At 46.4% G+C, this 144,179-nt stretch overlaps 2 protein-coding genes across 2 annotated transcripts; both read left to right on the top strand.

Annotated features, from left to right (window-relative positions):
• The first annotated feature begins 28,746 nt into the window (after positions 1-28,746).
• Positions 28,747-124,377, top strand: LOC142817610 (uncharacterized). Its single transcript, XM_075894666.1, has 14 exons — positions 28,747-28,772; positions 31,679-31,749; positions 42,098-42,206; positions 56,024-56,115; positions 62,371-62,475; positions 64,369-64,392; positions 70,210-70,233; positions 72,083-72,118; positions 83,098-83,115; positions 96,980-96,994; positions 113,749-113,769; positions 115,754-115,762; positions 123,320-123,467; positions 124,118-124,377. The coding sequence occupies exons 2-14, from the start codon at positions 31,696-31,698 to the stop codon at positions 124,375-124,377; spliced, it is 915 nt and encodes a 304-aa protein (XP_075750781.1). The 5' UTR covers positions 28,747-28,772; positions 31,679-31,695.
• A 2,362-nt stretch (positions 124,378-126,739) lies between these two features.
• LOC142817609 (uncharacterized) lies at positions 126,740-143,119 on the top strand. The gene is made up of 5 exons (XM_075894665.1): positions 126,740-126,925; positions 134,273-134,293; positions 136,928-136,969; positions 137,615-137,668; positions 142,909-143,119. The coding sequence occupies exons 1-5, from the start codon at positions 126,740-126,742 to the stop codon at positions 143,032-143,034; spliced, it is 429 nt and encodes a 142-aa protein (XP_075750780.1). The 3' UTR covers positions 143,035-143,119.
• The last annotated feature ends 1,060 nt before the right edge of the window (positions 143,120-144,179 follow it).

The raw sequence follows: 144,179 nt of genomic DNA, 5'->3' as shown, positions 1-144,179 counted from the left end.
ACACATTAATATCATGGAATGTAAAACACAGGTGACCGCCACACTATCAAAATGTTGCTGTAACGTAAGCATCACCGTATCACCACTCTGCCTCAGAACGCATGTGATTATCTCCAGTAAAAATCGATCTCTTTCTGAGAGGGGGTCATAGACGCCCTACCGATGCATTGATCACTAAAGGGGACCTTCAGCACTATTCAAGCCCCCATGTTTTGTTCGAGGGTTCAGTAGACTAAAGTACAGGCAGACTAATGCAGTAAAAACGGCATGCAGTCTGAAGTTATTAGACATAAAAAAGTCAAAATACAAGAAAAAATGCCGGCCTGCCACTCGATTTCCGCGGGTTCACTCGCCCATGATTTCACTCGCCCATGACGTCGGAAGGTTGCCCCAAGGAGATAAGCTGGAAGTGCCTACGTAGAAGCTCGAACCCCATCATTGCTTCTTTGTTTTTTTTTAGATGTAATGTTGACCTTGTGTTTGACTCGCCAGAGCGCGAGCGGGAGCTACTGTGTCGAAGCAAGGTATTTTCTGCCGTTTTTTACAACATTCCGAGTCACTTCCTTCTCTTATTCCGAGAAAACGAACTTGTTTAACCACCGAGACAGAGAAGTGTTGTTGACCCTTCGCGCGTTGTTCGGTGAGCTGCCCAACGAACAACAATGGTGCACTGCACCCCTTCAACAGCACACGTGCGGAAAGAGGCAGCTCGCAGACTCCCAAAAGCAAGAAGAGGGTGACATCTGACCCACGCAAGCCGAAAATCGAATCATGGCAGCCAGCGTCTTTGTCGTGCTTTGTTGTCGCAGCGATTTTTTTAAATGCGAATATCTATCTATCTATCTATCTATCTATCTATCTATCTATCTATCTATCTATCTATCTATCTATCTATCTATCTATCTATCTATCTATCTATCTATCTATCTATCTATCTATCTATCTATCTATCTATCTATCTATCTATCTATCTATCTATCTATCTATCTATCTATCTATCTATCTATCTATCTATCTATCTATCTATCTATCTATCTATCTATCTATCTATCTATCTATCTATCTATCTATCTATCTATCTATCTATCTATCTATCTATCTATCTATCTATCTATCTATCTATCTATCTATCTATCTATCTATCTATCTATCTATCTATCTATCTATCTATCTATCTATCTATCTATCTATCTATCTATCTAGCCGCCTACAACTTTTAGCTCTCCCGGCCGTTTTAATAATGGTATCAATACCAAACTTGGCATGATATAACATGACTGTATGACAAACATACCTTACTAGTCATAACACGAAAATCATGATATGTAAGTCATAAATGTCATGATTTACGTGTGATGGTCTTGCTGCTTTCGCGGTGGTTTCGTTCACATGATATGTTGCAAAACTGGTATGGTATGACATGATTGCATGGCGAACACAAGCGACAAACCCTAACATCAATATCTTGACATGCATGTCATGTAACAACATCACTATGACTATATGCCACACTCATGATGTGCTCGTGGCCGTTTCGCCAGCTTTCAATAGCGAATTCGGTATTATGGGACGTGAGTGGATGACGAAGGTATGCTGCTGGTGAAAACATGATAATCATGAGATTCGTGTCATGTAACAACATGACTACATGATGTGCTAGTGGCCGTTTCGCTAGCTTCACATGTATCAAATTAGATAGATATGCGGGGTTTAACGTCCCAAAACCACCATATGATTATGAGAGACGCCGTAGTGGAGGGCTCCGGAAATTTCGACCACCTGGGGTTGTTTAACGTGCATTCAAATCTGAGCACACGGGCCTACAACATTTCCGCCTCCATCGAAAATGCAGCCGCCACAGCCGGCATTCGAACCCGCGACCTGCGGGTCAGCAGCCGAGTACCTTAGCCACTAGACCACCGCGGCAGGGCCACATGTATGAAATTCGGTATTATGTGACGCGAATGGATGACCTAGGTAAATGACACATCCGAACATGATAATCACGACATGCATGCCATGTAAAATGACTACATGCCACAGTCACGATGCACTCGCGGCCGTTTCGCTAAGTTCACTAATGCCAAATTTGGTATTACTTGGCGTCATTGGATGACGAAGGTATGCGACTGGTGCAAACATAATAATCACGAGGTGCGTGTCATGTGAGAACATGACTACATGCCACAGTCATGGCGCCAATGCATTTAGACGTGACCCGGTGCGCGTGCATGCGGGCAATCGTTTCGTCGCGTCGCGTCAACGTTGCCACGCCAGGCACCGGTCCTGCCATTTACTCGCATGCGCGTTTCAGTGTGCCTAGCGTCCCTCAGTCACGAAAAGAGGCAGACGCAGTGCTGTGTGGGTAATGCATGAGCGTGAAAAGCAGCACGTCACATTTCGCGCCGGTTGCCGTCGGGCCATGCCCACGGACGCTGGTCGCGCCTGGCGTCAAACTATAGAGCACTCGCGTTTTGCTGACGTAGCGTCGCTGTGCCCAGCGTTCGCGCGTGTCAACGTAACGTTGTATTACACTGGACCCTTCATGATGCGCTCACGGCCATTTCGCTAGCTCCACATATATTATACCAAATTCGGTGTTACGTGACGTCAATGGACGAGGAAGTAGCCCCACATATACTAAGCTTGGTATCACGTGACGTGAATAGATGACGAAGGTAAACGACACATCCAAACATGATAATCATGACACGGAAGTGATGTATAGCATAATTTACTTCCAACTTTTAAAGTAGTGCTGATTTTAAAGTGACATATCAACCTTCCTCATTTGTGCTTCGCCAATCATCGATCCCCACTGTACGTGGGATCGGCCAATTTTTTTGTTGTTGTGGGCGCGTCTGTTCAGTGTTTGATAAGAAACACAAAGAAAAATGCAACTGATTAGTAAACTCAGTATTGATCCGACACCATGATCGCTTCTAACGTTACATTTATCTAATCGTTTGGCGACAACCTTTCGGCGTTATTTCCGCCCGCAAAGTGCTGGCGAGCGTCACTACGTGGGGATGCGGTTGGCAGTGATGTAGCGAATTTTTTGCGTGATTAAACTACTAAATGTGATATCAGCGTTTAGACCTATGCTAAAATAATCTTCAGCTATTGCTATATGCAAACCACAAATAAAAATTACGTGTGTCAATAGTGTTGGAGGATCCCTTTGAGGCGTGGCAATTCTTACGCGTCAATTATTTCTCTTGTTTTTCTTTCTTTGTGCCTGGTAAAGATCTTAGTCACGCAGAACTCTGGTAAGCAGCCACAATCCCTACAGCGAATGCCAAGGCGGCCACTAATAGTGTTTTTGACATTATACTCGGGCTCTTTTAACTTTATATTTACGCACCTTCCTGTCCCATTTCTCTTTTTTTCCCAAGACTGAGAGATCGAAGTCACCACACTTTCCGCGCATTGCACTAAGCTAGTTCTATAATTTATTGCGCACAGCTGCTTGCTTGTGGGTTTGTTCACTTGCGCACACCTGGATGACAGCTTTCTCGATGCGGAGAATCGCACTCGGATGCTTATCCATCTTTTTCAAGTTATGTGCGATCACATGCATATATAGTATTACAGTAAACTTGCGACTTTTGTTGCAGACCAATACTGATTGACAGTCCTGGGTATTCCTTGGCTTTTTTAGAAAAAATCCTGTGACAGAAAGCAAGAGATGTAAAGGATAACCTGCTGCCACAAGGCACTCTGGCTGTTCACTGAAACTCTTTGTAATTAAGTGCCAACATGACTTCTTTAGGGCACTAATAATGTACGTTGTGGCAACAGATCTCTTCCCGAACTTAAAACGACAGGAATGAAAAAGCACCAATGGTTTTATGCGCAAGGAAACAAACCGCAAGCAAGCAGCAGCTCTGCGCAGTAAATCATGAACCTAGCTTTGTACAATGCACGGAAAATGTAGTGCGTTCGATCCCCCTGTCCTGTGAAAAAAAAAAAAAACGTGATCAAAACAAAAAGATGCGTAAATATAAGGTTGAAGGAGCACGAATGCAATGTGAAAAACACAATTAGTGGCCCCCTTGGCATCCACTGTAGGGATTGGGGCTCTACATCGAAGTTTCGCGTCACTAAGGTTCTCGCCAGGCACAAAGAAATAAAAAGAGAAATAATTCAAGAGGATGAATTTGCACGCCTTAAAAGATAAATGCGTTAGTAGGATGTCTATAACCCTCTCTGATAAATGACTGATTTTGTATCTTTGAGATGACTTTGTGCGTTGTGAGACAGAGTGATTATAGGGTAATGTTGATGTTACAGCAACATTTTTGATAATGTGGTAGTAACACGTGTTTTGCCTGCTATGATATAGATGTGTTCACATTCCTAAATAAAAATTAGTTGTAATTAAGCTAGCGCTCTGTTATGTCTCTTTCTTTTCCTTTCCGTAGTTTTAATGCTGTTTTTTCCCCTATGCCAATAAAAGCTAGAGCAAGAAACAAATTAGTTTTCTGTTGACCCTTACCAAGCAGTTACAGCAACACATTTGCCAAACTTTCAAATGAAATTTTTTTTAGCGGCCCAACAGAACTTCTTTGTCACCACCTTAGATACAATATGGTGGAGCTCCATGACCATAGTGTATTCAGCACTGCTGAAATTTTCTAGGAACAAATAGCCGATATCTGTAACAAAAAAATCAATACATAGATTAGAAAATTGATTAAAAATGTTACACATGTTTAAAAACTTTGATAAAATCTGTACTATATCCTGTGGTTGTGGTGCCAACAGAAAAATAATCTTACCATACTAGAACAGCATGAATTCATCAAAATATTCATTGTACACTCTACACAGTACTTGAGAAGGCAGACAAAAAAAACTTTGCGGTCATTGTAGAAAATTGTAATTAAAATTCACAATACTTCGTAAGCATTTAGGCCCGATTCGTTCTTGTAAACAGTATCTTCTTTTGTAAATTTCATAAAAATTCTCTTGGACAACTGTAATATTCGTGTTTTTGTGTAATTTATAAATAGCTAGACGAGTGGCGCTCACACCATGCAAGAAAATAGAACAGATATAAGTTACGAATAATACATTTAGCTGATGCTAGCTCATTTATGACAGATTATAAATGCAAATTCCAAAGAAATACATTACAGCCAGAATAACATGGCTTACCAACGCTGCGTACTTATCGAGCAACCACCACTTTTGAACTGTGCCATCACTTGAAATGACGACTTTTTCAAAGTCAATAAATGAAATCCTGAAGTAGCTGCATGAAATTTCATAACATTTCTTTTCAGAAGTTGAATTTCACTAATATAGACCAAACAATGTTGAAGAACCTTACTGCGTCAAAACTGTACAGTGTCCATTTGGGAACGCGTGGCCTCCGGCGCCTGCTGGTAGCAGCCGCCAGAGCTCACAGGCTACGCGTCACCGTGTTTCCTTTCATAATAATTGACACTGCACGTAAATAAAGAATACATGCATGGTTGAATTTGCATGGTAGATGATCTTATGAATTTCTAGCATTCGGCACCAGCCTTCATATCTGTTCTTTTACCTTTTAAGTATGACCGCATGTACAAGTTTATAGTTTTGCAATAATAAAGCACCGGTATGGCCTTAAATCGCATGGCGCGTTGGCAAGATGCACTCGCCGTCAGCGACAGGCACAAGCGAACAAGAAATGGCCGCGCACTGCATGCGCCCAACCAACACAGCCTGCGGCTGGGCGACTGTCATGCGGACCGGGCCGAGACCTTTCAGTTAGTTTCAAGTACGTTTTTTTCCGAAAACAGTGAATTGCTCATTAAAAATTACGGCGAAAGGAATCGGTGCACGAACACTGCACCGAAGAACGTTTCAAATATGTTCGCTTTTTGCTTGTAACATGAGAAAACTACGCCATGTGCCATTTCACTGAGACGAGTGTAGGCGCTATACGCAGCGCCCGCTTCTTAAAACATCTATTTTCGTCGCCGTAAATGTGACCGTGAATTCGCATATGCCACCGAGGAAACAAGGGCACATACAGATACTGCTGATATTTACTCACCTTCTATTTCAACTTGAACAAGAAGTTCGTCACGACACGATCCACACGCCCATCCAACTTGCGAACAAGGCGCGGCAAACTGGCGCGAATGAAGACGGCGTGCAGTCATACAATCGGTGGAATGTGGGAGCGAGCGTATACTGTGGTGCATGCGAGCACATGCTTAAACCTAGATGAATGGCAGTTTTTTTTATGACGTTTGCTTTGTTACGTAAACGCTTGATAGCCGCTGCAGTTTGCGGGCTTCTGAGAATCGCTTGCCTGGATGTTAAGTGAACTACTCTTCCTCAGCGCAGTTGGGCTTTGCCCAGGCCAAAGTGAGCGCGCGCGGTAAAATAGTGAAATTTAAACACCACGCCGTGCACTTGCTACTATGCAGTCCTGGTCCTTTAGATGAAAAGAAAAAAAAAGTGATGCATTCTGTAGAGCAAGCAGTGCGAACTGAAATAATGACTGGGAAAATTGATCGTCCGTGGCAATTCAGTAGCTGTTCTTCCGACTTCACGACAAACTGCACCAAGAAACGGACACATACGCTACAAGCGCTTTAATTTTTCACCACTCGTGCTCTACGAATTTCTGTCGAATAGTACATAATGCACGAAAGTGAGTATGCTCGATGGCCAGGCAAATAACGAGAAGATTGGCCTTCAACCACGGTTTGTGTCCGGAAAAACCTTGGCCTCCATCTTAAATAAAACAAGTATTTTTTTCAACCTTTTATTTTGTTGTAATGATTGAAAAGTGCCAACAACTAAGACAAACGCAGACTTAAAAAAGAGATTCGCCGCTTTCGCTGATGTCCTGCCCATATTTTGCTAGTAGGCTATGCCCTTTTCTATCAAGCTGTCCGAGCATCGGCCAACGATAACGGAAGCCGATGGGAACCCAAGCTGCTTCCAATCGTCGGCCATCGGCCACCGCTGGTAGATGTATTAGGGACGACGCGTATAGAAGCGGGAAGTGGATTTATGAGCCACGTCGCCAAAGCACGGAATATTTCCATAGTTGTGCGTACCTAATCGACTGTGCACAACGACGCGTTTTCTGGGGAAGCTGAATAGAGTATGAAGGATATGTCTTGTGCTGACACAGCTGTAGGGGAAGCGTAGCGTCCCCGTCGTCGCGCGCGGCCGACGCGGCACGATCAGCTGCGCAGAGAGCCTACTTGTGAGATATGATCGTCGGACGCGATCAGAAATTCAAGGGGAAGTGCACCGCCTGCTGCGACTCCATTCAGTTTCCCCAGAAGATGCGTCGTTGTGCGTATTCGACGAGGTACGCACCGCTACGGAAATAATCCGTGCTTCGGCGAGTCGGCGACACGAGTGCAATGTATATTGAAGCGCGGCTCACAAATTCACTTCCCCTTAAGTATTCATATGCGTCGTCCCTAATACTGAGACACGATATCTTTTGCACAGCTGCGCACACAGCAAAAGAATGCGCCCTGAATTCCGCAACACACGGTTCGTTCCGGTAATTAAAACAGCCAACGTCGGACATGCGAACACGTTCATCGGACACGCACTCGCGAAATGCACGGCAGGCGATATGCACCACGGACGACACAAAACCCTCACGGGAAGTCATAACTACAGGAGCAAATTTTTCTGCTAAATTTAGCATCAGTCTGGCAACAACCACCTCAAAGTCTGTTAGTTGAGATCTGCAAAGCCAAACAAAACCTGGCCAATATTTTTTGCTGATTGATTCTCATACTAGCGCAACATGATTCTCATACTAGCGCAAGCGAGGTATCTTCCAGCATGGCCTCCGAGACGGCAAGCGCGTGTTGGGTTTCTCCATACAGTTAATATACACACTCTATGTGTTTATCTATGGTGCCTAGATGGTTGGATGGACTAATGTGGCTGTACCTTTTAGATTGGCTGGCAGCTAACGCCACCTAGCCACAGTATTTAGGGAAAAAACTAAATTTATCTCGTTTTTAATTTTTAAGTGAAGAGTTTAATTTTCTCTCATGCCTTGATTGTAGCCACCAATCAGATAACCTCCTCCTAGCTAATTCTACCCGCTTAAAGTCTATTTTGCCCTCCATGTCCCTAAACCCCAGTGCTTTGAAAAACTCTATGCCACCAACCTTAACTGTAGGGTGAAGTCCTTTACAGAACATTATCAAGTGTTCGGCAGTTTCCTCCTCTCCACACGCACTACATACCATGTGTACCCTTCGTATTTGGCCCGATAAATCTTCATTCGTAATACTCCCGTCCTAACCTCAAGCACTAGAAAGCTACGCCGAGTATTATCATAAATCCTTTCCTTGGCAACTACCTGCTTAAAAGTTCGACAGATCTCTAGCGTGGACTCCTTAATCATGCCAATTCTCCACATGTCGGTCTCCGTTTCCTTCACCTTCTTGTTAACCAATAGTTATTTTTGGTTTGGCCCCTGCTCTGTTTTAAGTATTTACCCGTCAATTTTCTGGTTCACTTCCCCCAATTTGTATCAACATTTCTCATATACAAGTAGCTGAAAACCTTCCTAGCCCAACGCTCCTCCCTCATTTCTCTCAACCGCTCCTCAAATTTTATCTTGCTGCTAGCTTCCCTGCCCTCGAATGATGTCCATCCCATATCACCTTGTACTCCCTGATTTGGTGTATTCCTGTGACCTCCTAAAACAACCCTACCTTTTCCATGTTGCTTAATTTCTAATCTTGCTTGAACCTCTGATCTCATGCACAAGACCGAATTGCCGAAAGTTAGACCAGGAACTGTGAAACCTTTCCAAATTCCTCTCACAACATTGTGCTTATTGTAATTCCACAGTGCCCTATTTTTCGTCAAAGCTGCATTTTCGTTTCCTTTAGTCGTTACGTATATTTCGTGTCCCCTTAGGTACTCTGTCCCATTGCTTATTCATATGCCCATATATCTGTATTTATTTGTTATCCCTAACGTGGCCTCCTGTATCGTAAGCTCACTACCTTCATTATAATTAAAATCATGACTGCTGATCGATTTTTCTTTTCTGAATGTCAAATCTAACTTGTCTTCCTCATTACCGCAGATGTCCATCAATCTCTGGAAATCTTCCTTGTTGTTGGCCATTAGCACTACCTACTACCTATCATCTGTTTACATCAATGCTGGTAGTGCCTGTTCAATGAGTTTTCCTTGTTAGACGAAAGAGAAGTTGAAGCGAAGTCCACTCCCCTCTAATTTGGCCTCTGATTCAGCCAATTCCTGTGTTCCACAGAAAAACCTTCGACTCATGCGTATGACTCAACCATAGGTGTTCTGAGACTCAACGAGTTCTTTCATTGTAACGACGTCAGTGTTGAAAGACTGACACGAGGGTGCCATGCCTGAACCTGAAACGACTACTGTGTTTTCTCTAGATAAGCTTTTTGCGTTTATTGCCGTATTGCTGCCATTTGTCTGCATCACGGTGAGCCAGAGCTTGAATGTTTGCACTGCCATTCATTATGAGTGCCTGTTACAAATTGTCTCTGATGGGATGTTGATTCAGTGAAATATTATGGAGAGGCCAAAAGTGAAAAGAACAGCCGAGCGACCTCAGAATGAAGTGGTCGAGAAGCCACGTCTGGAAGTGAGTGCTTTTTACTTTCATTCAAGCCACACTGCCCTAGGATTTCTGTGCACATTTGTAACATTGGAACAAGCGGTCGATACACATACACGGAACAGATGTTGATCATTAAGGTAATAAACGCGTTAGAGGGTGCGCATTTTGTTTATATAGCACTCGACATTCACCACTTAACTGCATAGGTTAGCTTACATATAGTACTGTGTACTTTTTCCTACCCTACTGTGCACATTCAAGCATCGAATGAATTAAAGTGGTGTGCTATTGCTTAACCATGTCTTCCTAGTGCTCATGCTTTTCAATTTTATCTTAACTATTCACACTATATGCTGTACTGCTTCTTTTGTCATCACAGACTTGAAATTTCCAATGCCTCAACAGTCCGCAAGTTGCGTTGTGCTTTTTGGTATGACCAAAAAGGAATTACAGGAAAGTGTCACCCACAGCCAATACTACGTGAAATTGTATTTGGGCTGAAATTAGGGCTTCATGCTTTCAAATTTCATTTTTCTTGAAATTGGAGGGTGTTTTTTGATGTTTTTTAAGGAGGTCTGTCATTTTTCAGAGTTTGTTTCTCCTAAATCTTCAATCCTTCAAAATTAGGTGTTTCAATTTGTGTTGTCGCAATGCGTTCTTATTATTTTTGTTTTCATTGAATATGCTTCGCATTGTTTGCTTCGTCATCCTTTCATTTCTCCCCAATCTCTGTGCATTTACTCAGTTAAGAAATCTGTTGATTTGCACGGATGTAAACTCGTCAAAGTATAATTGACGGCAACCACACTTCGTCCTATCCAGATGGAAGGGCCTCACAGCCAGCAGTGTTCCCATAGCGAGACCCATCTCTGAAGAGTCCAGGAGCACACCCAAGGCGATGATGATGATGAAAAACATTTATTATAAAAGAGAGAGGTACGGGACCAAAGCATGACCCCGCTACATTGTCGGCGTCCTTAGTCCGGGACACCGCATGACGAGGCCCCTACTCGCGCCCGTCTCACCAGAGCCCGTTGAGACTCTAGTGATGAGCAGCTGAGGAGGGCCGTCTCCCATGCCTCTCGAGAAGGGGTAGGGGAAGGGGTTAGGTGGGGATTTTTCGGACATGCCCATACCATGTGGAAGATATCACACGTCTCCGCACAGTGTGGGCACCACCCATCTGTGTTCGCATCGAAATGTTTTAGGATTGCAGGACAGAGTAGAGTACCTGTCTGCAGGCACCTTAGAGTTAATTCGATCTTCCGCCTTACTCAGCCCCTTTGCAGGAGCCGGGTAAAGGCGGTGAGTGTCGTGATAATAGTCAGAATTTCTTTAAACCGCAACAGCAGTGTATTGGCCTCCGAGTCATAAGAGCCAAGATGAGGAGACCGGTGGGTAAGCGCTCGGGCGGCCGCGTCAGCGGCCTCATTACCTCGTAAGCCCTAATGGCCAGGAGCCCATACGATGCGTTTCGGGGCTGGATCAGCGAGAGCCCGTTTTAGAATTTGGCTGGCTAGGGGGGATATCTCTCCTACCAAGTAATGAGCACATGCTTTCCGGGAGTCCGTGATGATAACTTTCGAGTTGGGGTCCGCAGCAGCGAGCGCTATCGCGCCTTCCTCAGCGCGCTCTGGATTTTGTGCTCGGAACGAGAGCCCATTGACATGCTTTTCCTGGTGAACTACACAGGCCGTGTAAAATCCCGTGGGCGAAGGCCCTGCTATATCTACGTAGAATACACCAGGTCGGGAGCCGTGTTGCCTCTCAAGCGTCCGAGCCCGCGCCTGCCTTCTGCTTTCGTGCGTGTGCTTATCCATGTTACTGGGGAGTGGAGAGACCGAGAGCATATGCCGCCACAGTTCCGGAATACGCTCCGCCTCCTCTGCAGTGCAAGTGTGCTGTATATGTATGCGGTTCAGCAGGTGGCGCCCGGGAGCCGTCTGCACGAGCCGCGTATGTTGATTCATAAGGTGGGCCTCCCGCAACTCCTGGTAGGAGTTGAGCACACCTAACGCCCTCAGTTTGGCGTTGGAAGTGGCCACCGGGAGATCCAGAGCTGGTTTAGTAGTCTTACGAATGATGGCATCTATTCTTTCGTCTTCTTACTTGTTAGTGCGAAGGTATGGGGCGGCGTAGAGGATCCGGCTAGTCACGAAAGCATGGGCGAGCCGAAGCGCGTCCCTGTCCCGCAGACCACCCCGCTTGTTGGAAACGCGGTGGATCATGCGCCCTACCTGTTCGCCTATTCTCTTGAGTTTCGCTATAGTGGAGTCTGGTCTGAGTCTGTGGTGAATGAACAGGCCCAGAATCCGGAGCTCCTGCACCTCTCGGATGGGAACCCCAGACAGCGAGATGTGTATGGCTGACTTATCTCTTGGCTTCGCTCTAACGTACAGAAGCTCTGATTTGTTTGGAGCACATTGGAGTCCACAATCGTTCGCATACGCCTCGACTATGGATGCGGCCTGCTGAAGGCGTTCCTGCATTTCACAAGGCTCCCTTCAGTGGTCCAGATTGTAATATCATCAGCATATACTGCGTGTTGTGTGCCTTCCACCGTGGCCAATTCGCTTGGAAGGCGCATCATAGCAATGTTGAAAAGGAGCGGTGATAACACTGCTCCCTGTGGAGCACCCCGTGTTCCCATAATGTACGGGCCATACTCCTCGTCCTCGTTCCGAAGAAGTGCCTGGCGTTTAGAGAGAAAATCTCTGACATATGGAAAGGCCTTAGCCCCGCAATCGGTGGCACTCAAGTTAGCCAGGATGCTGCCGTGTTTAACATTGTTGAAAGCCCCCTTCAAATCAAGGGCGAGGATGGCTTTATCATTGTGTTGCATAGTTATGGGCTGTATGACGGCCCTATGTAGCTGGAGAAGGACGTCCTGTGCAGACATGTGTGGGCGAAACCCAAACATGGTGTCTGCAAAGAAGCCCTTGCCCTCAAGGTATGGGGAGAGGCGATCCCGTACCATCGTCTCCATAAGCTTGCCTGCACACGAAGTCAATGATATGGGCCTCAGATTTTCCGTATTCACGGCCTTGCCTGCTTTGGGAATAAAAGTCACAAGTGACGTTTTCCATTCGGAAGGGAGCGCACGTCCGTCCCAGATCTCGTTCATGTATTCCAATAAATGGTGGTAGGCTGTGTCAGGGAGGTTTGCCAACAGCTTTACTTTTATGCGGTCACGCCCCGGAGCCGTACCCCTGCGCATTTTAGCTAAAGCCGCTTTAAGGTCATGCAACTCAAAACGGGCATCGAGTTGGTGATTAGGCTTACCCGAGTACGTGTACGCCGGTCCAGGCGGGTCCTTCGTACGACGGAGATACCTATCGCACAGAGCATCCGCAAGCTGTGCCAGAGTGCCTTGGTACCCTTGAAGAGCTCGCCGGAGCTGCTTCTGCGCCTCCCCTCTCATTTGAGAGGGGTCTATGAGACTGCGAAAGAGACGCCATGTCCCCTTCGAGCTAATCTGACGAGCTGCGGCGTCGCCGCGGGCTATCCAATTTGAGTCTGAGAGTTGGTCAGCATACGCTGCAGCCTGTTCCGTGAGTTGGGCTATGCGGATACGTAATTCGCGATTAGTCTTCTGCTTTTTCCAACGTTTTGTTAAGCTTCGGCGCGCCTCCCACAAGTGTAGGAGGTGAGTGTCAACTGCGGGGATTTCTTCGTTGGTTTGAAGGGTAGTAACAAGTCTTTTCTGAATGTTTTTTACGTGTTGAGCCCATTCTGCATAGCCTCCAGAAAATAGTACGGGAGGGATAGTCTGATTGCGAAATTGGGTCCAATCGGTCAACTTGGCTTGACGGCATTTTTTATGAGCTGACTTTTCCAGGAGTGTGACCCGAAGAAGGCAGTGATCACTGCCTAGAGAATCGCCCAAGTTCTCCCAGGTAGCATCCTTAGCATTTTTTACGAGAGAGAGGTCCGGACACGTGTTAGGGTTACCGAGTTCCCCACTCGAGTGGGGTACGCCGGATCCGTGAGCAGCGTGAGGCGAAGGGTGGAGATAAGCTCCGCCAGCTTACGTCTTCTGGCCTTCTCGTAGTCATAGCCCCAGTGAAGGCTGGGAGCATTGAAGTCTCCCATGATCACTAAGGGGTCCTTGTCTGCCAACTTGATCGCCCGGAGGAAGATTTCGCTAAAAGTTACGCTTGGCTTATGCGGGGGGCTGTATATATTTAGGATGTGTATTGACTGGTCGCGACGTCTGAGAGGCAGAACTCTGACCATTGTGTATTCTTGTTCAGTACTTAACTTTAAATTGACCTGAATCACGGTATATGCCTTGTTCACCAGGATGCATGACGAGCCCCCCCCCCCCCCCCCTGGAAAGTGCTATAGCCAGAAAATTTAACGCTCAAACCGGGCTCCTGCAAAGCAAGCAAGGCGGGCATGTTTCCGAGGGACTGCAAGTAGAGCTGGAGGTGCGACCATTTTTTCCAGGCTCTAAAACTCCTGCAGTTCCATTGTATAATCTCAAATTTTTTTTAGATATTTAGCTTGTTTGTTAGATCAGCTAGCCATCTTTTAGTATTTATTTACGGTGCAGAGGACCGGTCCGGACCTGGAGCCGGCCCCGAAAAGCCTTCTTCGGCTGCCCGACGGGAGGCCGGCTTGCGTTTAAGCTGCGGTGAGTCGCTCTAAGTGGTGTTCTTAATTTTGGCGATAACCCAGGGCTGCACGGCTTTAAGGACTGAGTTAGAGACCTGCACCACAATTTCGGGAAGTGCTTGCGTTAAGGCTGCCGTGAAAATGTCCTGAAAGGACTCGCGGACTGCCGACATGATTTGAGTGGGGAGGGCTGCCACACTCGCCTCTAATTGCTCGGTTTTACGCTCTAGGGACTCGATGCGACCGATGGATCCGGTAATGGAAGCTGGTCCAAATACCTTGTCCGCGTCCTGCCGCGAGACGCTAGTGAGGCGGGATGTGACGGAAGAGCCGTCTTCCCCGTCTTCTGCCTCGGCTTCCTGCACTGGCTCGGATGACCCGACCTGCTTGGCTTCTAATTCCTGAATTTTGCACTCAAGAATTTGGTTCTGGCGCCTGAGCTCCCCTATCTGCTGCCGTAGGGCGGTTTCGGTAGGGGAGAGAGAAGGGGAAGGTCCGGAGACTGTCCCACCCCAACAGTTCACCTGTGCTTGGACGCGTGTCAAGGGTGGGAAGTCCTTGACCGAGACAGGAGGCTCCGATGGGGTCCCAGACTTTACATTGGTGGAGTGCCCGGTGTTGGTTTTTTTGGGTTGTGGCTTATTCAACTTGGCGGCTGGTGCTTTCTTGGGGCCAGTCTTGGGAGTCGGAGCCTGTTTGTGCCCCCCCCCCCCCGTTGTCCTCGGCTTGGATACGCGTAGGGATCCCGACTTGACCGGCTGCCGGAACCGTCTAGCACAACCGGGAGCTCCAGTCTTGTGGCCACCGCCGCAGAGGAGGCAGCTCGGAATGCACTGGTGTTCCGTGGGGCCGCCAGGAGTAGCAGCAGGTACCTGAACGCCGCAGCTTGTGCAGCGGCCGGGCTGCGGGTGCGGGCAAGTATCTGCTCGATGGCCCACTGTGCCACAGAGTGGGTATGCAGGCACTGTCTTCTTATACAAGCGAACAGGGAGCCGCTCGCAGTTGTATAACAAGGCGAGAGTTCTGGGCCAGCACCAGACCGATTGATATCCAAGCGCTTCCTGAAAGGTTTAAGGAGCTGGGGCACCAAAGTCTACGAAGCAGCCTCGCTTAACTTATTAAAGGGCTTTTTATTTACAGGGGCTAAGCAATTACTGATTGTTTCTATCTGAAGTTTAGTTAGTTGGAACATTTCTGCTATACGATATGTTAGAATAGAAAATCTCAGGTGCGACTATTGCAGTTCATCTACTTCGTCAGTTCAAGTACAAAGACCTGGTGAGGTGATGTCACCAATAATTGTGAGTGCTGCTGTCTTGAAAAATTGTAGTAGGGTATTGAGTACGTCATAGCTTTAACAAGGTTTAACAGTGGCCTTTGGATAACTCCAGGCTGGGTGAGGTGCGTTAAAGTCCCTGATAGCTACGAGCGGTGACTTGCCTGCAAGGGTAGCCACCTTTGCGACTACCAAGGAGAACACCTGCTTGTAACTTCGAGGGCTGTTATAAACATCCAGTACGAATATGCTGTACTTAAGCGAATTATTCAGAATAATTTCAACCAGCTGAGCCTCCAACGTACAGTTGCCGAGCGCAAGCGTGCGCTCTAAAAACGCACATTTGTTCGAAACCAAGACAGACAGACCACGTTGACTTTCCCCCCTAAACGATATAGATCGATAGCCGGGCAAGGCAACCGCCGCGTCAATGGTTTCTTGTAAAGCAATCACATGCGGCTGAACCGCCAATGAAGCAATGTACTTCTGGAGGGAGGTTTTACGCTTCCTGAACCCCGCGCAGTTCCACTGCCGGTTGTGTTAGGAGCCATGGCTGTTGCTACAGGTTTGCCAACTTAACGGCACGTTCATATCGACGGAAGTCTGATACATTGGCGTACCGGGGTGCGCAGAGGGAACAAGTGAAACAGGCGTCACCGGGACGAGAGAGTTCCCGCATGGAGCGAGTCTGCTTTCGATCGTGGCAACTTTACATGCTACGAGGTCAAAGCATTCAGCCTCACACGCTACCACATTTTGTAAATCTTTGATTGCTCGCAAGACATCCAAGTCGGAAGCCGTCGCTCCCTTTCCTTCCGCACCTATCTTTCTCTTAGCCGGCTGCAGCTCTACTGACGAGGACCGCACCGGGGCCTGTGCTGTATTTTTGAGAGCTTCAAACTCGGTCCTCATCTGCTGAAGCTGCGTTTTTAAGCTAGCATTCTCTTGAAGTAAGAATGCAATCCTATAGGGTCTTCTTTTGCTCTGGCAGGGCCGAGTGCGTTACCTGTGCTGGCTGCTGCGCCGGGATTGGCTTGGCACGGTCCGCCCAAGTCTTGGGAGCTTCTTGAAAGCATAGCCTAGAGTGGGAGCGTCTCTTGGAGTGGGAGCGTCCCTTAAAGCGGGCGTGCCTCTTGACGCGAGAGCGTCTTCTTGAGTGGCTGCGACTCTTCTCAACAGCTGGCGAGGGAGAGCGCAGCCTCGAGGTTGATGCCACGCTCGAATACCGTGACGTCAGACCCTTTTGGTGCTGCCTGAGTTTCTTGGCGGCCTTTCTACGCCGTCTTTGTTGAAATAATTAATTGAGAGATTGCCTTACGCAAAATGCTTTCGTTTAGATGAGACGCCACAGGCGCCGAACAGTGAGGAAGGAAAATATCGGCTCCCGCTCTCAACATTGTTTCCGCCAGTTAATCAATGTGTGTCATTGAATGAATTACATAGATCGACGCATAACATCGAGGAAAACAAGGCTACATCAATTTTCTGTGATGGGTGAACGTTTCGTCATTTTATGAGACTTTCTGTGCCGACGCCGTGCTTGAGGTAGGCCTACGCCGAGCCGGGTCAACGGCACACGGACACGCGTCAAGTGGCGTTCGTCGGGGGCGAGTGGCCTCGCGTTCGACTTTCAAGTAATGATGGACTGAGAGAGCATATCTCCCGATGAGTGTACTGAAGAGTACGGGTGGCAAGCAACAGTTTCCAAGCGCATATCGACCAAATCCGCTGCTAGCGGGGACTCAGCCAGAGCTTGGCCTAACATGGACGTGGCGTCTAGAACATTTAACAGAGGCAATAAGGTCAAGAACAGAGTCACCAGGGCGTCCCGCATGCCCTACATGCCTAAGGATTACTTCAAGATTATCATACGACCACGTGGTGGCATCAATATTAGCAAGATGGGTTCCACCAAGGTAGGCAAAGCCATCATATAAGCTGCAGGGTTGGGCTTGGATCCTCATCTGCCCGAACGTCAGCCAGAACATAATGGTGGCGAGTACACCGGAGCGGGAAAATGCTGAGAGGTACGTGAGAATAAGATCAATAGACCTGAGTGGTTGCAATTATGAGATCAACGCCTATCAGGCTGCACCAAACGATACGTACAAAGAATATATGAAACATCGACATCGCCGACAGGCCGGTAGAGCTTGAGAGAAGTATTGTCAACCCAAGAAACCCGTCTGCACTCGCGGCTAAAAGAATTAAGAATACCGGCACGGTTATCATCGCCTTCAACGGTTACAAGGTTCCAAATTTCGTCAGGTATGATCCGATCCTGGTGAAGTGTTCGCTCTACAAAAAAAATATCGATATATGTTATGCTTGTGGCCGGCTCGGTCACAGAGCTGACGTGTGCCCCACCCCAGAAGAGACCGTGTGTAGAGGATGTGGCGAAATAAACGTGATTAAGGAACACAGGTGTCAAACCAGACGTGAACTTTGCGGTGGTCCACACTCCATGGCAGACAAGATGTGCAGACAGCGTTACACAATTCCATACGTTGTCAGAAGAAGAAGAAGTGAAAGAGCAATGGCAGCCAACGCTGAAAAGGAACAAGTCGACAATCCGTGTAACCTGCACTCATCCAAGCTGCACTCCGCGGCAACAGCTCCAATGAATGACTCGAAGCCAACACCAGCATCTCGCGGTAGGTCCAGGTCTCGAAATCGCTCCCGATCCAGAGGAAGGAGTGTATGTAGATCCAGAAGAAGGAGTGCATCCACGTCCAAATCCATGGTGAGGTCTGGGAATCGGAGTCCATTGATCAACACAGAATCTGAAGGAGGCATTGGTTCTACGTGGGCCGACAAAGTCAAGGAATTGGCAATGACGGACAAGACACCAACTACCAGAGGACAATCTTCCGACAACAGACTACTTGCCTGGGCCGATGATGCGCGAACCGATTCACCCCCAGAGCAAAGTAGGTAAATAGAGAGGCTCAAGAAAGAAAATGAAGAACTAAGGGAAATGAACAAAAATTTGCTTGCAGAAATAGCAGCAATTAAAAAACTGTTAAGTGAAACCAAGCAGGCCGAGAACAAAAACATGCCAAAAGAAACGTCAGTTCTCGCGCCTGTGGGTGATGGGGCCATGTCGGCTAAGCGCAGAGCCGTTGAAAGTAAGCTCAAGAATATTGAAACGCACATTGAGGAAATGAAGCAAACACTAGTCTCATTTGCAGATAAAATGAAAACGATCATGGACAGCATCTCACAGTTGACGATGAGTGTGAGATAAATGTAGAGTACATTAAATGATCCTAGAGAAGGGCTTAAGGCATTTAGCGAAAGAGTGAAAGCTCTTGAAATGATGACTATGTCCGGCAACGACAGAGCGCAGTGTGGACCATCGTTCCTCACAGCCCCCATGATTCCCCAAGCAGGGGATACAGATATCCAATATGGCCCACAATAAAAGAGAATTTCGAGTGTGGCAATGGAATTGCGGGGGGTACAACAACAAACCTGCCATACTCCAGCAATATCTCAAATCACTACAATCTAAGCCGGATATAATAGCACTCCAAGAAACTGGGCACGGATACGTCACGCTCACTGGGTATATGGCTATAGAGTGCGAAAACTATGCTAGAAGCTTATATGTGTTTGTAAATAGGCAGCTGACACACATCTCTCACGATCTGGGCATTCGACAAGAACTTTGAGTATCTCATGGTGGAGGTATTAGTGCCTGTCTCATACAAAAATCAAAGATGCAACAGCTTATTTTTCCTCAACATTTATAGTAAGCCGAAGCACTACAAGCAACAGTTCAAGATAATTTTCGAGAAAGCTATGAAACTCGCGGAAGCTAGGCCTCTAATCATATTAGGGGACTTCAACGCTGCTCATGAACTCTGGGGATATACTGCGACAAACCCCAAAAGCAGGAATCTACGGCATCATGCTGACAAGCAAAACCTGGTATGGAATACGGATAAAGGGTATCCCACAAGACGATAGTTATGGCGCGAGAACAAAACGAAGACACAGAGACGAGAAGGACGCGAAAGACACGAGTGCTAACTTCCAACTGAGTTTATTGCACAGAGCACGACAATATATAGAGGAGACGGTAAACATGCGATAAAAACCATATGGCACAAAGAGTAGAACATAAGTAAGAAAAAAACAAGGACAAAAAAAACCAAAGCACAGAAAAACGGCAAAGAAAAATCTATAAGAAAACGAAACAGAAAGGTGGAGATAATATAACTACCTGCGCGCACCGAAACCTTCGAGAAACCCAAGTTCCTTCTCGGACAGAGCCACGGAGGGCTTGCTAATACAAGGCACCTGTTCACGTGCCATCTGCGCGGCTTCGACAATGACTCGGGTGCGCTCATCTCTGTGCTTGTACAGCGTCGCTGTGTCCTTGAAGAGGGGAACACAAGGACACAGCGACGCTGTACAAACACAGAGATGAGAGCACCCGAGTCATTGTCGAGGCCACGCAGATGGCACGCGAACAGGTGCCTTGCATTAGGAAGCTCTCCGTGGCTCTGTCCGAGAAGGAACTCAGGTTCCTCGAAGGTTTCGGTGCGCGCAGGTAGTTAGTTATATTATCTCTACCTTTCTGTTTCGTTTTCTTTGCCTTTTTCTGTGCTTTGGTTTTTGTGTTTTTGTTTTTCTCTTACTCATGTTCTACTCTTTGTGCCATATGGTTTTTATAACGTGGTTACTGTCTCCTCTATATATTGTCGTTCTCTGCGCAATAAACTCAGTTGGAAGTTAGCGCTCGTGTCTTTCGTGTCCTTCTTGTCCCTGTGTCGTCGTTTTGTTCTCGCGCTATAACTATCGTCATGCCATACCAACTAGCCCAAGCTGCCATACTTCTAAGTATCCCACAAGAATCGGCAATTCTGTCTGTAGAGACACCACACCCGACCTAACCTTTGTCAAGAACGTAGAGCATCCTATATGAACAAATACCGGTCATAACTTCGGCAGTGATCACTATGTTCTCGAGGTTGAGCTGGAGGTTGAGAAAGGCCGCACTCGAGAACTTGAGGTTGTTGATTGGGATGTCTTTCGGAGAATGAGAACGCAAAGCAAACCAAATGCTGCCAAACCAAGCCTCAAAAAGTGGTGCGAATCCATCAGAAATGATATCAAATCAGCCACCAGAAAGCTTCTCACTGACGCTAACGTGAATGCCATGTATTCTAAACTAGCCCACTTATTTGAAGCAAAGCAGGCCATTACTAAAAATTGCGGACTCAAAGACTGAATCGTAAACTAAGGAAGAAAATAGCAGAACTGAATAAACAAATTGCACTGCACTGCACCAATCTATGTAAGCAGCAGTGGGATGAATTTTGTGAAACGATTGATGGGCAGATCAGGAACGGCGAAGCATGGAAATTCATTAAGCACCTCCTAGACGAGCAAGGCACGAGGTCCAACCAGAGACACTGTCTTTTACGGGCCATACACAGAGCCCTTAAAAATCAAGACGTTGAAACAGTTACTAAACAACTCATAGACAAATACCTACCAGTCGCTAAGGATCCAAAACGATTTCCACCATCGGAATACCGGGAAGCCCCTCAGCCGGAGCTGGATCAACCCTTCACTTTATCTGAAATCAGAAGGGTGTTCAGTGAGTTAAACAGAAAGTCTGCCCCTGGCTTAGATGGCGTCACCAACAAGTCACTCAGGAATATCGACGAGCCCTCTATTGAATCACTGTCTGATTTTAGTAACGAAGCATGGGATTCGGGTGAAGTTCCAGATGAATGGAAACTTTATCAAGTCATACTAGTACCGAAACCAGGTAAACCTCCGAGTGTGGAGAACTTGCGACCAATATCACTAACATAATGTGTAGGAAAAGTTGCCAAGCATGCAATCCTCAACAGGCTTAAGAATTTCTTGGAGGACAACAACATATACACCTACAATATGTTAAGCTTCAGATCCTCACTATCTACTCAGGATGCTATGAAGCAGATTAAACGCCACATTCTAGATGGATTCTCTAGAGATACCGAAGCCATCCTCGGACTAGACATTGAGAAACCATTCGACAACATTAGGCACAAATATATCCTTCAAACGATAGAGGAAATTGGACTTGGATCGAAAATGTATAATTTCATAAAATCTTTCTTTGAGGCTCGTACGGTGAGGTTAAGGGTAGGAGACACCAACTCCGACGTGGTTCACCTCGATGATCGTGGAACCCATCAATGCTCGGTGATCTCTCCGGTACTCTTCAACCTGTGCATGATCGGCCTGTCCAGGAAACTGAACAACATCAGCAACATTCACCACACCATCATGCTGAAGACCTTACTATATGGTGTGCTGGTGGTAGTGAAGGACAGGTACAAGATGCACTCACAGAAGCGGTGCAGACAGTGGAGGAATACTTGAGGCCCACTGGTCTCAGGTGCTCCCCACAGAAATCAAAGTTATTACTTTACAGAAAAGAGAAAGGGGGGAGACCTAAGGGCTGGAAGCCACTACCCGAAAGTGACATACATATATTGACCGAAAACGGGGTAAATATACTCAGAGTTGACACGATGAGGGTACTAGGCTTTTTTTATAGATTCAAATGACAGAAATCACATGGCGCTCAAGAAAGTTATCTTCAAGACAGAGAATGCATACTGGATGATCAGACGACTTGCAGGGGGACAAAAAGGCATGAAAGAGGACAATCTTATCAGGTGGATCATTTCTTTCGTGCCATGTCATATTTTATATGCGGCTGCTATGTATAACTGGACACAAACCCAACTAAAGAAGCTCAACGCGGTGATCAAGAAAGTCATCAAGAGTGCACTGGGTCTCCCGCTTCGCACCAGCACTCAGAAGTTGCTCAAGTTAGGGGTACACTACACGAATAGAGAAATTGCGGAGGCTCAAGAAAGGTCACAAGTAGCAAGACTCTCTACCACTTGCATGGGGAGATCGATCGTCGATAGAATCATGATCAACCCTGTCATCGACAAGGAGACGTACACCAAGATACCACCGGACTTTGCTGAGAGCATTATCGTTGCCCCGTTGCCAAGAAATATGCACCCAACCTTTAACGTCGCCAGAAGGGTAGCCCGGGATAAGGCTTTATTGAAGAAGTTGGATAAAGGAGGAAGGGGGGCTTGCTTTGTCGACTCAGCCTCATATAAAGACCGAAATAAGTTCACCGCGGTAGTAGTTGACCACCAGCGCAAGTGTACCAACTGCGCCACAGTTTACACTTCCAAACCGAAAGTCGCTGAACAGGTTGCTATCACGTTGGCCCTGACAGGTGATCGATACACCGAGATATACAGTGACTCAAAACCAGCCATGAGAGCCTTCAGCAGGGGCAGGATCACACCACAAGCAGTTCTAATTATTAATAGTAAACAGGCCGTTGATGCACATTACATATATTGGTTCCCAGCGCACCTTGAATCACTCGATGACATTTCCATAAATCCAAATGAATCGGTCAACAGCGTTGCCTGTGAACTTATGGACTGAGATGATTTCACACGTGGCTTTGATTCTGCTGGATTCGAAAATCTACAACGGGATACGCCCATGACATATAATTAAATTACTAAACATTACTACCTGGGGAGGAGAGAGTTTGCACCCCTCCACAGTAGACTAAACAGAGCACAAGCTGTCACACTTAGGCAATTACAGACACAGTCTTATTACTCACCGGCATAGGTAAAAGAATGGTACGATATAAAAGATATGGATGTTGTTTGCAAGGCATGTAAGAAAGAAGTATGCACGCTTGAGCATATGCTCTGTGAATGTGGGTCGCTTGGGCGCGGCATTTCCCGGGAACGGTTCACAGGAATGATAAAGTCTCACGACCATACCCTCCAAGTCCTGGCTGTCCAGTACGCCCATGACAGGGCTAGGAGGCTTGACTTTCCAGTCTCAACGTGGGGTTAGCCAGGCAGGTGGCTACACCCTGTACAGGACGCATAAATAAAGTTATTTCCATCCATCCAACACCCAGATTATGACGGCGTTGCTAATGAGCAACTAGACGCCGAATTTAGCGAAGCGGAAATCCGGGCAGTCCTTTTTGAACTAAACACCCGATCGGCGCCCGGCCTGGACCGGGTTTCGAACAAGGCTCTCCGCAACTTAGATGACGAGTCAATCTCCCGATTTGTGACTTATATCAACGAGTGCTGGCAACGCGGTTCCCTTCCTGAAGCGTGGAGAAGAGCTCGAGTTATCATGATTCCTAAACCGGGCAAGCAGGTTGCGCTTGATAATCTAAGGCCAATTTCGCTCACGTCTTGTGTAGGAAAAGTTCTGGAGCACGCAGTCCTCAAACGCGTGACTGACTTTCTCGAAGTCCGCGATGTATTTCCGCACACCATGCTAGGATTCCGCCGCAATCTCTCCGCACAAGACGCGTTGCTTCAGCTGAAGCACCACATTGTTGATGACATTACCAGCTCAACCAAGGCGATCCTTGGCCTAGATATTAAAAAGGCCTTCGACAGCGTTAAACACGAAGCAATTTTAAACAGAGTTCAAACATTAGGACTAGAACAAAAAACATATAATTACATACGTGACTTCCTTGCCGGCAGACGCGTACGCGTCGTCGTTGGAGATGTGGAACTGCAAGAATTTGAGATGGGCTCGAGGGGCACGCCACAAGGCTCCGTAATTTCGCCATTACTCTTTAATTTAGTTCTATTGGGGCTACCCGAGAAATTATTAGGCATACAAGGATTGTATCACAGTATCTACGCGGATGACATCACCCTCTGGGTTCCCGGCGGAGGTTGTGATGGTCACGTCGAGCGTACGCTCCAGGCAGGTGTAGACGAAGTTCAGGAGTACTTGCGAGGAACGGGCCTCAAATGCTCGGCAACCAAGTCGGAACTTCTAATCTACAAACCTACAAGTAGAGGTCGCAAAACCCCGCGCGACGAGGAAAGGGAGTGCTACAAAATAAGCGTTCTATTGGCAGATGGCACTCCCATTCCACACGTAGACAAAATTAGAATTCTGGGGTTACACCTGCAGGCAAACGGCCATAATGGTGAGACGGTGCGAAGACTACGTCGTTCGGTAGACGACACGATCCGACTCCTACGTCGTATCACGAACAGACGTACTGGTATGCGCGAACACTGCGCGATCCGTCTAGTGCAGGCGTACTCAATAAGCCGTATAACATACGTTGCCCCCTACCTCAAATTGCTAGGCTCAGAAAAAAACAAGATCGAATGTATAATACGAAAGGCTTTCAAGAGAGCAATTGGAGTTCCACTGAATGCGAGCACTGAAAAGTTACTAGAACTTGGACTGCACAACTCACTCGACGAGTTAATTGAGGCCCATGTCGTTTCGCAAAACGAACGCTTGTCGGGGTCTAAGACGGGTCGACACATCCTCGAGTCACTTGGCATCCTGTACCACACTCAGCAGGGAGAAAAAGCGGATGTTCCTGCCTCGGTTCGCGACCGCCTAATTGTTCCGCCGCTTCCTAAGAATATGCACTCGACGCACCACGTCGGGCGCCGTAACCAGCGAGCTAGTGACCTTCAAAAGAAGTACGGCACTAGCGACGAAGTTGTGTACGTAGATGCCGCGAGATATGGGGACGGGAGACACGCACACGCCGCTGCGGTCGTTGACCGTGCGGGCAAATGCCTCGCGAGCACCACGGTGACCACGGGACATACGGAGGCGGCCGAAGAAGCTGCGATAGCCCTAGCAATCGCCACGGTGCCGAACGCTACGATCGTAATCAGCGACTCGCAGGCAGCAATCCGCGGCTTCGCACGCGGCCGCGTCTCGCGGGAAGCGGCCCGCATCCTTAAGAGGTGCGGTGATGGTGACTCAGCGTCGCGATCGCCACAACAAAATTTAACAGTCTTCCTCCTTTGGACCCCGGCACACACCGATGTCCCGCTTCCGGGCAACGAGGCGGCCCACGCCGCGGCTCGAGGTCTCACTCGCCGAGCCGCGGCACATTCCGTGGCCGCCGCCTCCGCTCCCGAGAACGGGGCTTCTGATCTGCCGGATCGAGACACTTTGACAGACACGCAGCGACAACACAGACCACAATGGTCGTGGGGTGATCGTCTCATCACGTTCCGAGATATTACGCAACACTACAGACTGGAAAGGCGAAAGTTCCCGCCACCGCATGACAAATTAAACAGACACGATGCCGTAAGCTATCGCTTACTACAAACCCACTCTTACCCAGGCCGGTCGTCTTACGCCACTGCTACCCGCACTTACACATTACCGATCTATGTAAAGCATGCGGGCACAGAGCAACGCTGCGCCACATGCTCTGGGAATGCGCCGATAACAATGGTCGAGAAACGGCCGCCGTTCGCGATGCGCCTATGGCGGCTGCCAATACCAGGCAACAGGAAGCCTCGAGCTCACTCGTTCCCGCCGCCGTCCCATCTGCGGGAGCCGCGGGGGACCTTCTCCGTCGGCGACGCCGCCGCTGGGAGGCGGCGCTCAGAAGCTCGGAGCTCAACGACCAGCTCTGGGCTGTCCGGCAGGCCGAAGATGCCGCCCGAGTTCAGGGACTCAGCGCCGCCATCTGAGGCCACCAAGACCAAGCTGCCGGCCAAGTTCTAATAAAGTTTCCTCTCTCTCTCTCTCTCTCTCTCTCCATCCTTTCATTTAGAAAAGAACGCACGGATCTTGTTACATCTTCGTTTTTTCGTTTGGACTAGTTGCACCAAGGGCGTAAAGGCCCCCGACAGTGGACGAGAGGGCGCGACGAAGCTCTTTGGTCCGCCTCAGCATTGTTGGTACTGACCGCCAGGGATGCTAGGAAAATGGAACGCTTGCTGAACACAGTGACACGCTGAAGTGTCAGTGCCCTTTTTGGCACGTTTCAAAGAACGCTTCTTAAGCGCTTACATAATCAGCCATGACCGTCTTGCTCACAACTAAAAAAGAAAACGACATGCACGTGCAAGTTCGGTTTTGCTGCGTCTACTCACTAGGCTACGCATTAGAAGGCTCGGTTTTGCTGCGCCTACTCGCCAGGCTGTGTGTTCTCGCGCTACCATCAGATTTTGTAAACTGCATTGCCGGGTGCCTATGGGCCATAATTTAATCAACAAGGATTGAAGGAACCGACAACCGATTTTTGTCGACTCAGTTTTTTTTCGGCGAGACAGAAAGCTTACCCTTCGTAGTATTCGTAGCTGCCATAGCTAACCTCAAAAGCACTTAGTTATTTTATTCGCAGTATTTTTCGAGGGCAGGTAATAACCGCGGAGCCGAACCACGAGATTGAAGTAACTAGAAGAATAAGAATGGGGTGGAGCACATTTGGCAAGCACTCTCAAATTATGACAGGTAGATTGCCACTATCCCTTAAGAAGAAGGTATATAACAGCTGTATCTTGCCGGTACTTAGCTACGGAGCAGAAACCTGGAGACTTACAAAGAGGGTTCAGCTTAAATTGAGGACGACGCAGCGAGCAATGGAAAGAAAAATGGTAGGTGTAACCTTAAGAGACAAGAAGAGAGCAGAGTGGATTAGGGAACAAACGATGGTTAAGGATATCATAGCTGAAATCAAGAAGAAGAAATGGACATAGGCCGGGCATGTAGCACGTAGACAGGATGACCACTGGTCGTTAAGGGTAACTAACTGGATTCCCAGAGAAGGGAAGCGGGTTAGGGGGAGACAGAAGGTTAAGTGGGCAGATGAGATTAAGAAGTTTGCGGGTATAAATTGGCAGCAGCAAGCACAGGACCGGGTTAACTGGCGGAACATGGGAGAGGCCTTTGTCCTGCAGTGGACGTAGTCAGGCTGATGATGATGATGATGATGATGATGATGATGATTTTTCGATCTGAAAGGCTCTGATTACAAACGTTCCCTTTTGTCTAGCAACGCTGCCGGCGGCTAGCGATGGCGATGCGAGTAGCCCTTTTAGCGACCTGAGCACGCTATCATTTCTCTGCTTTCGCAGGAGTTCCTGTAACTGTGCTTAACCACATTTATTTTCAGCTTTACAACTCTATATTCTTCAAAAGAACAAGCTGTTACAATGAAAAGATGGGGCTTTATACAGCACGTCACTGTGCATATGCGCGGCCACGCCGACTAGCAGTACATGTTATTTCTGAACCAAATAGTAAAAAATAGAAAAGCCGCGTCGCTGAAAAATCTTATTTACACGAAAAGTGCGTGCACGATTTCATCTGCGCATAGAAAAGGTATTCAAGATGCGCTGACGTGCATGTGATGATTACGTCATGTAAAGTCAGCACCACTTTAAAACGTACTTCTAACGCAGGCTTATGTGTTTATTTTTGTGAAGTGATATATTTTGCTACAAATACGCAAACAATATTTCAATACTAACAGGGAAGTTGTTGACCGCGTACACTAGTTTACGGTCCCGTGACAGGGCAGCTCGGATAATTGAAGTTTGTGCTACCAGAGTGCACTACGGGCTAGTTTTGCGATTTTCGAATAAAAAAATTAAAATATATCTCCACTTCTCACAAGAAAAATAGGGTTGGTTTCAGTCACTATGAAGGACGATCTTTCCATCCATGCAGTCATCTCGCTTCATGTTCTGGGCAGTTGTTCATGTCCCTTTAACGTTCATGTTCAACGATGAATTATGACACCCACCCACAGTGAGGGGTTGGGCAAGAATAGAGCGGTGTTATAAAAGTTATAAAATTTTAAAGTAAGAAGCGTAAAGAGGAGAAGAAAAAGAAACGTCAATTTCCATTCAGAGAGAGCTGGTTTAGTGATGTCACTGCTATGCAACTTTTGTTGAGAATTATAAACAATAGAGCGCTATTTTTTTATCATGTCGCCGATACGAACTGCTAGGAAAAATACTTTCAGTCATCCCATTCGCTAGCTTGGGGCTGAAATTCACAATAGAACATATACTTTCTTTCGGTGCTTCGGATCAGGGCTTCAGCCACAAAAAGTTTTTGATGCAGTTTGTAATTACCCGAACAAAACTAAAATACCTATACATTTTTTTGTATGAGCATTATTTCTGCAGGAATAAATCAACCACACGGGAGTTTTGTTTAACTACACTAATTGATATCCAAGACAACGAATGAATTGTCTCAATGAAGTGACAAGATTTATTGCACTCTTTTCATTCTACCTAGGGTTTTTTGCTGTCTTCTTTGGGAGGGGGTATATATGTGGAATATGGAAAAAAGTGTTACTGAATTGAGTAATTCTCGGCCGATCCCCCTGAGTGGGTATGAGCCATGGCTGTGGATTCATCATCATCATCAGGAACCCGAAGGAAACGCAATGTAAGTTTCACAGGTCGGACGGCCTTTTTATGGCACTTATGCCATATAGTTTTCATTCTAGCGGATCGGCACGTTTTGTGTGTCTGAAAGCCTCGGCTTCGGAATGAGGGATGCTATACTGAAGGGCTTCATGCCGATTTCGGGCATCGCAAGACCTTGAAACGCTGCTGCTGTGTTAAACTATACAAGCTCCTCTGTCCGCGTGCTAATTACGGGTGAAAATGCAGCGTTTTCAGCCAGAAGTCGAGCAGCTCCAGATAATGCTGCCGCTACGGCCGGCAGTCGGGAATTCCCTTTTTGCTTCTCACGTGCACTTTTGAGCCGTACGCGCGTACTGCTCAAAAGTGGACGCGACAATATCCTACGCGCGTAGGATATTGTCACGCAGGAGGCATGCACTGAGCCCGTATTTCATAGGAAGTATTACTTAAGTGCTGTCCACGAAGTGGGCTGTCGCCGCTATGATAAATGTCCATCTTTACCCTTAGGCTGCTGTGCGCATTTCATAGGGGAACGGCAATGCACCACAATAATAAACAAGGAACATAGCTTGTTTCATACAATTGTAGCGAATGATATAGCCACAAAGAATATTAATATAAACAATTTAGAACACAATAAAAATGGTGAAAAGTAAATTTATTTCTACTTGGTGGTGAAGGCAACTAGCAAAATAGATCACTTATTGAACAAAACTTAAATGGGATAATTAGGTAATCATTCCTTCAAAAATGTTCATCGTCGGATTGGTGATGCTTGTCAACAATACAGGCAAATAATTCCCTTTATTAGATGCGAAGCGGCTTAGGGTTGGACTCAATCACGTGAGTGACCAGCCTTACTGCGCATGCGCGTCCCCTTCCCTCTCTCTCCTCTCCTACGCTCCCCGCTCTTTGGTCTCACAACGCGAGCGCAGGCAGCGTCTGCTAGCGAGTTTCTTGATTCAAGAAAACCGACTGTTCGCGCTGCACAACCATTTACTGGCCACCCCACACATATAGGCACTGGATCTTGACCTCCAAGGTAGTAGGTAGGAGATTTCTCCTGTACTTTGTTGAACAATAAAAATTCGCTTTAATTGAAATTGGTCTGTGGGTATCTTAGTTCAATCGGAGTCTTCTGTCTCTCATTGCCCATTAGCAGCGATCGGCATGTTTCAGTGGAAAACACCGGCACATTACTGCGTGTCCTGCGCCTCCCAGGTTTCTCTTGCGCGACGCCACGATGAGCGCCAGCGTCAACGTCGCCGCTAGTGTAAGCGTTAGCGCCTGCTGCTTCGCACCTACACAAGGTTCCCTTTTGCGAGAGATGGTGCAATTTCTGTAGTTCTTGGGAGATATGATTTCGCATAAATTATGGTGTTTTAATGGACGACTGCTACTTTTATCAATGATTCAACACATTTATCCTCTCTACTGAATCTATGGTTGACACAGTGAGAAATCTGATAGAAAAAGGGCATCTTTACATACAATTTTAATTTATTTTGAAGGGTGGCGTCATTACATGCTCATCAAGGCTAACTTTTTCTCATCTGCACATGTCAAGCCTTTACAAAGAGGTTACATAAAAGTGGTAATGAAACGTTAAGTGCTATGACCCAGGCGTGTTCATGCGTATGAACAGTGTTCGTTTGTTTACCTGAACAGTGTTCGTTTGTTGCATGTAAAAGTACCGCCATCGCAATTAACAAATTTAATGGCGGCACTTCCACTCAGCCTCAAAATAGTCTGTAAAAGAAGCTGTAAATACGAGTTAAACTAACAATGTAAAAAAATAGGATTTTGGTTGCAACGCAGGGAAAAAAAGCCACTAGAAATCATCATCAGACCATAAAAAAAGGAACAGCACAGCGCAGAGACTTGAAAAGGGTTCAAGAGGTGCCCTTTTTGCTTCATCTGAAAAGCCGTCGTCAGCTACTATATACACGTGTTTGTCTCATACTTAAGAAAAAAATAGTGTTCACAGGAACAAGAGACTTTTACCCCACCTGGATGCCAGTGAAACTATTTTAATGCATTGGATGAGTCATGCTCACACACCAAAGCTCTTGGGTATGCGAAAAAAAGTAAAGCTGAAGTAAAAATCATTGAAACACCAGTTCTTCTCATGAAGATGGTGTCAGCATGTCTGTTTTTACAACAAATTGCCACAAATTGGCGAAAATTTGCGGTGCCATATCGGTTTACATACACGCAGAAAGGGTGGAAGGAAGAACTGCACTAGTACTTTTTCAACTGTTTTGTCGTTCTGAAGCTAATTAACAGCGCATATTTTATGATGATAGCGATTATATGGACAATCTTGGCACATTTGCCGTCGCTCTTGGTGCCGTCGTGAGGTTTCACTCGAGCGTCTTATGATTGAGTGAAGGCGTGAAAGAGATGCCGACGATCGCTTGTCAAACAGAGATCAAACGCGTCGAAGACTCAGTCACGTGAAAGGCGCATGGAAGGCTATTGGAGTGGGTGCTACAGATCTCCGGTGAGGGTCCCGAACACTAGCCAGCAGGTCGTGGTTGCCCGTGGTGGCGGCCGTATCAAGGGTCAGCAGACAGCCCATACATTTGCACACGTTACGTTCTCTACGCTAGGTATGCATATAAGTCATGGGCAAAACGGACGTTGTTTCTGTTACTAAACTCCCCTCGTATCCTTGCATCAGTGTCCAGTTTCGGCAGGTCGTATCGTAGAGGCGTGAGTCACTAGCCTTATTTCCTCATAACGTTCCAAGTCTTTCCTGTCTTACTCACTGCTTCGCCACTGCAGATGACCTGAAATTTTTTAGCAACGTGCACTGCCTTGTTGGCCTGTGGCGCTTTAAAGGTTATCCTCATCTAAATTAACGTTTGAGTAAGTTGTGGAGCCATAGGGTTCATTTCGCTTCAACTGTTGAACTTTTCTTAGACGGATCGTGAACAAGGATGTGCTGGAGCAGTACGAAGACTACTCTACTGGTGGCCGCTGTTGCGTGTATGGTAAGTGCAATCTAGTGTATTATTGCGATACCAATTATATGGACACCCTCGGCTGGATTTTGCCGGTGGCGTCGGTGTCGACGTTGGCATTGACGTGTCAGCGCCGTCACTCACCGTATATGTGTACGTATCCATATATATGAATCTGCAAGAAAGAGAAAAAAAAACCCAAACAAAATCACTCTGACGAGCGGAATTGAACGTGGGACCTCTGAATCATGAAGGTGGGGTGTTAACCACTGAGCCAGCCCAGAGCACGTCCTTCACCATTTAAATGGCAAGATATTTATATTTACCACGTACCACTGCTCACGAGAATCTCGAGAGGAATTGTGTTTTCAGCATTACCAGCAAGATGGCGCAATGAGCGGTGTCACCACATCACGTGGTGGCACTCCCTCTAATGTCCTACGCTTACTTTGGCCGGTTTATAGAAGGGGAGCGACGCTCCCTCACGCGCCCTTATCTCGTGGTGGCGAGGAAGGGAGGATCGTACGCCTTGGCTAGCCTCGGGTTTTACCTGGAACGATTCTGCTGTAGTCACCTGGCGGACAGAAGTCACTGCAATTGTTGCAGTATTCGTTTGCGAAAGCGCACTTTTCAGACACAGCGAAGTAACAAATGAGACGCTTACCCCCGAATGCAGAGATGTTACATGGCTGGCACCTTCGACTTGACTTGAGCAGGTCGGCGTGAAGCAAGCAGCGGACTTCGAAACGTCCAAGTCAGCCTTCGCAATTCATAGATGCTCAGGCTGTCTTGCTTGGTCAAGTCAAGAACGCGCTTCAAAGCAAAAACACGCTGCTCGCCTGCTAACGATGTTAATAGTGAAGTTGTTCGCGTAAGACACGTGTTACAGCAAAAACACCATACATTTTAATAACTATGAAAACGAACTGCTACAAGCATATTTTTGATAATTCACGGCCAACGAGTGGCACGTGGTGCCTGCTGTCACAGCGATGCGCAGTGTTGCTTCTGTAAAGCGTCCATTGCCCGCTGGTTTTAGTGGCCACCCAAATGCGACCCAAATGGCCACCTGACCACCCAAATGCGGCCAGGTGGCCATGTTGGAATAACCCATGAAGTCGCTTTCACGCTAGCCCCACAGCTGACTTGAAATTGGCCTCACTTCGACCGAGCCAAGTCGCCTTCAAGTCGTGCGCAAGTTCGAGAACGATTTATGGCGACCGACAAGACTGTCTTGAGTGAAGAACGAGTCAAGTACGAGTCAAGTAACATCTCTGCATTCGGGGGTTATTCGCGTGCATCTGTACCTGTGAGTACGTTTTGTGCATCATTTGTACGTGAGAAACGCGGGGCACGTTTCGATCTGCTTTCCATTCTGCACGTGACCTTTCAAATTGTTGCTGTCGCGTTCATTGCTTAGCCTTTGCAGCAAAGTTGTGACTTTGTTAAAATTCTTGCACCAAAATACATTAGTGGATCTTGAGTTGTACAAAAGTTTCACGACCGGGCAAGGATTTGTAAAATATAAAAAAATGTTGGGGTCTACGTGAAAATAATGTTACAAGTATGACGCACACCGTATATTGAGAGACAAGAGATTACTTTTGACCACTCGTGGTTACACCTAAGTGTAAATACGCAGGTTCCTTCACAGTTCGCCACCTTTTAAGAGTGACCATCATGAGCGGGAATCAATCCCGTGTTCTGTTGCATTGCAGGGAGGTACCTCCTCCTTTAAGCAGTTATAAAGTACGAAATAGGGCAATCGTGTTATTCGTTTCTGTATTTGTTTTGGAAGGATAGCACAAATACAGGGATAACAATATAAATCCTGCTTTCCCAAAATAGGCACGCTTGCCACGCATCCTACGACACTGATTGTCTACTAATGATAACCTCACCAGAAAAAAAAATATTTGGAAGGCGCTTGAGCATCGCCTTCAAGAAAAAATTGCAACATCATTTTGGGTTCTGTTCGTATCGACTTCTTATTCAACAACAAAGCATCGCTTCTTGGCGGGCATCGGAATCGAGGCTCCGAAAATGAACGTGCGTGTGCGTAATATCACCCATTTAAAACTACCAGAGCATTGCTACTCAAAACAAAGCTGGGAAAAGATACGCTGAAGCTCTACCGCGATACGACACAAGATACTTCAGCTAGAAGTATTTAAAATACAGATACAAAATACTTGCGGAAGTTATGTATATTCGATATTATAAATCCACACAATTAGGAAGTGAATGTTTTTGTCCAGAAGCGTTTAGTTGAAGAAGTATTAACAATGACAAACTTAGTCTGTTTTATTGAAGTATTGGTTTGCGTCCCAAATATATGTTTTGCTTGCTCAATGTAAACTAGTTTATTTCGGAAACAAATTATACGCAATCTTATATTTGACAGCTTTTATAAGCCGTGCTAAGAGTGGTTTTTACTTGGTAATATTGTATTTGACGTGTTTCACTGCTCTACTTAGTGGTCCCGTTTAACTGGAAGAACTCAAATAAGAAGCCTCTGCAAGATGGACACCAGTGCTAAGTCTTACCTTGTCGGTAGTCATATTCTTATGGTAGTACCACATCACCAGACCGCTGTGTATAGAACTGAAGGAACGCTGGTAGCGACATTTCTTCTGAATTGTGAAAGGAAAATGGTAACTACTGCATCCACCAGCACCCAAAATTACCTGAAGGCATAAAACTGCAGTGATTCACCATGTTACACTTATAAATTTGGGTAAAGCAATGGTTAGCAAGATATTAACTAACCTGCTTACGTGATTATCTTTAACAATAATAAAAAAGACACTACGATGACCTAAAGTACGAAAGCAAATGTATGCAAATCGAATGTAGGAGCGCGTCTGGCATAAGTATAGAACTAAATATTAAAAAAAGAAAACAAGCGTCCAACCGCGTCTTAATGAAACCTATGACATATGATTATCAGCCAAACGGTGTACGTTATGGTATTTTTATATTGCGCTTAATTGGTTGAATAGCTAAGGTCAATTACGCAACATCTTTGATATTTACTTATGGGCAGGGTGTGGCTCGTCGCATCGAAGGACACTTAAAAAATGACCAAAGTGAGCGTACATACTGCATGGTGAATATTTTTGGGCTTTTCAGCAAGGCGCGTAAAATACCAAACGAAACCACGTGGAGGCGCTTATGCGCAGTCACACTGCAGCGCTCTTAAACGTGCCTCGAATCATGGCCTTTGAGATGGCGGGTGCGCAGCCGTGCACCCGACATCTCGGAGGCCATGCTCGAGTGAAACAAGCATGGAGGATAAGACGGCCACCGTCGGCCTGGCGATCTGGGGAGGATGGTGCTCCTTGGCCGTTTGTGGTGGTCTCAAATGTTGAAATGCTGTAGAGCTGATGCATCAGCCGCGGCCATGCATTTCGTCGTGGCCGAGTGCTGGTTGTGTCACTCGAAGCGTGTCTGAGTGTACTGCAGCGAAATAACTCATACGAGCGCTCCAACGTGGTCTTATTGCTGCGGCTTCCTTTAAACGCCGAAACAAAATCACTGTAACTTTTCACAAAATACCTGACCAGTCGTTTCGTAACACCCTTTACAACGTAACAAAACGAACTTGGGCCTTAAGTGAATACGACAGAAGTGCTAGAGCATTCATATATATTGAAAGAACTAGCGCAATATAAATACAACCTAATTTAATAATTGAGGTTGAGAGCTTCGTAAATATTTGGCTCCAGTTACATGAAACACGCTTTATGAACACAATACGGGTGGCACCCCTAAAATCTATAAAAATAGCAAATGATGTATTGTCAGTTTGGGTGTTAAGGTTAGACCATTGAAAACTCAGTGCCCACAGAAAATAGCATTAAAGGGCTCGTGTGAACGCTCGTGCGCGAATAGGTTTCTCCAATTCCCTTCTTAACGTCTTTTAGATTTGTTTTTATGATTTCCCGTATTACAATTCAAACTTAATTCTGCAGTTTTCTTAAATCGTAAGTAGAAGTTTTGTTACTTTATGCACTAGGCCGGCCCGAAATATTTTATCTTTGCCTCATTATCACCTGAATAGTGAACTCACATGAAATGAAGGCATAGAAATGGTAGCAATGGCGTGGACAACTGAAAATAATAATAAATATTCTGCTATCAGAGTTTTATTCCGCGCACATCACAGGATTGGAACACCCTTCCCGGAAGCCTCCCCGCCATTGAAGATTATCAACTTATTGAAACAACATTAGCTAACACTCTATAAATAGGAGCCGATGAACCATTGCAGTTTACTTATTGCTTGCTGCGTTTTTTGTTCGCGTTTACTTGTCTTCTTACTCACTCCCCTCTGTAATGCCTTTGGTCTGGAGGTTACTAATAAATGAATGAAATGAAATAACAGAAGGAATACAGGAGCAGGTTAGAAAGACAAAGTACAGCTTAAAGAAAAACTATACAAATGACTAGGTAATGTGGGGGATACAGACAAAGAAAAAAAACATTGGGCTGAGAATTAGGCTATCATTAAAATAATTCAATAATTTAGAACAAAGAACAAATATACAGTGAGCCAATACATCTACTGTTGCGTGGATGTTTGCTTCATTGCATTCAGTGTCCACGTCGATGGTGCAACGGTTGCTGGAATCTAATGTTTATTTAATTCAATCTCGTCGTGTGGAAGACAAGCTTCCATCTGTGTAAAAGCAGCGAGATGCGAAGTAACCCTTATCTCTGCATTCTTGAAGCTTTTCGACAAAGCACCAGGCAAGACAGACCTTGATAACGGCACTAGCTGCGTACGAAGTTGAGCGAAAGACGTCGCACGCATGGGAGAACGCAACGCAGTGGCAACAAACAAGGTTCATGGAACCTACAATGGGAGAAAGAGAGAGAGAAAAAAACGTTTATTAGGAGACCAATGAGTGATGTAAGGCTGAACCTCCTGCCGGGCCTGCGCGACGAGTTGGAGCTGGTCGACCAGGTCCGGCTTGGAGATCGCATCCTCTCAAGATTCACCGAGAAGGATTGGGTCTGCATTTACGGCTGCTGGTTGTGTGGCTGGGTTGCTGCTTTTGCATTGCAGTAGGTGGTGGGCTAGGGTGTCCGCCACATTACAGTGTGGGCAGATGTAGCTTTAGGACGCTTTGAGGTAGTAAATTAGAACGCCTTGTGTAAATGTGTTGCTTAGGGTTTTCATCCGTGATTGACTGTGTTGCTTGTGTAAATGTGTTGCTATGGGTTTTCATCCGTGGATTGACCTCCTATATCCTCCGGAATGACGTCACATACAACCACAAGTTCGGAAACAGTGGTGAGACTTTTCTGCTTCTCGTACCATCATCACTGCGAGCATAAATCTTAGAAGCTAGTTATGGCCACCCATCGGCTGGCCAAAGGTGTAGTAGTCGCACTTTGGCCGGAATCCGCTTGAAGTATTATTGGTAGAAGTTAAGGAATCCAGTGCACTATTGCATCAAGTCATGCCGGGATTGTCAAAGACGAAAAATACTACAATCTAAACCAGCGGGTCTGTTGCAACTGATAGAGTTACCAAAATGGTCATTTCAGCAAGTGGGAATGGATTGGCTTGGTACATTTTCTCTTTTTTTATCAGGAAAGTGCTCGATTGTTGTAGCAACAGACTGCATGACTCGATACGCTGAGACGTCACCTCTCGGAAAAGGAACGGTGAACAAAGTCACCTAGTTTTTCATCACTCAGATTGTACTATGACATGGAACACCTCAGGTTGTTATTATAGATAAAGAGAAAAACATTTACTGCCCGTTTGATGCAGTCTGTAATGAAGATCACCCATACTGACCATGTAAGGACTTCAGCATACTATCCGCAAACAAATGGATTAACCGAAGGGCTCAACAGAACTCTCGCTGACATGAGCTCGATGTATGTGAACGTGGAGCACCAGACATGGGACAGTATTTTGCCTTATGCTACATTTGCATACAATACAGCAGTACAAAAAAGAAGACCCTTCACGCCATTTTCACATGTTTATGATCAGACGGTCACAACGACCTTAGACGCGATATTACCTGCCAACGATTCGAATGAGAGTGACCCGGACATCAGTGACTACATTGAAAGGCCAGAAGAGCCACGGTTATTGGCTAGACATCGTAACATTTTCCAACAAGGCTCCGACGCAAGTCGCTATAATGTCAAGCGGAGAGACGTACAGTATAACCCCGGAGACAAAGTGAGGGTGTGGACGCCTGTACGCGCACCTGGCCTATCTTGTCCTAGTTTTTTCGCTTCCGCAGTTACGAAGTAACTATTTCTAGGTTGTGGTGTTCCTACATTCAGAAAAACAAACTGATGCGGTGCTATTTTGGCCCATAAACAATACTTCGCCGGTTAGGCACACTATACTACGAAGTGATTCCTGAAGGTCAAGTGTGCTCAACCCGATGCAGGAATAACCCTGAAGTCGACATGTAGTACGAAAGAAACCGTACTATACGAAAGGCGCTGAACGATACAACTGCTAAATGTGTTCAAGCATCACATGAATACTGCTTTCCAAAACTGTTCGACGTCAGTGTACGCATCGTGAGGATGCGTTTCAGGAGAAGGGACTAATGCCGCATGTTGCTAGACACCCGCTGAAGTCTTGCACCACTTCCTGCTTTCATCAATTCCGCCCCACCAACTTGAAAGCAAAACACGCCAAGCTAAATGCACCATGCAACGCTGACTGTACGTGTCACAACAACACGCACTGCCAAAAGAAGGCTGGCAGCTTGTTGAAGGATAGGCATGCAGCGAGACGCTAGAAGAAAAAGTGGACAAGGTTTTCACTAGCGAGCTCAGGACAACCTCTGCGTATTAAGTTGACGGGCACAAGTTAGCCTAAAATAAATACTTGTTTTAGCTTCCGGCGTTGTATTTGCTCGTTACAATATGCATAGTATGCACACTCGCAGTGAAAAGGTGACCACCAAGCATGACTCTTTCAGAGATAATTGGCATAGTGCAGTACTATGTTTTGTTATCATTTTTTTGACAGTCGAGAGACCATTGTGAAAGAACAACTCGGGTTTTGCGAGAGGAAGTTAACAGAAATGGCACTGCTTTGTGTCAAGAAAATAGTACTTTTTTAAATGGCTGGTCGCAATTTTCTTACATTTCAAAATAAACATTCCATTCAATTAAACATAACTTATCTTAAAGTTCCTGTTTTATGATATTCGAGAAGTTGCTCGCAATTAATTTGCAGTTTTTTCCCATCAATTGTAGTATGCATAATTAAATGTCAGTTGATCCCAGCTGAACCAATTATTGTGCGGCGTACCACAATGGTCTATTCTTGGTCAAGTATTCTTTATGATCTACCATCATCCTCATCAGCCTGACTACGTCCACTGCAGGACAAAGACCTCTCCCACGTTCAGCCAATCAACTCGGTCCTGTGCTTGCTGCTGCCAATTTATACCCGCAAACTTCCTAATCTCATCTGCCCACCTAACCTTCTGTCTCCTCCTAACCCGCTTGCCTTCTCTGGGAATCCAGTTTGTTACCCTTAATGACCAGCGGTTATCCTCTCTACACTCTACACGCCCGGCCCATGTCCATTTCCTCTTCTTGATTTCAACTAGGATATTCTTAAGCTCCGTTTTTTCCCCAATCCACTCTGCTCTCTTCTTGTCTCTTAAGGTTACACCTACCATATTTATTTCCATTGCTCGCTGCGTCGTGCTCACTTTAAGCTGAACCCTCTTTGTAAGTCTCCAGGTTTTTGCTCCTTAGTCAAGTACCTGCAAGATACAGCTGTTATATACCTTCCTCTTGATGGATAGTGGCAATCTACCTTCATAATTTGAGAGTGCTTGCCAAATGTGCTCCACCTCATTCTTATTCTTCTAGTTACTTCAATCGCGTGGTTTGGCTCCGCGGTTATTACCTGCCCTAAGTAGACATAGTCTTTTACAACTTCCAGTGCACTATTACCTATCTTGAAGCGCTGTTCTCTTCCGATGTTGTTGTACATTATTTTCGTTTTCTGCAGATTATTTTAAGACCCACCTTTCTGCTCTCCTTGTCTAACTCCGTAATCATGAGTTGCAATTCGTCCCCTGAGTTACTCAGCAATGCAATGTCATCGGCGAAGCGCAGGTTACTAAGGTATTCTCCATTAACTCTTATCCCTAACTGTTCCCATTCTAGGCTTCTGAAAACCTCCTGTAAGCATGCGGTAAAAAGCATTGGGGAGATTGCATCCCACTTCCTTACACTTTTCTTGAAGGATATTCTGTTGCTTTCTTCATGAAGAACTATGGTAGCAGTTGATCCCATGTAGATTTCTTCCAGGATGTTTATATATGCTTCATCGACGCCCTGATTCCGCAGTGTCTGCATGACTGCTGATATTTCTACTCAATCAAAAGTCTTCTCGTAATCTATGAAGGCTATGCATAGTGGTTGGCTATATTCTTAGGTTTTCTCTACTACCTGATTGATAGCATGAATGTGGTCGATTGTTGAGTAGCCTGTTCCAAATCCTTCTTGTTCCTTTGGTTGATTGAGTTATAATGTTCTATATGACTGATATAATCTCCATTCCATGAACCTCTGAAGCCGTTCTTTATGCAGCTGATACTACTGTGTCCTTCTTCACCACTACTCATCTCGATAAGATACAAGCCATAGCTAATACATGGTTGCAAGAGTTATCATTGTTGTTGAATGTGAAAAGAAAACTAAGCTTCAGTGTTAGTAAAACAAAGGGTATCGTGTTCACGACACGCAACAAAGCTGGTGACTCTGAAATTCAACTTGAATTTGAAAACAAAGTAATTGAACGTGTTTTTCTACAATTTTTCATGTACTCTTTTGCAGAACATACAGATTGAACCCAGCATGCTAATAAAATTCACGCCAATATACAAAAACCCTCCGGTATATTCCGAAAACTCAAAAACCTTGTTCCAAAACGTTTAAAATGGTCGTTTAAAATGTTTAAAATGACACCCTAGTACATTCACATCGCTGCAGTAACCTGTTTTAGAGCCCACAATCAAAACTAATCTTTTGTGGTTGATGACATTAAAGAAAAAAAGTAATAAGGTATGTCGAAAACCTTCCATGCAATGACCAGACATGCTCGTACCTTTTCTTTAGAAAACTCTTTTGCACAAGTGAATGCATTAAATGTGTGGCATTTCCTTCTCCATGTTTACAAGAAAATTAAGTTTCTTCCTTCTAAAAGTTTTGCACTGCAAGGTAGTAGCAATGTACCTTATAAATTAAGGTACGACCATTAGAGAAATCCACTCATGCGAACCACCCATGGAACTCTAACGCTAACATACTTAATTCGTTGTTCTCAACAGACATGTACAGGCAACGGAAATTAAGCAGGAACCACTATCGCCATAATCTTAAGAAAAACAGTCTAAAACATACCTATTTTCTGCACAAGATTAACAAGCACACTATGCAGTAGTTACATAATCTTCAGGTTTCAATATTTGTTGTTTCATGACAAACCTATGCATTTTGTTCCCACAGTATAAAATTGCGCGTTTGTACGCACTAAGAATGTATAATATTCTTGCTATTTGTCCATCCTCTGAGCGTGAATCCGAGTACTGAAGTTCCCGTGAGGCATAGAACATTGACCTTTTGACCTTGTGTTCGGGACACTTTTGTCCGAAATATATATCTGATACCTGTGAAACTGCGAAAAGTACGCGGCCGCAGCGAGAATTTCTTCTTTAGCTGTAGCCAAGGAGTTTTAGGAATCACTGGAGTGGACATTATACATGAAAAGTGAGGCTGTGTTCCCTCAAAATTGCAGCCGTCTTACTTGGGTCATAATAAAACACGAGCGTTCTGCGAAGAAAAGTGAGCGTTTTCAAGCGCGATGAGCACACCATAGCAAATTTTTCCAAACAGGCTCTGCTCCACGTTTGTATTTGTATTTTACTAGTAAGCCTGAGTGTTTTTCACGAATTTCATCGGAGATAAGTACACCAGTACTCCCCTTGATAGGTTGTTTTCGTCGGGCGCAGGTAAAAAAAATAGACGACACACCACTGGTCACCTTTCTACTTGTGTCCAGTGGTGAGCCACCTTTCATCCTGCGTCAACGTTAGTGCGTTTCGTTAAAAAATCTCCTCATAATGTGCAACCCACTACCTCAGGCAAACATGATTCTCGGAAACGAGAGTGCGAACAAATATGTTATGTTTCGTACTATCATGGACAGTGCAGCTTTTAGAAAATAAGACCGTGAAGTACTACTGTTCAGTACGGTAAGAAGAATGCAGGGTCGTCCTCTGACACAAATGGTTCGGTTGTGGCTTTCTTGGGTGTCTCTTCTTTCTTGTTTTCCGGTTCACGAACTGTGTTTTGTCTTATTCTCTAGTGCATGAACGGGTTCAACCTTGTGTCAAGAATGACGGGAATTAAGGACAAGATTCGGGAAGAGGAATTTTCCTCCTACCTGCCGGATGTCACCGATATCTCAAAATGGGGTAAGTTATTTCACATGTGTTCACACAGATGAGTAATTGTTATTAGAATGCATTAGTACATTGCTTGAAATCTTAGAAAACAAAGCTGTACCATGCTAACCACTCTCCCTTTCTCGTTAAAATTTCAGAAAAAAACCACATATTATAATCATGATTGTTTCATGTAACACTTAGCTCTATGCTATCATGGTATCTGAAAAAAATATAAATTGGGGGTTGAACTCCTAATTTACGTTTTTAATAGTTAAACGCGATAGCGACGTCAGCACACACACGCGCACACGCACGCGCACACGCACGCGCACACGCACGCACACACACACACACACACACCATAAGGTATTATTTAACATGGAATAGCATTACACATCACAGGGGCCTCTAGTTTCACGCCTCTACCAAAATGCCGGGGCCAGGATCGAACCCAGAGCTTTCGAATCAGCAGCCGAGCACCATAACCGCTGCACCATAACCGCTGCACCATCACAGCGGACACCATCTGTTTTAAAGAAGCAAGCAGCACGCAGACAAGAGGAACTTGATGCTAAAGGCGGCTCACAAGCTATAGGCTTCCCACAAACATTAATTGTACGCGTTTCCTTTCATTGAAAAATGGACGGAGGTTGTAGCGTGTGAATGAATGCAAATTGTGTCCTTATCTGCGCAATCAAAGCTATACATTTTGGGAAATGTCATAACTTTTATTACGAAATTGTTTTATGCCAGGATCCATAACGGCTCCGCTGACGTATTTCCGTCTCGGATATAACCTTGAAAAAGGTGTACTAGCAGCGCACAAAGAAACAAATCAGAACAAAGTGTTCCGTCACCGGGGGACGAACCTATGACCCCTAGCTTTGCAGCGCGCGGCGCACAACTACTAGACTATAGAGTGTACGTCAACCACCTTACTAACGGCGTGCTATTTACATACACCATATGCCGTTTGTAGTCCTCAGAGCTCAGCAATGTCAGCGCGTTTTCGTCATCAGTAGCGAGATGGGAAAAAAGGCGTGCGTTGGCGCGCACTGAAGGTCATGCGATGTGCGCACGCCTCCACAGGGCACGTGCGCTAGTCTCTTGACGCGAGCGCTTACTAGCTCTTGTGTTTCCATCGCAAGTATGCTCTGACGTAACTGCAGTTACAGACTTCACTCGTGGCCACGGCCGCGTTTATTAAAGGGGCGTACTGCACTCACACGAAGTAAGATGTCGAGCTATTACAATTGCTAGACGCGCTGGTCCTGGGCATGCTCATTTCATGTTTGCTTTCAGCTTGAAGTGCGCACTGCAAGTTTCCAGCAGCTATTCGTTAATCGTGTGACATTTCAATTTGTTGCTGTAGCATTCATTCATTCGCTCATGTGGCAAAACAATGCCCAATAAATGATCAACTTCTTTTGTACTGTTACGCCAGGAGCAACATTCCAGGGTGGCTTAAAATTACAATAGTGGTGTGGTGAGTCTGCTGGGCCCCCGGACCTAAAAACCTTTTTCACCTGACTTGCAGCCTGTGCTTCCGCCTCCTCCTTTAGGTGGTGCACCGAACAATGAGCCTCGCTTCTGAACTTGTGCCAATGAAGAAGACTTGCTAGACACGCTTTCTACATTCCTGGGCCAGTGACCGCGCATTGGTGCATTGTGTTCGGGGCCTGCAGGGAGCTAGCTCAGCCAGTGGTGCCGTATTGCTCTTCCTTGTGCTACCAGGTGTACGTGTCCTTACACTTTTCTAGAAACTGGTTTGGCGCACTAGCCTGCAGGGGGTCGGAGTGGAGGAGGACAATCCTATTGGAGGGACCTGAACTGACTTGTCTTCCTTCGCAGTGAATCCAGGGAAAGCAGTGTATAAAAACGCGAGCGCAGAGACGCTCGGGTGTGCTTCATCTGTTCCATGCTGTTCTACGCTACTATCAACATGTAAATATTGTACATAAACGTTTTCTTCTCATCTACGCCGGCTCCTCGACTCGTCTTCTCCCGGCACTCGGATGGCTCCAGCTGGAACCACGCTACCCGAGGTCGCCACAGTGACGGACGTGGCGGCATGTGCCGACACCTCCTTCCTAACAGTACACACGTTTTGCTTTCGTGTTAAACCGATTCCCATAGACAGTAGGATCAGACACTTACATATATGTAAGTCCACGTGATATTACATTCAGTTTTTCTTTGCTAAGTTCTTTATTTGAAAGGTTAATAACGATTGGTTCTTTGGGGTGCGGTGGCAAACCTTTCTGTACGCGAGGTGACTTGGTATTTTTCATGTAAGCTGCAGTGGGTATGGCTTGAATATGACCACAATCTTCGATGACACCATCAAAAAAGCGGAAACTCTTTAGCGCCAGACTCTTCTAAACCACCAGAAAGATGCCGACCAGCACCGCAACAATTTGCTATTAACTTTCACGCTCAATCCACCGAACAAAGCAAGGTTCTAAGAACACACTTTACCATGTCGGAACAGAGCGTGTAAAGCGTGTGACTGTCTAAAATGTTCACTTCTCCTCCTTATGTGGTATACAGGCGGCCGAAAAGTATAAAGGGTTATTAAATAAATGAAAGGGTAGGCATGAAACCTCCAACTGGGTGCCGCCCTAGCGGAAAAAGCAGATGCAAAGTATGCAAGCACATGCAGACAATGACAGTGGCGGAAAGCACCCACTCGGTTTTTATGCACACGATAACTAGAGCACTAGACTGTGAGTCAGACAACGCTATATTCGCTACTTTCACCGCCTAGAGAGGGTGTTAGTGCAAGCACAACATGGCTGTCGTTTGGGGGTTCGTGCAGCCGGCGCATCGGCAGCCGCCGCTGGTATGCCCGTCACTTCAAACTGCGTAGTACATTCGGCTGCGGCCACCATGTTGTGAAGACTTTGGTGGGAAGGTCATTGATTCTAGCATGTATAATATCCCACACTGCGTGTTGAGAAACGCGTGTGCGGCGTATATTGAAGAAAAAGAAGTTTTGAACGCTGGGCACATAGTCTGCTGTGGTGTGAAGGAGTGCACGTACAGAAACGCGTTGCGACGGCCGGGGAAGTTGAAGCGGTCGTGCTCGTGCAGTAAACCTCGCCTTTGACTGCATGGCGTCTGCACAGCGGCATCCAACATATTCCCATATGCGCAGCGGCATCCAACATAGCTCAGCAAGCAAACAATAAAGAGTAAACATTGCAACTGTTAAGAGGTTTATAGGCGGACACTTCGCGATGATTCACGACAGCGACAGTCAATGCGGGGACCGACTCTCTGCACGAGCTGTTCTTCTTCTTATGAAAAGGGAGACCCACTAGAAGGCGCTGGAGATGACGACCCACTACTCAAGGGCTTTACCACAACTACCCCGGGTACGAAAAGGGGGCCGCCTGGCGATCTAACAGCTGGTTAGAATGAGCAGTTCATGGTAGGCCTTGAGGCGCTTCATGTTAACAATGTCGCGTCCTCGATGGCGCATGTCCGAAAATGGTTCGATGGGTTCAATTAAGTAGTTGACTGGGGAAGTGCGTTTGACGACATGGTAGGGGCCTTCGTATTTGGGCAATAGTTTTGAAGATAGGCCAGTTGCAGTGGTAGGGATCGAGAGCCAGACGAGCGCTCCGGGGAGGAACGTGGGCGCAGTAGTGCTGGCGTCAGCGCGAATGCTTTTTTGCCGCTCGCGATCATGCGCAGTGAACGTCTTTGCAAGCTCTCGATACTCTTTAGCAAGCTTGGCTGTAGCAGAAATAGGTGCCCACTCAGACGGATCTGGCCTGTACGAAAGTATCGTGTCGATTGTGTGTGATGGGTGCCTTCCATATAATAAAAAGAAAGATGAAAAGGCAGTAGTGCTCTGAGTGGCGGTAATATATGCGTAGGTGACGAAGGGTAGAATGGAATCCCAATTTGTGTGATCGGCGGCGACGTACTTGGAGAGCATGTCGCCGAGCGTACAGTTGAAGCGTTCGGTGAGGCCATTTGTCTGCGGGTGGTAAGCAGCAGTTTTGCGGTGAACAACGTTGCACTCTTTGATAATGGCTTCAACGACTTCAGACAGGAAGACACGGCCTCGGTCACTGAGCAGTTCCTGGGGTGGACCGTGTCGCAGAATGAATCATTGGAGCAGAAAGGAGGCCACATCGCTCGCTGTAGCCACGGGAAGAGCGGCCGTTTCGGCGTATCGCGTAAGGTGGTCCACAGCGACAATGACCCAGCGGTTACCAGCCGATGTTAGTGGAAGTGGCCCTTACAAATCGATGCCAACACGCCCAAAGGGCCTGGCAGAACAAGGTAGAGGTTGCAGACCTACCGGCGACAGGTGCGTTGAAGCTTTGCGGCGCTGACAATCTATGCAGGAGCGAACGAATTTCTGCACACAGCGGTACATGCCGCGCCAAAAGTACCATTGGCGAATACGGGGGTAAGTCTTCGATGCCCCGGAGTGCGCACATTGCGGATCGCAATGAAAGAATTCGCATATGTTAGAGCGCAGACTGCGAGGTATGACTAGTAGCCACTGGCGGCCGTCACCGTTATAATTGCGCCTGTGTAGGAGGTCGTCGCGAAGGGCGAAATGGTGGGCTTGACGACGCAACGCGCGAGTGGATGGAGTGGATGGATCATTCAGCAAGTCTATCAGTGAGGCAATTCATTGATCCTTGCGCTGTTCAGTAGCAACGGCATGAATGCTAATCGAAGAAATGGCAAGGTTAGACGCTGAGTTGCTGGCATTGTTTTCAGGCAAGGGAGAGCACGACAGGGCGTCGGCGTCAGCACGTTGCCTTTCATTGCGGTACAGCACGCGGATGTCACAGTCTTGCAGGCGAAGTGCCCACCGGGTGAGACGGCCTGAGGGATCTTTCAATGACGACAACCAGCATAGTGCGTGATGGTCGGTGATGACATCAAATGGGCGACCATACAAATAAGGTCGGAACTTTGCAAGGGCCCAGACGACTGCCAAACATTCTTTCTCGGTGACTGTGTAATTAGACTCGGCTTTAGTAAGCGTATGGCTTGCATACGCCACGACATAATCCGGAAACCCTGGTTTGCGCTGTGCAAGGACAGCGCCGAGGCCGACACCACTGGCATCCGTGTGTACCTCTGTAGGGGCCGTAGGGTCGTAGTGGCGGAGTATGGGAGGCGACGTCAACAAACGACGAAGTGTTGTGAAAGCGTCGTCGCACTGTGATGACCACGAATGGAGAGGCCCGTTACTTCCGAGAAGCTTCGTCAGCGGCGATATGATAGTCGCGAAGTTTCGAATGAAGCGCCGAAAGTAGGAACACAGTCCTACTAAACTGCGCAGTTCCTTGACGGATGTCGGCTTGGGGAACTTGGTCACGGCCCGAAGCTTGGCTGGATCAGAGAGAATTCTGTCCTTGGAGACGACGTAGCCAAGTATTGTCAGCTGCCGAGCTGCAAATCGGCACTTCTTTAGGTTCAGTTGCAGACTGGCGTCGCTCAGCGGCATTAAAACATGCCGAAGGCGTTGAAGATGCGTCAAGAAGTCCGCAGCGAAAACGACGACGTCATCGAGGTAGCACAGGCACGTGTGCCATTTCAGGTCGCGCAGAACAGTATCCATCATGCGCTCAAAGGTGGCGGGTGCATTACTCAGCCCAAACGGCAGGACGTTGAATTCGTACAAGCCGTCGGGGGGGGGGGTGACAAAAGTGGTCTTTGGTCGAGCGTGCTCAGCAATAGGTACTTGCCGGCACCCTGAGCGCAAATCGAGGGATGAAAAGAATTCTGCTCCTTGCAGGCTGTCAATCGCGTCATCTACCCGTGGTAGTGGGTACACGTCCTTACGAGTGATCTTGTTGAGGCGTCGGTAGTCCACACAGAACCGCACAGCACCGTCCTTCTTCGTGACGAGAATGACAGGAGATGCCCAGGGGCTGCTAGAGGGGCGAATAACATCGCGGCGAAGCATGTCATCGACTTGTTCGTTGATTACACGGCGTTCTGTGGGAGGTACGCGATTTGGACGTTGCCGCAGCGGTGGCTCTGCGCCTGTGTCGATGCGATGCGTAACGGTGGATGTGCGGCCGAGAGAAGGTTGAGCGATATTGAAAGAAAAGCGGAATTCTTCCAACAGGCCCAAAAGCTGGGAACGCTGGCCCGGCGTAAGGTTGTCGGGTATGGAGGGACCGAATACATCATCGTATGATGAAGCAGTTGTTGAAACAGCACTAATCGTACAGGAACTTGAGCAGTGCATGTTATCGGGTTGATCCATAACTTGCGCGTCTTTGATGGGTTCCACGCTGCCGAGACATTCCCCTCGCACCAACGTAACGCTGTATGGAGATTAGTTCACAACAAAAATAGTGGTGCGCCGTGATTGAGTTGCACGGTCGCGAAAAGAACCAGCAAGCTTTTTCTTATGAAAACACGATGAGATGGCGAGAGGAGTGCAGCGGTGTCAGAAAGGTTTGCGCAGTAGAGCGACACCGCCACGGACGAGTTTGCAGGCACTTGAGTGTCGTCTCTGACGAGTAACTTGCTTGCAGCAGATGGACTGTCGGCCGGCTTCAAAGAAGAGAATTGCGTGAGTTCTATTTCTGCTGGTGCGCAATGAATGACGGCGTCGTGGCGGGAGAGAAAATCCCATCCTAGGATAACGTCGTGAGAGCATGAAGAAATTATGATGAATTCGACCGCATACATCACGTCCTGAATCATAAGGCGGGCTGTGCACATCGCTGTAGGGTGAATGCTTTGGGCGCTGGCTGTAAGAAGGGAGAGCCCGCAAAGCGGCGTGATCACTTTGCGCAGTAATCGGCTAAGTTTTGCGTCCATCACGGATACGGCGGCTCCAGTATCTACAAGGGCAGATGCACGAACGCCATCCACAAGCACGTGTATCACGTTTGATGGGCTTTCCTGTGGGCTTCCGCAGTTCGACAGTGTCGCAGCACTTGCCTTGTGGACTGCGACGACTAGTTTTCCTGGTCGCCCTCGAGTGGACGTGGCTGCATCGGCGACAGTGAGCGACGTCGTGGAGATGGTGAACGGCGGGTAGATGGAACGGGGCGGGACGACGGTGGCATAGGCGGCGGTTGGTCATAAGAGCGGCTTGATTGGCTGGGAAAGTTGGAGGCGACCTGCGGTTGCTGCACACGATTGCAATAGCGTGCTACATGACCGACGCAACCACAAGCAAAGCAGATGGGGCGATTGTCAGCAGTGCGCCATCGGTTCGCGAGTCCCATCCATGTCGCAGAACGCGATGGGCGAGCCGGCTGCTGATATGAGTGCATGGTAGGCGGCACTCGGGGCACGTGGGTGACGCCGGCGTATGTAGGCGAGACAGTTTCCCCGAAGGTCTGGGGCCTCGCGACGGTTTCTGTGTAATTTAGGAGAACAGTGACAGAAATCGGTGGGGACGGCCTGGCGACAACTTGGGCGTAGCTGAGTGGCGCAGATGCAGGAGGCGGCTGGTGGTATTCAGGGACGACCTCCACGATTTCCTGCTGAAGGGCTCGGCGTAGCGGAGGTAGAAGTGTACTTGATGGCTGTTGAGCTTGTTGTGGGGAAGCAAAAGCCAGTAAGGAGACCTGGCGGGCAACTTCCTCACGCATGAACGACTTCATTTCGGCAAGCAAGGTTGCGTGGTCAGAAACTGCTGACAAGGCCGAGAGATCAGCATCACGTGGTGGCGGTCGACGGGTCATCAAGTGCTGCCGTCACAGCTCGTCGTAACTTTAGCATAACGTAATGACCTCTGCCACAGTGCGGGGGTTCTTTGCTAGGAGCATGGTGAAGGCATCGTCGGTGATGCCTTTTAGAACATGCGTGATTTTTTCAGCTTCCCACATGTTCAGGTCGACTTTTTGCACAAGTCAAGGATGTCCTCGATATAACTTGTGAAGGACTCGCCGGTCTGCTGGGCTCGTTCACGTAAACGCTGTTCAGCTTGCAGCTTACGAACGGCTGGACGGCCGAACACGTCGACGACTGCGGTTTTAAAAGCAGACCAAGTGGGAAATCAGATGCGTGGTTGTTGTACCACATGCCGGCCACACCCGTGAGGTAGAAAAACAGGTTGCCGAGTTTACCTGCCTCGTCCGAATGATTGGGGACACTGACGCGTTCGTACATGGCCAGCCAGTCCTCGACGTCGGTGCCATCCGCGCCGGTGAAGACAGGAGGGTCGCGGATGCGGGGGACACCGGGACATGGCGTCGGCGTAGGAGGAAGCGTCTTGGTGCATGGTTGCAGGCACAGTACGGGATCGAAGCTCCAAGGGCATCAAATTCGGACCAAAGGTGTTTGAAAGGCACAGCACCTCCACTAAATTGTTAGGAGGTTCATTGGCGGACACTTCGTGATGATTCACGACAGCAATAGTCAAAGCGGGGACCCACTCTCTGCACGAACTGTTCTTCTTCTTATGAAAAGGGAGTGCCACTAGAAGGCGCTGGAGAGGACGACCTAGCAGAACTGCGGCGGATAAACACTCCTGCAGTGGCACTGTTCAAAGCATTTACCACACAACTATGACTCGCAGTGCCTGTCCGACTTCGGTAGTTCACTACCGAATTCAGAATAACCGCAGTAGAAATTGCCAGCGACAAATTATAAAGCACCAGCGGATCGCCAAAATGAGGCTGGCTGAACAATTACATGGGCTAGCTGTGTGGGCATCCCCCAACACGGCCGGGCTAGACTGCACCTGCATGCACTTGTTTCCTCACGGTCTTCTCAAACATCGCGAATACAATAGGAGAGTTTCTGAGTATGTTTCGCCACCCATTGGCAGTACGGGCGCAGCGACCCTGCCATTGCATCTTCTGTGCCGCGCACATGGCACAAGGGCGATTGTCGATGTGAAACAGTGAAATAAGGGTTCTCGACAATGAGGGGGAGGGCTGTTACCCAAGAAGTCAGGGATAAAGGAATCATCTCTCCTTAAAAAACAACAAATGTTATCAGACAGCTCAACGCATAATTTAGGTGTGCATGCGCTCGTCGATTATACAAGCTGAAGCTCAGTCAAAATTCGAAAAATTGGCTAACGAGGCATAATGCATGAAGCATAAAGCATTGGAAATGGTCAAAAAGAGATAGAGAGATAAACAACACTGCATTGTTCTGCAAGTGGCGAGCACCAAACAGCTTTGGTACTTGCTATCGTTGGACAACGAGGCCGCAATTATTAAATGACGAGCACTCCTCTTTGCTAGCTATTTTCTATTTCTTCATTTTTTCAAGTACATCTGTAGTGGCTTTCAGGGCTAAAAGCTGCAGTCTGCTGCTGGACAGCTCTTTCAAACACGTACGTGACTTGTATCTCTAACGGGTAAAAATATAGGTAAAAAAGTGGACTTTTGCTGCAGAATAGCCCCTTCGGACGGCATGCCTTGGAGGAGTGGCATACATTGTCAAGGTGTTAACACCACCTGTAAACATTAATTCTGGAGACGCCAACCTCTTTTGCATTCCTTTGTACTGAAAGCCATATCTATGAATATTGTGAAGAATTCAGCTGCTTACGCTCGCAAGACACTTGCTTTCGAACTAAAATCTCTTGTGCAAATCACTTCTGCGCTATATTTCGAGTTCGTGCAAGAACATGATTAGGAAGAGAAGACATCCCAACTTTTCGGCAAGTGAACAGCTTTTTTTTTGATATTCTGTTGTGGGTATACAAACATGTTGTTGCCGATTTCTCTTTCCCTCTAGTGAGACTTGCTTTATTCTGGTATTTGCCCACCACGGCTACTTTTTGTTCAGAGCTTTCTCAATGCTCAGTCTGCAGTGATTTTTCGACTCGGGAAGACGGTCGTATAACCTTCAGTACGAGTAGTACGTATGGATATATATTAAATGTGTGATGGTGTATTGTTGTTTACGGTATTGCAAGTACTGGTCGGGGAAAACACCCAGTGTTTTTTTTCACCAACTCCCAAGCAATGCTGAACTTTGCGCTAAATGGCAAAAGAATATTGCGAGAGAGAACCTCATAATCAACGACAAGTTGATTATGATTATGCAGCAGGCACTTCCGCGATGTAGACTATGTGCCTGCGTGCCGCATCAGAAAACTTCTTCATGACTCTGTGCCCACTCTCTTCGAGGACTATCCTTCCTACGTGAGACCAAGTGCATGAAGCCGAGCTTCACCCTTACGCCAAACATCAAGGAAGCGAAAAGCAGAGACCAATGAACCAGACCTGGATGCTGCGACTTCACAAGATGCTTTCACTGAACAAGAAGTAGTAAGTGTTTGTACACAAACAATGAACAGCAATTCTCATCGCGTGGGCCGAAACTGGGCTACAATAGGAAGATTACGCTCTCAAGTGTCGTACCATCGTTCAGAATGTGAGAAGTTGTAGCTATTGTTGAAAGAACACGAAAATGCGTCCGAATATCATCACGAAAGCAAGCCGCACGCATGTGTTAAGAAAATCGCAACAGATGTCCAGAAAGGAGAGAGAAAGGCGGTGTTTTGTTTACATCAAATAGAATGTTACAGGGAAAAAAGCTATCAGCGTACCCAGACTAGGTTCGGAAGTGTGTGATATTGCACTTTTTGTGCCTAAGAGGCTGCGATCATGCTGGCACTTCGGGGCTTCTGACACTGCAGGCAAAGTGCACTCTTCAGAGGCACGTATATCCATGCCCAGCATCATCGGGACTGAGCGACGCCATAAAACACCTGTGCGTCTTCAACGATTGGGCAACTTGTTTTTCAACGTGTGGTAACTGACAAAGCGTGCCCGAACTGACGTGCCCGCGCTGCGCAGACTGGTGAAGGAGGGTAAGGGTCTTGGCGCCCCCCCCCCCCCCCCTCAAAGCAGCGGTGATAGGCATTACTACACCCGATGCGAAGGCTGTAAGAAGTGAGCACGCTGGAAGTGGGTCTAGCCCGGTCGTCACACTACTTACCTGTTGGAGATTACGAGTTGGCATCTGACCAGTAATCCCTCATTTGTGAATAAAGAAAAGTGCTCGAAGAGATAACTTTACACCGGCAGGACCCAAACTTGCGACCTTCGAAGGTCAGTGGGAAAGCATTGAACGTGATGTTTGAAGGAGCCAGGCCACGTCTGCCACATAAAGCGTCACACAAGCCAACAGAATAGAGACCTGCCGCCACTTCATCAGTCGCACATCAACGGCGAAGTTCTACACAAAACGCCTTGACAATGCATCGACTACCGAATCATCTTAAAGCAGTACGCAGTGACCAGCACCATGACAGAACGATTTGCTGGCCTCGACATCCCCAAGTACACTGGATCAGTGGATGACGGACCCGCACAGGGCTGCTTCAACCTATTTGAGCAGCCTGTCACTGCAACATCCTGGTCGCATTGGGAGGTAGTCGTCAACTTCGGTGAGGCTTTCAAGTTCTACTTCACCCAAATATTCGAAAACAATGAATCGTGGCAAAAAATAAAAAAAGGAAATGATGTTCTGATTTCAAGACTGCAATGAAGATTCAATTGAAGCCCACTATCATTGCACATATGCACTGAACACAGTCATCGCAGTCATTGGAAGCCTTCACACAATCAAGCACAGAGCATATATTTGCAATTCATTCCCGCCAGGCGAAGTCAGCCATCTGCTCACACAAAGAGATCCTGGCCGTTTTCTTACAAAATCTTCCACCTGGGTTCCTATTTGCGCACGTATCGACAACGCTTACCTCTTCACTGCAACACGAAGATCCTACACGCGGTTTTGCGTCAAGTAGCTCCTCTGGTGCTCGTCTCTCTCACCACAAGCTTCTGCTCACCGAAAAGCATCTTGAACATTTTCCCAAAAGACTTAACCTATAACGGGCGTTTCCGTAAACTATGAAATCGCTATTTTATAACGTGATCAACGTCCCATAAGACTCCAAATGTTACTGAACCACCCCAATTACTTGATGATTCGTGCTGTGTACATTATCCACGTGGCATGAGTTCATCTGGCATCAATATCGCTACTGAAACTCACGGCAATTGTGTTAAGACAGGACCATTTACAGCTGACAAGCTGGTGAATCCACACAACACCAAACTACACCCCAACTTTTCAGACCAGAGTCTTTCGAGAAACGTTTCCAGCTGAATAACGCTACAAAAAGAGAAACATGAGACATCTGAACTGACTCTAGTAAAGTCTTCTGTGCTATGATCATCCAGTGGTGACACTAAGTGTCGAAGCACAACTAAGGTTCTGAATTGAACAAAGCAAGCACATTGCGAAGTGATAGAAGGATCTATTATTAACAACTACTAGCAACCCTCTGGGCAAATTTCTCATTAGTCTGCCACACTGTTTTTATCACAAGACAAGCCTTGCAGTAGATCGGGCGAAGAAACTTTGACTCATGATCCTGAAAGACGCCCATTTTGCCAACATTTACAACAAAACGAGCAGTTTCAACAGAGGCAACTCCGCGAACCCCTGGCAATACAACGGTTACTCGTTCAAGGAGCACTACCAAGGGAAACCACATCACGAGCACATTTGTCGTGTGAAGAAGGTGATCAGAAACAACACCGAATTAAGAAGCAATGACTAAAGAAGCAAAGTCAACATTGATTGATTGCTTTATTTGCTTCGTCACAGTACAGTGTAACAGGAGGCGGAGGGAAAAGCCGTAATGACGGCTTGAGGGATCCTCCGCCCCCTTTGTGAACAATGGCAGCAGATGAAGGACATCACAATATCATACACTTTCACATTGTTTTACGTAAAGATCATGCCACAAAGGAAGGAAACCTGAAAACGTAGTTGATACATAGCTTACACAACAAAGAAACTTGCAGCAATCTTCTGCACCTGAATAAATACATAGTTTATAGAACATATAACATATAACATCAGAGCCATATTCGCTGAAAATAACGTCGACGCAGTTATGTGTACCAGTTCTCAAGGCTTTGTCTACAATCAAACCAACTGAGAGAACGCCAAAGAAAGTTACGAAAGAGACCACAAGCTACCACTTGTACAGAGCAGAAAAAGTGGCATCACCCCATCAGCCTTCGTTTTTTCACACGCCGACTAGAAGCATAGCGTCTATTGCAGCCACGGCACAGGCTTAAATGCCAAAGAATCTGACCTTGACATGCTACATGGATTCCCAACCTTGTTCGTTTCTAGCAAGACTTCAACCAGTGTCATCATCAGAGCAGATCTGCAGGACGTGGTTATGCTATCCACGACGCAACAGCCAGCCTCGTACACCAGAGCTCCCCTAGATATAAGCGGACTGTTTTCCTTCGCTGAGATTTTTTTGTGTGAGCTGCGAAACTTTCTTCTGAAATGAAACTATTGCACATTTTGACATTTTTTGTTAGGGGACTCTCTTTTTTGTTGTTTTGTTGGTTGTAACCCGTGCATTCTTTTGAGGGAGGAAGAATTTGTGACGTAAGAAGGTAGCGATGATTGGTAGAAGCCGAGGAAGAGGTCGGAATGGAATAAAATCATAGTGGAGGAGCCAGGCCACGTCTGCCACATCTGGAATCACATGTATATATGCTCAAGGGAAGTGGATGAGTGAACAGAAAACGATCTTTTATTGTCTCTGATGCAGCCGGGGACTCGCTTTTATACGCCCTCGTAGCTCTTACCGTGGCCGCAACGTATATAAATCACTGTTTTTCGTTCGCTCCTGCACATCCCTTGAACACACACGCACGCGCGTGTGTGTGTGTGTGCGTGTGTGTGTGTGTGTGCGTGTGTGTGTGTGTGTGTGTGGCTAGGTGACGAATGATGGCACAAGCTTTTTGCCATATGCTTTATTATCGAGAGAGAAAATGGTTATTTGAAGTTCTCTGGTACTTGTAGACAGAAATTTATTTTTCTTGTGGTTTTTACAGTAAACGGTCGCGAGAACTCCGACCACATCACCGAAGGCCTGGCGGGAGTGAGCTTGATCTTCGACGTCATGCTTCTGGGCGGCGCAATGAAGGTACCTGTTTGTCATACCGAAAGTCATGTACCTCAATCCTGCAGTACGTCACCAGCTAATGGAATCGAGGGTGGGGTATTGTGGGTATTAGGTGTTCATAAGGCGAGTGTGCGCGTTTAGCTCTGTTTAAGAGAGATTCGGTTTGTTAGCATGGTGTTTTAGCTTAAGAAATTGCGACTGTTAACGGTTGTTCGTTTTGAACCTATTTTATTTTGATCAAATAATGCACTTACTGATATTAGTTTGACGCATTGCAGACGAACAGACAGTTTTTCTGGTTAGTCTAGGCAGTAGAACACTTACGTACTCAATAGTTGTAGAAAAAATCTTATATGAAAATATTAAACTTGCCCGAAACATGATGTTACGGGGAGAATAAATTTACTGGAAGAAATGCAGAATGAACTTGGGTCAGACATGATGGCGCCAAGATTGCTCGTAGAGACTGACCTACGTTGCCTTCCTCCCTGTCCTCTTCGTCGCCGTCGTCCGCCCGTTTCATGATTTCCTCGGTGGTTGAAGCACCAACCCCGTTATAATCAAGAGACACTGGATTGATATGGCTTGAGTCGCGCGACATGTACTATGTCAGTGTGAGAGGGAATGATGGCGGTGTCCGTATAGGTGATTGCGTAAGTGATGTCAGTTACTTGGCGTAAGATGTGGTAGGGACCTGAATAGCGTGGGAGTAACTTCTTCGAAAGCCCAAGGCGGCGGGAGGGGGACCAAAACAGAACTAGATTGCCGAATGTGAAGTAAACATCACGATGACGGGCGTCGTATATGCTATTCTGATTGTCCTGGGAGGCCAGTACTCGTCGTAGAGGAACTTGGCGTGCTGCTAGGGTCGTCCTTATTGTATCACGATTGTACTCAGACGTGTCATTTAGTCCGGTTGGCAGGAGCATGTCGAAAGGTAGCAAAGGGTCACGGCCGAACAACAGAAAAAAAGAGACAACCTAGCGGTGTCGTGTCTGGAGGAATTGTACGGGAATGTCACAAACGGCAACGTAGTATACCAGTCACGGTGATTGGTGGAGACATACATAGAGAGCATGTCCGTGAGAGTGCGATTGAGGCACTCGGTTAGACCATTTGTTTGTGGATGGTAAGCCCTCAAAAGCTTGTGTTTTGTTGCGCAGGAGTGGAGGAGGTCATCAAACACTTTGGAAGGAAAGTAGCTGCCTCGGTCGGTAAGGAGATGTCGAGGGGTGCCGTGGTGTAGAAAGACGTCCTCTAAAAGGAAATTAGTCACATCAGTAGCACAGCTGATTGGAAGGGCCCGTGTGATCGCGTATCGGGTAGTGTAATCGGCTGCTACTGCAACCCACTGATTACCTGTGGCTGACGTAGAAAAAGGGCAAAGCAGGTCCACCCCAGCACGGTAGAATGGGTCTCGTGGAATGTCCAGTGGCTGAAGACGTCCAGCAGGAGGGGCATCTGGTTTTTTCCGTCATTGACAAGGGTCGCAGGCTGAAACATAACAGAAGACGTCGTAGTACATACCAGGTCAGAAGAAGCACCAGCGAACTCTGTCGTAGGTTCGTGACCCGCCGAGGTCATCGGTATCGGTGCATCATGAAGCTGGGCAAAAACAGAGTGACGCACTTGAAGGGGAACGGTGAGTAGTCTTTCTGGGCCATCAGGGTGCATATTGGAACGGTACGATACACCATCATGTACCTCAAACTTTCGAAGGGAAGGGTTGGGCGTTACCAGTGTTAGCCTTCGGATAATACTGTCCACGAAAATATCCCGATGCTGCTCGATTCCAATGTCATGAAATGCGGATAGAGAGAAAACGCCGGCAGGAAGGGTGGTTGTAGAGGAGTCGCCATCTGAAGGGTCGGCAGTATATCGGGACAAGCAGTCGGCATCTTGATGCAAGCGGCCGGTTTTGTACAGGACGGAGTAGTCGAATTCTTAAAGGCGCAGCACTGAACGGCCAAGATGCCTGAAGGGTCTTTCAGGGATGAAAGCCAGCACAAGGCGTGGTTACCAGTGATGAATTTGAATGGCCTGCCGTGCAAATAGGGACGAAATTTCCAGACTGCCCAAACAAGTGCCAAAAATTCGCGTTCAGTTATTGAATATTTTCTCGCAGCAGGAGAAAGAAGGCGGCTGGCATAGGCAACAACACGGTCACGTGCCCATTTTTTCTGGATCAGGACTGCACCAATGTCATAGACACATGCGTCTGTATGAACTTCTGTTGGAGCTGAGACGTCAAATTGAGTGAGAATAGGAGGAGAAGTGAGCAGCCACACTACATTTCAGAACGCATCAGCTTGCTCAGGGCCCCAGATGAAGTAAGCTTCTATTTTGAGGAGTTGAGTCAGAGGGCACGTGACAGCGGCAAAGTATTTAACAAAGTAGTGGAAATAAGAAAAGGCCAACGAAACTGCAAACGTCTTTGGTACATATCGTTACAAGAAAATATTTTACTGCCCGTATTTTACCTTGATCAGGGCGAACCCCTACAAAATCAACAAGATGTCCGAGCACAGATATTTTATGACTGCCGAAATCGCACTTTGCCGAATTGAGTTGCAGTCTCACCATACGAAAGACAAATCGGATTTTTGATAGCCGTTCTAAGTACGTCGAAAAAGGAGAAAAACCGATGATGTCATCCAGGTAGCACAGGCAGATGGACCACTTGAAGCCGTGCAGCAGGGCGTCAATCATACGTTGGAACGCGGTGAGTGCATTGCATAAATTGAATGGCATCTATTTAAACTGGTAAAGGCCGTCGGGAGTGATAACGCCGTCTTCTCATGGTCCATGTCATCAACGGCTATTTGCCAGTACGCGGAGCGAAGGTCGTTGGAAGAAAAATATTTTGCGCCGTGACGACAATCCAGGCCATCGTCTATGTGCGACAAAATGTAGATGTCCTTTTTCGTGATCTTGTTCAAATGCCGATAATCAACAAAAAATCTCCAGCTGTTGTCTTTCTTCTTGACATGTGCAACGGGGGACGCCCATAGACTGCAGGAAGGCTCGATGATATTCTTAGAAAGCATTTTGTTGACCTCTGTTTGATGATGCGTCGCTCAGCATGGAAAACGTGGTAAGGTCGCCGATAATTGGGACTTGTATCGCCTGTATCAATTCGATGCTTAACAACAGACGTCTTGCCGAGGGAGCGGTCGCCAAAGTCGAAGATGTCCCAAAAAGATGCAAAGAGGGAACGCAGGTTGTTAGCTTGTTCTTTCGGTAAGTCGGGTGCAATCATCCTTGTTAAGACACTTTGGTCTGACGGACAAGTAGGTGAAGTTTCCCCTACAATAGGGATGCTGTCATAACTTAAGTGTGAGAAAACGTAATATTGTGCGAAAGCAGGACGTGAACATTGGGGGACCCAATATAAACATCGTCTGGGACAGGTGGAACATGGGAGACGCCTATGTAAGCGACTGTTCGTTGTGGGAGACGCAGGTGTTCTGTAGAACAAAGCCGACTTGGAGGGCAACTTGGAGGATCAACAACAGTAGGTAGATAGAGTTGCACTATACCGCCATAACAGTCTATCAAGGCTGAATGTTGAGAGAAAGAGGCATGACCCAAAATTATGTCGTGAGGGCAATGTTCTAAAACATAAAGAAAGAACTGATGTGTGTGATCCGGCTACTCTGACGCCAGCTGACCACACGCCAATCACGGCGACTGTTCCACTATCAGCAGTTCGGACCACAGGAATTGGCCACGAAGAAGAACTTTTTTCAGCCATGTTCTAAGGTCAGCGTTAATGATAGACACGTGTACGCCAGTGTCGATGAGGGCCGTAGTTGGTACACCGTCCACGTCAACATTGATGAGGTTCCGATGTGCGGGCAGGGTCAGCAGAGAATTTTGACATCAGGCCGGCATCGCAGCATCAACTCCAACATCTGCTCCCGTCAGTTTTCCAGAGGTGAGTGCCGGAAGGAGCTTGAGGACGGCAATCGACGAGATGTGGCCGAGCGGAAGAAATGGCGTTGCAGCGAAGGGGAGCGACTGAATTTAGGGGGCAAGGAATTGTCAGGCGTTAGCGGCTGTGTTCGCGGTGGCCAGCGTGAATGCCAGGCAGGTAGACGATGGGGTGGAGGGTGAAGCCACGGAGCAGAGTTGGAACAAGCACGACAGTGGTGCGAAATCTGTTCTATATGACTGCAATCGAAGCATATCGGCTGGTCGTCGGGGTGCGCCATTCCACCGGGTTGCGATAACGTGGGTTTGCAGGACGACGTCGGTCGGGTGCATTAGTCCCGGATGGATATGGTGGGGCGTAGTCTGGAAGACGAATGAAGCCCATGTGCAAGCCGGCGCTGGCCAATTAGCTCTCCCGACGGTCCGGATGAGGGAGATGGTGGCGGCATAGCTGTCGAAGTTGAGGGATGGTGACGCGAGTGGAGTCTTGGCTTTTATTTCCCGACGTACAATACGGACAATGTCACAGGGACTTTCCGTACAAAGCAGGTGAGAGTATTCGCATGTGGATGTTGCAGCCATATTTAGAAGGCGGGCAAACTGGTGGCTTTTGGCTTCTTCAAAGTGGCGGCAATCAGAAATAATGTCCTAAGCCGTAGGTAAATTTTTGAATACAAGAAGGTGAAAGGTGTCATCTGCTGTGCCCTTATTATCATGGGCAACCTTATCGGCTTCAGACATCTGCGAGTCCACATTGCGCGAGCACGTCCTGAATGTACGTGAGGTAGGATTCGGTGCACGTCTGAACCCGGCGTGCGAGCTCACTTTGAGCGGCGCGTTGACTTCCCACACGCCTGAAGAATAGCTCCCAGAGCTTTTGCTTGCATAACACCCAGCTGGTCGGCTCTTTCTCGTGCGTTTCCTACCAGACCTTTGCGGTGCCTCCGAGAAAAAATTCACGTTGGCCAGCATGAGCGTTGGGTCCCATCGCATACGTACACCCCCTCGCTCGAATGATTTGAGCCAGGCTTCCACGTCAACGTCCTCGGTGCCGTAAAAGGAACCTGGATCTCTCGGGGGCTCCCAGATGAGAGTTGACGGGCCAGTTGGAGAAAGCACAGAAGTGGTTCGAGAAAGCGCGGTAGTCGAAGAAGAGTTGGTATTGTTGACTTCAGTCGCCTTGGGGGAGGTCACTAGGTGTCCACACGAAGATACATCTTGCTTGAAGTGGGTACCCCGCACCTTCCGCCAATAATGTTACGGGGAGAATAACTTTACTGGCAAAATATAGAAGGAATTCGGGGCGGAAAAGATGGCGCCAAGCTGGCTCGTAGAGACTGACCCCGTCGTTTTCCTCCATGTCTTCTTTGTCGTTTTCGTCCACCCGTTACAATATCAGCGCAGTTCAAGTCAAAGGACGTACTTAAACACACTCCCGCGCGCACACAAATGTTTCTTAATAAATCGGTGGGGCTTATCTTGTTTTTTGGTATACAGGAGGGCTCGCCCCTCGTAACTCTTTAGTTTCCTTTTAGGATTCTGCACAACTGATTCCCCATACAAACAACAAAAACTAATAGATACACACTCAAAGAAAGAGACAGACAGTCAGACACGCAAACAGGCAACATTGCTTCCTTGTTTCGTTCTTTGCGGCAGGCTATTTCTAACTGCAGCCAGTTAGACACTGCGACTTATCGAATGCATTTGACGTTGTGTTTGGCTTAACTTCTTAACCCCATAAACTCTTGAGTTGTGGTGCCAGTTTTATTCTGTGCCCAATGATTAAAGCCTGTATGTACTTTCGCTTAAGCGTCGATGAGATTAGTACTAAATACATTAGGCCTTGTGAACTCTTCAAGGTTCAATCTGGGGCCCATTACTTGTCAACGTTATTAACATTCTTGAAAAGTGGTCGCGTCAGACGTACGCCCTATTGTACGTCGATGATAGGGCATTATACCGTGAAATTAAATCTGCGAATGATTCGGGTTCATGAATTAAAACACAAATTTTGTTGCGATACGGCGTGCTTCCAACTTGCTACTAATGAGTCCAACTAAGCCACCTGTTTTCCAGTTTATTCAAAAATGTATTTCTTACTATATGAACACTCACTGGAGATCATGCCACAGAAAAAAAGCAAATTGTACACGTGATGTGCGAATATCTATATACTGCTAGCTAAATTTCTTGGAGCTTTGCAAATCCCCAATACAACAACAACCATGTTAGGAATTAGAAGACTAGTTTACAGCATCTCATTATGCTTATTGACTGCTGAATGAACTGAATGAAATGAACGAATATATAAGTCTTTGTGAACGACTCTCGTCTTTGCAGGAAAGCGCCAACCTCATCCAGATATCGGGCCTATGGGGCTCCTTCGACTGCGTCGCGGACGCCGTTATAGGTTTTTTGGCGGCCAATTACACCGTACCAACTATTGTAAGTCGCGCAGAACTCACCACGAAACAGAAGTATATCGTAGTCCCCGACGTTTCCTGCAACGTTTAATGAAGTTCTTGCAATTCTTTGGCCAACGAGGAAGTCGAACTGCTGTTGAAGAAGCTCCAATCCTGCTTTTTTTTGCAAGACTCTGTTTTAAGAAACACAATCAAACTCAACTTGCCTAGTACTCTAGCAGGCGTGCTTGCGATAATGGCGAAGATATGTGTATTTCAGAACGTTTTGCAAGCAACGCCTTGGGACGTGATATGAAAAAGTTGAAGCACGTGTAGTTGCCTCCTGTGGCAACAAGACACCACTTCAACGTGTATTGTTTACAGTACATCACACTAACTTGAATACACTATGATAAAAACCGCAGCCACATAATTTTATCATAAAAGCGAATTGTTTGCAAAGAATTGATGGAATATGCATTTAGACATTCAATTCAGCTACAGTTATTCATAACGACACCGTAAAAAATAAGTGTTTACAATGATGTGAGGAACGTGATCTCATTGCAGTATTGGATGCTTAAACGTGGGGATAACTAACACTTTTATTCGGTTCATATATTGAATGAGGCAGATGAAGGCTAGCTTAATGTACAGGCAACGAATGCTCTCAAGTATAGACTGTGAATTGCTCAGAGCAATTAGCCATCCTAGATATTCAAAAAGAACTAAAAAACGAGCTCTCCGTAATATGTTGGCGAAGCTTAGGTGCGATATTCTCGACACTTTCATCTGTTGTTCAGAGCTTTCAATTCATTAAATGATTGGAGGAGTGATGTAGTTCCCAGACGAACAGTGATGCGTGCCTCTTCTAAGCTTGAATATTGGCACGATTGAATATGGGACGAGCTCGGGCATGTAAAGTGATAGAGGAATAATAATAATAATAATAATAATAATAATAATAATAATAATAATAATAATAATAATAATAATAATAATAATAATAATAATAATAATAATAATAATAATAATAATAATAATAATAATAATAATAATAATAATAATAATAATAATAATAATAATAATAATAATAATAATAACAACAAAAACAGTCAAGCACACAATGACTTACTGTCATGCATACACTGTGTCGGAAAACATTCTTTTTCAATATATGTTGAAAAATGTCGTCACAAAGGAAGCTGTCAAAGCTCGACAAGTCACAGAAACTATGTAGAATTCGGATAAAAGAGCCATGGATTAAACAAAGGTATACTGTTTACCGGCCGCAAAGCCTGCTCAATACGTCGGTCACATTCACTGAATATTAACGTCAAATTTTAAATTTCGCCATGCATTACATTGTGAAGTCTATTGTTCGTCATATACACGTCTACTGCGTTGGGCTTAATTGGAAAGTATGCCAAGATTTGCTGCCTATAAGAACGCAGGCAGGGCGCATATAATTGTGCCTACATGTCTTGCTCCAGGGTACCCTTGAAAAAACAAAACTCGGTTGGTGTGGACGAGCAAATATTTGAGCATTCCTTAACCATGGCCAACCATTTCAGCCGTATCTACATCACACTTCGCAAAGCGAGAGCGTCTGTCCCTGTACTGTTGATGGGAGGCCACGGTTTTGTGAGTTGGGACACGGGCGTTGCAGCCGTGGAAACGGATGGTATAAAAAAAACGTGTACCTTAGGCTTACTACGCAGTAGCAGTCTTTTGGCGGAGGGTTTCGCTATTAGCCGACATTTGTCACAAATATGCTAAGTACCTGATTACGTGAGATGGCTTTGAGCCAGTAAATATTGCCGCCGAAGTTGTGCCGCTGTAGTTGCCTACACTTCGTAATACTTAGCAATCAAATTATACCTGAAGAGGTTGCCGAGCGGTATTTTAAGTTATTTCGACCTGCCTATTTTTTCAGGCGCACGAAGAGACCAGGACAGTGGTGAGTACGCCTCTGTGTCCTTCGTGGAGGTCACGTGCTTCGTTTTTTGTTTTATCTTACGCAAACTAGTCGAAATTGTTCAGTGCATTAATACAACTTCATATTTAAAAACGTTTTGAGGCACCGAGTACGGATTTGGTAGTGTAATGTCCTCATCTGTCGATTGTAGTTTCTGGCCCATCGTAAAGCGACAATGGATGATTTTTTTCATTCAACAATCAGCAAAAGAAGGAACGAAATAATTGGGATGACTACAAAAGAACATGGGCCCACTTATGACTTCGTTTATTTGACTACATAAAAAACTGTAATTATCGTAGAATATTATGCAGATCCTGGCAGAGAGAAAGTAACCTTGGCGAAGGAAGGCGTAAGTTGAAAGGAACTAGAAGTGCATCGATTAGAACGACGACACATTTTTATTTCGTTCCTGACTGGGGTTTCACTCTAAGCTTTCCAGAGAGTGAGTACGACGCTGAGCATCAGTGACGCGGACGTTTTGCCAGGTGTGTCAAGTGATAAGTCTTCTGTATAAGAAGCAGCTGATTAGTGCACGTGATATATTTAATATATTACTTATGTCACTCTCTTTTGCAGGGCTTTTAATTTGCTACCGTCACATAAAAAACAGAAAATAGACAACTGACGCATAGAATGCTGGCCTGATAACATTGCTGAGGGGCAGTTATTTCGAAATTGAAATGAAGAGATTTATTTTCTCTGCCGACGAAAATGAAGAGCAAGCACAAGAATCTGTAGCAGTTTACCTGTTGCAGTGAATCTGTTGCTTCATGGTATGGCTGCCACGAACGGAAATGTCATGCACTAGTTATGTTACCTAATTGAAGCAACGATGTCAGCAAAACGAACTAGACGATGTGACCACATAGGAGCGTAGGCCTATTGCTAGTGCCAGTAGCAGCAACGTCCAGCTAGAGTCTCTCCTGCGTAGTGCTGGTGAGTCGGCTGCTGTGTTGTCCAGGGTGCACTCCTTCTCTGAAAACATTTGATTCCGCTTCTTGCATGTTGCGGAAGGAATGAAAACGGCGTGCTTCCAAGTTTAAAATAAACGAAGCAAGCGATACCAGCTCAAATAAATGTGTTCACATGAGATTGTACTGTGTGCGTAAGATAATAATAACACAGCAGTTAATTGTGATAAAAAGAAAACTGACGAAACAAAAATGGCTACAAACGGCATACTAACTCTCATATTTATGTTATGCGCAAATTTTTCATGAACTTAACTATGTTATATGGCGTCGCATCAGTATTTTCTCATTTCATGGAAAAAAAAACGTCGCATAATCACGGTTTTTAATATGGGTCTATGTGCAATGCCTAACACGCGAATGTAGCACATTTCGCAAATGTATATAAAAATTTGGCAAAATAGAGATAATTTAAACAAAAAAGTATGAAAACCCAGGGTTTCCTGTCATGTGCAGTAACGTTAAATTGGAGCTGAAGCTTTTTCGTTAGCGTATTCGAAAAGTACTGCCGAGGGGTAGTCCAGACGCCTACATAACACGCGAGCTGAGCAACATAGCGCAGCATGTTACCTGTAATTCACAATTAATTATCACTGTGAGGTCAAACCGTTCCCCATTGTTTCTACAAATGATACGACATACCGAAACGTCCATTCCATAAATTTAACTTGCCGGTCACTGGCTGATTCGAGCATCGTGGGCTGCTTAGTTACTGCGGCTGTGGCGGAATGCCGCCACGTGCGTGCTCACACTCACGCTCGCGATCACTCCGAAAGTAAGCCGCGCGTTCGTAGAAAAGGTGCTGAAGGTCATGACGTGTGATTGACGTAACTTCTTTCCTCCGTGCCATCCCCCACGGTTCATCTTCCAAGAGAAAGAGCAATTACAGCGTGTGAAAGATGTCCAACTCCACTCCTATACTTGACGGATTCTAAAAAAAATTGTGGCGGTTCATTTCTGAGGCAATAAATTTTTAAATGCGAAATATTTCTTAGTGAACTTTGGTGACTTTGAGCTCATCTATCTATCTATCTATCTATCTATCTATCTATCTATCTATCTATCTATCTATCTATCTATCTATCTATCTATCTATCTATCTATCTATCTATCTATCTATCTATCTATCTATCTATCTATCTATCTATCTATCTATCTATCTATCTATCTATCTATCTATCTATCTATCTATCTATCTATCTATCTATCTATCTATCTATCTATCTATCTATCTATCTATCTATCTATCTATCTATCTATCTATCTATCTATCTGTCTGTCTGTCTGTCTGTCTGTCTGTCTGTCTGTCTGTCTGTCTGTCTGTCTGTCTGTCTGTCTGTCTGTCTGTCTGTCTATCTGTCTATCTATCTATCTATCTATCTATCTATCTATCTATCTATCTATCTATCTATCTATCTATCTATCTATCTATCTATCTATCTATCTATCTATCTATCTATCTATCTATCTATCTATCTATCTATCTATCTATCTATCTATCTATCTATCTATCTATCTATCTATCTATCTATCTATCTATCTATCTATCTATCTATCTATCTATCTATCTATCTATCTATCTATCTATCTATCTATCTATCTATCTATCTATCTATCTATCTATCTATCTATCTATCTATCTATCTATCTATCTATCTATCTATCTATCTATCTATCTATCTATCTATCTATCCATCTATCTATCTATCTATCTATCTATCTATCTACGACTTTTAGCTCTCCTGACCGTTTCAATAATGGGATCGATGCCAAATTTGGTGTGGCATAACATGACTGTATGAAGAACATATTTGACTAGTCGTAATATGAAAATCATGACATGTATTTCATGAATGTCTTGATTTACACTTCATGGTCCTGCAGCTCTTGCGGTGGTTTCGTTCACATGGCATGTTGCAAAACTGGTATGGTATGACATGATTGCATGGCGAACACAAGCAACAGACCCTAAATTGAAAATCATGACATGCGTGTCATGTAACAACATGACTACATGCCATGCTCCTGAGGCGCTCACGGGCATTTCGCTAGCTTATACCCAATTTGGTATTACGGGACGTGAATGGATGGCGAAGGTATGTGATTGGTGTAAACACGATAAACATGAGATACGTGTGATGCAACAACGTGACTATATGCTACGCTCATGATGCACTCACGGCCGTTCCGATATCTTCACACGTATCAAACTCGGTATTACGTGACGCGAATGGACGACATAGGTAAATGACACATACAAGCATGATAATCATGACATGCGTGTCATGTAACGACAAGACTACATGCCGCACTCATTATGCGCTTGTGGCCGTTTCACTAGTTTTACATATGGCAAATTTGGTATTACGTGACGGCAAGGGATGACGAAGGTATGTAACTGGTGCAAACATGATAATCATGAGATGCGTGTAGGGTGAGAACATGACTACATGCCGCAGTCAAGGCGTCAAACATTTCGACGTGACGTGGTACGCGTGCTCACCGGATTTCATTTCGTCGGGTCACGCCGGCGTTTCCACGCCAGGTACCAGTCCTGCCATATACTCGCATGCGCGTGCTGCGTTGCGCTGCTTTGACACATGCGCGTTTCAGCGTGTCCGGCGACCCTCCGTGACGAAAATAGGGAGACACAATATTGTCTGGGCAACTGATTGGCGCGAAATGCAGCATGTCGCATTTAGCGCTGGTTGCCGTCGGGCCGCGCTGACGGACGCTGTGGTCGCACCAGTCGCACTGGTCGCGAAGGGCGTCAGACTATCAAATGCTCGTTTTGCTAACGTAGCAACGCTGTGCCCTGCGTGCGCGCGCGTCAACGCTACATTGGAGTACATTGGTCACTTCATGATGCGCTCGCAGCCGTTTTGCTAGCACCATATATACCGAATTCGTTGTTACGTGACGTCAATCCAGGACGAAAATATATGACTGATGCAAACATGATAACCCTGACAGGCGTGTCATGTAAGAACATGACCACTTACCACGCTCATAGCGTGTTCTCGGTTGTTTTGCTAGCTCCACACATACTAAATTTGGTATGAGGTGACGTGAATAGATGACGAAGGTAAGCAATACATCCAAACATGATAATCATGACACGGAAGTCATGTATGGCATAATTTACCTCCACCTCGTTGCGTAGTGCTGATTTTAAAGTGACATTTAAAACTCTCTCATTCGTGCTTCGCATATTATCGATTCCCACTGCATCTGGGATCTGCCAATTTTTTAGGGGCGAAGCTCCTTATAGCGGCACCCATTCGTCCCTCGTAGTCGTAGTAGTAGTGTGTAACCAGTCTTACATTTTGACCTCCAAGGTGGTGCCGCTGGGAGATTTCTTCTGTGCGTTGTTGAAGAATACAAAATTCGCAGCGTGCGCGTTAACTAAAAGTCGAATTCTTCTGTCTCTCATTCCGTCTTAGCAGCCATTGGCATGTACATTGAGCACTATCTGAGAAGAAAGGGTCGCTACGTTATACTCGCTGGGCGTAACCTCCTTGGTTTTAGAAAGGTGTAGTGAGCATTGGGCCGCAGTGCCATAAATACAGTGAACTAGTATATGCCATGAACTCGAGGTGGTTAAAGGTGGGAAGTAGACACAAAGCGCAAGCCGTAAGAAAGTGTGCGTGTGCTTCCTCTCGTTCAGTCCATAGAATGCCCGCTGGATGGTGGTGCTTCTATATGAGGAATATATGATGAAAAGATGTGAGATGGTGGTACTTGGAGTGTTGAATAGGTGGACGAACGGACACACAGACAGATGCATGGACGGACGCACAGATGGCTGCACGGATGGATGGACGCAAGGGTGGACGCTGGAGTGGATGCATGGACGAACGCAGGGACGGATGCACAAAAGGACGTGTGGACGCATGAACAGACGCCCACACGGATGGACGCACGGGCGGCCACACAGACGCACGCATGGACGGACGGATGCAAGAACGAATGAACGGACGGATGCTTCGCCCTACTCTCCATCATTCACTCCGTGGACATGCTGCCATTTTTAAAGTAAAGTCATTCCATTTTTAAAAGTAAAGTCATTCCATGGTCTCTTTGAAAAGTGTGTTAGGGCCCCTTTGAAATTACTGCACAAAACAAAGAAATGAAGTATTAATATAGGTGTATGCATACAGTGCTCACGTATTGAAGCCACGGCATAAAAGCGCCTAGGGGAACCATTGGTCTGTGCGATTTCTCGAGATAGCCACCACATGTCGTTCAGAGTGGGATCGCTGAAGTTCACGTGGACTCTGGCAGAACAGTTAGAGCCGAATTTATGTGATTTGAGAATGCTTATAGCTAAAGTACGCGCATCAAGTAGCATAAAATGGCGGAGTTTCTAATGCTTGAGCACGCTATCTATTGCGTGGTTTTTTAAGAAGAGAGAAAAGTGATAATTAGACACAGCACTTTACTTTAACCTGGTCAATAAATAAGACACGATGAACACAATGAAACAAGCAAGACTTCTTTCACATGTTCCACCAACTCCAGTCCCTTCATTCAATCACAGGGTATGATTTATCCATCGAAAGCCATGCTCATAAACCAGCACTGTTTTCCAGCGACGTTACTGAGAGCATTTCATGCATCCAGAATTTTCTTCTTTGATAGCCCGATGCGTTGATGTTAATCGTGATGCTCCAGACGAATGAATTTGCGACAACATCGAGTAGGAAATGGTCGAACTGTATACAAATCAGATATCAAAAAGAAATTAATTCGCTGTTTAATATTTTCAACATTTTTCCTTTCGGCATTTCACTTATACTGCTCTATACCTTTGTCTCTTTTACAGTCTAAAACAGGCTTCCGAAAAAGGGTAAGTAGATAAGGTTGCTTTCATATAAAGGCAGTTTTATTATGGCAAAAGTGCGGCATTGCAAAGCTTTGTAGCCCCATTTTCTTCAGTAAATTCGCCATGGCAGGGAAAGTCGCATTCTTCTGGACAATTATTGTTCATCACGATATCATCCTGATTGCTTCTGCAGCTTCTGTTCCTGATAGATTCTGTAGAGCTCTCTGTAGAAATCCTCCACCCTCTTGACTATCCAATCCATATCGCTTATGACGTAGCCTTCCTTCTTTCCTCGAGGTATACATCCAATTATTGCCTGTTCACAAGTCTGCTTTCGCAGCCTTCCGGCTTCCGCCGCTTTTTCCAGCCTGCTCGATTCTCTCCATGCTATACATTCCGATGTTGGCTACCTTATGCCAATTGATTAACTTCGAAAGCTCCACTAGCTCTATTTTACAGGTTGAATTTGATGATTTCATGGTTTGTCGTCTCTCAACAAGATATTTCGTCTCCTGAGATAGTTTTCTAGTGTCTTGTGAAGTGACTGTACCTCAGACTTTCATTGCACACTCTTTGATGATACTAGTAACATTATCGTTCATTGTGTCATTGCTAACGTTGGTTTCCTCGTTAAGTGCCTCGAATTTTTTCTGAAGTGGAAGTCCGAATTTCCGTACTTTCCCTCTCACCGATAGCTCATTAAGTGGCTTCTTGCGTATCACTTTTTGCCTTTGATTTTTAAAATCTAAGTGAATACGTGCTCTTACCATTCTATAGTAACTGCATCTAATCTTGCCAACTGCTTCTACATCCTGTACAATGTCGGAGTGTGCACACAGAATGAAGGCAATTCCATTTTTAGTTTCGCCATTAAGACTTCGGCATGTCCACTTATGGTTAGCCCATTTTTTGAAGAAGGTATTGATAATCCGTAAACACTACGTTCAGCGAACACTACTAATAACTCCCCTCTGGCATTTCAAGAGTCGATGTCATATTCCCCCACTGCATGGTCTCCGGCCTGTTTCGTGCCTACTTTGACATTACAGTCGCCCACCAGAATATTAAAATGTGTCTTTAATTTATTATTGGCCCGCTAATGATTATCATGGCTCGATGCTGGCGTGTAGGCCTGTACCACCTTCATTTTGTTCTTGTTGTTAAACTCAATTATGATACTTGCTGCCCTCTCACTAGTGCTGTAGTATCCCTCTAAGTTGCCAGTAATGTTCTTGTGTAAGATAATGATTGAGTGATATGTGGGGTTTACCGTCCCAAACCACCATATTATTATAAGAGACACCATAGTGGAAGACTCCGGAAATTTCGACAACCTGGGGTTCTTTAATGTGCACCCAAATCTGAGCACACGGGCCTAGAACATTTCCGCCTCCATCGAAAATGCAGCCACCGCAGTCGGGATTCGATCCCGTGACCTGCGCTTGTATATGAGAAACGCCACCCCTGGTTCCTTTCTGTCAACTAATCCACGGTAGTATAGGACATGTCCAGGAAACCTTCTAGATTAATAAAAAAACAAGAATGTGTCAGCTTTCTTTTCGTCTCTCTTTCACACACAAAAAAAATCTGTTTGCTTCAGAGATGAGTTCTGGTGTGCCAGTGAAGAAGCCGATAGGGGAAAAGGGGGAGAGGGTTTTCGTTTTTGTGGTGCTGTAAGGTCACTGGTATTTTTTCCTATTTATCATCTGCCTAGTGACAACGAACTCCATTGATTGTTGTGTATGTGTGCTTCTTTTCACTTTCTGTCCCCTTTCAACACGCTGTTACACGCTCAGTATAATTTTATGCTGCGTTCTTGGCATATATATAACAAGCACACAAACAGTGCCAAATTATGTACTGTTCTTTGCAGAGTCTGAAAAGGAGGCACAGAGCGAAAGACTTTCCGGTAAGGATTTTACCTCCCTTCATTTCTACTTGGTTAAACTGTAGTCTGTCATCAATCAGATGAAGAAATTTGCTTATCTGCATTGTTTCAATGGTTAAGATAATGTACATCGAGGTGGTGTAATGTGTTAATGGGAAGTATCATCCTTGATGGCAACTGTTGATGTTGCTGGCGTAAAGGACGAATTCTTTCTCACCTTGTTAACTTGTTATGTAGACAACGTTGACGCACAGACGAGTTAGGCATTCTACTTACAAGCAGAAAACTAAATCACCCCGCGATGACCTGCTAGCTTTCACATCAGTTATTAAACCTGCTTGACACACCAGGAGTCAAAGCTTTCAAGATAAAACTCATCGGTTGTATGCCGATTCTGGCCAACATCGTAGGCTGGCTACGGTTACCGTTTAAATGGCAGTATCCAACCGAAGCCGCTAAGTAAAAAAAGCGTGTTAGTACGACGTCTGTGCGACGTGATGCCACCTCATGTTGACAGGTTAAAATAATAAAAAGAAGCTTGTTGGTTATTTGTTTAACACTGCGTTATGTTTGAGAGTATGCAAAAAAAGGGTAAAACTTGCACAAAGTTGCTCGAGGTCTGAAACAGTGAATCTGGACGATTCTGAAGCCTAATTTGGTTGCTGTTAGCTTGTTGCTAGGCTTTAATTAGGCGATTACAGATTGTTTCAGGCTGCTTATAGGCTGTGGCTAGGTTATAGCTAGGTGATGGTAGGTTGTTTTAAGATAAAATGGTTCGAGCAAGCCACAGGCAGTCACAGACACCACGCAAGTCTCCAATCTCTAGACACTGAAACCCGTGTTGCAACCAAGCTTGGGCACCTCGCCTAGATCTACGGGTCGGTCGTCTTTGGCGTTGGCCTCCCATTGCTCCAGGTTCTTCTCGCAGCCACTCTTTTTTTTCTTGTCCCCCGTATTTTCTAGTTGTGCAAAAGGCTGAAGCACTGCGTACAAATGTTTCAGCGATGCTGAGACGTGGGGTGAATCCCGACAGTTTATGAAGCTTTTCTCAATTACTTATTAAGTCTGTCCAGAAATCTTAAATTCTGTTAGCGGCCAGTATGTTTCTTTCTTCATTTTCAGCGGACGAGGGGTGAGTAGTAAAATTTACCTAATTGCTGTGAAGCATCATCATCAGTCTGCCTATGCCCACTGATGGGCAAAGTCCTGCTCCATGTTTCACCAACCAACCCAGTCCTGTACTTTCTGCTGCCCCGTTATACCTGCGAACTTCCTAATCTCATCTGCCCACTTAATTTTCTGTCCCCAACTCACGCGTTTGCCTTCTGTAGGAATATGTTCAGTTACCTATAATAATAGGCTTGCTCACGAGGGGCGAAAGGAGGGCGGCTGCCTGTATCACCACAGAGGGGGGCGCAGTCAGCTGCACACATTGACATAATAGGGAGGCGTGGTGTTGTGACTCGGGGGAGGGGGTGCGGCAACGAATCTTCGCCCGCTTCCTGAAGGGGAACTTTGCGCATGTCATTGCCCCGAATGACCACTGCTTATCCTGCCTTTTCTTCTACGTCTTCTTTTATTTAAGCTATCAAATTCATAATGCTCTTCTGTTCTCTTATTCACTCTCGCTCTCTCATGCCTCTTGAAGGGACACCCATAATTTCTCTTTCCATCACTCGTTGTTTGTTGACACATATACTCGTTCATAATGATGATAGTTCTTTAGTACAGATTTGGGTAGATCAAACTTTCAATGGTCTGTTAAACAACTTTGCTGTCTAAACTCAAACGCTCAATGAATCGATACAGCATTGATAAAGAACAGCCGCAGCAGCCTTGCTGCACGAATGAGGAAGACGATAATAATTGTTGCTGGTTGTTGATGAACTGGCGCCATCTTGTTCCCCGAGCTCTGTGAATCGCATATAGTTTAATGAATAAGTTACACGTAACATTATTGGTGGAGGTGGATGACTCCCATACCTCGATGGAGACGCGCAGTGGTCGCAACACCGGGGACTCTTCGGCTACTTCAACTGCCAGTACCTCATCACCACCGGCGTCTCTAGCCGAGTTGACAACCTACGTCACCCTGCCGCCCCTTCGATATCCTGGCACTTTCTCCGCGGATGGTACCATCGACGTTCACTCCTAGCTGCACCGGTAGGAGCGCGTCAGTGCTACCCACCACTGGGATCGCATGCTCATGCTCGTGAATGTTCTGTTCTACCTCGACGGCACGCCGCAAATAGGGTTTGACACAAATGAAGCTGAAATCACGCGCTGGGATCTCTTGAAAACGAAGATCCGGGATATTTTTGGTGATTCATCTGGTCGTCAGCTCGCTGCCAAAAGACTCTCGTCACTTGCGCGCAGACGTCTACTGAGTCGTACGTCTCTGACGTTTTGGCGCTTTGTAGCAAGGTTGATCAGCGCATGTCAGAAGACGAGAAAGTTAATCACGTTCTCAAAGGAATTGAAAATGATGCTTTCAGCCTGCTGGTTTTTAATAATGTCACGAGAATCGACACGATCCTGAAAGAATGCCACTGTCTGGAACAGATCCGCCGTGTCAGCAACGGCATCACGCGCCTGCCGAACACGGTGGCTACTTCCTCATGTGATCACTCCTTCCTACAAGTTCCCCGATGTGACAATCTCACCCGCATCATTTGTTGCGAGGTCGAGGCAGCCCAACCAGTAGTCACTCCACTCCCAACGCCTGATCCTTCACTGACCACGATCTCACTAATACAAGCCATCGTTCGTCAAAAATTATCAAACTTCGGCCTACATCCTGTTCAACCAGTCTGCTCGGCCGAGCCTTTTTATCGTCGCCCTCCGCTCCTCGCTTGGGTTCCAACTACTCTCGACAACGGAATTTGTTCCAATGGCGTACACTTCACGACAAGCCCATATGCTTCAACTGCCGATGCGTCGGTCATACCGCTCGCCACTGCCGCAATCACTGGGCTCCGCCGGCACACTATGGGCCTCCTGCCCAGGCCACTTCTGTCCACCAGTCGTCCTCAGCATTTCATTCCGATTCCCCTATGCCGACCACATTCTCTGGTTCTGCCGCAGCTCTGACGAGACCTCGCTATGCCCACTCAACATCCCCTGCTCACCGTCAATCTCGTTCGCCCCCGTAACGCCTTCGTGCCTCTCCGACCTATTCGCAGCGCCCCCGACCGAAAAACTTGGCAGCGCAGCTTCTGGAGGTGGAGCTGCATTGACGACGACCTCTGCAAGAAATCCTGGTGTAACACTACCGACCACCCGGAATCTTTTGAAGGTTACTTTAGACAATGTACCTGTGAGTGCGTTGATCGATACTGGCGCGCATGTGTCAATCGTGAGTGCCACTCTTCGTCGCCGACTGAAGAAAGTTGTCACACCCGCGTTGAACCGAGCCGTTCGAGTCGCTGACGGGGGAACTGCCACCATTATAGGAATGTGCTGTGCTCGTGTGACGATTGGCGATAGAAGCACTCCTGTTATTTCACCGCAACAGGAAATTGCCCTCATCGTCTAATCCTAGGTATGGACTTTCTAACCTCTCACTCTGCCTTTAGAGACTGTTCAGCCGGCTGCCTCGACATTGAGATGCCTCTAGATTCTGATCCAACCAACCCATTCCAAAGCCGTCTTTGCTGCAGCAATTTCGTACGCCTTCCACTTAACAGTGTTACACACTGTCGTGGTTACGTTCGTCACGTAGCAAGGCGTGTGACGCGAGGAAGATGGAGACAGTGAGAAAAACAAAAGGAAGTTATATTGGACGAAAAAAAAACTATTGCGCATACAGTACTACAGTCGTCCACGTACGTGGTTCACACACAAAAGAGAAGAGTAAACAGTCTCACAGTCTGTGCCAAAGCCCGGTGCCTTGAAGTGGGACCCGTTGCGTGCTCAGCTGCAGTCGTCGCTTGGGTGCACAGGTCAGCATGCCACTGTAGACCAGGTTTAGGTGTAGCAGCAAACTGTCAGCGACGTCGGCTCGGTGGGCGTGGTCAGCAGCTCCGGTCTTTCGAGGGCGGTCGCCGCACCGAAGATGTCCGCAGGGCCACTCACCCAGAACTCGTGCCTGGCAACCCCGACACGCCGTGCGCCGAGAACGTCAATGGCTCGAGGACAGGAACCCGGCCTTTTGAACCTCGCGCGTAGTAGCGGGTTCGCTATAGGCTCCCTTGCGTCGTCTTGTCGGCGTCCGAACGGCTTCGTTCTCCACGAGCGTCTCCTCTTTTTTCTTCAGTGGGTGCGCTACAATGCCCCTTAATTCTTGTCATCTTTTAGGTGTGTGGCGCTGTCGTCTGCTATGCTCGCATTTTTGAAGCTACTACATAACACACGCATTGACATCTCCTCTACGCCACCTGTATTAGACAGCGATTACATTGTTGCACCAAGTCATGCCGTGATGCTTAAGCATGGCGTCACTGTTCCGCACACGATTTTGACAATTGTTGGAAACCGCACATTACTTCCTATTGTAAATTTTGCCCTCACTGCCCAAATTCCTCCCCAAGATATCTCCCTGGCTGAAATTACTGCCCTACAAGACCATGTGGTTGAGCCCTTCAGAGTGGATTATTGCTGCAGCTGAGACCGTGATCCAGCTCTATCACGTTTATCGGGCGTCGACGTTGACCGCATGGTACCATCAGACCTCACTCCTGATCAAGTGGAAGCCCTCCGTCACGTCCTGGAGTCCTACCGTGACATTTTTGACTTCGCCAGCACGTCCTTAAGCGGGACTAGTGTTGTTACTTATCACATCAATACTGGTAATGCAAGCCCTATTAACCGACGTCCATACAATGTTTCCGCGTCCGAGCGTACAGTCATACAGCAGGAAGTAAAAAGGATGCTTGAAAAAAACATAATCGAGCCCCTGTGTAGCCCCTGGGCTTCTCCTGTCGTCCTGATCAGAAAGAAGGATGGAACGTGGTGGTCTTGCGTAGATGATCGGCATCTCAACAAAATTATGAAGAAAGATGTTTACCCGTTGCTTGGAATCTATGATGCCTTAGACTGCCTTAACGGTGCTACGAATTTTTCCACAATCGACCTTCGATCTGGCTATTGGCAGATTGCAGTTGATGAAATGGACCGTGAGAAGAGCTCATTCGCCACTCCTGACGGTCTTTATCAATTCAAAACCATGACCGGTGGTCTCGGTAATGCGCCGGCCACATTCGAAAGAATGATGGACTCATTGCGCCAAGGGCTCAAATGGTACCTGCTTATGTTACTTGGACGTCGTTATCGTTTTCTCGCCCACATTCGACTCCCATTTTGATTGTTTATTGGCGATTCTTGAAATATTTCGTCGAACTTCAATTGAATTCTTTGAAATGTCACTTCGATCATCGTCAAAAAACCGTACTTGGCCACCTCGTCGATGCCGCAGGAGCCCGCCCGGATCCCGAGAAAATTCGCGCCGTCACGCACTTCCCTGTTCCGAAGTCTACAAAGGACGTTCGCAGTTTCGTGGGATTGTGTTCCTATTTCCGACGCTTTGTTAGGGACTTCGCAACCATTGCACGCCCACTCACAAGGCTCCTAAAGAAGAACTCTCCATTTTCCCAGGGCGCTGATCAAGCTTTATCTTTTTCCCGGCTGGCAACCCTCCTTACGACGCCACCCATTTTAGCTCATTTTGATTCATCAGCTTCAACCGAGCTTCGCACTGATGCTAGTGAGCACAACATAGGAGCAACGCTATAGCAACGCCAACGCGGACATGACCGTGTTATAGCATATGCAAGCCGACTGCTATCTATCTCTGAGCACAACTATTCAATCACGCAGCATGAGTGCCTCTCTCTTGTGTGGGCAGTCGCCAAGTTTCGCCCATACTTATACGGTCGTCCATTCCGAGTAGTCACTGATCACCCTGCGCTTTTCTGGCTGGCCTCACTCAAGGACCCCACAGGACGGCTCGCTCGTTGGGCCCTACGTTTACAAGAATACACATTCACCGTAACGTACAAAACAGGGTGGTTACATTAAGATGCGGATTGTTTATCCCGCTACCCTGTGGAAGAAGTCGCCAATACTGACACCTTTCCAGACCTTCTGTCGGGGACGCAGCTACTCAACCTTGCCCACGAACAATGCCGGGAGGCTTCTCTTTGAATCATCATTGAAAATCTTGAATTATAATGCCACACGACGCATCTCTAAAAATGTTCCTGTTCAAAGACGGGAACTTTTATCGTTGTAACCTCGATCCATATGGCTATGACTTACTCCACATCACACCAGCACATCTTTGTGTGACTGTTCTCAACCAAGTTCATGACACTCCTTTGGTGGGCCACTTGGCATCTCTCGCCCAACCAACCGTGTACGTCGTCATTTATTTTGGCCTGGTCTTGCCCGTTCTGTTCGGCGCTACGTCGCCGCTTGTGAGCCTTGCCAGCGCCGTAAAAAGCCATCTTCTCCACCAGCTGGATTCCTTCAGCCGATTGACATTCCCACTGAACCTTTTCTTTTCGAGTTGGCCTCGACCTACTTGGCCAATTACAGATTTTGAGCTCAGGCTACAAATAGATTGCTGTCACCACTTACTATGCGACACAGTACGCTATCACACGGGCACTTCCTACGAGTTCTGCAACTGATGTGGTGGACTTTCTGATGTACGATATTATTTTAGTACACGGGCTTCTCCACCAACTCCTCACTGACCGAGACCGGACTTTTCTGTTAGCTTTCGTTGACGAAATCCTGCGCCCTTCCTCCGCCAAGCACAAGTTTGCCATTTCGTACCATTCACAAACCTACGGTCTTACGGAGCACCTCAACCGGACCATTACTGACATGTTTTCGAAATACGTAGCGGCCGACCACCAGGACTGGGACGTCCATTTGCGATTTGTGACGTTCGCGTACAATTTGTCCCGTCACGACACTGCCGGCTATTCACCATAATATCTTCTAAAAGACCGAGAGCCCACCCTACTCTTTGAAACCTTGCTGCTCTCGGTCACTGAATATGCCGGCGAAGCTATCGCGCGAGCCGACCACGCACGCCAACTCGCCCGCAGCCGTCTACAGGCCTCACAGCTAGGAGCACCAAAGACAGCTCTACGATTCCCATCATCGGAACGTGCACTTTTCACCGGGTTTCCTTGTCCTTCTCTGGTCCCCACTAGGCGTGTAGGTCTTTCTGAAAAACTGCTGTCACGCTACACTGGACCGTACCATGTCGTTCGTCAGGTGACTGACGTTACATATGAGATAGTTCCAGCCAATTCAACGTCATCATCGTCAGCTTCGAGGGACGTCGTGCACATAGCTTGACTCAAGCTCTATCACCTCCTTCCCCCGCATGCGAGTAGCTCCAGCACCAAGACGGTGCTTCGACCACCGGAGGGTCATGATACAGAACAGCCACTGCAGCCTGGCTGCATGATAGAGAAAGATGACGACAGTTGCTGCTGCTTGTTGATGAACTGGCGCCATCTTGTTCACCGAGCTCCGTGCATCGCATATAGTTTAACAAACAAATTACGCGTAACAATATGAGCAAATGACTGTACCGGTGAGATCGAAGCATTACGCTCTGGCCCTGTTGCTTGGACGGTGAAGTAGCTTGCATCGTATTTGTCTCTGACGTTGTCCTCGCGAGGCTGTCTACTTTAACAGTTAAGTGAAAATGACTGATACACTAGGTGACCGATGTCTGCCTGCAATACACTTCTAACTGGGCGAACGTGTTTCCAGCCAGACGCTCGGTGTTAGGGCTCCGTCACGCTCGCCGAAAATCTGTTGTAAGAACCTGCTCACTATAGTTGGAAGTGCACCGTAATGGTGCGGTGCCGTAGACCATTTCCCGGCGCCGTCCACAGGAAAGCTGTTAAAAGCGCACGGCAAGCTTCGCTGGTGAGGAATTCGAGCCTCCGAAAAGCATAGCTGTTCTTCTGGGTGCAGGTGTCGACCACCTCGAATATATCATGCAGCCACTGTGCACTCTGGAGCTTGTAAGTTCCGCACTAATGCTTCTTTTCACTTCAGACTTATGTCCTTAAGCTTTGACCTCTTACATAAGTGGGTTTGACATTTCTGTCACCCATGAGTCACATATCAATCAACCCCGTCGCCTTTGTGTAGACTCAACTTTTCTTCAGATGACGAGCAGACGGCAAGAAGACTCTTTTGATAATGTATGTCCAGAGTGCGTGTGTGTGAATATATATTACTGTGTGAGAGAAGAGATGCCGGATCGCTGAGGTATATAAAATACATTCTAACCAACAGTTGCGGCGTGACCTGTTAATCAGCGACCGAGCGAAGGCAGCCCTTCGTCCTCTTTGTCGGCCACACATGCGCATATAGTCACAGAGAATATCAGTATGCATGCATGTAGCCTGACTCCCGGCGGCCCAAGTGCCATCTCGGCGTGTCGATGTTGACGTAACCAAAACAGTGGTAGGGTTCCAAGCACGCCACATGAACGATATCGGTAGCCTGTGGTGCAGACGAACTCGACAAGGTGACATAGACAATTTCATATGTCATAGGAGTAACCGCACTAAGAACTCGGTATTATAGACCTGCGGAGGGAGAAAGCAGTTTTCAGGGGCGAAGCTCCTCTTTGTCTAACCTTGTCATGCGTCATGCGTAACCGAGAGAAAAAGAGACGAGAAACAAAAGGAGGTAGTATCTCCCGAGCAGTAAAATAGACAGCGCTGTCTAAGAAAAGTACATATAAGCTGCAGTTGAGTGAGGATATTCTAGATGGCACTGTACCGCTGCTGTCCGATTGGCTGGCGCGCAGCCTGTGCCTCGGTACGCGAAGAACGAGTGCCTTTCTCAGTATACTGGATAGTCACCGTACGTGGCGGATCATTGGTGAGGAATGGACGAAGCAGAGCGGCGGGCGCGTTGAAGACGCTTGCACTAGACTTTCTTGGCTCGCGTCTCGCTGGTGTTACCTGCTCACCATCTGTTTCTTGATCGCGATCGGACGCATGAACGCACGCACGGACAGATGAACACACGGACGGATGGATAGACGGACGCTTTGTCCCAATCATCATCATTCACTCCATATATATGCTGAGATATTTTCCGACAAGCCGACTTGACGGGTCGGATACCAAAGCAGGACCAAAGAACTGGGCTAAAAGTGCACATCGTGGTGTCGTTGATTGTACAAATGCCATTGGTTCTCATGAGGGGCGAGAAGGTGAGTACGGGTGATTTCACATGCGTGGGCAGTCAGAATGATAACGTTAATGGCATATCTGCTGGTCGGTGCTACGGTAGACGGAATGACTGCATCTAGAGGCAATGTTGGTTCTCGGCCCAACAATAGAACGAATGGAGAGTAACCGACAGCTTCATGGCGCGGAGAATTGTATTAAAATGTCACGTATGATCCACTAAGAGTGGTTTGAAGAAACAGAGTTAGCTAGCATGTCTGTAAACATTCGATTCAGACGCTGCGTGGCTCCATTTGTTTGCGGATGATATGACATAGCGAGTATGTGCCTCGTTTCACACGACCTCAAGAAGTCAGCCACGATCTATAATAGACAGGTGCAGCCATGATCTGTAAGCAGCTGGCGTGGAGCTCCAGGTTGTAAAATCACGTCGTGTAGGAGGAAGTCAGTGACATCTGTGAGCACCTTTTGGAAGAGCTCATGTAATGGTGTGAAATGTTGTAGGCCCGTGTGCTCAGATTTGGGTGCACGTTAAAGAACCCCAGGTGGTCTAAATTTCCGGAGCCCTCCACTACGGCGTCTCTCATAATCATATAGTGGTTTTGGGACGTTAAACCCCACATATAAATCAATCAATCATGTAATGGTGTAGCGCGTGGCGTAGTGTGTGGCCCCACCTATCCACCTGTTGCCAGAGAAGGACATTGGGAAAGGGTCAAGCATGTCTAAGCCAACGTAGAATACTGGTTCCAACGGAATTTCAAGTGGCTGAAGGCATCCACCCGGAAGCGTCGAGAGTGGTTTGCAGTGTTCACATTTCAAACAAGTCGCAATGTATTTTTTGACTGAGCGTGCAAGCCCTGGCTAAATGAAGCGTTGGTGGATCCGGTCGTAAGTTCATGACACAGCAAAGTGACCGGCAGTGGGAAGGTCATGAAGTTCGTATATCTGGCGCACGGAGGTGTTTGGAAATGACAAGCAACAGGGCCGGTCCATTCGGGTAAAAATTTGCGGTATAGTACACCATCGTGCAGGACGAATGAGTGATGGGACTGGTCAGAAGATAGCGATTCGAGGTATTCAGTGACAGCACGCAAGGACGCATCACGGCGTTTCTCATCGCCGATGTGGGCCGATTGCAAAACGATAAAGATGCTAATGACGGGGCTGGTGTCAGAGGAGGTGCTCGATCCATCGAGTGGGCAGTGGGACAGGCAGTCTGCGTCCTGATTTCTACGTCTCTATTTGTACGTCACTGTGTAGGTATACTCTTGCAGTCGCCCAGCCCAACGGCCCAGTGGGCCAGTAGGATCTTTCACTGAAAAGTTTCTCTCTTCACTCTCTGCTCTCTTTCATCTATCCCTCTCCCGTGCGCAGGGTAGCAAACCGGCTGCCTATAGGCTGGTTAACCTCCTTGCCTTTCTTTTTCCTCTATTTTCCTTCCTTCATTGAAAAAAGCCAGCATAGCGCATGGTGGTCCATTGTCATGTGATACTTGATAGGTTGAAACCTTTAGTTTTTGTACAAGAAATATGTATCTGTGGCGTACTTCAGGTGCAAAAGCTCTTGTCAGGCGGATGAAAATCTGCCTGTGTCCCTCGTTCCCGTGTTTCTTGTATTCCAAAAAAAAAAGAAACAAAAATGACACTACTACTACTACTAGTACTACTACTACTATTACTAATACTAGCGACAATATTATTATTATAACAATTATAATAACAAAGCTTACCGACTGGTGCTTGTTGAGTTTTGATTTCAGAAATCTACATAAACTGATGAATGTCAGTAGTCCTAATTATTCTTACTCTCTATTCTTTGCAGAAAATGCTACCATTGAAGGTACGACTGCTTTCCGTTCAGTTTTTGTAGCTTACCATACGTGTTTCCGTTCAATAGAAAAACTTCAACTTACGCGGTAGTATTCGCTATTCAGTATAGAAAGGCGAGAAAAATTTCGCTTTTGTTGTTACCTCTCAAGAGTTTAGCTCTGCAGTCGGCTGTGTCAGAAGCGTTCTACAGTACATTGTAGCAGACTGTTCTTCCATGCACGAACCTTGTCAGTTCTATGCACGAACCTCGTAAAAAATTGTGTCACGCGACGAAAACCAACTACATATAGTTACCATCGCACCGCAGTAGCCACTCGTAATGTTTTTTCCCCTTGAAAAATCGTAATTGAATGAATGACGTTAGCAAAAAAGAGGAATGTTTGCTCTATACTCGTAAAGCTGAAGAGACAGCGAACAATTGCAGGGGCTTAACGTGGCTTTCTTGGTGATCTTACCTCGGCGTAGACAAAGTGGAGTCGAGCCACAGGCTGCCAAAGACCATGAAAGAACGTGCTGCAAGCACCAGCACCAGTGCTAACGTGAAAGGCTAGCTGTGGCACCACGGGTAGGAGCACTAGGCCTTTCGTCGCGTGGCGTATTCTGCTCACGCAAGCCAGGAAGCTCGGTGCGGCGGCTCCGCGGACGGTCACCGTTGTTATGCCTGCGAGTCCACAGCGAACGTCCATGCCTCTGAAAAAGGCAATCTGTGTCAAGGCCAGCCCGCGAGCCCGCCTGACGCGAACAACTCAACGGCGTCATCACGCGGCGGTGCCTTTCTCCCGCGCAGGCACAGTGAGTCACCTCAGCCAGCGAGCCCGTCGAAGCGATCGGTGACTTCCTGTCTGGCGAGTCTGACGCAATGCGTGGCGACGTCACTCGTCCTTGGGTGAAGTCACGTGCAGCGCAACGGCTCCAGATTCGATGAAAATGACGCGGCCCAGTGGCGACCCCATTGGAGGATTCTGACCTCTCGACCAGCGGCGCTTCTGGTTGGACATTTGGTTACTCAAAGAATCCACCCGGTGCATATAAATGAAGCCCTGCGGCGCGTCGCGAGCAGTAGACCTGTGTGTTAGAGAAGAAAGCTCGGCTCTTCGAGTCTCTGTCGGCCCCAGTGCCGACTTTGTAACGCCTCTGTATATATCCTGTACATAAATCATGTTTAACTCACCGTCGTCTCGTCCGCTCGTCTATCAGCTCTGCGCAGAGCAGTCGCGAGCTGAGAAACCTACGCTACCCAACGGCTGGTCCCATTTCCGGCAGAGTTTAAAGCAGTGGCGCCTTCGGGACCGTGTTGGCGTCGCCGTCTTTCGAAACGGTGGTTGCAGCGGTGAGATTTCGTGGCGCCCTTCGTAACGTCGTCGGAGGCGTGCTTCGTAACAGTGGTTGGCAGCTGCGGGATCGGCCAGTGTCAGCGACATCGATGCGGTGAGTGCCTGATGTTTCCCCCTCAGTTCACCAGACTACTCTAGCTCAGGTTATAGTAGTTTAAAGAAGGGCTGTGTGAAGCTTTAGAGTGAGCTTTGATCGTTTCAAGCAAAGTCGAAGCGCTTTGAAACCAAAGTTAATGTGGAGGGGTTAAACACGGGAGTGTTAAAAATTGCTTGCGCGTCTTGCTAGTTGACTTATAGTGGGTACGGCAAGTAAATTGTTAACAGGGGCAAACAGCAAGAGGCTAGTGTGAACGATGGAGAACCTTAAAGTGAAGAAACTCATCAAAATTTGTGAGGAACTCGGCATTACTTTGGGCCGTGCGAAACGAAAGCAAGCAATCCTTGAGATCATGAAGAATGAAAAAGTGTCTGCTGAGGAAGTCGATGAGGCCAGGGTGGATATAAAAGCACGCCGCGAAGAAGCTGAAAGGCAAGAAGTTCGCGAACGTGAAGAAGCTCAAAGGCGAGAAGTTCGCGAACGTGAAGAAGCTGAAAGGCGAGAAGTTCGCGAACGTGAAGAAGCTGAAAAGCGAGAACGCCGTGAGGAGGCCGAGAGACAGGAGCGCCTTGAGTTGAAACGAATAGAATTGGCAATCCTACAGTGTTCGCAGGCGCCTAGCGTTGCTTCTCCGACAGTTCAGGTCAGTGGTTATAGAATTTGGAACCAACTGCCACCGTTCGTAGTAGGCGAGGACATGGCGAAGTATGTCGTCACGTTTGAACACGTCTGTGAGCGAAATGTTTTAGAGCGGTCTCTTTGAGCGCAGAACCTGTTAGCTCTTCTTCCCGGTGAAGTGTCCGACGCGATAACTTGCTTGTCGAGGGAAGCGTTTGAGAGCTATGACGAGGTTAAGGAAGTGCTCTTGAGACGTTATAAGTTGTCACCCGAGGCTTTCTGGCAAAGGCTCTGGTATGATAAAAAGGGGAATGAGTCACACGTTGACTTCGCGTTTCGTCTTAAATCCGATTGTATTGAATGGCTCAAGGGTGAAGGTGTTTATGACGACCGCGATAAAGTGGTAGAATGCATTGGATTGGAGCAATTCTACCACTGTATCGAGGTGGATGGCAAGCTTTGGCTGCAGGACAAACTGGGTGAAGTACAGCTAAACAAGGCAGCAGAGTTAGTTGAGGAGTATTATGCTCGCTGAAAGTTGCATAGCAGGGCAGTGCCCGTTGAGAAGGATGAAAGGAAAGAGGGCTTTTCAAAGAAACCTGATCAACGAAAACCCACTCCGCACCATAATTTAAAGAAGGACCCGTCTCTTACGAAGGACACTGTAGCGGAAGGGCAAACGGAAGCGGAGAAATAGAGTGAGGTTCCTAAACAACGCAATGATACCACACGGGCGTTTGAACCACGGAAGCCGCTAATCTGCTACAACTGCAAAAAGTAAGGGCACATCGCGATAAACTGTAAGCAAAAGTTTGCTTTTGCAACAATCCGAGAATCGGAAAAGAACATGCGGTTGTTAGAGCAGTATCTCCAAGAAATTAGTGTGAGTTTGAAAACGTGTCGAGCACTTCAAGACTACGTGGCAACCATGGACGTTGTCCATCCTTCATTGGTGTCTCCGGATGACTTTACAGGAGAATGCGCGTGGATGAGGCTAGTCGCCGAAGAGCAGAGTGCTTGCTTACCAATTGCTACGGTTGTCATTGAAGGCCCGTTCGGTAAGCTTCGCACCGAAGCGGCTGTGTCTGTCGCGCTTCCCGATAGTTTTCCTTATCTTTTCTCTAACAACTAAGAGCAGCTTCTCAAAGAGAAGGGTAAATCGTTCTTCCCCATCTTAGCGTACATGGCCCTCACGCGATCGCAAGCGTGGAAGGTTTCGCAGGAGCTTGATCTTGTTCAATGTAGTAAACCATCAAGTGACCTTGGCGGCGGGTCGACGGAACCTCAGAGAGGAAATTCTCCATGTGAGTCATGTGAGCAGTCACTCGAGCGGCCCGTCGCCGAAACGACTGGCGCTGTTTCCGTAGCGGGAGAGACGACATGGCGCCTTTGTGTCTGAGCGAGAGAGTGTAACGCTTTTGCCGGTAGCGGAAAGTTAGAGTAAGCTGTCGAGGGTTGATCGAGAAACGCTCATTCGAGAGCAGCGTGAGGACCTCTCGATTAAAGCGCTAATGGAAAGCGTAAACTTGGAAAAAAAGAAAAAGAATGTTTCTTTTTTTGAGAAAGCAGGGCTCCTGTATCGGAGCTACACCAATGCGCAAGGTTGCAAGTATGAGCAGCTCTTGGTGCCACAAAAGTATCGTCGCCAACAATTGGCACTGGCACATGAAAACGCATGGGCAGGGCATCTCGGCATTAAAAGACCAAGGCTAGAGTTTACCTTGAGTTTTATTGGCCGAAATGCTGGAAGGATATCGAAGACTGTACGCTCATGCGACACTTCTCAGAGAGCGGGGAAATCCACGGACAAGTGGAAGGCACCCATGGAGCTTGTTCCAATAATCACAGAACCTTTTCGGCGCCTAGTAATTGATATAGTCGGGCCATTGCCAGAGTCAAAGCAAGGTTGTCGGTACATCCTGACGGCTCTCTGTGTAGCCACAAAATTTCCGGAAGCGATACCACTTTAAGAGCTCAATTCCCCTCATGTCGTGGATGCACTGCTATCCATATTTGCACGCGTCGGATTTCCTTCGGAAATCCAATGCGACAATAGTAGTGTCTTCACCAGCTGTCTTACGTCTACCTTTACGGATAAATGTGGAATAAAAGCAGTGCACAGCTTGATCTATCACGCGCAATCTAATCCGGTAGAGCGTATGCATTTCGTTCTAAAACGAATACTGAGAGCTCTTTACTACGAGCACAAATGCGACTGGAAAGCGTGTATTCCTCCCGCCCTGTTCGCTTTGAGATCAGCTTCTCATGAGAGCCCTGCTTTTAGCCCTGCAGAGCTTGTGTATGGTAGGAGTTTGAGAACATTGCGAATGCTACGCGAGTCCTGGGAAGGATTCGATGAGGACCCTAATGTAGTTGCATATGTTCTAGACCTCCTTCAGAGGCTATAGTTATAGCGCGAGAACAAAACGACGACACAGAGACAAGAAGGACACGAAAGACACAAGCGCTCGTGTCTTTCGTGTCCTTCTTGTCTCTGTGTCGTCGTTTTGTTCTCGCGCTATAACTATCGTCATGCCATACCAACTAGCCCAAGCTGCCACACTCCTTCAGAGGCTTGAAAAACGAAAGATCTTGTGGAAAACCACATGAAGGCTGCACAAGTGTTGTCGAAGGAATACTACGACCAATCGGCGAAGAAGCGCACCTTTGAAGTTGGTAGTCAGGTAATGCTGCTGCGGCTGTCCAAAAAGAACAAGCTTGAGGTTCATTGGGAAGGGCCCACCAAAGTAATATCGAAGCTTTCTGATACCAATTATGAAGTGAAATTAGGAAGGCGAGCGAACAAAATTTACCACAGTAACTTGATGAAACCATACGTTCAACGTCAAGCGGTCGTAAATCTGCTTTTGAATGCTTCAGAGGAAGAGGGAGCAGAAATTTCGACCACTAGTGATGTAATCGAAGGGGGATCGGAAGTAATCTTGGAGCAGTTAAACCTAGAGCCTAGGTTAAGTTGAGTCCGGAAGGAGGACCTGAAAAGGATTGTTTCCGAGCTTGAAGACGTGTTTCCGGACCGTCCCGGAAACACGACGGTGATCGAACACGATATCGAGCTAACTTGTGAGGATACAATCCGTAGAAAGCCGTATCATTGTTCCCCTGTGCAAAAGCAGATCATGATCGAGGAGATTGATAAAATCCTGGAGTTGGGAGTTGTAGTACCGGGCGAGAGAGACTATACATCCCCTCTAATATTGGTTCAAGTGCCAGGAAAAGATCCGAGGCCATGCATCGATTATCGACGCCTTAACGCCATAACTCGAAACCAAACTTACCCGATACCAAACCTAGAGGAGAGGGTGGAAACTGTGTCACAGTCCAGCTATATTTCCACGTTAGACCTCATGCGAGGATATCGGCAAGTCCCCCTTACGGAGAGTGCTAGCCGCTATGCCGCATTTGTTTCTCCATTTGGAACGTATCGTCTACTTAAGCTGAGCTTTGGATTGAAAAATGCGCCCTTTTGTTTTTCAGGCTTAATGAACCGCATTCTTAAAGGCCTCTCTGAGTTCACTCTGCCGTATCTTGACGATGTCGCCATCTTCTCAAACAGCTGGGAAGAACATGTCGAGCATTTACGCGTCATGCTGAACAGGTTGAAAGAGGCTGGTCATACCGTGAAACCTATTAAATGTCACCTAGGGTGTGGCGAGGTGTCTTACCTGGGGCATGTTGTGGGGCGTGGCCGGCGTAGACCTTCAGAAATTAAGGTAGCCGCCATTGTGAACCATCTGCGACCAACCACAAAATCTGAGATAAGAGTATTCTTGGGCCTGGCTGGATACTATCAGCATTACGTGCAAAATTACTGTAGCATGGCCAGCCCTCTAACTGACGCACTTCGAAAATCCGAGCCGGTCAAAGTAGTATCGACTCAGAAAAGGAGAATGTGTTTTGCCAGTTAAACAGGCCCTAAGCGAAAAGCCCGTTCTCATGGCATTAGATTTCTCTAAGAGATTTGTGATTCAATGCAACGCAAGTGATCGCGGCATGGGAGCTGTATTGTGCCAGGAAGACAGTGCTGGTAACGAACGGCCAGTTTTGTATTTAAGTCAAAAACTCTGTGGCAGGGAGGAGGCATACAGTACCTCTGAAAAGAAATGCGCTTGCCTCGTGTGGGCCGTTCAAAATCTAGCTTGTTGTGTCTCCTGTTCGGGGTTTGTGGTTGAAACGGACAACTCTCCTCTAACCTGGTTAAATAACATGTCACCTAAAAGTGGTCGGTTACTGAGGTGGAGCATGATACTCCAACAGCACAACTTTGACGTTCGCTACAAAAAAAGGAAAGCTAAACGCTAATGCAGACGCATTGAGCCGTGCGTTTAGTTAGTACCTTCTCCACCTTCGGTGTCTCGCTGGCAATACGGAGCAAAATTTTGTCCTCATCACGGCCTTCGCACAGCGCTTTCGTCCAGAAGAGCTCAAGGAGCCAACTTTACGTTCTATTCTATTTCGTTACGTTGTTGTACGTGTAAAAAATTGAGTTCTCATTTTAAGAGTCTTGTGTCCCACATGTGTCTCTTGATGTAGAAGGAACGAAATTCCGATATACACGTAGCTAGGTATATGTTGTAATATACTTTGTTTGGTGTTCTGTCGGGTGACCGAGGGCACTTGCTTGTGCCGTGTGTTGTCTGTTGTCGAACCGTTCTTGACAAGTTACAGAACCATCGACAAGTGCTGAGACCAAAGATCGTCAGAAGAGACGAGCGAAGCTGGTCGACAAGTTGTGGCGACAAGCCAGTGGTGCTGGAATTCGTCATCAAGAATGGGATGTGTTCCCGGAACAGAGTCTGGAGCTGCATTCTCCCCATGGCCCTGGAGGCGAACCTGGAGGGACCTGGCGAAAGAGCGCGCTTGGCATCCGAGCCCCGTGGAAGCAGCTCGTCTTTCCGGTGCCTTGTCTGGCGGCGGGGGTGCTGTTATGCCTGCGAATCCACAGCGAACGTCCATGCCTCTGAAAAAGGCAATCTGTGTCAAGGCCAGCACGCGAGCCCGCCTGACGCGAATAACTCAACGGCGTCATCACGTGGCGGTGACTTTCTGCCACGCACGCACAGTGAGTCACCTCAGCCAGCGAGCCGGTCGAAGCAATCGGCGCCTTCCTGTCTGGCGAGTCTGACGCAATGCGTGGTGACGTCACTCGACCTCGGGTGCAGCCACGTGCAGCGCAGCGGCTCCAGATTCTATGAGAATGACGCGGCCCCGCGGCGACCCCATTAGAGGATTCTCACCTCACGTCCAGCGGAGCGTCTGGTTGGACACTTGGTTACTAAAAGAATCCACCCGGTGCATATAAAAAAAAGCCTCGCGGCGCGTCGCGAGCAGTAGACCTATGTGCTAGAGAGGAGAGCTCTGCTCTTCGGGTCTCCAAGCTGTCGGCCCCAGTGCCGAATTTGTAACGCCTCTGTATATATGCTGTATACATAAACCTTGTTTAACTCACCATCGTCTCGTCCGCTCGCCTATCAGTTCTGCGCAGAAGCATTCGCGAGCTTAGGAACCTACGCTACGAAACGGCTGGTGACCGTGTCGGCTGAGATCAGAGCAGTGGCGCCTTCGGGACCGTGTTGGCGTCGCCGTCTTTCGTAAAAACGGGGAGTCAGTGCTTATGAAACAAGTGTCTCTCGCTGCTCGTGGCTCTAATTAATCACCAGGGGCTACAGGGTTGCCATTGGGTAGATTTAAAAAGGAGCCGAAATTCAAGCTAAATGTAGCCAAAGTAGCCTTTTTATTTAGGTTATCGCCACATTTGTTGACAAATAAAATGAAAGTGGTATTATGACTGGAAAAAACGGTAAAAAGGGGTTGTGTGCTTGAGGGGACTTAATCTTTTTCAAGGCTGAAACTCATTGGCTCGAGTACACAAACTCCTGTTTACGGATTTTTTAAATATCAAAGCTCTTCCTCCAATTTTGAGGAGCACGACAGTAATTGTTTTTATTATTGTACAATATATACGTTTTGAATATGCAGAAACATAGAATTCTATGTTCAATTTGTCGGTGTTTCTTGATAGTTTAGACACTATGTACATGTGCGAAGATTACCTATGAATATGTTGTCTGCTAGAAAGAGAATCTGAAGACAGCACGATGCAGCACAGATAACTTTCTTTGATGTTTGCCACATGTGCAGTAAATATGACTGGGTAGTAACGAAAGTGCTCTAGCGAATTTTGTGCATGTTAACCAATTACACAAAACCGTGGGCGTCGAGTCTTTTGCTCATTTAAAATAATTCAACTGTGCAAGAGCCTCTTAATCCTTTTCTTACTCTTCCCAAAGTAAACGCCCTCGTTGAGCTGTACTACGTTGACCGTAATTAAATTGCACCGTGCCTTCTTCACTATCTACTCTATTAACAGTTATATATGTAACCTTCATCCCTCTCTCATCACCAGACCAGTGACGACGTATAGTAGTCATTGCTGAGTATGAAAGGCGTTGTGGGTTTGAATCCTGGCGGACGTCTGCGTCCCTTGCCGTCGTCCGAACGTATAGCCCACCGCCAAAGGGTCGGTGTGAACACCCACGCTGTCGTCCGAAGTGGTGGTCGATGGCCCGTAGTCTGAGGAAATTCCCGAGGGCTTACTTGAACCGGAATGTATCCGATGATTGTTTCGGCTAGAACAACGATTGTTATATTTTAAACTCGGATTAGAAACAGCAGGGATCGCCATACTCCGGCAGAAGTATATGTAGCGTCAGCATTCGCTTCCCTGCGCTGCCTTGTGGCCGGACCTGCAGGGGAGGGGACCCTTCATACCACTCCTGCTTTTAAGCGAGAATTTTTGTGTTTCCGCGCACCTTTTTGTGTCCTGCTCAAAATGATTTCTAAATAATACAGTTTTGACATCGTCGATGATTATATTGTTATGAAAAGAAACCAGACCCAGCGTTGCATAGTTGGTGTATTCACAGTAATCGCAAAGGTTTCCCAGGCAAATATAATCACCATCGTATTTCCCCAATCTCAGTTAACTTCATCATTTTCTTTACCGAAAAATCATTCTGCTAGTGGGCGTAGCTCCATCCTGGTGCCCATCGTGAAACAGCAGTTGAGGTGAGGACATAAGGCTCGAGCCTGGTGACGTGAACAACGTTGTGTGAGGTAGCAAAGACACGTTAGGTGTTGCAATCTCGTACGTCACGTCAGACAATTGGCGCAACATCTTGTATGAACTAAATTAGCAATAGAGGCGTTTTTATTCAAGCCAACATGGCGTGAGGGCGTCGAAACGAGGACAAGAAAACCTGGAGAAAATCGTGCGTCTTGGTGCTGGGGATCGTATCATCACTTTTGAGGAGCTTGCGATGTTGTGAGGCGTTGACGAGCGGCCTCTCGGGCATGATCGCCCAAAGTAATTGCATCACGGGTGCAATCGGTCGTTGTGAATTTGAAATCAGATGGTAGCAACATGTCGAACGGCAAAACAGGGTCGCGGCCATACAAAAGGTAAAATGGCAAAAACTGGCGGTTTCGTGATGGGAGGAATTGTAAGCAAAAGTTATGTATGGTAAAGCGGCGTCCCATTAATGGTGGTCGTCGGAAACGTGCATGGCAAGCATGTCAGTTTGAGTGCAGTTCCGTCGCTCGGTGAGCCCATTCATTTGAGGATGGTACGCGGTTGCGATCTCATGTTTGGTAGCACAGGAGCGGAGCAGGTCAACGACGACCTTCGACAAAAAGTAACGGCTACGATCCGTTAGTATCTGTCGAGGGGCGCCGTGGTGCAAGATGACGTGTGGAGTAGAAAGTCTGCAACATTTGTAGCGCAGCTAGTCAGTATCGCACGTGCAATGGCGTATATTGTGGCATAATTTGTCGCAACGGCAATCCACATGTTTCCTTTGGTAGAAATGGGGAATGGGCCAAGTAGGTCGAGGCCCACACTGGAGAATAATTCTGGTGGGAACTCAATTGGCTGAAGTAAATCAGCAGGAGGCAAGGCAAGTGTTTTCCGCCGCGGACACAGGTCACTAGAAGCCACATAGCGGCGCACAGAGCGATAGAGACCAGGCCAGAAGAACCGGCGCCTTACGTGGTCGTAAGCCCGAGTGACACCCATATGTGCAACAGTAGCAGCGTCACGAAATTGCTGGAGCGCGGCGAGCCGCAGCTGCTTGGCATCGACTAGTGAGAGCTCAGTACCATAAGAGTGAATGTTGCGGCGGTACAAAATGCCGTCATGCAATGTGAATATCCGGAGAAAGGGGTCGCCAGTGAGAACTATCGTTGAAACACGTCACGTGCGTTTATCGCCGTGCTATACGCGGAAGTACGTGGAGTCACTGCATGTCTGCAGAATGTTCCCCGAAGCCCTCACGTGATTGCTCAGAGAGTATAAGCGGGGGAGCCCACAGCGTCTTATTTCGCAAGTTGTCTAATTGTCTTACTTCGCATGACACTTTTACATCGCAGCAAGCGACGGAATTGTCACAAGCTGCGATCGAAACATGAAAGAAACCTTCGATAACAAGATTCATGACAAAATCTGGCCGCGCTCTCACTGTCCGCTTGAGTTGCAAATGTAAAGAATGTGGCAGATACCTTACGCTCCTTGCAGTACACGCGGATAACAAGCATCGAAAGCAAACTGTAAATGAAGCAAGGATGAAGAGCGCATGCATGTTGCCAGAAATCGTCACGCGGGTTTCCGGGCGACAAGCAACCTTTTCTAGTATTCCAAAAATGCGCGACGAATGGGCCAAAGGTCTCGTCTTGTGTCTTTCATTTACTATGTCTTCGTTTCTCTGGCACTGTTTACCTCGACAACTATGGACGGATGAACTTCCACGACAACAAATCCTGTTGCTCGTCACTCTCATTTTTCGCTGTCGTTAGGAAATTGCGCGCTTGTGCTTTAGCCGTTCCCAAGCCCCTTACACAGACCAAACCCGATAGCGCATGAGCGCGTTTTGGCAGTGCTTGGGCCAGCTGTTACGCTTGTGCTGTAAGGGTGGTTAGCTAAACCGGATTGAGCTCGGTCATAAGGTGCTTCACATCTGAGAGAAAGAGAAGGCATTTTCACTCTAGTGGTGCTTAGAATAAAACAACTGGGGAGCTGGACAACCTTCGTTGTTTCTCCGGTTTCGTAGCGTGAGCTACACTAACCGAGGTTGACCAGTTTTGCAAGGCTTACAGTGAGCAGGGCTGCGCGTGCATGAAAAGAATTCTGACCGTACCCTTGGCTTGTGCACATTGGCCACGCTGACCTGTTTTATCGGGTCTGCCGCGGTGCTATATACATATAGGGGTGGCGTTTGGCAGTATGATATGGTAATAGAGGAGCACAGTGAAAGTGCTGCTGAGCGCTGCAGAAGAGCGGCCAGGCAATCTGCCTTTTTTATTTCCCTGTGCTGCCCTCTGGCGATTCGGTAGGGGCCGGAAGAGCTGGAATTGCTATAATATAAGCCTCTGAGACAAGGAGTCATTTCGCGACTTTTCCCCGCTAGGGGAAGACGCCTGCGCCGCCGTATCGTGGAAAAGGCTGATTAACGGATGAGCGTAGAAGGAATGAACAGAAGGCTAAACGTGTTGTGAAGACGCTGCAGCGAAAGAAGGAACGCTTAGCAAAGCGGTGTCGCAAGGAAGCTTACCGACGTGACCGACCACATTGTCACGTGGTCACCACGTCGACGAAGCCAACAATCATGTGTTTTGAAGATACTCTTTGTTTGGCTTGAAAGTGGCTGGAAAATTGAAGGTTAGACTTCAGCTATGCACACGGGCACTGATAGCAATTAACAAAGCGTCGGCCGTCGATCAACTGACGAGTGATGACGTGCGCAGTCCTCTATGCTTGTGCCGTCGACCATTCCAGCGATATCGCGAGTGGCCACCTCGCTTCCAGAAGAATCTGTAATGTTAGAGTTGTGCGCGTAATCTAATCGGAAGGTTCGAAGATTATTTCGATGGTTCTTAGTCAATCGGCGTGAATTGTGCAAGGCAGCAATTACATTTGTAATGAGGTGATAAAAAAGCTTGAGAAAAAAATGCGGCATTGCCTTTTTCTGAAAAAAAGGCATCAATCAAATTCTGTAACAGAAGATGAAAGTACAACAATAAATTACTATACAAGTGCAACAAAAAAGTATAATACAATTTTTGGGAGCGTTAACGCACGTGGAACGGCTTGAAGCGCGATATCCAGTTCAGGTCATGCATGGTGCCGTTGAGAGTTCGTGATGCCATTGGAGATAATCTTGTAGTCGAATGGCGCGAGACGTCAAACTGCCCTTTATGATCCGAAGTACCATTGCAGAAGTTTTTCGATGAGTCCACGTTGGCGTATCGGCGTCCAAACTCAAACATGGTCACTAGGCTGGTATTCTATGAAGCGTAATCGAAGATTGTAGTGGCGGCTGTCAGTCGTCTGTGGTTCTTGATGCGGAAGCGAGCAGGTTGTCAGACTTTTTTGGTGTGGTGGAGGTATACAGTCACTTCGAGGTTTTCTTCGTAGGTGACATTGGTAACATGGCATCGGACGTCATTACTGGGGTCTTTTCGTAGACTAACCTGTAGGGCGTCATCTGAGTCGTTTGTTATACGACCGTGTTATAAGCAAAGGTCCCATGCGGAATGACTGCATCTACACGTCTTGTTCTCGACGTCGACGTGCATGGCCACCATATCAACGATGGTCTTGTTTAGTGACTCGGAGTTGGTCTGTGGGTGGTACAGTGGTGACTTGTCCGAATGCACCTCATGATAGTCGGAGTTAGGCCTGTAGTAACGGCCGTACATCTATTGGTAATTGGGACCTCTAGAGCTCTCTTAAGCCGAGAGCTCTGGAAGAACTTTTCTGCCTCTGTGGCACTGGCTTTAGGCAGGGCTCTTATCTCGGCTTAGCGGCTGAGGTAGTCAGTTGCTACGACGATTCATTCGTTTCTGGAATTGGACGTCGGAAACGACCCCCTTAGGTCCATGCGGATTTGCTGGAATGGTAGGCAAGGTGGTTCGATGGGCTGCAGAAGTCCGACCGGCCTAGACAGTGGTGTCGTTCACCACTGAAAATCTCGGCAAGTCTTCACGTAGTGGGTTACGTTGGCAGCGAGGCGAGGCCAGTAGTACTTTTCCTGTATCCTCGAGAGCGTGCGGGAAAATACAACATGTCCAGTCGTCGGGTTGTGAGAGCGTCAAAAACACCTGGACGTAACGCTGGAGGTAACACAAGGAGGTAGTTGGTCCGATGTGGTTGGTTGAATTTTATATAAGGACAAAACTCTCCTGGGTGCCTTGCTTATAAATGCAGTATTCTTGTAATTAGCCTAGCCAGTTTTAATTATACTGCTTTATTGTGAAACTCGAGGGTCCGACTTATTAGTGTTCGAAGTTTGAAAACATGACGTAAAGAAAACGGGTTCTATTTTAGTAAAACAAAACAAAAAGAACGTGAATTCCCTTTAAAGTTCAAGTCCGTGCAAACGATGCCTAATTCCCTTCTCATTCTGCTTCCCCGAGCGTTGTCGTCCTTCTATATTAATCCCATTCCGGGGTCACGAAATTGTGGAATGATTACGGAGTCATTCCAATTTCAGAGTGGCAACTCCGCAACACCGGTTGATTGGCGGAACATGGGAAATACCTTTTCCCATCAGTAGGCGTAGTCAGGCTGATGACGATAATAGCTTTGTCCAAATTGTTCTGGATGTGTTTTTTGCCCGCAGACGTAATCATTCAGAACGTAGCCGTACACAGACACAGTGTAAAAGACGTACTTGGTTAGCACGGCATCTACGAAGTAATAAAAGTTTGTTGTATTCTTGGTTTTTGTCTTTACAACGTCTCTCTCTTTACAGGCTTCAGGACCACCGGTAAGTTTCCACTTATAACACCCTAACTCGCTCAAGCAGTGGCCAGGACATTCTAAAACACTGAAGATGAAGGCGCTGCTATGCTGCCTGTCCTCGTAACCACTTTTTGTTCTCGGAAACAGGTTTCGTTTACGACTGCCGACTAAGTAAAAAGACTGCCTGCTTACACAGAAAACGTAGGGCACTGTTCCGAAACGCACAGTGAATTTGAGGCATTTTTGCTGCTGGCCAGCGTCAAAACGATTCAACTAATGATATATTTCACTTGCTCCGGGCACTGGTGATAACCTAGGAAACAAAATCACAACACTCCAAATAAACGAATGACATCCGGAAAATTACACCCATTAAAATTTAGACTCAGATTTTTGGTCATTTGTACAATAAAAGACGTAATTGCTGGGTCTACTGGGGAATCAATGATAAATCAGAAGATTACGCGTGGCTTTACCCAGCCTGCACCTGGAACGTTTACCTTAGTGCGATCATAAGATGTGCATACCTAGAGGCAGAAAAAGGGCTCGTGCCTTCTGCACGTGTCTATGCAGAAGCTTTAGCTCGGTGAGAGGTTCATTTATATTTATCTTATTTCTAAATACACGCAAAGTTTTGGACTGCACTTGCACTTCAAGGGTTTTGAATCTTCACACTTTTTGTTGACGCAACTGATCAAGCTTTACATGTTATTTTTAGATATCTCAATATAAACAGAGGAGCAATCACTATTGACACAGGCCGCTGAAGTGTCAAGTTAAAATTTTATGTAATTAAACCTCGTGATGTTCAAGGAATTCCCGAAAAGTTAATATATCATTACAAACATTCCCAGAATTTGCGGACATCCGTGCGTGGCCCCATCTCTCAGTGGCCGGAACGACGTCTTGCCATAACAGAATGTGATGTGAGCGAAAGAAATTATATCTCACGAGAATAGCTACTTCAACAAACGAGTTCGCCTATGAAAACTTGTTATTCTTATTGATGAAGCGTTAGCCGTAACAAGCTAGTTCTGGCAGAAAACCGGGCAAGCACGAGCCACCTGGACGTCAGCATTTTCTTTCACGCAGGCATAGAGCAGGCCCCACTATGATCTGGTACAATTACTCCCCGCACAGAAAGGAGTTAGCTTGGTGACCAAAGGAAATACACGACAGGGGGGTCATAGCACGGTTTGAGGCGTGATATGTGAACTGTTTCGCGTCCACGGCAGCGTTGGTCTGAAGGTAGATCAATTGGCTCAGCTTCATAGTTGATGGTATATATTTGTCACACCACATAGTATGGCCCGTGGTATTTTGACGAAAGCTTTGGGGAATGACCGGGAGGGTTAAATGGGACCCAGAGCCAAACCAACATTGCCGGGTTATATTGGGCACAAGGCGCAGATGCTTCGTAGTGAGTTTTCTGGTGCTATTTATCTTGGGCGGTAAACGAGCGAGCGAGTTGACTGTTGACACTCTTTGGTATAAGGAGCTGCTTTGGAAATATCAGGTCTGTAGGGGAAATTGGTGACCATGTAGCACGATGGTTTCTGTCCGTACAGAAGAAAGAGAGGTAAGAGGCCAGTGCCAGTTTATGGGGCAGAGTTGTACGCGTGTGTGACAAAAGAGAGCACCTGGCCCCAATCAGTGTGGTAGTCAGACGCGTACATGGCAAGCTTATCTCCAAGGGAGCAATTAGAGCGTTCCGTCATACCATTGGTTTGAGGATGGTATGCCGAGGTTTTCCGATGGACAATGTAACATTGCTTGAGCAGCTAGTCGACGGCGTTCGAGAAAAGCACGCGTCCATGGTCCCTTAGTAATTATCGAGGGGCACCGTGTTACAAAATCAGGTACTGAAGAATGAAGGAAGCATCTGAGCGGCCTGCTACCACCGTCTTTCGCGGTAGTAGCATGCAGCGCAGATGTCTCAGCGTAGCGTGTCAAATGATCTACGTCGATGATAATCCACCAGTTACCTCTAAGAGTGCTCGGTAGAGGACCATAAAGATCAATTCCAACCCGGTCGAATGCTCTCGCTAGGCAGGTTAATGATTGGAAAGGACCAGCAGTGCTGTGAGGAGGTATCTTGTGGCGCTGGCATATGGCACATGACAGAACATGCTGGTGAACGTACCAATACATGCCGTGCCAGTAGTACCTTATACAAAGGCTAGAGTAAGTCTTGAATACTGCACCGTGGCCACAGTCGAGGTCATCGCGAAAGGCAGCGCAGATGTTCGAGTGCAAATGACGGAGGCAGAGACGGAGCCACCTACGGCCATCCGTCAGATAAATGCGGTGATACAACAAGCATTTTCGAACAGCAAAGTGTATTGCTTGACGAGAGACTGAGCTTGAAGTAGATTTAGACGAACTGTGAGAGAGGGCGTAGAGTAGAGAATTGATTCAGGGATCCTTGCACCACTCGCTGGCGTATCAGTGATGCTTAACAATAACGAATCGCAGATGGCATAGCAGGCAAGGTCAGGAGGCAGCGGAGAAAGGGATAGGGAATCGGCGTTAAAATTTCTCTGTCGATAGCGATATACAAGACGCATGTGGTATTCCCGAAAGCGTAAAGCCCAACGAGCGAGGCTGCCAGTAGGATCTTTCATGAACAAAAGCCAGCATAAAGCATCATGGTCTGTGACAACATCAAACTGGCGTCCATAAAGATAAGTGCAAAATTTTTCTATAACCAAATGATAGCCGCACACTGATTTTCGTGATGGAATACTTTGACTCTGCCTTCATTAGGGCACGGCTGGCATGGGTCACAACGTACTCGCCGTAGCCATCCTTGCGTTGAGATAGAATGGCCCCGAAGCGGACACTGCTAGCATTTGTGTGAATTTCAGTAGGTGCATTGGGATCGAAGTGGCGGAGAACGGGCGGAGATGTCAGTAGCCGGAGCAGCGTCGTGAATGAGTCAGCGCGATTGGAATTCGAGCCCAAGAGGTCCACTTTACTGGACAGAAGCTGCGCCACGGGGGGGGGGGGGCGAATATAGAGGTGAAATTAAAGATAAAACGCAGAAAATATGAACTCAAACTTACGAAGCTACGGAGCTTGTTTAGGGTAGTAGGTTTGGGGTACTCATTAACGTACGTCACGGAGTTCGGCAAGGTCTGGCGATTTCCCTCATTTTGAATCGATGTGGTCGATAATTGTGAGTTTTCAGGCGGCAAAATGGCATTCATTGAATTTCAGTTGCGGCCCGGCTGCCGCTTGGTACTAGAAAACCTGTTCAAGGCGGAAAAGGTGAGATTAGAAAATTGCAGAAAATGTTGTCAAAAATGTTGTCCAAATAGGAAAGACAGATGTGCCCTTCAAGTCGCCTCAGTATATTTTCCATCATCTTTTCAAAAGCATACCTGCCAAGTCCACCGCATTTTTTGTGATATTTTCGGATTTCGGCCATTCCTACCGTTTGTAGGAACGGCCAAAGTTCTCGGGAACAGGAATTTGGGAATGAACTCTCGGGAATTACGATTCCTGCGCGTGATCTGGTCACATTGACAAAAATGCAGGTCAATTCCTTCCAAGCTTTTTGCGCAATACGTTTTTGTGTGTTGGTTTGTATGGAGAGCCCAAGTACCTGCTTCATATTCTTTCTAAGCTTGCTCTCATCTCCTTTAGTCCAGGGCTGAGCTACAGCAACATAATTGACGTGGCTCATGACAAAAGCGTGGAAGAGACGCCGTAGAATTTCTTCCGATGGTCCACCTCGTTTGTTGGCAACGGGTTTGATTAGTTTAGACGTGTAGTCTGCTTTAGTAGCTATGCGCTTTATGCTGAGTCCGTTCCTGCCGTCCTCCTGCGGGATCACTCCTAGTGTACGAACCGAAGTGACTTGTGGTATTTGCTTACGTCTTCTGTGTATACAGAGATGGGTGAGTTAGAGATCCGTTTAGGGCCGAGTTTCAGCCTGTGGAGTAAAAGTTGAGATTTTTTGGCCGACAACCGTAAGCTCGTCTGTCGGAGGAAGGCCTGCACCTTGTCCACCGCCGTCTGTAGATTGCACTCGATGGCCCCGTCGCTACCACCCCCACACCAGATGGTAATATCATCGGCGTAGAATGCGTGGCCCATGCCATCGATTGAGCTCAATTCTCTCGAGATAGCACTCAAAGCTAAGTTAAAGAGAAATAGAGAACTGCTGCCTGCGGCATGCCTCTGGGACCCAAGTCGTACGTCTTGGAACCCAAACAGCCTAGTCTAATGGTGGCTTTGCGGTCTTTGAGAAACGACCGCACGTATGCATAGAAGCAGTTGCCGACTCCAGCGTTAACAACCGCTTGTAGCATGTGCGAGTGGTTAACGATGTCGAATGCTTTTTCTAGATGTAGTGCAAGCACGGACCTGGTGTCCCTGGACTTAAGCGTTAAGAACTTGTGCTTCAGAATAAGCATGACGTCCTGTGTCGACATAAACGGGCGGAAGCCTATTTGATTAAAAGGCAAGAGGTGTTTCTCTTCCGCATGTTTCGTGGCCCGTTTGAGAATGACGAGCTCAGCCACCTTACCCACACACGAGGTGAGGGAGATGGGCCTGAGTGAGCCAAGGTCAAGGGGTTTGCCCGGCTTAGGTGTGTGCACGACGGCGGCTTCGCGTCACTCGAGCGGGATTTCACAGGATTTGCATACCTCGTTTATGTGTTTAATGAGGAGGTCTATGTCCTCGTCTGCTAGATTTTTGAGTAGTTTGTTTGTGATCCCGTCTGGGTCAGGGGCTGATCTACAGTTCAGCTCAGCGAGTACTACCCGCACCTCCGCACTCGTGGAGAGAAACCAATCGGTCTTCTTCCGTGTGCATTGGAGGTGGGGGGTAATCCGTGTCTGAGCTCGATTCGGCACTGAGGTAGCATGACGCGAGCTCGTGTGTAATCTGTTCGTCCGTAAAATTTTTCTTGCGAAGCTAATGAATTAACCGATCTATGGTGAGTTGCTGATTGGATTTTGTGGGTTTGCCCACGAACAGATGTTTAAGCAGGTTTCATTTGGATCCTTTACTCATTTAGGCGTATACCGTGTTGCATAACTCGTCCCATTGCTGTCTAGCTAAAGTGTGACTGTGCTCATCGATTTGCTTGTTGAGCTCTTCGATCTTTTTGCGAAGCCGGCGGTTGAGCGTTTGAGTTTTTCATTTTGGCTGTAGGGTTTGCAGCGCCTCGATGAGGTGAGCAAGTCAGCTATCCATGCGCTCTACATCGCGAGTGGTTTCTATTTCTTTTGTGGCTCTCGTAACATCATCATCATCATCAACATCATCATCATCAGCCTGACTACGTCCACTGCAGGATAAAGGCCTCTCCCATGTTTCACCAGTTAACCCGGTCCTGTACTTACTGCTGCCAATTTGAACCCGCAAACTTCTTAATCTCATCTGCCCACCTAACCTTCTGTCTCCCCCTAACCCGCTTGCCTTCTCTGGGAATCCAGTTAGTTACCCTTAATGACCAGCGGTTATCCTGTCTACGCGCTACATGCCCGGCCCATGTCATTTATTCTTCTTGATTTCAGCTATGATATCCTTAACCCCTGTTTGTTCCCTAATCCACTCTGCTCTCATCTTGTCTTTTAAGGTTACACCTACCATTTTTTTTCTTTCCATTGCTCGCTGCATCGTCCTCAATTTCAGCTGAACCCTCTTTGTAAGTCTCCACGTTTCTGCTCCATAGCTAAGTACCGGCAAGATACAGCTGTTATATACCTTCCTCTTGAGAGATAGTGGCAATCTACCTGTCATAATTTGAGAGTGCTTGCCAAATGTGCTCCACCCAATTCTTATTCTTTTAGTTACTTCAGTCTCGTGGTTAGGCTCCGCGGTTATTACCTGCCCTAAGTAGACATAGTCTTTTACAACTTGAAGTGCACTATTACCTATCTCGAAGCGCTGCTCTTTTCCGAGGTTGTACATCACTTTCGTTTTCTGCAGAATAATTTTAAGACCCACCTTTCTGCTCTCCTTGTCTAACTCCGTAATCATGAGTTGCAATTCGTCCCCTGAGTTACTCAGCAATGCAATGTCATCGGCTAAGCGCAGGTTACTAAGGTACTCTCCATTAACCCTTATTCCTAAGTGTTCCCACTCTAGGCTTCTGAAAACCTCCTGTGCGCACGCGGTAAATAGCATTGGAAAGATTGTGTGCCCCTGCCTTACAACCTTCTTGACTGGTATTCTGTTGCTTTCTTTATGAAGCACTATGGTAGCAGTTGATCCCCTGTAGATTTCTTCCAGGATGTTTATATATGCTTCATCGACACCCTGATTCCGTAGTGTCTGCATGACAGCTGATATTTCTACTGAATCAAACGCCTTCTCGTAATCTATGAAGGGTATGTATAGTGGTTGGTTATAGTTTGAGCATTTCTCTATTACCTGATTGATAGTATGAATGTGGTCGATTGTTGAGTAGCCTGTTCAGAACCCTGCTTGTTCCTTTGGTTGATTGAATTCTAATGTTTTCTTTACTCTGTTAGCAATTACCTTTGTAAAAAGCTTGTATACTACAGAGAGCAAGCTGATCGGTCTGTAATGCTTCAAGTCCTTGTCATCGCCTTTCTTATGTATTAGGATGATGTTAGCATTCTTCCAAGACTCTGGCACTCTTCCCGTCAGGAGACACCTCGTAAACAGAGTGGCTAGTTTTTCTAACACAATCTGTCCTCCATCTTTCAGCAGATCTGATGTTACCTGATCCTCACCAGCAGCTTTGCCTCTTTGCATGCTCTCCAAAGCTTTTCTGACTTCTTCTATTATTACTGGTGGGGTGTCATCTGGTTTACTGCTAGTTCTTATAGTATTAAAGTCGTGGTTGTCCTGGCTACTGTACAGATCTCTGTAGAACTACTCCGGTATTTTAACTATCCTATTCATATTGGTAGTTATTTCCTTCTTTGTCCCTTAGGGCACACATCCGATTTTTGCCTATCCCAAGTTTCCTCTTCACTGCTTTGACACTTCCTCCGTGTTTCAGAGCGTGTTCAATTCTCTACATGTTATACCTTCTTACATCACATACCTTACGCCTATTAATGAACTTCAAAAGCTCTGCCAGTTCTATTTTGTCTGTTGTACTTGAAACTTTCATGATTTGACGCTTTTTAATGAGATTCTTCGTTTGCTGGGAAAGCTCGCCAGTATCCTGTCTAACTACCGTGCCTCCAACTTCCACTGCACACTCCGTAATGATACTCGTCAGATTATCATTCGTTGTATCTACGCTAAGATTGGTTTCCTCACTAAGAGCCGAGTACATCCTTTTGTAACCGAGCGAACAGGACTCGAACAGAGGTGTATACGTGTTGTCATCTTGCTTTCTAAGGGTGCGAAAATGATCCCTGTTGACTACCTTGAATTTACGCAGTGGTGGACAGGATGCGGCTATGGTGATGCTACAGATGTAGTGATCACTACTTAGTTTGAGCTGTGTGTTAATCCATGTAGAGTTGTGGAGTACGGGCTGTGGCAATGATCCGGAGCGGGCGGTGGCGCGGGTCTCACCTTTTCCGGCGACCTTGTCGACCCAAGTGGACTTGGTGGTGTCTGGGGCCCGTGAGCTGCCCTGTGTGAACTGGTCTTGTGGTTGAACTGCCCTTGTAGGTGAAAACTGGGTGTATGTTGAAGGCAGGAAGCTTGCAGCGGGAACCTTTGACGAATGGCTCTTGTTGCGACGTCGACGACGTTGGCGACGGCACCGCACGAGGTAGGGTACTTGATAGTGGCTCCGGCAGGTCCGGTTGCCCGTTAAGTGCGCGCCTTCACACAGCGCACACTTGGGTGCAGAACACACGTGGTCCGGTCCGGTAGGCCCGTGACCGCACTGATGATCACACACCTTGTCGGTGTGGTGCGGGCAGACGTCCTGGCGGTGCCCCACTCGGCCGCAGTTGCGGCAAGTATCTATCTGGCGTTTGCAGAGAGTGCAGCGATACATGATCGGTCCGCAGTAAACATAGTTCGGTACCTTAAGGCCGTTGAACAGGATCACGACCATGGTAGTGTTATTGATTCGACGTGCGCCGAGCAAGGTTGGGTTGCGCGGCGTTCGTAGCATGCGTTGCAAGTCGGCGTCCCTGAAGTCGATGTCCACGCCGCGTATCACCTTGCGGCAGGAGTGACCAGGTGGAGTAAGATAGGTAGCGACTGGGTGTCGCTGTTTGGTGAGAATAATTTCTTGAACGGTGCAATAAGCAAGAGCATCCGTATCTTGTGATGTGCTCAACAGGAAAATGTTCTGCACCGAGTTCAAGCAGACGATATCTTCTTCGGTAGCCGGCGGCGGCAGGCGTGCGGCCATCGTGAGTGCGTTGAAAACATTGTGTTGACTGTTGACTGCAGAGACGTACGTCGAGGCCGCCAGCCGGGCGAACGACAACTCTGAAGTGATTCTTGGGTAAATTCGGCAGCTTGCTGGCAGTAGCGGGCCTTTTAAGTGGACTGGCCGGTTTGGCGCCAACTGCTGGCCCATGTTGCCCGGCATGTTGCGGTGCCTTGGCGGTGGCCTGTGCTTTGCTTGCGTTACGACGACGATATTCTGGCAGCCAGCCACATCCAGCGGCGGCTTCGGGAGAGATTTCTTCACCATCGACGATTGCTTCTAGCGGCATGTTGCAGCTGCGGTGACGAATGCCGGGTGGCGTGGCGCCAAGAGAGCGTAGTCGTGCTAGGCGTATGGAACGCTTAGGTTGCGAGTTCAGAACCGAACTTCAAAAAAGGTGAGGACGGGGCCTACCGGGGTAAATTTGGTATCGAAATATTCCCAGCGACTTGCCGGTGATGATCCGATAGTGCAGAGAGGCCGAAACAGGCATCGACCGACGAAAATTGCATCGGTGTTGGGAGCCGTGGGGTACACGTCCGCACTGCTAGCCGTCACCTAGCGGCCATCTCAAAACCGAACTGCTCGTTTTATAACTTCAAAATATGATTTTAGACTGAGCGTCACAAGCATAAAAACTTCGATTGGTCTAACCTCCTGGCATTCCGTCACAAAATAGCAAGTACCTGCCTTTTTTGTAAGCTGTATTATAACTTTCGTCACCTATGCTTGAGCCTAATCGTACCTCCTATGAGATCTTCACGACGTCGGTTTGTCATAGTGTTCAACGCATCCATGGTTCGACTAACGTCTTCAAAAAAATATTTTTACCGACTGTCATATTGTATTAGAATCCTCTTCCCGACGATATTGTTATTGAAAAAAATAATGTTAAAATTAAAGATTTATTGTTGCAGCACTACTGTGAGCAGGCCGAATAGCAGCCTTGTTATTTGCAGGTTTACCTGCCTCCTAATTTTCTGTTTTCTTCTTTTTATTTTTGTTATTGTTCTTCTTGTGTGTCTGCTTTGTTTTTTCTAACAGCCTTTATGCCTCCTTGTAACCCGGAGTTACTTAATGTTACCCCTCCTCCCTCATGTGATTCCCCACGAAGGGTAAATTATTCGTGATGATGATGATGATTAGCGGAAAGGAAGTTTCATTCCAGGCTGATAACATGAAACAAATGCGGAAGGACGATGAATTCGACGATATAAAGGACTCTTTGAATCAGAACACGAGCGGTGTATGTGGCAGAAGGCTGGACGTGCTGTGAACTCGCTGCGCGTAAGGAAATGTCAAACAGTAGAGTCGTCACGTTGTTCAGTTTGCGGTATAACACTTCGATGATTACACAAATAGCGGCACCTGTGTCGACAAGAGCAGTTGTGGATAAACCGTTCACAAACACGGCAATCTCGTTAGGGGGCGAAAGATGAGGGCTTGGAAATTTCGTTGTTGGCGCACTTCTTGCCTCAAGAACTGTGATTGTTAGTTTTCCCCCTGGGCGTGGTTGCATCGGCGGCGCATGGGGAAGGAGATATAAGACAGGGGTGAAGGAGGCTGACGTGAGCTAAAGTCTGGTCAACGAGAGCGGGACTAGCCACATCAGGTGTAACATCTGATTGCCGAGGGATGTTGCCGGGTTGCTGAGCCTAATGAAAATAGAATATACGGCAACGACAGTAGCGAGCGAGATGCCCTGGAATACCGCAGATGTAGCAGACGGCTCCGTTATCCGTAGTACGCCAAGAGTTTACTTTTGCTCGAGGTGGCGAGATGGGTTGATTTACCAGATAAACTGAAAGTGGTGAACTGTAGGAGCCTGTGGCTGGACTGTATAAAGGGAGCGGCGTCTGGGCAGGAGGTTGGGTGGCGGCTTCTGAATTAGTCAGCGGTGCAGTAGCTGCAATTGGAGATGCAGGCGAAGGGAGAGCCTTGGCAACTTGCGTCTGGATGGCATGGTGAAGTGAGTGGTCCACTTCTGTGGGGGTCTCCTTGATGATGGCTACAAAAGAGCTGTTGAGCGGCTTCCTCCCGGATGTACTACTGACTTCGAGGCATCAATTTGGTGTAGTCGGGGATAGTGCTTTTTCACTCCAAGGCCAAAAGATCCGATGTTTGCGTAATAGCGCAACGTCTTTGAAATTCGCTGCTTGCGCAGCTCCTCAAAACTTTGACAGAGCTAAATTACGGCCGTGATGGTCGTTGGGTTTTTCACCACAAGCATATGAAAAGCTTCGTTATCAATGCCTTTCATTATATGCTTTATTTTGTCAGCCCCCGTCATTATCACATCCACTCGCCTACAGAGCTTGATCACATCCTTTATGTAGCTCGTGAAGCTCTCACCATTTCGTTGAAATCGTCCCCGCAGGCCAAGTTCAGCACTTAGCTTGCGCATATCTGGACGACCGAGAGACGAGGTCATGGTCTCCTTGATGTCGACTTGGTTTTTATTGAACCATCGGTTGGCCAAATTTCTCAGGTAGATGATGACCGGAGTCAGCTTCACGGGGTCATCCCACTTCATAATCGCGCTGGCACGCTCGTACTCGGCCAGCCAGTCCTCGGCATTATGATGTTCAGCGCCGTTGTAGAATGATGGGTTACGCAGACGAAGTACACCAGGGCACATGGCAGACCGTGGCGTGGAAGAGGCTTGTGGGGTATCGACACGCTCGGTCATTCCAGAATAATATGGTAGCTTACAGCTGTGGAGCTCCAAGACGCGGAAGGGGATTACCCAGCACTTCCACCAAATGCAACATGTGAGTTCACTAACGAACACCTGTTATTATTATTGATGAAGCGCTAGCCAGAACAAGCTGGTTCCCGCAGAAAACCGGGCAAGCATGAGCCACACAGGCGTCCACGTCTTCTTTCACACGGGAACAGAGCTGGCGCCACTATTTTCCGGTACACTACTTATAAAAACGTCAGACATGCACATTAAAGCATTCTGGCAAACTTAGTGCATCGCAGTGCAAAGCATGTGGCTTCCCAGAAAATTTAGCTCCGAGAACAAACACTAGCGTCGTTGAGCCCAGGCGACGTGGCTTCACGGCAAGGACTCGCCTGCTCTACCACCGACGCATGCCGACGGTCGCTTCTTTCTGAGCCCACCATGTACCTACTCTTCCGCCATACGCTGGTGGTTTCTCCTCAATTTTATGGTGTATATCTCGCAAGGTACAAAGTGAAGGTATTCATTACCATCAAAAGTTCACTGAGCTGCAGTAATTATGGATAGTATAGTTAAGGACAAGGAACTCCTCTCTGAAGAAAGGATCTACTTGGAAAATGAAGGTGCAGGACAGCGAGATAGTTGTTTTCACCGTGCTCGTACTCATCAAAGTTTCCGTATGTAGTCGCATGCTCTGATTTACGCGAATAGACAGCTCGATCTACAACCACGTCAAAAACGGTAATGTCCACTCCACGTGTGGGTACTGCTGGTAGCAATAGCTTGCAAAACAAACACCAAAAAGTCGAAATGAACTGTTTCGATGGCGTGCTTTGCTTCATGGTCCACGTGTGGGAAAAATAATTTAGTTATCAGGTGGCTGTTGAAACTGGTACTTAAGAGATTGACAGCACAGTAGCTACGATATTGCACGAAGACACTATCTGATAGCAGTAGCAGTTTCAACAGTTAACCACAAATTGTTTTCCAGTGACAGCGAGCATCAAACTTATTGCGAAAAAAAAAAAAACAAGAAGCCAAATAACATTATGAACCAAAAACCACACACAAGAAAATCTAATGCAACAGATGCGGTGGTATGCTCGGGGGAGTGCCTTCGAGATGTTTTGTGACACTCGATACTAAGCACCCGCACGGGGCTTGGCACACAGTCAAGAACACTGCCAGCTGTTACTTGGAGGCGTTCGATACAAGTACTTCTTATGGATGCGAAACAATCGCATCTTCTTAAAGGAATCACCCGAGAACAACGCAATCTGAAATGCAAATACTCTGCCGTATACGTTTAAAAAGCGCGACACCATTTCTAGGCACGCTGTAGAGTAAGTGTGGCCGTTTCACATTTTTAAACATGCTGTTGTATAAAAGCACGTGCATGCATCTTGCTGTTCAGCCCGATCGGAATGCGGCTCCCGTAGGTGAGAATCGCACCCATTCTTGAGGTAAGCAGTGCGACACATAGCAAACCTGATCAAACCGTGTAGGCGGGAGCGCGGGCAGTGTTGGTAATTCTACTGAGAAACTGAAGTTTTATTTTTAATATTTTACTAAGAACGTTTTCGACGGTGCTTTAATCATTCATTTTGAGCGGGAGGCAAGCGAAAAGTGAACGCTGGCAGCGCAACCGTGTACGAAGCGCACGCATGTATATACCCGGGCCATAGCAAGCGCCAAAAAGTTCGTGCCATGGCGTCATGCAAGCCTCGCAATGAAGGCACTACTCTAATTTCTCGGCACTGATTGAAGGCCACTTATTAGATGCGAAGGAGCTCTTTGACTAGCATGTGTAACGCTGTCCCTCCGTACAACGCGCCGTGCGCCGCAGGCGTTGGCACGGTGCCATGTAGATCACAACGTTGCTGTGCGTTGACGTCACCGTACTCTTGAAGTGCCCTCTCTTTCGCCTGCCACGCGCTCGCCGCGGCGCCCGCAGCCGCCGCCCCGTCCATTCGACTAAAGACCTCCTGTGACCGCCGCTTATTACACCATCGACTCGTGGGTTCACGAGCAATAAAGTTGACGCGCACCTAACGTACTCCTCGAAACATATCTGTACGTGTAATCTACAAGACCTACGCCAGCCATCGCTTCAAACGAATTTTCCAGCACGCACCGCACAACCCGTGCTGCCACCCTTGCGCAACGCTGCTGCTTCGCATCCCACCAGGGTTCCCTTCAGAGAGATGGGCCCCGTTTTTTTTTAATTCACGGGATCTCATGGTGAAATTTTAAAAACTCTGGGAATCCACGTGGCCTTGTAGTGAGACATTTTAATTTCACCCGCATGTTTTAGTAGTTCTCTGCTGCACATCAGTGGGAGTCGTTTTTAGTAACTAATTTTTTCGTTAAGTATAACTGTTTGCGTACTTTTCATTCAGGTACGGCAACCCAATGCGATCACCGACCAAATATGACACTACGTGGAAATGTTCCAAAACCTAGTCAAAATAATTTATTGAGCAAGCCCATGCTTAAGCAAACCTTTGTGACTACAGGTACACTGGTGGCCACCTGCCAATATTGCTGGCAACACACTTCTTTGTGAAAAATATGAAGTCCACCTGCATGTGTAGTCAAGGTGTCAATGCAGTAAAGAAAGAAAAAAATACATACGAAGAGCCGATGCGTTCTTAGGAGTTCTACTGCAACTCTGCACTTTGTGGTCGCTCACCTTTTTTGAGAAACTATGACAAAATGTTACTCATTGGTCGAATATGTGAAACTCAAACTTTCCAAAAGCCATTTCAAGTAATGACTGAAAGCCGGTTTTTTACAAGTGTGGTAATAGAGCATCTTTATATATGTGGTCCTACAATGATTCCCCGAGTAAAGCTCGAGGGGTAAATAAAAGCAAGAAGGCACGTTGTAGAAACTTTGATATAGCAAAAATAATTGATAAAACATGAAATGTGCAGATGGATGCTTTACATTGACAAAGAGAATACATTAGGCGTCAACATTTAGGAGATTGAACAATGTTCTAAATAACGTTCAAACCACCTTACAGGTGCGGTGTGTTGCCTCATTAGTCGATTACTGAAGAATTTTTCGGGTCTGTCAAATACGGCCGTTGCTCGCAGAGATTTGTCGCACGCTTTTATCTTCTGTCTTCTTCTTTCATCCCTACGAACACGGTGAAAGCTACGCAGAAGGGATGGCTGACGGACAAGCTGCGTCAGCGGGTGTCATGATTTTGAGCAAAGCCCCTCTCTCTTTTTTGAGCGTGGTGCTTGCCTTTCGGGTAAAGCAGGGGCACGCAAGTGTTAGTGCTGCGTATATCAAATACCCTAGAGGGCGCTACGCCTGTCCGTGGCGTTATTCGGTGGTGGCCACGGTACTGTGCAGCGCAAGAAGGCTGGCTGAAAAAAATTATCGGAGGACCATGTCCTTCCTTCCGTCGGGCAAGTTGTCCCTGTCGATGTCATAATTTGCACAGAATTTGTAGCTGTCCTTGAAACGTAATCGAGAATTTGCTGCCACGCTTAGTACTTCAATATTTGGCCCAAAGGGAGCCTTCCGCTCAGCAGTGATTTCTTAGCACGCAAAAAAAGTGTTCTAGGGCTCCTGAAGGCTTAGCGGCATCTATGCACATTGACATTAGTAATAAGAACGCAGCGTTACGTAACCATAGACTAGGCTCAATACACAAATCACCTAGTGCACGTTGTTTACTGTGAATTAGCGTGCATATACGAGGACAGTTTCCTATTGACATGAACATAGAACCACGACTGTTGATAGAAGTTAAAGTGAAAGTCGCCAGCAAATAACATGGTGGAATTTAGTGTGTGTGGCATATCTGAACTTATGTATATTTCTATTTAACCCGAGGTAACTTTGTGCATGCTGTGTAATCCAATTTTACTCAGTTGTGTAGTTTTTGTCTGTCTAATATTTTAAGAAGAGGAGTTCTGGAGTGAGCAACTTTATGCACTTCGAGGCACTCGCTATTCTGCTCAGTTTGGACAGGCACCAATTTTCTTGGCCTGCATACAAGAAGTACCTCAAAAGTAAAAATTACGAATATATATGCGCAAATGTACTGGTCGAGGTGCAACATTTACAGGGGTTGTCACTCAGTACTCATTAATTTTAGCCTACAGAAAAAAGCTCACACCTGTTCCGAAAGTATTGTTGAAGACCTCATATATATACATCTAAAGTAGGACTTGTAACAGGAGCAGAAAAATCGGCCCAGATTTAAGCCACACTAAAAAAGAAAACCTAATAAATTTCAGGGTAGTTATTTACAAATATATTACGTTCATGAAAATTGTATGACTATATAAAGAGGGCAGCTCCAGAAAGATAAAATAAGCAATGAACGATCGGTAATTATCACGCAGTCACAAAATACCCACACAACGTTCAAAAATTACAAAGTGAAAATTACGGGTAAAATTGCTCAAGTTCAGATGAAGAATGCCAGGGCGACGTTAGAGACGGTAAATGCAGGCACGAATTTTCTTGAGTTTCGCATTGTAATACAAACGGACGAATTACAAGCGGACGAAGATCGTTGACATGGCATAATACACAGTTAGCCTGGAAATACAATATAAAAAATCGAGATAATGGTGAATGATAATAGGAAGGGTCTTTGTCATTGCCATTCCCGCCAAGCCTTTTTTTGCTTGTGGCTAGAATGGCATATTTCGAGATCATTCAGTTATATTACTTGGTTTCTATATTGTACTTAGGTATACAGTAAGTAACTAGATGTAAAGTAGTAATACAAGTGCATTTTGTGTATTCTGTTACTCATTCACTTGTGCACCGGTGTGACGCCTCTGAAGGAGGAAGGAACCAGTCTTCGTCATATTTCACTTCATATTTGTGTTGTACAGCTCGAAAAAAAATGAAACAAAACACCAAAACACCTATAATTACTTCAAGTGGGTCAGAATTGAGTAACTATCTTCTTTCAAGTCTAGTAGTCAGAAAAAAATTGATCAGATGTCTACTGTATACAATATACTGAACACGTAACGGAAAGAAACGCCAACTATAAACATGGTTGCTTTCTGTTATGCAGAAATAGTATTCAATCGTAGAGGGCTTATCGTGATGTACTTTTGCGAACGTATCATTACTCGGAACTCCCATTCAATGTCTTGAGACCATATGTACTTGCCAGCTTGGGATCTGTACACTGCAGTAGAGTATATAAATGTACTGCTGTGCCATGTATGTATTTTTCATCGACGATAACTTAAACATTAAAGAAATAATCAAACGTTGTATCCCTTGACCCTGCAGACTAATCGACCAATGGAAAGCCAGGTGGTGGCACACAGGGTTCGAGCCTTCTCCTAAGTTTTTTTCTGCCCCGGGATACAGATCACAAAATGATACGATAACATACTAGTCCGCCTTGGACACACGTCAGATTAAGGGCGTTTTTTAACTACGGCACCACTGTAGACATACATTATTGCAATTTTCTTAGTAAAAGCGTCCGTCACAATAGCAGAGTGGTTACAGTGGTCAGCTGCTGATCCGGAAGCTGTGGGCTCAATCCCGGCAGCGGCGGCGGCATTTCGATGGACGCAAAATACAAGACGCGTGTAGAGGGCTCCATGTCAGTGCACGTCAAAGAGCGCCAGATGGTCAAAATTCCCGGAACCCACCACTACGGCGTGCCTCAATAAGTAGTGGTTCTGGCACGTAAAAACGCTGAGAACGTTATCTAATAGCAGCACATTATTATAATTGTTACTTTTGTACTCCTATACTTTAGGATGACAAGGACGAAAAGAAGGTGAGTTGGCCAGTACCTTTTTGATTTCAGTGTGGTGCACTTTAGAGGCACGGGCTGTCGCATGCTGTCATTGTCACTTGGCGTAACGCAGGCAAAACCACGTATGGTATAGCAACTTGTAGCATATCAACCCTGAACTCGAGCCGAAAAGGAGTCTTGTACCTCTTATTCTTACAGCGCATTGGTGATGATATTTCAAGTGCGGATAAATTGGTCGGCTGCCGTATGGTGTCGTCGTTTGGGGTAAGGCAGGCAAAACCACGCAGAACAAGAGAAAGGAAACAAGGAAGAATTATAAATAAAAATAAGTTTGACATAAACGAGAAAGAAATATAATAATAATAAAAAATAGAAAAAATCTAGCGGATCTAAAGAAGGAAAGAATGAGAAAACCAAGAAAATGCGTCGCAGGTTTTTTTTTTTTTGGCCTGGCGCCACTTCTGCGAAGCCACTTTCATTTCTTGCTTATAACTTCATCTACTTAACAGAAACTGTATTTAGAGTCCCGACATGCGATATTATATTATAAATATTATTGGCGGCTTATTAATAAACTTCGGAATATCGAATTCGCTGAAGTGAGGCACTCCAGTTTCTTCGATAAACATTATAATGTATTCTCAGGTTTGCATTTGCAGGTGAAATATACTATGAATCTATAAACTCGTCACTTACGTGACAAAGCGAATGCTAATACAGTGGTTCGTTGTCGTGACCATGCCTCACAAATAATACGAAAACTGGCGCCTTCAGAATTTTTTAACGGTCTACATTGTGCAGGAGTTCATGTAAAGGATTTCGCAAAAACAGATTTTAAGGCTGCTTAGGTGTGATGGCCATTCTACTGATAGAGACGGGGTAAAATTGAATGTGGGGTAAGACGGAGCCCTTCAACTGTAAATTGTCGATACACGAAAGCAGTTAAAAATGACCGAAATGCATTACTTTTGCATACAGCTAGACGTGTGAATGTCTATGTGAGCCTTAGATCGACGGTGATTGGAGAAGAGCTCAATTTTCTCAATACAAGTAAGGAATCTCTAGGTGGCTAGTATTATTCTCTTTTATTTACAAAGCCCGGATTGTTTTTTTCTCACACACACAAAAAAAGCGAAATGGTGCTATACAGTGCTGGTTGTTTGCCTGTATTTTTGTTCTTAACGTAACTGTCTTAGCAAATAAATGTGGTGATGTTACTTATACACTCTGTTCATTATTTTCTGAGCTTTGTTACCAAAATAAAAATTTCGAGTGTTCAGATGAAACGATGGAAAAATAAACATTATTAGTTCTCAAAATTCCAATGTAAAGGCAGGTAATTAAACTGTTAGCAAATAGGTTTATAGTTGCTTAAGGCGGAGGTTTTTAGTGCATAATTGAAACAACGCAGCCTCGTAGCTACACTTTATTACTGCTGCGACACACCAGCGTGCCGCATTTGTGCCCCAATCAATGCGCGGCAAAAGCGATCTATTCTTACCACATTGGGCACCAAAGATTAATTTTTAAACATCTTGCTTTAAAGTGTGCTGCGAAACACATGTGACCTGGGCTGAGGTTTGCCAAAAACATCCGCGCAACAGTTTGTCATGGCCAAAACTTGTGAATATTTTTGTTCTCTCTGGAGGTGGATGCATTTAAAGGGGCACTGGTCTTAAGCGTTCCCGCTAAGCAGACAATGCAAGATAGCTGCTTGGTCTGACATAGAAATTGTAACTTGTGCCATAAAAATTACTTCAAGTTGTAAGCTGTAAGGTTTTTGTGTTTGTCTTCTAGACAGTGTTAGCTGTCAAGTAATTATACTTCAGTCATAGTTTCTTAACAGTGATTGTCATAGAGGCTTCCCTGCGTTAAATCGTGGAAGCAGTAATAAAAAGGTAACCAATAAAAACACTCATGGCACGTTTTAAATAGAATGCAGCACAGTTCATGAACGGTCATTTTTCTCATCACACTTCTTACGTAATGTTTTATATTTTTACAGGACGACAAGGTACGTAAGGAACATTATATACGCACCCTAACTTTTTATTGTGAAAACACGGTGATAAACTCTTCACGTGGCTGAAAATTATGACGGCCACGTTCGTTCTAAATAAAGGCATCTCCAAAATTATTTCGAGGTTTGGTCCCTGCCGCAGCAAGTTATCTTTTCGTCCCTTTTCTTTCTTCATATTTACAATGCAATTACTTCCAATAACATTCTATATACATTCCTTGGCCTCATTGTCCGTTTGTTGTCATTAATGGAAAAAGAAAACAAATAATCGAAGTAATCTAAGCTATGGAGCGCAAATCATATGAACTATGAAAGTAATACGTACAAAAAATAGGCTAATTAGACGATTGTCTCACAAGCATCACGAGGCATTTTTGTGATAGAAAGCTGAAAGAAACTGTCTACATTTGACTTTTTGCTATTTCGCACGGCATTGATATCTAGTGTGAAATTATTTATCCGCTTCTTCATGTGGTGGACGCCGCAGAGGTTATTGCGAAAGGTGCAATTGTTTTGTGAGTACATAGCTTGGATTTAGGGGTTCGTCCTCAATAAAGCTGCTCCAGCAGTTTCGCGCACATTAGTTAATATCGTAATGCACTGAAGTCAAGTAAATGCTGGTTTTATCGCTATACGCATAATTGAAACGCTTTGATTTCTTCGTGTCCTGCTACAGACAACCATTTCATGCAATAAAGTAAAAATTCGCCACTTTTGTTCATTGAAGTTACGCCTTTCGCTCAGTTGTTTAAAGCGCGAGGTTATTTACCCTATAAGAGCTGCATATTCTCATATTGTTGGCGTTGTCTATATATGAATAAACCACAACTTTGACGAATAGATCACAAAATAAGCGCAGAAATGTGTGCGTCTAGCAGCTTCTGCGCATTTAGTGTCTCTCACCAGAGGCGTTATTAGTACAACCGATGCAAGAGCCCCTTCAGTATTTATTTCAGCACTGAAAATCATCAGAGTGCAGATTATAGGGCGCGTTTTTGTAGTGCAAAGACACATCGTTCACCACATGCGTCGCCAAAGCGGAAAAGAATTTGTCTAGAAGCAGGTGTTGTTTGTTGTAAATGAGGTCCGCAGAAACGCGTTAGGTGGCGGAAGGCTTAAAAATGAAAAAAAAACGACATACACACATGTGTAGCACAAAGCCACAAAGAAATCCGTACGAATTTTTCAGAAAGAAAAACTTCTTAGTTGCAGAAAAATTCGTCCTGGTCCGGCGTTCATAACTAGGATAAACGCCTTTCCGGGATGGTTGCTCTACCAACTGAACTAACCAGGAAGCTAGCAATTGACAGCGCATGAGTAAATTAATCGAGGACTCGAAGCACAGAACACAAGTATTGCAAATGAGTTCTGCGGAAACCCCCAAGGTGGCGGGAGTGTTAAGAAAGGAAAAAAAAAGACAACCACCCGTTTGTATCACGAAGCCACAAGAAAATCTGTATGAATTTATCACCGAAAAGGCGTTGGTTCCGCGTGCAAAGCCCGCACCAGGACGAATGTTTCGGCAACTAAGAGGCTTTTACTTCTGAGTAATTCATACAGATTTTCTTGTGGCTTCGTCCTACAATCAGGTGGTTGCCTTCTTTTCATTTTCTTATTTTATTTGCGTTGTGGTTGCGCTATGGTAAGATTAGGACCACGGAAGAGCAGAGTGAACATTATAGTAGAGTTGAACGGTCTTTCTATCAGTAAATTTACGTAGTGTCTCGGTCAGCCGTTCACGCAGCGTTGCTCTATCCCAGGGGTCTCAAGCATGCGGCCGGTAGCCCCTACTTGACTCTCTTCACCCCTCATTCTTTTCTCATTATGTATGCTCATGACCTACCCATGCATTACTGTTGTGAAGCATTGTTCTCATGAGGATCTCATGTGGCTACCGTTTCTTGAAAGATAACCTGGAGCAATTTCGGAATCGTGAAGATTTTCTTGCAATTTCAGAGATCAGTATCGTTATGGTGTTCGAATCCTAACACCAAATCTCTTCAGAAATGAGCTGTTTTGAGATGGCAACGTTTAGCTGCGATTCGTACACCCCTCACCCCACTTTTACGTTCTTCACTGCGGCAGTGCTTGCGTGACTGAATTGCATGATGGCGGCCCTCGGGCTGAGGTGAGCTTGAGGCCCCTTTTCTATCGAATAAGGGGCTCCACGGGCCAACCATGCACTTTCACGGTGCAGATTAGAGCTGGCTTATTTTCATGCCACACTTTTACCTCACGGAGGCAGAGAATGAAGAGGCGCATTTGGATGTGTTACGCACGTAATCAGTTATGACCTCTTTAACTGTGGTGTATAAGTTGGATGTTCTGAATACTGTTGTGACTCCGGGTCCCGCGGGTCCCAGTTTAGTAGCGGGCCTCCGTCTTAGGACCGATCGTCGAACAAGTCAGATGAGGCGCCCGTAAAAACGACGACAGTTTATTTACTTAGTTAGTAATTGAGAATTTGAAAAGAGGTGATGAAGTGATCAGAACTGTACAGGAGAGCTGCTGAACTGTAGAACTTCAAATATACAAAAAGTCTTCGGCTTATATAGCGCCTCGTTGCCAATCCTGAGCGCATTGTCCGTGGCTTCCGCTGATAGAGTTCTCCATGGTCTAGACGCTCCACCCACGAAGGAGGGGAAAGACGCCGCACAATGCATGTGGAGAGGGCAAAGTCTACACGATGCCCAAACATGATCACCAAAGCACTACACCGATGTTTTCGCACACGTCACCAAGTTTCGCGCACGTCCGATGATCTTGGTTTCCAAGATTCTTCTGGCAGTTGGGTGAAGTTCGGAAAACCGGCTGCCAGTACACGTGTCAAACTTGCCTGACTGTTTGGGTAGGACAATGTAGTGGTGTGCCAGCATATCGCCAAAATATGCCACCTCATTCAGCCGATCCTATGGAGAAAGGAATCCTTTCCCTTCAACCCCACATTCCATTCCTCGTTGTTTGCTAGAAGCTGTGGCTTAGCTGCGCATTCCCGGGGCTCCACTTCTGCTCGCAAGATGCAGCCACCAGCAGTTTGGCTTTAGCTGTCAGCCTGAACTGCTAATACCATTCTGGTTCTGAGATTTCCAGATCCTCGGTGACCTCGAAAATGGTCCAGCTGCCTCCTTGTCTTCCTCGAAAGCCTTGCTCGCAGCAAACACAATGGCCTTTCTTGAGTCGAGCTCACCATGGCCTTTCTTGGCTCGTGCGTTTTCTTTGCGCGAACCAGTCCCGAACCCCACGTTTAGGTTTTGCCGAGAGGAAACAAACCCGTCTTGATGGCACACACTTGCTTGGAATACGTCAAAATATTTTCTTCCCGTTTACAAAGCAGAAAATCTTCAATATTGATGACGGTCGTAACAATACGTTGTGCATGCTAAGTTGACACGTCGTTAAACGATTGTGTAACTCCGTCTCTTGTATATTGATGTATCTCAAAGTGGCATCGATGCCTACTAGCACTGCACTAAGGACCAAGCTGCTTTTCAGCTGTTCTTGTTTGACAATAGTTCTTTCAATGAAGGTCACATATATTCATATCAATACTCGGCGCAACGCAAAATTCCCGTCCGCTTGAATTGGCACTCCGCACCGTGAGTAAGCCTATACCTTCTGTTACTGCGCAAGTGATTGGTTCAAAGGTCTTCCGACTACAGTGGTGTGACTGAAATATCGAGCAGCTAGCGACTCACTCAAAGGTGTCACTTTGGAACCATTTTCAACTAGCAGCAGCTTTGTACCGTGACTGCTGCGGGACGCAGTGGTGAACGAGCTCTAAATACTTTATTAATGATGTCTTCTGTTCTGCACCATGTATAAACATAGTTTTCTGATAACATGACAACAGGAATGCGCGTGCAGCATAAATTGGCATTTTATTTTAATTGTTTTTTGATGTAGCACTCAGATTATGTACTTGCAGAACACGGAAGGGGATTTTTCTGTTGATAACATCGACAAACTTAGTGCAATTTGCAAAAGTACACAGATTGGTGTGAATTATAATTAGCTCCATGAAGTTACACAGTTCACGATTGTTACGTGTAAGAGTGCACTGCATGCGAATCATGCTTCAATCACGCCAATCACAGCACTGCATGTCTAAGGCGAGCTTCTCGATCTTAGCTTTGCGCAAAATGTTTTGCAGCCTTCAGTAATCGCGCGGTATTGCACAGGAACGCACTGAACACAGCATAAAAACACAGCGCAGGCTAACATATATTTTATTTCGAGACGTTTTTTTCGCATGTATACACTGTAAGAAACACCGTAAAACTGGCGACGCTGATTTAAATAGTGCATTCGATTGTCAATGAAATTCCCGATAAGAAAAGAAAGGCGCCACAATATCAGAATGCATGAAGAGCGCCATACGATATAAACAAGGACGATCTTCAGTTAAAAAAACTCGACTATCTCGCACACGCCAACTTGAAGCTGGTGACAACGAACAAGATTGCATGATTTGTGGTGATGACGAAAGATGAATGTAAACTAAAGGCGGCAGTAGCAATTAACAAGAATTTCGGTGCTACCAACGACGACTAAATGGATCTGAAACAAGTGCGAAATTTTGTCGTAAAAACGTGCGAACGACTTGGCCTTAGCAAGATAAGAACGAATTCAAAAGGAAATAACTAACTTACCCTAACCCAGTCTTTTGCCATTAAGACGCATAAAAAAGCACCCTTTCAAAATGGTCGTCCACTATAAAGGAACGTGGCTACGGTGTGTGGCTGTGCACTGAAATACTCATCTGTATGTTGTGCTTATGGAAGACCCATGCATGCCAAGTGGATCCGAAGAAGTGGTCACCTTCATCTATAAAAGCGAGCAAATTATGTGTTTTCTATTGACCATAAAGACATGTTTTTACAATATACTTCAACGAGCCCATATTCAAGTTTTTGAAAAATGCATTGAGTCCTTGAGTGAAAGTATTTTCTCAAAACTGTCTGGAATTAGTGCGCAAGGCTTTATTTAACTTCTGAAACTCTACCAGCAATCACTGTTCGTCGAATACGCAGGTGGTGTTTACGTGCAGTGAAACGGAAGTTGTATCAGCTCCTGTTTAGGTCCTTGGTTATGCAATATTTTTATGGCCCAGGGAGAGAAATTTTCATTACCATTTTTAAAAGAAGTGCATGAAAAAGCTCGCTATGAGCATGTGAATGATTTCCTGCTTTGTGTGCCATGCAAAAGTTTGGATTCTGTTTACTTAGAAAAAAGCTTGCATAAGCTCGCACAGGTTTTTTCTGGGCAAGAATTCACGTTTGAATGGTCAAATGAGTCTTCCCTAAATTTTATAGACGTGTAGATTTACCTATATGTTGATCATACATGTTAGATGTATTTAACAAAAGAAACAAAAGTCGTCATGAAATAAAATTCCACGCAATAAAAAGTAATAGGGAGAGGGGTAGCATTTTTTGGTCTAAAGCAACTTGTGGAAGAATCTTCTTCATATAAAATGGCACAGAGTGTCAACATACAAGTGAAATGCCTCAAGGACAGTGTACTTCCTCATTGTGTGTTTGCGTCGGTGTCTGGTAAGCTGTTAAAGACAACAAATGGCAAAAATTAGCAAATAAGACGAATCGGCTACCGACAAAGCGAGACCCATAGTTCAGTCGTATATCCACTCCCCTTCACACAAGCTAAAAACGATTGCAAATGCGTAGAAAGTCGAACTTGTTTCCTTGGGTGCGGAAAAACCTATTGGAATATGCCGAAAGGTAAATGGCTGTAAGGAAATAATCAAAAGTAAGAATTGCAGTACCAACCACATTAGAAAGTTTGTGGATTGTAGTAAGGAAGTAGTTTACAACATTTTCTTGAGATGCAATAGGAGATACGTCGGACTGAGAGAAAAGGTGTTTGAATACAAGATTAAAAAAGAATCAAAATAATTGTCAAATAATCACACATCCAGGCAATTTACATCACGTGCAAATTGTGTAGAGGATGACTAGTGCCACTATCATCATTAGGATAAGAGCAGAAGGCATGGCGGGCTTTGTGATGGGGACGCCAGCTCTACGTTATCTGTACATGAATTTGGCGCCGTGAAACCCTGAGGAAAGGGGCTCCAGAGGTGAGACAGAGCGCATTTCACGACTCTTCGACCACATCTGCAGCCTGGAGGGTTTTGTGAAGCCCCCGTTAGGTGAAGATTGTGAACGAGGCCTAATCGCCGCTGATACTCGGGAGCACGACTGCGGCTGCAACTTAGACCATTAGAAGCACCCATGAACTGACGTGAGTGCAGGCATCGTCAGGAAGTTCGTGAGACGGGAGCCCTCAAGTGTACTACGGCTCCGTCCTCACTCGCCCTTCACAACGACAGTGCGGTATTTGCAAGTCATGGCAGTCCATCGAGGTCAACGACGTACATCTTGACAGTGCAGCCCCGTGAGTGTAGTCATTGTCTGGAGGCTCGCAAGACGAGAGCCCTCACGTCTACTTCGGCTCCATCCTGACTCGCCCTTCACGATGACAGCCCGATATTCTCAAAATCATGAAGAATGACAGCCCGACAACTGACGGATATTAATTGTGCGAACCTTCTGTGACTACTCCTATTTGACTCCGACTTCACCTCGCGACACGGCCTGCCATGATTTCTCACGTTTCCGGCACTGAACCAGATGATGGAGGCCCTATACAAATGGTGGAGTCAAGTACTTTTACGCCTGGGGGTCAACATCGAATGTCAATGCCTCTGCAAAGGCAATCTGTGTCAAGGCCAGCGTTCGAGCCCGCCTGACGTGATCAACTCAACGACGTCATCAAGCGGCGGCAACGGTCTGTTTTACGCAACACACAGCGAGCTCTCTCAGCCCACGAGCCCGATGAAGCAATCGGCGCCTTGCAGTCTGACGAGTCTTACGCAATGCGTGGCAACATCACTCGTCCTTGGGTGTAATTAACCCAGTGCAGCGGCTCCGAATTTGATGATGATGACGCAACCCAGCGATGGATCCTCATTGGAGGTGTTGTATCGGCTGCGGTGTCACAGACTGGCTGTCCACTGCGCATGCTTGAAGTTTCTTTGCTCGTTCTCTTCTCCTTTTGCTCTTACCACGATCTTATATTAGCGCCCTACTGCAGGTAAAAAACGTCATTCTTTGCCTGCCTTCGCAAGCCGTGTCAACGTGCGTTCCTTTCGAGCCGTGGCTAGTAGGCTGCGGTGACTCAACAGTGGTGACGAGTCACATCGTAACCCACGAAGTCAAGGCAGACCCGGGCGCTCGGACCTTGAAGGCAGCCGTGCCAACGACGTCCATGGCTTCCCAGGTGCTTCCGACCTTCGACGAGAACACATATAAGTGGAACCCGTACTTGATCAAAGCAGAAGCGTACTTTGAAGCAAACGGCTATACTGAGTCAAGCAAGAAAAGAGCACTTCTTGTTGGTGCACTGAGCACGCAGACCATTCAAAGTCTTGCCGGAAGAGTAGCTCACCGGAAGCCAAATTCCATGACTTATGACGAAGTCACCGAAACCTTGAATGAGTAGTATGACCCTTAACACAGCGAAATTGCGGAGAGCTACAAGTTCTTCAGCCGCTCCCAACTTGAGAAGGAATCGGTTCGCGCTTTTCTCATCGAGATCCGCCGCATTGCAGACAAATGCAACTTTGGCAGCTCCCTTGACAGAATGATCTGGGACAGCATTGTTTGCGGTGTGCGCTCAAGTGTGGTACGAGAACAACTGCTAGCGCGGAAAGAGCTAACGCTGGAAGAAGCTGAAGCGATAGTAATATCTGCCGAAGCCGCGGAAGACGATGCGGAAAGCATTTCAGCCGAAGCAACACCGCAGTTAAAAATGCAGGCACGTCGACGGACAAATCTCAGAGAAAGCGCTGAAAACGCAGGAGGCCGGGATTGCTGAAGATGTGGAAGTTTTAAACACTATGCTTACAGCTGCAGCTGGATCAAGGCGCGTTGTTATCAAGGTGGTCAACGTGGACATATCGCAATAATGTGTCCCAGCCACCGAGGCAGGGAAGCAGGACGCGCTGCGCCGGAGCTGCATGGAAAAGCATTAGCAGTACAAGAAGCAGCGTCGGAAGATTACTATGTGAATGCTCATATCTGGAAGTTGCTGTCATAACGAAAAAAAAAAACAGGCTCGAGCCGCCGATGCGGCGCGCATTCAGCTGGGCTGGTGTGGAGCTGACAATGGAGGTAGACACAGGATCTCCGGTGTGTGTCATAGCGCGGAAGTATTTCGAAGAACATTGTAAGCACTGGCCGAAATTGCAACCTTCACAGCTTAGACTTTCGGGCTACGCAGGAAAACTACCAGTACTAGGTGAATTTCAACTGATGGTTACGTACTAAGGTGTGGTGGTTGAAAGTAAGCTCGTAGTACTAGACTGCGTTGGACCAAGCCTGTGCGGACGAGACCTCATAAACGTGCTGGACCAGGCTGGAGTTTCGATACTGCAAGTGGAGAAAGAGGTGGCACAAGGCACAGTGCAAGCCATCAGCCACGACAACAATCGCGCTGAATACCCAGACGTCTTCTCGGAGGAACTGGGACTGATCAATGGGCCCCCAGCCAGCTTGATGCTGAAGGAGGGTGCTGTTCCCAAGTTTTGAAAAGCGAGATCACTTCCGTATGCCCTCCGTGACAAAGTGGTGAAGGAGTTGGAATGGCTGGTGTCTCTGGGCTTTATATCACCCGTGAAACATTGGGACTGGGCGAGTCCCTTAGTGCCCGTGCTTAAGAAGGACGGCACAGTTCGTATTTGCAGGGATTTTAAAGCCACGTTGAAACAAGCGTGTGAAACGGAGCAATATCCCCTTCCAGTGATCCAGGACTTGTTTGCGTCATTAGGCGGTGGGGAATTGTTCAGTACGCTAGACCTGAAAGATGCCCACAACCACGTGCCATTAGACCAAGGTGCACGCAAGCAGTGCATGATTAACACGCATCTGAGACTCTTCTGTTACAGCAGGCTGCCGTTCGGTATTTCCTCGGCTCCGGCCATAATTCAGAGGGAAATGGATACCATGCTGGCCGGTCTTCCTGGAGTGCTAGCATACTTGGACGACATGTTGTGTCTGAAAAGGTGGCAGACAACGGAGCTCGGCTGAAAGCAGTGTTGCATCGCTTCCGGGAACACGGCGTAAAGCTGAAGTATGACAAATGCAGTTTCAGCCAACCGTCCGTAGCTTATCTGGGACATCGGATAGATAGACACGGCTTGCACCCCACCGAAAGGAACGTGGAAGCTATCGTGAAGGCACCGAGTTCTTGCGATGTGAGCGAGTTGCGTTCATTTGTCGGCATGTTGACATTCTGTTCCAGATTCTTACCAAATATGTCAACATCGTTATCGCCATTGTATCACTTGCTAGAAAAAAACGCACGGTGGGAGTAGAAGCATCCACAGGAGACGGCGTTCGTCAAGGCCAAACAATGTCTGAAGGACGCAGAAGGTCTTGCTCACTTTGATCCGTTGAAAGAACTGAAATTGTAATGCGACGCATCACAGCATGGCATTGGTGCAGTGTTGTTCCACACAGAAGGCAGCGCTCATTGACCAATCGAATTTCATTCAAGGACTCTTACGAAAGCCGAACGAAATTACTCGCAACTAGAGCGTGAGGCGCTGGCACTCGTGTTTGGCGTCGCGAAGTTCCGGGACTACCTCTTCGGCCGTGAATTCACGCTAGTTACGGACCACAAACCACTCGTGGGACTGCTCAGAGCCGACCGCTTAACGCCTGTTATGGCAGCGTCCCGCATCCAACGCTGGGCACTTTATTTCAGTGGTTATCGCTACAAGCTTCAGTACTCTCACGGAAGGCAGTTGCTGAATTCGGACGCCCTCAGCAGGCTTCCACTACCGGTTTCCTGTCGCGCTGTCAAACCACAAGAGTATGTCTTCTGTTTGGAAAGCCTTGATGAAGGCACAGTAACGACGCGCGAACTACAACACCTGACAGACCGCGACTCGACGCTCGCACACATCGAGCATTACGTACTGCATGGTTGGCCCAGAACATCTAAGAGCATAGAGCTGGACATGGCGACTTTTTTTAACAGCTGGCTGGAGCTGTCCTTGGCGCACGAGTTAGTTTATTGGGGCCACCAAGTTGTTGTACCCGCTGGGGCACCGAAACGTTTACTGGAGCTCCTGCTTGAAAATCACCAAGGGTCGTCAGCGATGAAGTCTATCGCGCGATCATTGTTTTGGTGGCCGGGCCTGGACGGAGAAATCGAGAGACTGTCAGCGCCATGCAAGAACTACATCGATACTTTACCCAAGCCGCCAATCGCACCACCAGCAAGCTGGCCACAAACGCTGGAGAAGTGGACACGCATTCACGTGGATTTTTCCGGACCAATAGAAGGCATGATGGTTCTGGTGATAACTGATTTCCATACAAAGTGGATAGAAGCAATCCCTCTCAAACAAGCCACCACGACTGCTACAATCAACTGTTTACGGGACATATTCAGCCGGTTTGGCGTGCTCGGAACGACTGTTTGCGACAACGGGACGCAATTCACTAGCCGTGAATTTGCAACGTTCGTCCAGCAAAACAACATATCGCACATCAGGACAGCCCCTTTGCTCCCACAATCTTATGCGACTGGCTGCTTAACGAGCCGTAAGAATGGTGAAAGACGGCCTTCGAAAGATGAAGGGAGGAAAATTGGAGCACAGATTGATGCGACTGTTGTTGAGCTACAGAAGAACGCCTAACAAAAGCGGGAAGTAGCCATCAGAGATGCTTCTAGGCTATCAAATCAGGTCGCGCCTGGATACCTGTTTCCCAAAGTCCGGTAGGGGAGCCAAATGTGCAAGCCAGGAACGCGTGCCCCCTGTAAACAGCCGTGTGCACGTGCGCAACTGCGGTACCGGAAGTAAATGGATACCAGGACAGGTGATAGCTACATCTGGGACGCGAATTGTCTCCGTAGAAAGGCCTGGAATAATTGTCCGACGGCATGTCAATCAAGTCCACCTGCAGCCTACAGAAGTGCAATCACCGGTCTCGGTGGAACACGTGCGCACGGACGAGCCGCCAGTCAGCCCAGAAGAAGCGGTGCCGCACCCTGATGCAAGTCTGCGAGAACGGTCGGGTACTCCGACTTTTGTCGCAGATCATCATGCTCCCGAATTGGTTCCGGCCTGTCAGTCCACCGAATCAGAAGTCGCAAGGGACTTAGCTCAAGTACTACGACGCTCAACACGTACACGGAAGCCATTTGATCGTTTTCACTTTTAGGAGGAAGAAGTGTTGTATCGGCTGCGGTGTCACAGACTGGCTGTCCACTGCGCATGCGTGAAGTTTCTTTGCTCTGTTCCATTCTCCCTTTCCCCTTACCACTATCTTATATTAACGCCCAACTGCAGTTAAAAAACGTCATTCTTTGTCTGCCTTCGCAAACAGTGTCAACAAGCGTTCCTTTCGGGCCGTGGCCAGTAGGCCACGGCGACTCAACAGGAAAATTCTGACATCCCAGCCAGCAGCGCTTCTGGTTGGACGTTGGTGACGCAAAGATCCACCCCGTGCCTATAAAAAAAGCTGACGTATGCGTGCGAGAGAAGACATCTCGTTGCTTCGAGCCATTTCGCTGTCGGCGCGGCCAGTGTAAGAGGCGAGTTTCGTGGCCCCCTAAGTAGCCGCGATGGCGGTGTGCCTTTCTAACAGTGGATGGCAGCTGCGGGATCGGCTGGCATCAGCGAAATCAATGTGGCGAGCGGCTGACGTTTTCCCCCAGTTCACCAGACTATTCTAGCACAGGTTATAGTAGTTTAGAGAAGGTCTGTGTGTAGCACTAGTGAGTGAGCTTTGATCGTTTCAAGCCAAGTCAAAGCGCTTAGAAACCAAAGTTAATGTGGAGGTTGCAAACACGGCAGTGTAAAAACTGCTCGCACGTATTACTAGTAGACTTATAGTGGGTACGGCAAGTAGATTCTTAACAGCGGCAAACAGCAAGAGGCTAGTGTGAACGATGGAGAACCTTAAAGTGAAGGAACTTATCGAAATTTGTGAGGAACTTGGCCTTACTTTGGGCCGTGCGAAACGAAAGCAAGCGATCCTGGAGATCATGAAGGATGAAGGAGTGTCGGCTGAGGAAGTTGATGAGGCTTGGCGGATATCAAAGCATGCTGCGAGGAGGCTGAAAGGCGAGAAATAGAAGTTCGCGAACATGAAGAAACTGAATGGCGCGAACGTCGCGAGCGTGAGACGGCCGGGAGACAGGAGCGCCTCGAGTTGAACCGAATAGAATGGGCAATCCTACAGTATTCGCAGGCGCCTAGCGTAGCTTCTGCGACAGTTCAGGTCAGCGGTCAGAGAATTCGCGACTAACTGCCACAGTTCGTAGTAGGCGAGGACATGGCGAAGTATCTCGTTAAGTTTGAACACGTCTGTGAGTGAAATGCCTTGGAAAGGTATCTTTGGGCGCAGAACCTGTTAGCTTTTCTTCCCGGCAAAGTGTCCGACGTGATAATGTGCTTGTCGAGGGAAGCGTTTGAGAATTATGACGAAGTTAAGGAAGTGCTTTTGAGACGTTGTCATTTGTCACCCGAGGCTCTCTGGCAAAGGTTCCGGTATGCTAAAAAGGGGATTGAGTCACACGTTGACTTCGCGTTTCGTCTTAAAGCCGATTCAATTGATTGGCTCAAGGGCGAAGGTGTTCACGACAATCGCGATAAAGTGGTAGAATGCATTAGATTGGAGCGATTCTACCACTGCATCGAGGAGGATGTCAAGCTTTGGCGGCGGGACAAACTTGGTGAAGTACAACTAAAAAAAGGCAGCAGAGTTAGTTGAGGAGTATTATACTAGCCGAAAATTGCATTGCAGGTCAGTGCGCATTGAAAAGAATGAAAGAAAAGAGGGCTTTTCATATAAACCTGATCAATGGAAGCCCACTCCACTCCGTAATTTCAGGAAGGACCCGTCTGTTACGAAGGACTCTGTTGCAGAAAAGCAAACGGAAGCAGAGAAATTGAGTGAGGTTCCTAAACAACACACTGATACCACATCGCGTTTGAATCACGGAAGCCGCTAATCTGATACAATTGCAAAAAGGAAGGGCACATCATGATAAACTGTAAGCAAAAGTTTGCTTTCGCCACAATCCGAGAATCGGAAAAGAACACGTGGTTGTTGAAGCCGTATCTCCAAGAAATTAGTGTGAATAGAAAAACGTGTCGAGCACGAGACTCAACGGGAACCATGGACGTTGTTCATCCTTTGTTTGTCTTTCCGGACGACCTTAAAGGAGAATGCGCGTGGATCAGGCAAGTCCACGAGGAGCAGAGTGCTTTGTTACCAATCACTACGGCTGTCATTGAAGGCCCGTTCGGTAAGCTTTGCACCGAAGCGGCTGTGTCTGCCGCGCTTCCCTATCGTTTTCCTTACATTTTTTCCCAATAACTCTAAGCAGCTCCTCAAAGAGCAGGGTAAATCGTTCTTCTCCAGCTTAGCGTACATGGCCCACACGCGATCGCAAACGCGGAAGCTTTCGCAGGGACTTGATCTTGTTCAATGTGGTGAAACACCACCTGCAAAACTGCTGATCTGGGGGACCTTTGCGGCGAGTCGACGGAACCTCAGGTAGAAATTTTTCCGTGCGATTCATTTAAGCAGTCACTCGAGTGGCCCATCGCCGAAGCGAGTGGCGTGGTCTCTGTCGGCAGAGAAGACGACATGGCGCCATGGATTCAGAGCGATAGGGGTGCAACGCTCTCGCCTGTAGCGGAATGTTGGAGTGAACTGTCGAGGGTTGATCGAGAAACGCCCATTCGTGATCAACGTGAGGAACTCTCGCTTAAAGCGCTAATGGAAAGCGTAAACATTGGAAAAAAGAAAAAAAATGTTTCTTTTTTGAGAAAGCAGGGCCCCTGTATCGGAGCTACACAACTGTGCAAGGCCGCAAGTATGAGCAGCTCTTGGTACTGCATAGGTATCGTTGCCTAAAAGTAGCTGGTTACTGAGGTGGAACATGATACTCCAACAGCACAACTTTGTCGTTCGCTACAATAAAAAAAGAAAAGCTAAACGCCAATGCAGACGCATCGAGCCGTGCGTTTTAGCGAGTACCTTCTCCCCCTTTTGGTCTCTCGCTGCCGAGACGGGGCAAAATTTTGTCCTAATCACGGCCTTAGCTGAGCACTCTCGTCCAGAGTGATCTCAGGGGGCCAAATTTATGTTATTGGGAAATTTGTGTTATTTATGTTATATGTGTTTATGAAACTGTGTATTTCATTACGTTGTTGTACGTGTAAAAATTTCAGTTCTCATTTTAAGAGTCTTGTGTCCCAAATGTGCCTCTTGATGTAGAGGAAACGAAATTCAATTTCGATAGACACGTAGCTAGGTATACGTTGTACTATACTTTGTATGGTGTTCTGTCGGGTAACCGAAGGCAGTTGCTTGTGTCGTGTGTTGTTTGTTGTCGAACCGTTCTTGACAAGTTGCAGAACCATCGACAAGTGCTGAGACCAGAGATCGTCAGAAGAGACGAGCGAAGCTGGCCGACAAGTTGTGGCGACAAGCCAGTGGAGCTGGGATCCGTCCTCAAGAATGGGACGTGTTCACGGAACTGAGCCTAGAGCTACATTCTCCCTATGGCCCTGGAGGCAAACCTGGAGTAACCTGGCGAACGAGCGTGCGCGACATCGAAGCCACGAGGAAGCAGCTCGTCTTTCCGGCGCATTGTCTGGTGGCGGGAGTGCTGTTATGCCTGGGAGTCCACACCGAACGTGAATGCCTCTGTAAAGGCAATCTGTGCGAAGGTCAGCGATTGAGCCCGCCTGACGTGATCAAATCAACGACGTCATCCAGCGGCGGCGCCGGTCCTTCTTTCGCAACGCACAGCGAGCTTGCTCAGCCCACGTGCTCGATGAAGCAATCGACGCCTTCTAGTCTGGCGAGTCTTACGCAATGCGTGGCAACATCACTCGTCCTTGGGTGCAACCCAGCGCAGCGGCTCCGGATTGGATAATCATGACGCAGCCGAGCTGCGGGTCCTCATTGGAGGATTCTGACATCACGATCAGCGGCGCTTCTGGTTGAACGATGGTGACACAAAGATCCACCCGGTGCCTATAAAAAGCCTATAAGAGAAGATATCTCGGCTCTTCGAGTTCCTAAGCTGTCGGCCCCAGTGCCGAATTTGTAACGCCAGTATTTCTATGCTGTACATAAACCTTACATTAACTCAACGTCGTCTTGTTCGCTCGTCTATCAGCTCTGCGCAGAAGCAGTCGCGAGCTGAGAAACACATTCTACCAAACGGCTGGTGTCCTTGGCGGCTAGTTTCGGAGCATTGGCGCCTTCGGGACCGTGTTGGCGTCTCGCCTTCGTAACAGTACGCAAGGCTGTCACGCAAGTAATCGCAGACATCTAACGTCTTCGGCAATCGGATCACCCACCAATCTGTAAGTTACGGAGTATTCATCAAGTTTCGATTGAGCAGTATGATTAACTCAAGCGCATTGACAAATAAGTATAGGATTCATGACGCCGATAATTTGGAAGCTGAGATGGGAGAGGTGGAAGTTTATGAGTGCCATATTATTCTAGCGAAGGTCAGAACTGAATATAAGATCGCTGACGCACTAAAGACACGGCAGAATTGTTTGGCGACCGTAAGGCAACAGATTAAGACGGAAGTAGAAATGAAAATACTTTCTTCGTCTATAGTACCAGCTTTCAGCCAATGCTTCTTGAACATCAATATGGGCGCACAAAAGCAAAACAAGTTGACTTCGCGGGAAATTGAGGAACATTCTGGAAGCAAACAGACCACCATGTCTACTACTACACAGAATGCGGTACCGAAAATCAACACCGGAAAGCCGCCTCAAAGTCTAAAGACACATTCAGACACATTTCGTGACTTCGGAATTTCCGTCAACGTGCAGTACTCTCGAACGTTATGTCAAGACATCTGCAACGATTCCGGCGTTCGCGGGGGTAGAAATTTCTATGACCAAAAACAAGTAAGTTTTTGTAGATTCAAAAGGTCCTCTACGAGGTAATAGGAATGCGTTCTAGCCAACGTTGACCGACTGGAATGTTATAACGTCCTCGCTGTCATGCGTACGAGTGCCCGACGGAAGAAAATAAAGGTGACTTTATAAAGCAAGAGTAAACACAAAGAAGACAGAGAAGCAAGCACTTTGTACTGCTCATACGTTTTCCTCTTCTAGAAATCTGCGGACGTCAATGTTGAGAAAAATGTGCCACAGAAGGCGATGAGAGAAAACAAAGAGGGTGCTTCAGGGATAAACGAAACCAGGCCAAAGAACTTAGGGAAACTGTTCAAAACAAGCTACAGAAGAACTTCGTGGAAGAGTCGGCATCATTGCTGTTCGTGCGAACGGAAACTAGCCATCGACATCCCAAATTCATCATGAGGAGCGCATTCACAATCACTCCTGGAAGATCAGACACAGGTGAAAAGCCTGATTGACCTACATGAATTGACTTGTACCTGATACAACAACTAAGGAACAAAGAGTGCGCACTTACAAACTGCGTTTATTAGTGTTATATATGCGTCGTCAGTCATCACTGTTGGGGCGCGAAAGATGTTGCGAATTGTATGAAAGACGGCGAGTGGCACTATCATCATTAGGATAAGAGCAGATAGTGTTCAAATGAAGGAGAGGGGATGATGGGCTTCGCGATGGGGACGGTGGCTTGTCCTTTGTTTCGCATCACATATATCGCAATGTCAATCGCAGCTCCAATTTTGAGAAAACCACAACCTTGTCGCTGGTTCTTGACGGCATGGAACGAGTCATAACCGCATCTTATATGATGACATAAGCACAGGGCGAAGAATGCATCAGCGCACCATCCAACAATTCTTCTTCACTTCATAAAAACAAGTTCCTAAATTCCCTTCATAAAAAACAACTAGACTTCACGTGCGTATGCCCATGCGAATCCTTGCTTTTTATCTTGCCTTAGGTTTCTTTGCGAGGCCTTCGTTTGTGCATATATGAGAAGAAAACATCTGGAAATTAAATAGTTGTCAGTCTGCACTCTGTGTTTGTGGTGTGTCCTGTTCGTCCTTCTACGATAAATAGACTGAGTACCCAGGATGCAACAGCAGGTAGCCCTTGCAGCGGCTCCTATTATTTTGCAATCAGTGCATCAGAAAGTAATGGTGGGTTTCACTCTGACACCCCGACCTTCAGTGAAACATTACTCGCATCTTAACCTTGTAGGTGTGAAAACCAACGTCAACAGGACGGGTGCCTCTTCTACCACAGCTAAAAAACGGTTCCCCAGAAGGGCGTGAAAGTATATTGAAAAGTTGAGACCAGTGCTTGTTAAGCACTTGGAACTGACAACTGCGCGCAATTACTCTTCCATTTTCTGACGTCATGGTGTTTTACGAATGGCACCACATTGTCTAGCCCTTTCAGCCCTGGAATCATTGCTTTGGCTTTGAGATACTTTGTGTGTTGTTAAAAACTATAAATTGTGTAAATGTTAAAAACTTGAAAGACTGGAAAATATAATTTGGCCATTTGCACAATGATTTATGTATTTATAGACGTTTCGCCAAATTAGATCATAGAAATTCAGTGGTTGTGAAGTGAGAAAAGTGGCTTATTTTCTACTACTCACTACACTGGACAAAATCTGAACGATTCGGAAGTGCGCGCATCTTTGCGACAACTTCGGGACTTCGCTCCTAAAACGGCGTTTACATTGCTCAACGTCTCCGCCTCGGCGTGACACACGACTTCAGTCGGGTGTTTTATTGACTTTGGCCTCCAGCCACGCAAAAATGCCGCAGAGTTACGGTCAATCGCAGCCGGGATCTTTAAATAAGTACTCTCGTATGAACAGGCAGTTTCGTTGCCTTGTTTTTTAGGCAAAATAATATGCGATGGCGTGAATTGACATCACCAGTGCTAAAAGGGCTAGAAACTCAGTTCACGTTTAGGGGCAAAGCTTCTCAGGATGTGGGTCTCTCCCTTCTTTGTAGTAGTATACTGTAGCAGCCACTTCCAGGTAGTTTTAAGAGTTGCTCACTAGATAGCGTTGTGTGTATATGACCTTGAAACTAATATTAGGTGGCATCTGTGGTTTTCGTACAGTTGATGAGAAAAGATGATATATGGCACTGTTATAATGAAAAATCACAGTGTACCCACGCATTGACTAATGATGAGTGGGGAGAATTCTCCATTCATTCTTCTTTTGACATGGTCAGATGCGTGCTTTAGTGTGATAGGAGTGGACGAACAGACAGACATACAGACGGATGGACGGACGGATGCTGCGCCTCACTCATTATTATTCATTCTGTGGATATGCTGTGAATTTCTCGGACCTTCGTTAGAAGTAATTGCGAAAACAACAGCACATGTACCACCCACTAGTTTTCTTTGTGAGTGCCTTACGACCTGTGGCACCATTCATTTGTTGAAAGTTGCGATAATCCATGCATGTCTAGTTCTGGGTGTTTTAAAGTTTTGCTTATACATATACCTTTCAGAAAGGAGGAACCCATACAAAGGTAAGTCCGCCGGGTGATCATGTATAGCATTTATATATATACAAGTTTTTCTCAAAGAAAATACGTTCTCATCTTGCAATCTTAACGAACGGCAAGGTGATGCACAGAGTACGGATTCCTTTCAGCGTGTTTTAGAGTAAGCAAGACGATCACTGTAGTTTTTGAAATAAACATTTGTAGAAAAATAGTGTAAAAAGATACTGCGAAAAAATAAAACGAAAGGATGAAAAAAACTTGAATTGCGCTCAAAAGATACGGTTATTTCGACAAACAGATTTAATTTAACGCATTTCGAAAACTTGTCTGTATTTTTCTAAGCGCGTCAGTGCTCTACCAGTTGCGAATTGACGGCCGTGACGTCAGGTGTCGCCGTGCCGAAGGCAGGGCGCACTCTTAGTTGTTCGGCTACTTCCCTTCTTCCACCTTTCCTTTACATCTCAAACTTATTTCCCTCCCAAAATAGCGCTGTGAGGTGTTCTTCCTGCAATAACTGTCAACTGCTGGTGCCGCTCGTACTGACTCTAGGAAGTGTAGTGGGAGCAGGGTGAGATAATGACATGGGCGACGACTGGCATGGTGGCTGTGCCTATTTCCGGAGACGTTAAACGTCACTTCCTTCAGTTCACGGCATAGCAGCTAGAGGTACTAATTAGTGGAAAGCACATTCAATTCATTATTTTAAGCTACTTTTACGTGAAGTGAATGTGGTGTCACCGATTTTAGCTGTAAATATTTCAATTAGGCTGAAAATTTCGGTGGCAAAAATTATGTTCAGTATCCCTTTAGGAGAAAGTATTTCCCTGCCCCATAACAGCTATGTCGATACGCGTATCTCATCGCGTGATTAATACGCTAAAAACAAGTGCAGCAAGTGCAGCAAGACAGGGAAAAAAATCAACTGTTTATTTGGTCGAGCTTTTCTCGAAAAATGAAAACTCAAACTACAAGTGGTACATGCTATGCAGTGATAGCGCGCAGAACCGTCGTCAGTTGTGGAGTAATAGGATCAGCGGTAGGTCACCTCACGCCATTTACAAATGTCATACCGAGAATTGCAGGCTTACCATTGGCGGTCGTGTTAGCTGAATAATTTCTACCATTCGCGTTGCACGCTAAAAATAATAAAAAGAATCCAAAACAATAGAAAATGTTAGACATCCAGTGCGGGGCTCGCCAGACAGTGCATTAGAGGTTTGGGATTGCTTACACAGAAGCCTCTGGAAACATAAAAAAATTCTATTGACTGCTTTATTTCTTATAAGGTAACAATGCATGAAGTAGACACCATAGTGAATGACCATGGTATACCGAGAATATGGGAGTGAATTATTATGGTTCAGTTTCTTAACGTGTACTCGTAGCACTGTATATATACTGGCGCAAGAGTCACAATTGTGGGAGGCAGGATACGACTTGTTTCAAGTGACACAACATATGTGAACTCAGACGCGTCATTTAGGCCAATGAAGGCATTTTGATGAGTAGCTAAAATTACAGAGAACTTACCGCAAACTTTTTTTCTTGTGCATAGTAGACTTTAAGAGAACGCAGCTCGTATAACTTTGAAAAATAGGCATATTTCATCTAATATGGCCCAAATATTTTTTGTAGAGGCGAAGTAAAGTAAGTAATAAATAATAAGTACAGCTGATTAGATGCAGCGAAGTAAAAAATTGGAGCATATCAAGGTCAAGCGGGTACTGTTCTCATAGTCTGCAGGGGCTATAACGTAGTGGCACCAACATTTTTATCTAGCCTGCACGTATCATGCTTAGGCTGCCAAATGCGAACGAAAGAAAGAAAAAAGATGAAGAAAATTTTAAGGGCTCATACTCTTTTTTCGACAATATATTTTAGCTCATCAATATTTTGCCTAACGAATCAGATGCGTTTTACGCGGGCTTCGTAAACTTATGCTTCGTTAAGATGATTTTAAGCATACTGAACAAGCTGGGTCACTAAAAATAAAAAGCAAAATAAAAAGCTTTTGGTCGACATGTACTTGAGTTGCTGTTAGCTTGGTTTCTGTGGTGATGAAAATTTTAATCGAGGTCTCGTGACCCAGCTTCGTGCGCAGGTTAGTAAATAATTTACGATCCTGGTTCAGGTTTATCTCGCACACAGAGACACCACAAAGTTTGACATACGCTAAGTAAGTGGTTCCTGTTTCTATACTGCGTCATCACCAGCATCCTTATCATCACTCAATAAAAATTAACGGCGCAGGCACAGAACGAACCCCACAGAGAAAAAAAACGACACACGCATGAACGCTATTCAGAGATTCAGAGACGCAGTTCAGAGATATGTACCAACTGGGCCTCAATGAAGTTTTATTCAAGATCAACATCATTAACTTTGCTTCGCCCCCCGTAGGACAGCGAGCTCCTCGATGTTCCAATGAGATGCCTTCAACAAGCGTTTGTTGCCCGAACCGTTTCGATTTATTCTTGTCTCTTGACATGACGCATATCGTGCTTTTTTCCAAGGCTCGATCACTGCGTGGTCTTCTCCGATGCATAGCTGTACGCTTAAACGAGACACAAACTAGTGCCAATTTCTCACAAAAAAATGCGTCTAAAGCAAAGTAGATAGCCGCAGTGAGGAAAGTGATTGTTTTCTATTTCTTAACAGACGGAAACGAGATCTGTTGGATTACGGGAGCCACCTCCGACGGTAAGTGCACTCTGTCTTACATACGCACACAGTGAACTGAATGTTTCAACAGGACTTCTCTTTTGTGAGCTACAAAGGCGTGCTTATGCGCACTCTTACAGTGTGGCCACACATTTGCCATCCGTATGGCTCTGTGCTTAAGTTAGGTTTGATTGTTTTAAGCGTAAAGCTACTAAATATATATACGGAGAACAAGAATGAGAGCGCGCGGCAGGGTTGCGTCTTCTGCGCATATATCATTAGTAACACATATCTAGTACACATATCTAGCTCTTCTACTGCGAAACATGTTCGTACGAATGCGATACGTGCTTCTATTGTTCGTGAAGACCTTTTGTAATCGAGAGAATTTTGATTGCAGCTATCAGAGTGAATTACGTATTGAGTGCAAATTGACACTCGCAACATACGTTGGCACGTCATGTGATTGCGATAAGGTGGATACTATAACAGGTCATTTTCAGGCGCTTATGAATACTTGCTGTCAGCAATTTTGATGCTTTGGTAGCGTCTAGTACAGGGGTTTTTTCGATGAAGAGTTAAGGTCTCAATACGTGGCACGTTTGGAACACTGTTGGGAGGGGGCACGTAGCAGGCTGAGTAACGGACAGTTTCGATAACGCAGCTTCTTTGATTGTCTTGCAGACGGCGAAACAGTTTCTCCATTTTACCTGGGTGATCTTGCGACTGATCATAAAGGTAATATTGGAGCTTCTTTAATGAACCTTATAGAATAAAGCCATAGTGTCCTCATCATGTCTATAGTTATGACGAGAACGCTATTGCACCATGGTAATAAAGACCATGTGTTGCGTGTTATACAAAATTATCCGGCGGCATCTTCAAAGAACAAGTGTTTGTTTGCCCTGTTGCGACGAAGTAACCGTCGTCCTAACGACATCAACTGCTGACGTAGGCTCCCATACTTGCTGTTTCTTAGGCATCACTTGTCTGCGAAAACAAGCTGATAATGATTACATGTAGTGTACTAAGTGGTATCAGATAACCCGGGCTCTTCATCAGGCAGCTTGTATGAATATATTCCAAAACACGTGTTGATACAACGTTGGCGCTCAATTGGTCTACGTGAAAAACGCTTATACATTGGTCTAAAAGCCAGATATTGTAAATAGCGCAAGCAGCAGGTCAAGAGTTGTTGAATGGATTAGGCGAATACAACAAAGTGACTGTATGAACGTTATCGGAGTATGACATTTCAGGGCTGAACTCCCTACTGGCTAATAAAAGGGGCAAGTTAATCAATTGATATGTGGCGTTTCTTCTCCCACAACCACCATATGAATATGAGAGACACCGTAGGGAAGGGCTCAAAAGATTTAGACCACCTGGGGTTCTTTAACGTGCACCTGAATAGGAGGACACGGACATAGAGCATGCCCCGCCGCGGTGGTCTAGTGGCTAAGGTGCTCGGCTGCTGACCCGCAGGTCGCGGGTTCGATTCCCGGCTGCGGGGGCTGCATTTCCGATGGAGGCGGAAATGTTGTAGGCCCGTGTACTCAGATTTGGGTGCACGTTAAAGAACCCCAGGTGGTCAAAATTTCTGGAGCCCTCCACTACGGCGTCTCTCATAATCATATGGTGGTTTTGGGACGTTAAACCCCACAAATCAATCGATCAACGGACATACAGCATTTTCGTCTCCATAGAGAATGCAGCTGCCGCGGCCGGGACTCGATCCCGCGACCTGCGGGTTGGCAGCTGACTACCTTAGCCACTTGACCACCGCGGCGGGGCAAAGGACAAGTTAGGATGACTTGTCCTTTCCTAATAAAAACCGCGAATCAATGCTGCAAACGCTCTATGCTCTATTTTGCATATTGTAGAGGAGGGGTTTCAATAACGCAGACCGCACGTGCTCTCGGTTGCTGCTCGCACGTGGCTATTTTTGCCTCAAAATCTTAAAAGCCTTCTAGATGAGTATGTTGGTGAGCTACACAGGCCTGTCTGGTTTAAGTAATTGTCTCCGTGAGGCATCCCATGTGTTCGCTTGTTTAGAAAATAACCGTGAAACAAAAATTATATTTTGCTACTGGTGTCCATATTTCAAGTCACTTTGGATAACACTATCGTCGTGCTATTAGAATACTGACACCAAGTATTCCCCAGATATTTCTTGTTTTTGAGATATGGGAAGGTGCATATCACCACACCCACCGGCCACCTTCTTGTATTTGCTTCATTGCCCGGCTCTTGCTGGACTGAATTGCATGACTGCGGCCCAATGGCTAAGGTAAGTTTAAGGCTCCAGCCCAGAGCCGCCCCTACTGGGCATATTTATGCGGAAAAAAGAGAAGTGAGCCTAATGCCATGAATTTTTCTAAAATTAAATGGAGGAAACGCTGGCATTGCGACCATTCAGCCCCCATGGGAATGATGGGTAGTACAGAAATTTGCCTATTCTTTGTGCTTGTGGACTGATGACGCACTTGTGGCTTTGTTTTATGTTTCGGTTCAGTTTCAGATAAAAGAATAAATGGTAGTAGAATTCGTGAGCCTGTAAAGGCCAAGGTGGTGAAGCGAAACTGTTCAACCTTTGCTGAGCGTATTGATCCTTGCCTCACCGTTTCGAAAGGTAACGTAGTGTAGCACTGGCTTCAGGATTGTGAACATCACAAGGTATTGCACTGGCTCCGTTATTGGCACACCTTCCACGTGCTATGATTTCGTGCCACTATGTCACCATGTGACATAATACTAATATGTGACTTCATATTGATGCTAATATATCGTACGCATCGTTTTTGTTGACGCCGTCGCCTACGCCGGTGGTCACGTTTGGTAGTTCGATGTGTTATGTAACGCTTTCACCTTAATAGTAAAACTTGGAGGACGCTTGAAGTACTTCGCCTTGAATAGTAAAACGCGATAGCGTAATTGGGCCCCATGCTTATCGCCTTCTGAGCGGCTATAGCCTGCCTTCGTTTCTCGAAACATGCCTCAGCCTTGCCGTAAAAAAAAAAACAAATGACAGCACGCGTAACAGTGGCTCTTTCGAGCTATTCTAAAATGCTTCCAGTTACTTGAAGCAGTACTATCAATTTCTCGTCATTTTTGCAGAAGTGCTGCAAAGATTATGCAAAATACAAATTTCGTAGCTCTTTGCAGCAGTGCTGCAAACATGTGCGAAATTGCTGTTTAGTCTACTATGTAGCAGCTACATGACTCAAACTGGAGTAACATCTCTTGATGTCCACTTTATCCTAAAAACCTTTAGCGTAGCCCATTCCTTCCCGTTCATATTTTTAAATGTTTGTCACTTCTCCCAAAGCGCTTGACGTAGTGGTAGGGAAAGATACCAAATAATGTCACGGGTACTCACGCCATTGATAAATATACTGCATATATGACTCCTGTAAACATGTCAGAACTATTCAGAACGTAACATGTCAGTGTTACGGGCAAACATAATTTAGGGGTGAAGCACATTCGAATCGCACGAAAACGGTTGTTGACAAGGCTCGTTAAAGTCTTTTATCGAAGATCAGCTGCGATATATTTGGGCACAATACCTTCTTCAGAGCGTACATAGCACACATATAGTAAAAAAAAAACAAGCAAAATAAAAGGACAACAACGTACAAACGCTGAGATTCCACAACCAAGCAAGGCATATGACAAAGCAAGGAGTTAACAAGGACAACGTAAAACTCTGTTTATTTATTTATTTATTTATTTATTTATTTAATTATTTTATTTTCCTCAAGGGTCCCTAACAGAAGGGACATTACATTACAAAGTTGGATGTGCAACAAAACAAAAAAACAAATTTTAGGACATAGCAGAAGTGGCAGAAACAAACAAAACAGAAAAAAAGAGAAGAGGGGGAGGTAACAGGTACATTTGTTTGTGGACTCTAGTTAAAAACATCTTGCCGTGACAAAAAATAATACTTATAAGGTACAAAACATTGCCAAGTACACAAAATATACATACACGCTTTACTAGGCAGATGACACTAGAAACCACTACACAAGAATTAGCATGGTAAGTCACCCGGAAAAAAAATATTACGGTTCAGTGATGGTTGACAGAAAATTTTTAAAGGCTTCAGCATCCTGTATGCTAACAATAGTATCCAGCAGGGCATTCCATTCCTTAGCTGTCCGAATGAACAAATATTCAGCAAATGTGGTAGTTTCGGGACGAGAGTAATGTACTTGCATAGTGTTGCAACAACGAGCAGAGAAATAGGGGCGTTGGGTGACATAAAAGCTGGATGGGGATCCGTGATAGAATTTGTGGAATAATACGAGCCGCGCAGTTTTTCGTCGTTGACTAAGAGGAATGAATGCGGCACGTTTCTTTAAGTCTGTTATACAGGTGAACGATGAGTAATCGGAAAAGGCGAATCTGGCAGCGCGGTTTTGGATGGCTTCTATGTTTTCGATGAGATAGTGCTGGTGTGGGTCCCAAATTTCTGCGGTATACTCCAATTTGGGGCGTATTATTGTGGTGAAAGCTAATAGTTTTAAGTGGCCGAGAGCAAACTTCAGGGTTCTTTGGATATAACCTAAAGATCTACAAGCTGTTGAATTGACGTTATTGATGTGGAGGGTCCATGGTAGGTCACTTGAGATATGTATTCCAAGGTATTCATACGAGCTAGTCGGTTGTAGAACACTGTTATGTAGAGCATAGTTGTACATTAACGGATTAGTACGTCTATGAAAAGGCACTGATCTACATTTAGAAATGTTTAAACTCATCTGCCACTTGTGGCACCAATTTTGAACGGCTGTTAGGTCTGCTTGTAAAGCTATTTGATCTTCATGACTAGCGATTGTTGTGTAAATAACGCGATCGTCGGCGGACAATCGTATGTTGTTAGTAATACAGTGTGGAAGGTCGTTGATGTAAATAAGGAAAAGCAGGGGGCCAAGTACAGTTCCCTGGGGAACACCGGAGAGGACGGGGAGATTTGTGACCTAGCTGTATTTATGATGACGACCTAGCTAGAACAAAACAGAAGGTCACAATTCAGGATTTGATGCACACTGCTTCGTATAATCATCAGCATTCATTTTGTGGAGCTGCAGCCTTTTTCCACCTCATGGCACGGTATAGTTTAAAAGTGAAGCACCACAAGCGAACGACAAGTCGATGTGCAAGGGCCCATAAACGCGCTCTCGCTTTCCACATTTAAAGGCGAGGCTTAAGCGTCCTGCAAGTTTATTCATCCTTGGTGGACACGTACTCTGAAACACCCTTAAAAGATGTGATGATGGTCGTTCTAAAGGGGACCCAAGAAGAAAAGCTGCCCTTCCCCACCCTCCTCCCTGAATTTCAAATATTTTTCTATGCAGTAGCAATAAGTTACACAGTTTGATTGAAATAAAAGAGAATAGGTGGAAGGGCTGCATTGCTTTGTGTGACACAACGTCATCGAAAGTCAACAGGCTGCGAAGCCAATGAAGGAAAAGGCGGCGTCAAATGTACTGTTTTAAGGAACCTCGACATAGTTTTCAATACGCAAAAGTGGCGAAAAAGGTACCTTTTTTGCCGCTGGCAGACAAGAAACTTTGGTCGCTGCCGACGTCAAGTTGCCTTCTCTTTACTTTTTTTCCATTGTAACAGAATCATTACCACACACACTTAGTACAACTAATGGCCACTGTGTATTTCTTAGCTTTACTGCGTTTTTAAATGGCGTTGTGTCACACAGCTTGGTTTGCACGCTCAGGTCCCTACCTTTAAAACTGTCACCTCCACCACCTCACCCCGCCCCCTCACCCCTCCACCGCGGCCAGAGTATGCACCCCCAGCGACAAGTGCAGCGAACGTACTCGAATGGGACCATTCGATACTAGTCCAGCATCAAATAAATATTGCTTTCTTTTAGGAACTGCAGGGACGCCATCGGGGTACGTTGAAAAAAGTGTTCGTTTTGTTTTGATTTCTATTTTTTTTCGCTTTTACAGAGTCAAGTCCTGTGCAGCCTCTTCTCGTACGTTGCGTTTCTGAGACGTAGGGACGAAATAGCGGCAAGGGCAGCGGCAGCACCAGCTGGGGGAGGCGCCACAAGCGTGTACAGCATGGCTGAGTGACGGCCCCGAACTCTTCAGGACAGCTACGTCTTTAACCGGACATTCACACCAACCTTCTCTCTAAAAGACGCGAAATCTGACAGCAGTGCTTGTCTCTGTGACTGTGTGTTGCCTTCGTGCATTGATTTAGGACCATTTTCTTTTCTAGGCTGACAACATCACGTTGTTATTAAACGCGCCCGCATGCAGTCAAATGCGTTGCCCTCGCATTAACGTGCTTCTATTTGTAACCTGATACCAATCATATATTCTTACTTCTGAAAAATCATCAACGCGTGAGGTCTAGCTGATACACTATAAGTGAATGCGGTTGCTTAGCAGTGCTTTCACTTTAGCGCTGAGAGAATGCGTGCTAATAGCGTGTTTTGAGAAACTTGCCGGTTTATTTTAGCTTAGGCCTCATTCGAGAGTCACCTGCTTACGTTTACTCATAAATTTCTACGATTGTTAGTAGTTACATTATTCTTTATTGCGTTATTAGGTCAGGGTGCTGGAGCTTCTGTTTTCTTCTACCCTTTGTTGATATAATTCGAAGGAAGGCACAGAGAATGACAGAGACTGCTTTAAGGCCATTGATTTTTAAGGTACATTAACAAGCAAAATGCCTCGATGGGGCGGTGTATCGTTTGTGTAATACTCTTCTCCCGTAGATAATTTAAAAAAAACTGCCCCGACGTATACAGAAGTTCGAAATTTATATTGTTCTGGTTGTCTGGTATTCCTGCACACCCGTCACGGACAAAACGCCAAAAAAATTCAGGTAATGCGTTGTATTCCTTATTAGGTACCGTCAAGGCTGTGCTTGTCTCCAGTAGACAAGATTGACAGCAAGGCTCTTGATTTAGCACATTGAGAATGTGGTTTTTTGAAACGGTAAACTGTATAAGCTACCAACTAGGATGAAGAGCGGAAGGCGGCTTTATGATGAAGCCACTTCGATTAAATCTGTGTGTTACGGTGATGTATCATGAAGTGAAAAGAAAGATTTATGCATTGAGTCAATAAATTTTGTCTCCAGATATTGACGGTTACTTTATTATGGTACTCAGTGACTTGTTTTTTGAAGTAAGGCCCAAGGGCTGTTATATGCTATTTCGTCTTCTAAAATTCAAGTACGAACGTTTCTGATGGAGGGGGGGGGGAAT

Source organism: Rhipicephalus microplus, chromosome 5, assembly GCF_043290135.1.
Source record: "Rhipicephalus microplus isolate Deutch F79 chromosome 5, USDA_Rmic, whole genome shotgun sequence".
Taxonomy (NCBI): domain Eukaryota; kingdom Metazoa; phylum Arthropoda; class Arachnida; order Ixodida; family Ixodidae; genus Rhipicephalus; species Rhipicephalus microplus.
Note: the sequence above shows the minus strand (reverse complement) of the source record. Positions and strands in the feature narration are given on the sequence as shown.

What these genes read in the sequence shown, in the direction of transcription:
- LOC142817610 (XM_075894666.1), top strand. Translation starts at nt 31,696, where the DNA reads ATGTGCTGGAGCAGTACGAAGACTACTCTACTGGTGGCCGCTGTTGCG. An exon ending in TGGCCGCTGTTGCGTGTATG is followed by an intron (nt 31,750 to 42,097) that starts GTAAGTGCAATC and finishes CTTATTCTCTAG; the next exon opens with TGCATGAACGGGTTCAACCT. An exon ending in AAACAGGCTTCCGAAAAAGG is followed by an intron (nt 70,234 to 72,082) that starts GTAAGTAGATAA and finishes TGTTCTTTGCAG; the next exon opens with AGTCTGAAAAGGAGGCACAG.
- LOC142817609 (XM_075894665.1), top strand. Translation starts at nt 126,740, where the DNA reads ATGTCAATCAAGTCCACCTGCAGCCTACAGAAGTGCAATCACCGGTCT. An exon ending in AAGGAGGAACCCATACAAAG is followed by an intron (nt 134,294 to 136,927) that starts GTAAGTCCGCCG and finishes ATTTCTTAACAG; the next exon opens with ACGGAAACGAGATCTGTTGG. An exon ending in TCTTGCGACTGATCATAAAG is followed by an intron (nt 137,669 to 142,908) that starts GTAATATTGGAG and finishes TCGCTTTTACAG; the next exon opens with AGTCAAGTCCTGTGCAGCCT.